The 134,210-nt window shown below is 35.9% G+C and overlaps 4 protein-coding genes across 7 annotated transcripts; 3 read left to right on the top strand and 1 right to left on the bottom strand.

Annotated features, from left to right (window-relative positions):
• The first annotated feature begins 577 nt into the window (after nt 1-577).
• Nucleotides 578-1,587, top strand: LOC108977890. The gene is made up of 3 exons (XM_018947855.1): nt 578-724; nt 796-963; nt 1,438-1,587. The coding sequence occupies exons 1-3, from the start codon at nt 578-580 to the stop codon at nt 1,585-1,587; spliced, it is 465 nt and encodes a 154-aa protein (XP_018803400.1).
• Nucleotides 1,588-19,427: 17,840 nt separating this feature from the next.
• Nucleotides 19,428-87,772, top strand: LOC108977911 (dual specificity protein phosphatase Mpk3). The gene is made up of 5 exons (XM_018947885.1): nt 19,428-21,215; nt 84,814-84,928; nt 85,014-85,197; nt 86,618-86,753; nt 86,817-87,772. Exons 1-5 carry the CDS (start codon nt 20,756-20,758, stop codon nt 87,332-87,334), a joined length of 1,413 nt encoding a protein of 470 aa, XP_018803430.1. The 5' UTR covers nt 19,428-20,755; the 3' UTR covers nt 87,335-87,772.
• A 10,154-nt stretch (nt 87,773-97,926) lies between these two features.
• Nucleotides 97,927-102,441, bottom strand: LOC108977916 (sideroflexin-2). Of its 3 annotated transcripts, none has more exons than XM_018947901.1 (7): nt 102,362-102,441; nt 100,233-100,340; nt 99,890-100,158; nt 99,004-99,249; nt 98,647-98,939; nt 98,541-98,588; nt 97,927-98,469 (listed from the first exon to the last, which is right to left on the bottom strand). In XM_018947901.1, the coding sequence occupies exons 2-7, from the start codon at nt 100,246-100,248 to the stop codon at nt 98,358-98,360; spliced, it is 984 nt and encodes a 327-aa protein (XP_018803446.1). In that variant the 5' UTR covers nt 100,249-100,340; nt 102,362-102,441; the 3' UTR covers nt 97,927-98,357. The 3 variants fall into 3 exon arrangements, with proteins under 3 accessions (XP_018803446.1, XP_018803445.1, XP_018803444.1); XM_018947900.1 differs by lacking the exon at nt 102,362-102,441 and adding an exon at nt 100,679-100,756; XM_018947899.1 differs by lacking the exon at nt 102,362-102,441 and adding an exon at nt 100,664-100,744.
• A 36-nt stretch (nt 102,442-102,477) lies between these two features.
• LOC108977915 (UDP-glucuronosyltransferase) lies at nt 102,478-104,964 on the top strand. Of its 2 annotated transcripts, XM_018947898.1 has the most exons (6): nt 102,478-102,566; nt 102,636-103,118; nt 103,180-103,374; nt 103,440-103,668; nt 103,726-103,954; nt 104,057-104,964. In XM_018947898.1, the coding sequence occupies exons 2-6, from the start codon at nt 102,667-102,669 to the stop codon at nt 104,884-104,886; spliced, it is 1,935 nt and encodes a 644-aa protein (XP_018803443.1). In that variant the 5' UTR covers nt 102,478-102,566; nt 102,636-102,666; the 3' UTR covers nt 104,887-104,964. The 2 variants fall into 2 exon arrangements, with proteins under 2 accessions (XP_018803443.1, XP_018803442.1); XM_018947897.1 differs by having other exon boundaries at nt 102,523-103,118.
• Nucleotides 104,965-134,210: the final 29,246 nt, after the last annotated feature.

Raw genomic sequence — 134,210 nt, 5'->3', positions numbered from 1 at the left:
ATAATTACATACTTATATATATATACTTGTATGTATAGGTACATAATGTTTAGTTGTTAACAGTTTTAATCAATATTTAAATTTTGTTTCACTCATGTTCCTTTTTATATCGAGTTTCGTTCTTTCCCCTGTAAATTTCCGAAAATGTTGTTACGTTATTTTGAATTTTAGGTGACGTATGTACATATGTATATCAAAATCAGACCAGTGGAGAAGTTAACAGATGGGCAAATTTTCAATATCAGCTAAGCCTTTAAATACTATAGGTATTATATAGTATATTTTTCTTTACTTGGAATCATCCAAATGTACTGCCACAAAATTAGACGACTGATGATTACTGTTATTAAATCAAATTCAAATAATTGGAAAATTATAATATTTATCTCACTATAGTTATGTTCCGCAATATTTATGCTATTTTAATTTTGAATATGGGTTAGAAGTACTTTAGATCATATAAATCATTTAGTTCGCGCTTGCTAGGCAGTCAGTCGACAAAATGGCTCTTTTGTGGTGGTGGTTGTTATTTACTTTATCGTTTGGATTTTGTTTGCGTTCTACTCATCCTGTATCAATGATCAAATTTACGAATATTAAGTGCGTAGCGCTTGATAAACCATTTTCTGATTTCGCTTATTGTAAGCTTAAAGCGTTGTCTCGCAATGAAGTCGCTCTTTCGCTACGCTGCAACATCTTTAAATCGCCGGTGACTAATGTCAGCGTAGGTTTAAAATTATCCCAGAAATTTTGTAAGGAAACATTGTAATTGGCAGTTTGTCATATATATTCTAGTTAAATGTGGAATTACTTAAAAGATATAATGGTTATCGACCTTTCCTGATCAACAGAACAGTAGATTTTTGTGAATTTCTTCGGCATAAAAAGCGTGTCAGTGTCTTGCATATAGTTTACAACTTTTTAGAAAGATATTCAAATATCAACCACACCTGTCCTTATAAGGTAAGTGTAATGAAACATCAGTAACAGAATATACAGAGTGGCTCACATAAGTATGTAATGGAAGCGCATAGGCAATGCACCATGTATGTCGACATGTTGGAAAACTTCAAAAATAAAATGAGCAGTAATACACTTCTAAGCTTCCTGTCGCCGCAAAATACCAATGATAGGAGGCGAGATCGCGCAGCTTCTATCCATATTTCTTTGTTTTAGCTAAAATAAAACCCTGCTTTTAGCCTATTTATTGCTCACACATTTCCAGTGTCATGTCAAAATAAACAAATTTAGTGATGCACCCGATCTTAATCACTCGATGATCTATATGGATTATGCATTTTATTTCGTTCTTCTTAGAAATTGTACTGCCTTGCAAAGTATCTCTAAATTTAAAACATGCGCAATGTCTTCAAAGTAGTGTATGGACCACCCTGTTTATTTGTTATCAAATAAATAGCATTCTTGTTGTCATTACAGGATTATATTATCGTGGATCGACTTATTCTAAAACCAAACTATTTTGCTTTGTTGCCACTGCCAGCGGGGGAATATCTGTTGAAGCTTACTGTCGGTGCTTACAATGATTGGAAATCAATTGTCAATGTATTTTTTCAAGTTTGGGAATAAATATACCGGTACACACGTGCATTTACATGTGATATTTAAAATCATTAAATAATCATTGCTCTTTCAGTATTCATAAGACGGATTGGTGATTGGGGGCACCTAGGTTGTGCTAATTTAAAAAGAAGAAGTCGTCAAAAAACATTCCGAAATGTATGTGAGGAACTGTAAAGCTGATCGACAATGAATGGTTATAGAAGGCGCCTTTACTTGAAATGCGAGAACTTCTGCTATTGGTAAAGAACTTAAGTGTTCGCTCTAGTGTGAAATTTCGAAAAAATAGAATTTGCATTTTTTGCATGTTGCGATAGTTCATACCTTTAAAAATTACATACTTAAATTTCAAATATTTCTTGAGTTACAGCCATTTACAGTATAGCCTCTCAGGTCCATCAGCTTGATCAGTTTGTTTCTGCTACGGTATTAACTCGACAATAAATGATCCGATTATCGTAATATCCTTTGCCCGTGCATTATTATATATATAACTAATAATTACCAAAAATTGTGGGTGAAAGTAAACCTTCTTTTAAACATCATTTTCTCAATTTTTGATTTTTTCTTCTATATCATCTAGTTTACAAAGAAATTTTACAGTCAACCTAACCTTGAAACTAACTAAATATTAAAATTGATCTAACGGTTGTTTGTATCACCTGAAAGTAATCGATATAGATGAGAAGTTAAATACCTAAATATAAAAGATTAAGATGACCAGACGAGTTGAATTCCGAATGACTGTCCATCCGTCCGTACAAGCGATAACTAAATTGAGACATTGGATTGAAATTCGGCACAGTGCTCCTAGGAAAAAGATGGGACAGGTTCGTAGATGAGCGTAATTGGACTGCTGCCAGGCATACAGGAGGCAATTAATAGAAAACGAAACATATAAAAAGCCATAAGTGTTCAACTCTAATCACTGGGAATGCCTACATTTTGATAAAAAGCTATATCTCAGGACACGGAAAATGGCTTTGGTCATCATGACTCAAAGGGGACAGAGTGTGAAATAGCGAGACCTTGTTTAGACCTTACGACATTTAGTTCTGAGTGGTCGTATCGTTTTCATCATAGAGAGCCAATAGAATATACATATTTAATTTTCGTTTTTGTAGTTACCGTTGAAAGTAAAAAACACAAAACGTTCTATTCGGCTGCCACAAAAGATGTATCAGACTAATTATAATAACAATGCTCATTAAGTTTGTTGAACCGGTGTGGGTTGTTTTTAATTATTCGAAATCATATCTTACTCCGATATGCAATTTAAATATAAATTAGTTTTTTGAAATTATTTTAAAGTCGAAAAATCGGTAGCTTGTTACTTTTTACCTTAACGTCTAGCTTTTATTTGCATTCAATTCGTCTGTGTCGATGGTCAAACATACTAATATTAATTGTATAAGGATGAATAATGCATTCGCTGATTTTGCCCACTGTACGCGCGAATAATTGTCTCGTGGTGAAGGCACTTTTTGTTGCGCCTTAAGCTCTTTCTTCTTCTTCTTTACGAGCGAAAAACCCGCTTACGCGGTTATAGCCTGGTTAACAACAGCGCTCCAGTCGTTTCTTTTTTTCGCTACGTGGCGCCAATTGGATATTCCAAGCGAAGCCAGGTCCTTCTCCATCTGATATTTCCAATTGCGTCAATTTCGTAGTATATCTGTTACAGATCAGAAAGCAGAACTAACGGCGCGGTTGTTGAGACCAATGATATCAATATCAACGGTTTACGCCAGCAGCTGAACACTCTTATAGAAGATGGAACCTTCTCTATTTAATTTTGGAGCTCGAATTATTTTCTCCTTGAGTATTTTGTAGAAGTCACACGAAAGGGAGTCGTCTTGACTGAAACTTCCTTTGGGATCGAACAGTTCCGAAAGGTCCTTCCCAATCCTGACGCAGCTTTTGGTATTGTTCAACGGACCTTACACAACCCTATTAGTTTTGTGGGGATAAAGGGAGCATCTCATTTTGGATAGGTTTGATGATGGTGGGCTTTAATCTTCCACTCAATACGATCGATAGAGCCTTATTTACGATGTTGAAGAAGCCTACCTAAATTAAAATCGTCGGCATGCTTTCGTTCGACCACATTCTTCAAAGAAACTGATGCATGCTCCTTCTCAGTTCTTCGCCGTATTGGTATAACTAGCGGGCAATCCATCGTCCATCGTCGCTTTGTCCTTCTTCACCTTCATAGTACCAGTTGTTGCTTTGCATTTTCCGAAAACCAATTTTATCGTTTGCAGCTGTACGTAAAGAGCTTGTAATGCCGCCCCATAGTTTCTTTCACAGACGAGTGCTCTAAGAGAACAGGAGTTCAAGGTGAGTAGCAAATCTTCGAGTATCTGTTGTGATTGCAGCTTCTCGACGTCGAACCTTCCTTGTGTTTGTTGACGTGCGTGTTTTGCTGCAAAGATGGAGGGTGCGTATCTTGGCTGCAACAAGATAGTAGTCCGAGACGTGTCCTCCGTTTATCACAACATTTTGATTCTTAGACAGCTAGCTGCTAGATGAATTTTCTTATTCTGGAATATAGTACTAGGGGTAACCATAGTACGGGCCCCGACGAAATCGATCAATCTCAACCCTTTCGGGGATGTTTCCTCAGTGAGGCTGAATTTAACGACCGTTGTGTCAAAATAGATCTTTTTCTTCCGTTAGGATATGTTTCTTCTTCTTCTCCCTTTAGCTCGCCTTCCAACGAAGCATCAAACTATATAGCTACATGTACTATCTCATGACAACGACAAAGTATTCTGATGTCCAAAGGCGATACCTATTTTTGTTAAGTAGTTAATAAGTTTGTTCGGTAGATGTTTTCGAAAACAGTTTCTAAAAGAGTCTATGGACCCCTGCTTACTTATTATCTAATAAATTTCATCAGTGTTATACGTACTAATTTAGCATGATTTCATCGTTCTTCGACTTATTCCGGGCGGAAGAGTATCGTTCAAAGATTACAATAGGTGTTTATAACGGTTGGAAAGCAATTGACAATGCTTTTCAACAAGTTTGGAATTAATATCATCAACACAATTATCTATTTAATAAGTTAACGTTCTTTAAATTACACGACTCTACAAAAAAAATGTTCGTTCTTTGTCCTAAAGTTATAGTAATAATACTATATTTGGGGTTTATTAAGAGATAGTACCTATGAACATAAAAGAAAAAGTAAAAGTGTGCACTTTTAAATTATTTTTTACTCTTTTGTAAGTTATTTTGATAGTAAAACTTAATAAAAATAATTAAAATGTTTTTTTAAGTGACTGCATTTTAAAGCTAATTAAAACAACATATTTTAAAAAGTATCGTTAAGGCGGTTTACTAAATGAAAAAGCAAACTTTTTCATGTCATATATTTTTTTCATCTAATTACGACCTAAAACATCAAAATTTACTGCTTTAAGTTATGGTCAAATTTTGTATTGACACGTGCTATCTGTCATTAAGCATTAACAAAGATATAAAGATATAAGATTAACAAGAGAATAGGCAAAATGAGACGAAGTTTTGTGACTTTGCGTTAACCCAAACCAATTTAACCCAAGGTTAGTATTAATTTCAAACGGACGTAAGTTTGAATCTACAAGCGATAATTACGATCAATCTGTAGCCACATCGTTTTACTCTTCAACTTAATTTTTAGGCTTCATCGCCTGTTACCCTGTTTTGCAAATGGTCTGTAATGTTCACGGTAATAATAGTGGTGAGTAACGCAAACGATAAAAAATCGGTAATCAGATCCATGCAATAATCCGACTCGCCTTCCCAAAATTTAGCGCAGTATGTCGACCTATACAAGCTACGATGAGAAACAATTAGCGTCTTTAAGTAGGCAGAATAAATAGCATACATAACGAATATTGCACATCAGCCACACCCTACAATTTTAATGAATATTGTGGCTTGTGGTTCATCTGAAACAGATAAACTTTAAGACTGGTTTTAAGCAAAGCTTACATAGATTTAGGAAATAGTAAAACCGGTTCTCTTTAAATTTGGAGTGTTGTTCTGCTTATTTCTAATGGTTTTCTTCTATATTTTTATATAGATGTGCATCGACCTTAGGTTTCCTCTCTTCCTTCCTTCCTGCTTAGCGAAAGATAAATTTTTCGGCTAATGTGGCCACTTTGCGCTGCACATCCGCCAGACAAGCTGCTTGCTTGTTTGGCGCGCAACTGGTGCCGCTGTCCGCATGCGTAATCATTAATTCCAACGAATTCCGCCCAATTATAATCGCAATTGACTTGTGCACTATGAGTTAACTCATGTGACATTTCATTAATGCTTGCCGTTGCGTGCAGACTGTTTTCTATTGCATATGCTGGCGAAACGCAGCCGACAAACAATAAAAACGAAGATTCTCCACACGCTGCGAAGCGCTGCCTGGAATACTAATTGAATAATAAAAACTGGGGAATATGCAACAGAATAATTGTATAAATGTTTATATGTATGCATTGTGTATGCACACATACTATAGGGAAGCATACACTGTTTAGCAATAGCTAATAATGTTTCCACGGAATCCAGTGTGAGTACTTCCGGCTCACTTCCTATTTTAGTGTCATTTTACCATAAGTTCCAAGAACTCTGATTGCGGTGACTTTGCGGTAATGAGCCCATTTTCACAGTTTAATATTAGTCATAACTTTCATTCAGAAATTACGCACTGCTGCTACTTGTGTGGGCATACACAGGTTCTATTCAGGTCAATTTTGGAATTTGTAATAGTAGTAATCCACAAAAAATTTTTGATTACTCTTGGTTTATTTTAAGAATCGAAATATGCCCGCACTTTCTCTTATTACCTACATATGCGGGTCCTACTATTCCGTTCATTCTCTCTACATAAAGGGTTAAAAAATAACAGATTTAATAGATGTTTAAGTTTCATAACGTAAATGTGTAACTTATTATCTGTAAGTTGAGTTTAAGAAATCGCGTGAGAATGTCACATTTATCATATGAAAAAATTACCTGATTATTCTATTTGTCTGCCATTTAACAATTTCACTATTTCGTGCTTGTATTTGACTTAGATGTGAATATGTTGGATAGCAATACCTAGAATAAATTAACATAATGCAATTTTCTCAATATCTAATATTAAAAATTCCTATAAAGAAATAATACTCCGCCATTTTATAGCCACATTTGAACCACATCATAGTTTCATAGAATAAAACAATGAATGAAGAGAAGGGAAACGATAAATAATAATTGATGCTAGCTTCGAAATATTCACAAATAAAATAACTAGCATCCGATTTAATTTTAATTATTTAATAGGTGCGTTTTATCTCATCTATATGCAATTCGGTCTGAACAATTTTCTGAGATATTATACCGCTGAAGATATTTGGTAACATAAAAAGTTTGTCATACATGGACTTAGGGAAAATGGTTTAGTTCGCGTACTTCTTCTATCGTCGACACCGTTTACGCGATTATAGCCGAGTGAACACCCTCTGATTCCCCGGTGGGTACTACGTCGAATACTTTCAAAGCTGGAGTATTTTCGTCCATATGCACGACATGACCTAGCCATCGTAGCCTCCGTTTCTTAATTCGCTGAAGTATGTCAATGTCGAAAAAGTAAGGAGCTACTTGCGTTGATTACAATGACTTAAAATATACTTCTCGACCAAAAAAAATTTTAATCGCGAACCATTTCGAACGATTGTTTTTATAACTTTCGACGTGGATTAACTCATCGAGAGTTCACCTATCTTAATTCAATTTTTGACGACGAAGCTCCATCAAATTCTGTTGGTGTTATGGTCAATTTAATCGAGGTCGTAAATCACTCAAAGACGACTTTCGGGAGGATCGTCCAATGAATGGCGATTTTAGGCGTATGATCCCGAAAGTAAACAGTATTCGACTGTATGGGTGTAGCTTTTGAATGATATATAAGTATTAATATATGATTTTTCTTTTAAGACATCAGTAAAAACAACCACTACAACGGATACCTATTCACTAGGACAATACTTCTCACACATCGACTGAAACAACTGCATTTTTGAACACTAAAAACATCGATTCGATGAGTCATCCTCCGTCCTGAATGACCTCCTTTTATTCCCGTTCACATATAATAAATTAAGTATGTGTTTGGCTGCGAACGAGGACAAGACGAAATATCTCCTATAGTATAACAAACAATTATCGCATTAGCCACATGGCTCACACGTCAGTGTTGACAGTCATAACTTTGAAGTCATAGACATATGATCCTTTGCGTATTGACAGCGGCGAATACCGCAGTCGATGGAATGATGGGTATTGACCCGATTTTATCTATTTTCGGCCTAGCTATATATTACTAGCAGAAAAAGATACTCCTTGAGTTTTAATGAGGTACTTCACATACAATCACCATTATTTAAGAAGTGAGGACTAAGAGATCAACCTGATTCAAGCTATGTTTAACATAGAGGCGTGCTATTATAAGAAAACAATTCTCTCCGAATTATTTTTGATAAAAAGTTCGCAATAATCGCTCGGTTAAACATATTCGGTATTTAAGAGTTTGAAAACTCTATTGGTGCAAAGTTCAATTCCGGTATATTCATTGGTGTTTGGAAATTGAAAGAATCAGAGGAAAATCAAAAATGTATAATGCTACCCACCGAATTGGGTTGAAATTGCTCGAACAGGCTCTGAGATGTGTTTTTTTTTTTTGTATGTGGGGGGAAACATCAAAAGCGACGGAACCACCTGATTAGGTATTACTTCGTGGGAGTGATAAGACATTTAAGTCCTCCTATAAAGCCCTCTCATAGCATCTCGGGTGCAAAATTTATTGTTTCTGACGCTTTTAGCATTTACACAATTTGTGAAAATGAAATATTAGTTTAGAATGGGAACGTAAAAAAAATTTTTTTTATTATTATTTAAGTGTTATTATTGACTATTGCTTTTTAGACATTTTTACCACCTTTCTGACAATTTGTGGACACCATAGAAATCTTCGATTTTTGTAGCAAACCAATCAGACACTTAATTTTCGACTTCTGGGTAGGAATCGAAGTGCTGCTTAGCCAAAGCGTGTCCCATCGATGAAAACAAATAGGCAGCACTCTAACCTACCTACCTACTTCTACAGTCCAACAAATCATACTGATTGCAACTATACCCTAGTGAAAACAGATCTACTAACTCATAATTTACATATAGGCGCAGATATAAGATCTTTTTTTTCATTATTTTTAAGTCAATGTAAGCAAATACAATTTTATAAAAGTCACCTCAACTTCAAAGGTTTTATCCCTTTGAACTGCAACAAAAATCTCTTTCCACATATTCAATCCCCTCGGCTCAATTCATATGGCACCCAATTTCCTTGTCTGTCCTTGCTTCTAAATGCCGTTTGAGTGGCTTCCAAAGATTATGCGAGGTCTTCTGGTACTAGACAGTAATAAGTTCCCCATCTTCGAACTTGTTTGGCCCCCATGACTGATGGAATAATAATAAAGTTATGTCATCTTTTGGCAAAAACTATTGGCTCTTTTTTAACTTGATCAATGAAATTGCAATTTACGCGTTAGTTTTCCCACGGGGACGTCGTTCTTATTTAGCCACGCGGCTGTTGTAGAACTAGCCCAAGTAGAGTAGAACAACTTTTGTAATCTGATTGCGGACCAAATAGGTCAATGGTGCGTAATGCCATGCGCTGTTCTACGCAATACGGCCGCGATTCTCTTTTACGTATTTCTTGTTATATTGCAGCCTTGGACCACATTGAAATACTCAATGAAGTTTAAACATCACCCTTGCACAGTTATTCAATCAACACGAGTAAGTTTGCAACCCGTGAGCAAAGGCAAACGCCTGATTGTATGCTTCGGGTATTTGCTTATGTAAGAATGCATCGCAGACGCGCGTAAAGTTTCGCGTATTGACATACATATTTATATAAATATACATAAATGCACGTGTACACGAAAGCAAAGTTCCATAAATATATTTTATATATTATATGTATAATATTTATCTCTTTTTGTTTTTTGTTCGAAAGTATACGCGACGATGCTGCTGCGTTTAAGTGAACTTGAACTTACGCCGTCTGCACATAAACAAACTTTAGGCATACGCAAGCTTTCGCCAGCGCTTTTATGTGTGCACATGTTTGTGTGGTTGCTTATGCGTACAGACGGTTGAAAAGAAACCGAAATCATTCATACAGCCCACACGGTTCCAGGCATAGTCATTGATCAAAGCGTGCGTGTCATATAATCCCAGCCACGCAAACATACACACGTGTACGGAAAGCTTTTGTTACTCACCACCTATTACGACGGGAGGCAAGTGGTGACAACACAAAATCATTCTTTTACGGAATACCAATCTGTATGTGGGTGGCATTGAGTTTGGGCACTTTAGAAATCTGCTTCGAAGCGCAACAACAGCTGCAATGTTGCGAAGCTTGTAAAGAGGAAATAAGGGATATGTATATTGCAAAGCAATATTGTCCTTGAATTCGAAGTTCGGTTGCTTGCTGGGCGAACTTATTTAAACGAGCGTATTTATATGGCGAGACTTTTTGCGTGGGCAGCATCCTTCCTGACGGCCAGTGGGAAAGGACAAGCCAATCTGTTAAAAATTTAGATACTTTTAATTATGGAGAGAGTGGAAGTCGAGTATTCTTAAGACAATTGCGTAATGTGGACCACTTTGTGGCTCTTTTACTTTCTGTAATTATTTTCTTAGCCAAAAAATTTGTAACGTATTAAAAAAAGAGTTTATAACCAACGTTCTTCAAAATTCATAAAACACAAAGTTATGACAACCTTGAGACGAATGTGAGAAAAACATTTTTTGTGTGATTTTTATTATAAAGAGTGGCACTTGTAGGAAAAGAACATTTTTTATAGTGTGCATGGTCACCCTTTAAGTGTACAAATCGTGTTTAACCCACTGAAGGCAACTCAACGACTGCTGAGAAGAAGTCCTTTTAGCATTTCCCTACTTTTTTTTTAAAGAAAAATATAGAAACATTTAGACACAGAAATTTATGTTTATTACCATTCGAAAGAACATTCTTTGGCATTTACTTCCTGAAGATTACCTCTTTCAAGTGTAGCCGCGGCGACATCTCAGATGGTTCATCCGTTGAGTCCAATTTTCGATGACTCGTTAGAGCATTTCGACTGTTAACTGGCGAAAGACACGTGTGATATCATATTTCGGCGGAACGGCGCCGAACCGACTGTATGGTCTTAGTGTACGCTCTCAGCTACGACTCCTATCTTTTCTTCCCTGCGTGCCGGACGTCTATTCGATCCAATATTATCCAATAATGAATGGTGGGTCGCAAGAAAGTTGATGGTGTTTGATTAGTAGGCACAGGAAGCCGATTATGTTGAACTGTAAAGTGAATTTGTGAGTTTTCGTAATAATGTTGAACAATGTTTAAACGTTGTTCAAGCGTAAGTCTTTCCATGTTGAAATGCATGACATGATTGCTTGACACGACCTACGCGTGGTCTGTAAAATGAAAGGCTATTGAAAAAAGGACCTCTATTTGAATCACCCGTAGAACTCGAGCCCGATTAGAACCCGTAAAAAATATTAATGAGGGGAATAAACAACTTCTTCTACTTCTAAGAAAGAGAGGACCCCGTAACACTCTTATTATGTTGTGCAATGCAAAGCTTGTGCTATTGATGATGAAATCTTTGCGGATTCCACTATTATAATATGGGTCTTAAAAAAGTCATTTTCCCAGTAAATCTTACAAATTTTTTCAAGTCCTGCTTCAAACGATTTGTTCCATTACTTTTGTTAAATAATTGAAATATGTGTATAGATTTCTTGCATGGTTCCCAAACAGCCTTAACTGTACTCTGCTAGTTAAATGTATAAAATTGAGACGCCCACTTCATTTATAGAGAGGTACATTTCCGCTGTCTTTGGTAAGACTCACGCAAAATATTTGCTTATGAAGGCTTGGGTGTTTTGCCATTTTGCTGACTTGTTCACCTAATTTTGAAACTTTGTAAGAATTTCCACAGTTACTACCAGTCTACAAAGTGTAAAAGTAGGCCCGCCCAAACATAATGAAATACGCATTACACTCTTTATATCAAATGAAAATAGACTGAGACATCGATAGCAGGTATGTATGGTTTGTTCATAAATATCTACAGACACACAGTAAGCATGAATGATGAGTACCATATTTGCAGGCCTGAGAATGAAATCCCAGGCTACATTTAGCTGTGGTAAATCGCAAGAGGTCTAGTAAGTTTCTTTCGCTTCTTATAGGGTTTCTATCTGGTCATTGCCGAAGCGGTGTTCACGCGATAACTTTAAAAAACCTACTGGGCGTGAGTTGAAGCGTCTCATAACTTTCTTTGTGATGTGTCGTGCCTTTGCCAAATCAAGATTGAAACACCCTTGATTTCATATGTTCAGGCTTCTATGAAAAAACCGTAAATTCTGATTTTTATATGTTTCTAAAGATCAAACAATAGGCCTATTTCATAAAACGTATTTTAAAGTAAAATAAAGTTGAATTCTCTTAAAAATTTATTGGATTATTTGATGAATATCCGTACATCTTCTTACTCTGCTTAGACGGAGCTGAACAGAAGAGAGAGGGAGTAGAGAGAGAGAGAGATCAATAACTCTGTAAAATTTCCTTATCGGCGGTTGCAGTCGTTAATGAGATAAAATTTAAGTTAAGGTAAGGGCTTTAAGGGATGCTTAACCCAATATGAAATCCAGAGGCACTATAAGCATATGTATGTATATATAAATGATCAGCGAGATGAGCTGAAACGACCGCGAACTAGTCTCTCAGCTTCCCCTCAAGAATCTGTTTTTTTGTCGGAACCACTATAGACTATAGCTGGCATACAAAATGGTCGATCAAAATCAAGTCGTTGTATGGGAACTTTTTCATTTGACAAGATATCTTTATGCAAATTCGGCGCGGATTTTGATTCAAGAATGCTACAATTTCCGAACATATTATTCATATGTTGTCACTACAGAATAAAGCTTACATATAAACTAATTATGCCACTTTGATTCAATTTGAGGGTTTTTTAAGATATATCAAACATTGTCACGTTGTAGACGAACTAGCAAAACGTTTTCCAGTGGATTCAAATGGTTGTCTGGAGAAAAGAAAACGTCAATCGTATGCGGTGACTGGCACTAAGACATGCGATAGCAAACGGATCGTAATGTATTTTGAATTCACAATAATTTTTAAATTCCACATTGCTTTGGATCGTATTTTTAGGTCACAATAGATGTGGAACTGGCAAAACTGTCGCGAAATTTTCAATAAATTAGCAAAAGCTAATTAATATCAAAATTAATCCAATTTTGTTTTTTTATTTGAGCTCTAGTGAAATTGATGGACATAAAAAAATAGTGCGGGGATAGCTAAGAGATCGTAGCAATAGCCTAGGTATAAAAAAATTATGAATCCTCATTAATCAAATTTTCTTTGTAGATGTATCGTTGAACAAAGCATTGGAATCTTAAAAAGATAGTGGAAAATCTTAGGATATGGCAAGGGAGTGATACCTTCACTCCACAAAAGTGCTAACGTTTGTGAGGCATTACATAACATCTGCATAAAATTTACAATAATCCTCAAAATTGCGATTCTTATCACACACAAGAAATGGACACCGGGTTAGCGAACCGCTTCACCTCAATCGACCAAACGATAAGAGACAATGTACATATATGTCCTTAACATTGTAAATAATTTTATTTTATTGTCAACTAAAATACAAAAATTTCGTTCATATAAATATTTTTTTTTGTATTCCATTCATTGGTTTCATGTCTATGTTCTTTATTACTAAAATTTATAAAAAACTTAAAATTAAAAAAAAAAAAAAAAAATTGCTCGCATTTCCATTAATTTGTCTATTACGATTGGTAGTTTGTGTTCGAACGAACGGATACGTTTATATACTCGTTCACGTATATCATCATGCCAGATTACGATAGAAGCTTTACGATCACAATGTCATAATACGAAATACAGCCTATTACGTGACGTTTTCAGATTAAATTCTACAAATGCTATACGCTGCATTGAAATTAATGTCTTTTCTAGTTAAAAAGAGAAGTTACTCGTATAGGAATTTACATGCCCAATTGAACAGTTGGTACTCAGTTCTCAACATAATCTACATATGTATGTATATTGTTTATGCCTGATATTTTCCGACGTAAATATTTGAACGAATGATAAAGTCCTATTTCAGTTCAAAATATATCTACAACAAAACATTTTACCTCTTAAATTTGTTAACTGGGATATGACTCGTGTACGACGCACTTCTTCTACGTGGGATGTACTGTTTTAGCATAAAAGGCCTTTATTATGCTTTGCTTTGTTGTAAACATGTGCTTGATGTGCGTAAGCGATCTTGTTTTTGTTGAGTTGGCTGAGGCAGCGTTGACTGTCTGGAGACTACTTCCATGGTTAGTGCTGTTGGTAGACAAATTTTCAATAAGAGAAGCTATTACTAGAGATTATTTTAGAATGCACTATGTATTTACATTGTATATTCATAAATACATTGTACTGAGGTCCTGATACCCTGCCACTTCGAAAACATTCTATTAAAAACTCCACAGAATTTTTTGAATATTTATATTTTTAATTAAAAATTAAATAAATACATTTTTTCTATGTCAAATATGTAACAATTAAAAAAAAAACTAAGGAAAACTCGACAATTCTCACAGTTATTCCTGCAAAAAGGGAGGAAATTTATAAAAAAGGAGAAAAATACTTTTAATGTCTAGTGGGATATCCACGTTATCGAATAACTTCATTTACTCGGTTAGGCACGGAATGAATCAATTTTTTTGTGTAATCTTATATTTTTGTTTTCAACTTGAAGCAAGCTTTTTTGAAGTAATATGATGTCTCCTTAAACGTTTTTGCAAATGATCCAATAAATGCGCTACGGGATTCATATATTCGCTCTGTGGGGGTGTGAATAACGAATGGGGCAGTTGAAAGCTGACCCATTTCAACAATTTTTTTCATTTAATTCGAAGTTCTTAAAAGGTTAGCACTTAATACCTTTGATTTTTGCTTCACATTTGCAGTTGAAAATATATTTGTATCTAGTTTCCATCGGCTTACAATAGGTAAACTAATTCAGCAGTTTTTGAGCCCAAGGAATCATTTTCAACAGGATTGAATGTAGCTGATCTATAAGCTAAAAGGTTGATAGCATAGGCTTCACTGATTGACATGTGCCAGCAAAAGATGATGAGTGAAGTGATTTTCATATTTCTATATACCTAATAAACTACTGAAGCTACATACATATACATATAAACTAAATTCGATGGAGGCACTTCATAATATAGTGTAAACATAGGTAAAATCAGAAAATAAGCAGAAGTTTGTTATTTCAAATCAAATATAAAAAATAAAAGTAATTTTTGTGACCAAAAATTTTGTTTTGAAATATTTTGTTTAGCAACTTCTCCCCGAAGCTAAGCCAAGTTTCCTATAACTCAAGTGAGGGCCATTGAGATATAACGATTTTTGCTAATGTAATTTGGTTAGTCGTGTATAATTTATTGCGCAACATTTCTCATTATTTTTTGATTGATTAAGTTAAAAGTTCTTTTAACTTTAACAAATTTTTGTCGTTATATGTTTCTACTAACTGCTACCTTAAATTAGTTATACCCACATCATTCTGCTATTTTCATGTTGAGTCTTTAAAAACACATACATTTGCATGTACACATGTATGTGTGTGTAAGTGTATGAGCTCTGCCAATGTTATTTTTGCAGTTTGCGCAGACACCAACTTCTCTTCGTCCTCCTTCACTTTGCTTTTGACCCTATTGTTTGTGTTATTGTAGATTGGCATTACTGTTGTTTTTGTATTTGTCGAGTGCGTGGGCTTTTCATTCATGAATTTTCTACTTATCTATATGTACTACTCTCTCGTACTACGCTCGCGTACACAGACGCCAACTTAACCACGAATACATATACGTATAAACTTTTGTGTATGTGGCCAGATATTTGCGTATACAGTTGTATTATTTTACACAACGTTCTATATATACACATACGTACGTATGTACATATATGCCGTATATAGCTATTATATAAACTATCACATCTCACTTTTCCACCAAGCAAATGCTAACGCACAGAGAGCATCTGAACAAAACGATGTGCTGCCATTGCATGTGTAAGTGGGTGTGTGTCTGAGGTAATTTATAGAGGCAGCTTACTCGCATTGAGTCCTTACGACGAAGGCTACAAGCCAACGCATGCGCTCTAAGACCTATGCGTGTGTGTGTATAATCGCTCATTTATGGTATATCCTTGAAATAGCACCCACACTGCCCTGCACACACCCAAGGCCCCACGTACACGCGTTGGCTTTACTTTCGCCAATATCAGGGTCATGGATATAAATTTAAACTTTGCCAAGAGTCTCCACAAAACCAAATGCCTCAACAATAGTTTCTGTGAGTCAAAAAATGAAAACCCTCCCCAACCTAAGGGTGTGAACGTGAGAAGGTTTGGTACCGGTGAATAATACAATAAATTTTGTTTACGAAAACTTATTTTCGTACTTGACTAAAATGTTGAAGCAGTTACTTTCCTTAATCACCATTTCTATGCAAAAATGAAGTTGATTTTAATCTTCTTAGATGAGGCCCATTTCTGGACCTCCACATTGCATTGTGGTATGGTGGCATCATGGGGATTTATTTCTTATGGCATGAGGTAGGATGCTAACCGACTGGTTTTACCGCAATGTGATTGAAAATAGACATCACCAACAAGACGATCCGCTGCCTCATGCTCCACGTCCAAACATAAACACACTGCGTGTAAAGTTTGACAACTCCGTAATTTCCAGAAATGTCCTAGTCAAAGTGGCTATTTAGTCGACCTTTGGTTTTCAAATGATAAATGCCATAAATTATCTGCATAACAAAAAACTCATTTGAACTAAATTTGGCAGTCGCTCTTGTAGGTAGACCCTGAATATCATCATGTCTTCTTCTTATATCTTCATTCTTACATCCAGTGAAAATCCGTCAAAATATCAGATCTGCCTGTTAATCAGATGGTTACTTATAAATAGAGGCAATTATTAAGGGAGTAACAAACTTATGGGTTGCATGTTAATAAATACTAATTGACTCCGAAATCTTGAAAAAAAAGTTATAAAATACTTTTACTAGATTTTTGGTCGTGTGGCAACTCCACTCCCACTAATGCCCCGTTCTTGGCTCTGATGACTCCGACGAGTGATTTCGTACCAGCATGCTCTCATGGCACTTTGCGCTCGCGTTTACAACAGTGGAGACTTTTGAATTTGTTTCTGGGCCAATGCTTCCCTATCGTGGGAGATTCAGAAAGCCTGAGTGGAGTGCATGGTTTTTTCCGACACTGTTTCGTACTGCCTCAACTACACATGCAGTAGCCACACAACATTTGCATACATCGATAAACACCACACTCGCTACTATGTATATGTACATATCGTTCGTGTATAGACAGAATTTTGCAGAAAAATTTCAATGAATCAAACTGCACTTCAAGGCGTGGAAATATCAATGAACCTTTTATGTATTCAGCGTACATTCAACAACTTCCAAAACATTATACTTATTTCGTGTATGTATATGTAATCGGTATGTAGAAAAACAATTGTGGGTGGTTGAGAGCAAAAGTAAAGCTATTTGAAAATAATAGTGGTCCGTCGAATTACAATTACTATGAATTTTTTATATTGGAGGTGCTGATATGTGATGTACATATGTACTATTATTATATATGTATATACATATATGTATATATTTTTTTCTGAATTACAATGTTTTTAGAAGACTTTGAAGAGAAAAACTTGACTTTAGAGGAAAAATCAACAAATGTGTTAACTTAATTATTTTATTGATATTTTAAACTTAAATGTTAGTTTGTTTATTACGCTTTCACGCCCAAAACACATAACCGATCATCATGAAACTTTGTAGTCTTAAAAGTTTTTTATCAAAAATTTAAAATGAGTGAAAATGTTTCCCATCACGGGATTAAAAAAAACAGTAATCTCAATATTGATTGAAAAGAAATTAACCGCAAGCATATTTTTAATAATAAAAAAGAATACTATTTTAAATTTTATCATTCAAACCATCATCTTCAATACTCTAGACCGCAAAGTTCAGTGTGAAAACATTTATTTATGCAGATTACACTTGCTTTTAAAATTAATTTGATAATAAAAAAAATATTTGGAGCTTAATTGTTGTAGAAAAATCAATCGGAATTGTCTTATTTACACAAAATATACGTTGGGGTCTTCCGGTTACACCACGAACCACGAAGATAATCATAGCGGTATACTATTCTTGAAGAAAATATGCATGAGTTTTGGGTTTCGTTAATGAACTTTGATATAGGTATATTTAAGGGTCGCGGTATAATCAAATAATAAAAAAAAAAACGGGGAATGTCAAATTACATTGTAAATTTTATACAAAAATAGTGTTTGAAATTACAAAATAATCGGTGCAGTTCTAGTTAGTTTTGAATTCTTGATAGACATCGACTTTGGAAACGTGAGTTGTGGTGAAAAGGCTTTAAAATTTCATAAAAAATGTTCAGGTTTATTCAGGTACAAAAAATTCGTAATTTCGCCAATTTTATTCCAATGGACTTGAACAATATGAAACAGGAACCATCTACATATGTAGGAAATTTTTGTTTAGTAAAGAAATTAAATTAAATCTATATAAATTATCACACTACGTACAGCCAGGGTTCAGGACCTTCGTATTCTAAGTGAGTTTTATAACTCCTTACTAATATTTATCCTTTTAAGAGCGCTTTTCTTCATTGTTTGTATAATTCCCTTTGATTAGCATTTAAAATTTAATTTCCATAACAGCATCATAAACATAAAAATGTTTTTCCATCTGCTTCTCTAAAATTATATAATTAGATATTAATGTATATTTATACGGTGTATTTTGTAAGCAAATTCCATTTAATTAAATTACCCACAAATTTGTTTATCCCAAAACATGTTTACACTAAACTTATCTCACTCCTTTTGCTCAAAGTTAACTTTGGAATTGAGAAGCAAAACCTTCTCACTCACACGCCAACACATAAAACACTTCTCCCTCTCTCTCTCTCTCTTCGTTATTCAGACCAGCTTGTGCTGATTTAGCAATACAATAAGAAATAACTGCAGGATGTTGAGAAATTTCATAAGAGAGTAGATAGTTAGATCGCAATTTCGAGGCTTATTAGATAAAACTTTCAATCTTTATCATTATTCAGTATATGAATTTAGCACCAAAAAATTAAATTTTTTTTAAGATTTCTAACAGACAGTTCGCGTCTAAAAAATAGCCATGCTTCTTAATTGTTATTTAGCTATACATAAATATTATAAATAAAATTACAGTTATTTATTGGCTTTATGGTTCTATATGTGAAAAAAAACCGAAACTGTTTTACTCTGTAACTAGCGTTCTACTAGTACATCACTAGCGCACAATTAACTTCCACAATGTGTTTTCTCACTCATTTACTGCACGCTCTCACATTACCCTCTCTTGCGCTCCCACATGCAACTCAAAATGATAAATAGCAAAGAAGGGCAATTTCTCCCGCTACATGCTAGTTATGTATTCCAATACATACGAATGTACGCAATGAGATGTATGGAAGAAGAAGCAGAAAAGTGCGAGAGTTTATTTTTTTGGTTTTGTTTTTGTTGCTTATTATTCCACTGTGCAACGTGAATCCACTTGGCGTTTCGAATACTGTTGGCTGTGTCGTTGCTCACATTCGGAACATTTCAGCCATCGTTGCTGGTCGTGTTTTCTCGCTTAGCAAAATAGTGGTGTCCGTGTGTCGCGCTCCGTAGTTGCTTTTCATCTTTAGTGTTTCTCTTCAATACAATTCGTTGGAGTTGTAATCAAATATTTATTTTATAAAAACTGAAATAAGTGTACAAAATAAACGGTAAATCTGTTCAATTACATAAATTATGCAGGTGGAATGAACGACAAGCGAGTTACAAGTACATGAGAGTCAAACATTTCTTCGATGCAATGGAGAAAAAAGTATCATAATAAAAAGGCAAATCTCCAAAGCAAAGGTAAAGTAGGAGTGTAATAAATGAAAAGATGAACGACAAAGTGAAAAATGAGAAATGTGCACTCTTTTAGTCCCTTTGCAATAAACAAATATTAAATTTCTTTGCAAAAAGCCGAAACGTGAAAACAATTTCAAGAGTGATTCAATTAATTACTAAAGTTTTGTAGTGAAAGAGTAAAAAATAAAAGTTTTAATTAAAATTTAACTAAAGGCTATACAAATAAAGCAAACACTGCATTGTGTACAGTTTGAGAGGCACTGGCAGCGCAGTGTTCAGCAGAGGTTCGTTGTTCGTTTTTGTATTAACCAAGTCATTACATGAGTGGCATGAGTAATTGTATGCGTTGCCAATAAGTTGCTGTTGTTGGAAGCAAAGTCTTGTGTTGACAATCGGCAGTGCGTCCAAAAGAAACAACTATTTTTACAATAGTACTTGTGAGTGATTTGTGCGAGTTTTCAAAGCCAAATTGCAAAGTGTGTATACATTTTTGTTTAGAAATTAGAAAATGACAAATCGCTGATGAATTTCGGTGAGATAGCGAGGCTACCAAAATAAACCGCAACTTATGGGTATATGAACAATTACATCAACAACAGCAACAAACCACATAAACGTGCAGAACATAAGTGAGGGGAGTGCAAACGTGCCTCTGCAGGCGAAATTCTTGGCATTCGGTGCAGTGCAGTGAGCAAAACATATAGTGAGCGATCACGCGATGCGTCATTATTTTAGCGGTGCACTTCTTTAAGTAATATAATACAACAAAATTAGCGCGGCGTGCAAACGGAACGCGTTTGCGCAGTATACAAATTTAACGTTGAATATTTCTAGATAAATTTATTAACCACAAAGCATCGTTATATCTACCATACAAAGTTTATTGAGATCAAAACCAGACGAAAAAAGTCAATAATTCAGTAAAAGTGACCAAACTCGCTTATAAAATTTAAAATAGGTACAATTAATTTCCATTATACAAATAAAGTGCAAAACAATTCTCCACTATGCCGGAAACACATTATGATTGCATTACAAAGGACTGCCTGCAGGCTGAATTGCGCGCCATATCCGCTTCCTCACACCACAGCCACACCCACCACCCGCATATCACATCGCTGCTGGGGCAAAAGCTAATCCTTTTAGACTGTCGCAGCTCGCACGAATTCAGCGAATCGCACATCCGTTCAGCTGTGAATCTCTTCATACCCAGCATTATGCTGCGACGTTTGGCGAATGGCAAAATCGATTTGCTATCAACAATTAAATCGACAGATCTGAAAGAGCGCATACAGAATGGTTATAAAGTGAGTCTGTTCATTTTGTACAATGATGCCGGCATGCAGGAGCAGCACCCGGCCACAACGTCATCCGGCGGTGGAGTTGGTGAAGTGGTGGCAGCGGATGCTCTGAATATTTTGTATCGCCGTTTGAAGCAAGACGGTTGCCGAGTGGTGGTGTTGCAAGGTAAGCAAGCAATTCGTAGACTTTTAAGTGGTCCGCAATGTGTTTGATTCACGCTTCCGGCGGGAGCAGTTTAATTATGCGTTTCCGAACCAGAAAATGTGAATTTCAGCTGCAAGAGTTTTTTAAGGGGGCCTTCATTTACGCACAAAACATTAATTGATTCATTATATTTCTTGAGTTAAATAAAATGATATTCGAACTAAATCTTTAGTGGTTAAAAGAAACTGTTGCTAACAAGAGACAGTATAGAAATAAACAAGTCTCGCGGTACCTAAAATCGATCAGCGCTAATCGGAATCGGTTTTGCGCTGGGCTCTGTTTTGAGCGTCCACTCTGCCTGCCCCCTTAGTTGCTGTTGAGTTCTCTTGAACCTAAGTAATTTACATAAAAAAAACTATTACTAAGAAATTACTTGGTTATGAAATTTTTGAAGAGAAATATGAGTAGCTAATCTTTAAAGTACCGTTGAAACGATAGTTTAGTGAGTTTTAACAATAAGTTTGTAATCCACCAAAAAACCTAGTTTCTGTGCATTACTTTAACGTTTCGGTATGAAAACCGATATTTTAGTGATTTTAATCAAAAAGTGTGAAACATGTGTTTGAGTTGTTGTTATCTACATTTCTATTTAGAGGATCAGTACGCCAATTGTTATCGAAGTTATCTAATGTTGTGGAAAAGGGTGTTTGTTAAGTAGGGAGTGGGAGCGCATAGATATATGTATATGGGAGGTGTCAAGTTCAATTTTCAAGGCAATCATTCCTACATTACGGGAAGAAGCCCTGATTTTAACCATCCTATCAGCTTCTAACTCTTTTTTAATATTTTATTGGTGAATTTTAAAGAAGAACCGAAGCTATTGCTCACAGAACTCACAAGTACAATGGCCGTCGTAAATAATAACTTAATGATGCTGGTAATCTCAAGTGGTCATAATGCAAAATGTGAAATTAGAGATAAAGTAACTCTCTACTAATCACTGATTTATTCAACTTGACCACTTCAGATGAATGGCCTAATTTGCATTTTAGACACCTCAAAACATTACACAAGCACAAATCTCGCACAGAAAAACTTTCCATGTGGCGCATTGATTTATTAATCTGCTGCTCATTGAAGAGAAAAATCTTGGCTTAACCTCAATATTCCACATATTACAAGCAGAAAGTAACAATGGAATACTTGCGCATGCGCCACTGAGAAATGGTCTCGTGGAACTTGTCAAATTGCTGCGATCTCACAAATAAAAAAAGTGAAGTGAAAGAAGAATTTACTAATACTGTCTGCACCGCTGTGTTTACATTTGCTGAATACCCGAAAAGGTTAATGACACACCGATGCACACCTTATCGCCGTCAGTCCGCCCCGCTCAATACGTTGCCGCAGTGAGTGCGTAGCGTCGAATGGATGATGCAGCGCAGCACCAAAAACAACTATACACAACAATTTTAACGTGTATATGAGTGTGTGCATACATATATGTAGGTAATCAGTTGGAAGCAGAGGGAAGGGTTTTACCAAAAACCAATATTCAATCACGAGCAAGAAACCAACAAAGCACAGAAAAATGAAAAACGATAGACACAGTGTAATACCAATTCGTTGTGTTTTTTATGCGCCAAAGTGTGGCAAGTTGGACAGAGGTTTATTGAAGTTATGTATGTACAATGTATTATATTCAAGTAATATATGTGTTTATACCCTGAACAGGGTATATTAAGTTTGTCACGAAGTTTGTCACAACCAGAAGAAAGCGTTGGATATCCTATAAATTGTATATATAAATGATCAGTATGTTGAGCAGAGTCGATTTAGCCATTTCCGTCTGTCCGTCTGTCCGTCTGTCCGTCCGTCTCTCTGTATATACAAGACCTAGTCCCTCAGTTTTTAAGATATCGTTTGGAAATTTCGCAAACGTCATTTTCTCTTCAAGAATCTGCTCATTTATCGGAACTGTCGATATCTGACCACTATAACATATAGCTGCCCTACAAATGAATGATTGGAATCAAGTTCTTGTATGAAAACTTTCACATTTGACGAATATTTTCACGAAATTTTGTATGAGTTATTGCTCATAGAAATAATGTAATATCGGAAGAAATTGTACATATCGGCTCACTATAGCATATAGCTGCCATACAAACTGAATGATCGAAATCACATGTTGATATGGAAAACTTTTGCATTTGACAAGATATATTCACGAAATTTGCTATAAGTTATTTTCTAAGACAGAAATGTAATCTCCGAAGAAATTGTTCAGATCTGATTACTATAGCATATAGCATATAGCATATAGTAATTATGTAACTTCAAAAATGTCCTGTGATCATTATACTTACACACAACAACAACAAGGTATTTTCCCTTCTTTGATCAGGCATGTGTAGGCGTGGTTTTAATCCGATTGCGTCCACTTTCACAATGTCACATTGGATTGTCAAGATAATGTTATGTACCGAATATAGTTAAAACTAGTCCAGTAGGTCCGGAGAAATGCGGTTTCACCAAAAAATGGGTGGCGACACACATAATACAGCGCTCTTGTATCATTCTGGGAGTAAAATTTAATGTTTATTGCGCATTAAGTTTTTGATTTATCGCAAGAATTTGTGTAGGGCTAACACCCGAAAAAGTGATCAACTTTAGGAAAACCATGCATTATCCATACGACGGTCTGGAGAAAAGCATGCTAAAGAAAATCAAAACTGCAAAGGTCTGGCAGTTGGTAGAAGAGTCTGTAAGAACATCATCAGAACTGGAATAGGGCTGACAGATCATAAAAATAATTTCGAAATTGTTATTACATTCAATTTTAGTAAAATTAACTCGAAGGCGCTTAAGTGTGAATATTTTTATTTACAATTTCCGTCTCTTCCAAGACAAGGTGATTTTGTGAAACCAAAAAATGTGTGATTTCAACTTTATAACTATATAATGGAAATTTCTAATGCATTACTTTTTGTTCATTTGTTTCTGGTCCTAACTGTATGAAATGTACCTATGAATTTAATTATAAGTACCAGTACCTACTTGACTATATTAAGTAAAATAATATGATTATATAATACATACATTTGTAGTTCATATTATCACTACTTTAATGCAGTCTTCTGTTATATTATTGCAGTGAATACTCAATTGTTACACACATGTCTAACTTTTGCAAATACAATATATACATACATGCGTTAATGTAAATTTTAATTTATTTACTATTTCAATACTTGTGCGCCATTAAGTATAAGCTATATTATTGAGTTATCTTTATTGTTTTTGTTACTTTATTTTCTTTGTTTAATTACAGTTCATTACCGTTGTATAATAAAGACATTTTTTATTTAATTTTTCTTTCTGCAACTATGGGTGTCTTTATATACAGTTATTACTGAATGAATCGTGATACTTGTTAAATTGTTATCTTCCACTCACCGCCCACTTCGCGTCTCAATTGCAGTCCATTTCAGTTCTATCAATCAAATTGTTCCTACACGTAGTTGTAAGTAAATTAACCGTGTGTGTGTATGTATGTATGTAGGAATGTTGTTTTTGTTCATTTCCGTCTTATCAGCCATATACCGACATTGGTTTTAATTCATATGACATCATTCATACATACCATATAGCTCTATACAGACACGTACGTGTATATATTAATATTTACTTACAGCAGTGCGCAAAACAAATTTATTGCATAAATCCAGTAAGAAATGTTGTTATTGATTTTAGAGTAAATGGAATTACTTCACAGAGACTCAACTCGTACACCCCCTTCGATAGAATTTCGTTAATCAGATGGCTCAATTAACAAGCGAACATTTATTAACGTGCTGTAAACTTTTTCCTTTCTATTTCTGTTTCAATAGAGCAGTCCATGTAATTGTTCTATTCGCCACTCTTCAAGTCCTTCGAGTCGATCTACAGTTCACTTATAAAAACATCCTGTTTTAATAATATCTCATAAAAATAAATCAATTATTATTTTATTATTGCACTGTTTCGACGATTTACTGGCGGTTTTAAGCATATGTGAGTTTCTTCAATGAATCTGGTCCCTTTTACTTTCTCAATAGTGTTTATGTAATATATATTCAAATGCTTGCATATATTATACTAGTTTATAATTAATACTCCACCATTGGCTAGATTTACATAAAAGGGTCTGATAAGGACTGTTTCAATAAAAATATATTAATATGTATAACAATTTCGTTATAAATATGTGCCTTATATCTCTATATTAAATACTGATTTATTGGAAATTTTTTTCTATATCTACATACATATATTTCTACCTTTTAGGTAAGTTTTAGGTATGTGAAGGCAACTAGGCAAATAACTGAACTCAAAGAGCATGCCAACAAATCCACTCGCATAAGTCAATATGTTTGAGTAGAAATGCCAAATGGCGATAAGATAAACGACAGTGAACGAGTAAACAGTCGTACCTCAACTCTTAACGGTCATATTTAATGTATTTTTACATTTGTTTTACGATATGATAATTAAAGCGTTTATGAATTAACTTTTTCGCCGAATGTTAATAGTTTTCAAGGCTTTTTGGCCGAGTTTACGATGCCTGCCAACAACCAACTGGTTTGCAATAGCGCATATGCTCGACTGTGTACGAGAGTCTAAAGAAAAAACTGGGAACATGACTGTATGAAGTAAATTATTCATCGGGAAAAGCCAATCCAGCCTGAAAGCAAAAACACTCAATTTGGCAAATGTAATCAAAAACTCCTGATTTGGTTTCCTTCGTATCGATTTGATTTGGTTCAATATAGGGTGTAATAAAAAGTGGTTTATTTCGAAAATCGGTTAAATGCCGTATTTTTTTGAAACAAACAAACAACTTCAGCATTAATTTATGATTCAGTAGTAACCGAGTGCTGCCCTGTGCCGCGCTTGCTAGCTGCTGCGATGAGAAAGCTGTATACAAATATTAGTAGATAAATGAAAAGTACTAGGTGTTAGCAAGCATTCTGCATACGCATATGTTCATATGTACATATATGAGCACACCTACTTACACTGTCACATACAAAGTGAATGGTTTATTGGGTGCACTCAAGGCCACTTAAATGAATGATAACGGCACTCATGCACACCAGCAGACAGAGAAAGTTTATTGTTGATATGTAAATAGTACTTTATTATCGCAAAGTTAAACTTCCGGAGAAGCTTTAGATTACGCGTGAAAAATTAAAATTCATTCACTGTTGCATACACATATGCCACGTATCGTAGTATGCTATGGCATGTACGGAAGACATATCTTCGTTTTCGAGATATTATCTCGATCAAAAACCCATTTTATGTCTCTTATTTTCTACAATTTTTCATAGTCTTAGTGTTTGAATTAGCGGACACGGATCCAAAACTAACACTGATTTTTATTCGTGACCTGTCTTACAATAATTGAAGAGTGTTTTCACCAACAACTAAAATTATCTCCTTTTAAAAAATTTAACAGTTATAATATTGAGCATAAGATACCCAAATACTCAACTAATGCATAAGTTTATTATACACATTTATACCTATAATGTGATGTCTTCATAAGACAATTCGAGTTGTCTAATTTTGCAGTTTTTGAGGACCATCCTGTGCTTCAGTCTCCGTGTGCACATTTGAGCTATTTCTATAAATCCAGATACGCTCTCAACCGATGGCTAAACCTGTCATCAATCGATCAATTAGAGAAGAAACCTAGTAACTCATTCAGAGACCAACTGATGGGAAGAATGATATCATTCTATGTAGGCTTATTTTTTCCAAACCCTGCGTGAATATTCTAAAACGAGAGTTACTGTGAGTTTCCTCATCTTTCATCAACAGTAGTAATTCGTACATTCTCAACGATCAAAAAATCTTAGTTACATATATGAGAGTTGGTGAAAAGTTAGCAAAAAATTAACTTTTTTCCACTTTTATTAATGTAAATTGTAGATACATACATACATAGCTGCATATTCAATAAAATTACTTTGTGTATTCTGTAAAAGTCAAAGTGCACAAAAGTTGCTTCTAAAAATAAGAACAATAAACTATTCATTGAAAACTGTACGTCTGTCAACTGTGTCACTTCCACTTGACAATGAGTCCGTATATGGGCGCAACAAACGGTTATGAAATAAGTTTATGCATATTCCATGGATGTGGATGGAGTAAATAGTGTCAACAGCACTTTTAAGTGATGCTACACATATACACATGGCTATAGATGAATACGTTCACATGCACACAAACTCGATAAAGCATTGAAATTCGTGTTAAAATATACTTACACAATATCCAAGAATTGATGGGGACACATCTTTTATATCACTTGTCACTTACACATATCTGTGTGTGTGTGTGATTCCTTAACCCAGTTGGAAAAACTTAATTATGTATATGGTTTTTTACGACAAAATGTGCACCTTTGCGTTTATTTACAGGTTTTAATTTTTTAGATAATATTTAAATTGCCTATTAAATTATATTGCAGCAAATTGAATGATCAGCAAGTTCAATGAATTATATGTATTGTATTTTACCTGATGGGGAAGCAATGAATCAGCTGATCTATACCAAAAGAGTACAAAATTATATTGAAAAGCTAAAAAAAGATACAACTGATTGATTTTTATCAAAGAATTTTGTGAAAAATTTCCGGAAAAAGAAACAAAAAAATATTTCTAGATTAAACATTTAGATATATGATGCTCGATTACTAGTGCAAATTTTTCGTTAAACTCGGATTGTTCTATTTAAAAGCTTAATAATGACATGTACCACCATTCTTAGCGATATTTTGGCAAGTTCCATTCTTTTTCTAAAAATTTTATTAAAAAATATATAATTTTACAACTTGAGGAAGATTTTAGAATTTTTAACTGGTTATGACCAATTTTCTGATTCCTAATATCTTTCAATAATATCGTATGGGTTTAATTTTAATAGAAAGCAACTCTATTTTAAAATATTTGTATATATGTTATACCACACTCTTTGTATATTAGATTTTTTTTTTTGATTGATGGAAACTCTATTTTCAAATGCAAAAAAGGGATAATATTTTTTATTAAAACTGGCTGTAGAACTAAAATTTGTTCCTTACGAAAATAATTTTCAAGCTTTTCATTTGAGTATTTTTTGTCTTCAGAGATTTTTTTTAAATTCAGTTTTCATTTTTCCTACATGGCAAGTGGCTACTAGCTTTCATGCATGCAACTCAACGCACTGTAGTCTGCTCTTGTCCTCTATACAACGTCAGCTGTTACACTTACGTATTGTTAGCAATAAAAACCGTTACATTTTATTGTTTTTGTTTTTTATTCTTTCAAAGTATCTACTGATAGCAAAGAAAAAGAAACCATTGAAGTAATCTAAGATTAGAAATTTTAAAACCAATAAAAGTACAATGAAAACCGACGCGGAAATCTTAAAGCACCAATGTGGTGAAATTCTGCAATTTTGTACATACATATGTACACAATAACAAAATTACATGTGCGTGTGTTTTTAATTATAGCATTTCCGTTGACAAATTAATAAAGTGACACTTTAATTATTGCGTGCGACTCGCTTTATTGGTTATTTCCATAAGCAATTTAACCGCAACCCTTTGACCCGATTAATTGTACTTGTTAAAGCTCATCAAGCATACTTGCTTACAGACAAGCCTATGTATGGGTTTATGTGTGTGCATAGCTTTTATTATACCCTAAATTTCGAATAAAATGACGAAGTGCCTTAAAAATAAGCTGGCGTATCAGCTCTGTGGTGAAATATCTTCTTCTTATTAATTACCGATTTCAAGAATTTTTGGACATATATTCCTCCAACAATTAAATATATTTCAGGTGATAAATAAATTTTAATTGAAGTATATAATTTTTAGTTAGTTTAGTTAGTTAGTTTAGTTTTTAGTTCTGCTTTCTCCAGACTGGACAAGGAAGCAACACAAATGGGTCTGGCAGTGAACGAGGGCAATACGAAATATCTCCGGTCATCAAACAAAAAGTCGTCGCACTCGCGAATTGGCTCCCACGTCACTGTTGACAGTCATAACTTTGAAGTCGTAGATAATTTCGTCTATCTTGGAACCAGCGTAAACACCACCAACAATGTCAGCCTAGAAATCCAACGCAGGATAACTCTTCCCAACAGGTGCTACTTCGGACTGAGTAGGCAATTGAGAAGCAAAGTCCTCTCTCGACAAACAAAAACCAAACTCTATAAGTCACTCATAATACCCGTCCTGCTATATGGTGCAGAGGCTTGGACDATGACAACAACTGATGAGTCGACGTTGCGAGTTTTCGAGAGAAAAGTTCTGCGAAAGATTTATGSTCCTTTGYGCGTKGGCCACGGCGAATATCGCRTTCGATGGAACGATGAGCTGTACGAGATATACGACGACATTGACATAGTTCAGCGAATTAAAAGACAGCGGCTACGCTTGCTAGGTCATGTTGTCCGGATGGACGAAAACGCTCCAGTTCTGAAAGTATTCGACGCAGTTCCCACCGGGGGAAGCAGAGGAAGAGGAGACCTCCACTCCGTTGGAAGGACCAAGTGGAGAAGGACCTGGCTTCACTTGGAATATCTAATTGGCGCCACGTAGCGAAAAGAAGAAATGACTGGCGCGCTGTTGTTAACTCGGCTATAATCGCGGAAGCGGTGTCTACGCCAATCAAGAAGAAGAAGATATAATTTTTATTAAATGCATATTTTTACAAAGTATGTCGAAGGTACATTGGCGAAAATTCCACATTCCTAAAATTTTCATAGAAAAAGTTTTGATAGTAGCAAAACGCTATCACTGGTTTCGAAAGCTTACCTATTTTTATAATAAAAATTTAGTATATTTGTTAGTATAAATTTACTTTAGCTTACGGTATTTGCTTTTACTGTTATAAAGATTTCCGATGTTTGCAAACCAATGGGTTCTGTTAAGGCCGTTTAAATGATCGTGATTAGACAGTCATTAAAAAGTAATTATAATTTTATTGCTTTAAACATTTTGTTTACAACAACTACATGTATATATTTACAAATTTTTTATTATATGTAATACTTTGCAAATATGTAGATTTACTTCGTGAAAAAAATAAATAAATAATATTATACAATTTCTAACTTATCAATACAAAATTAAAGCAAATACAGCGATAATGTAAACAACAACAATGCAATGTCAAACATGACAGCCCACATGACAGCATGCCTGATTTCTTTATAATCAAAAAATGTCGGCGCTTTTTAATTTCGGACACACAAAACAGGAAATTGGAATTGATAAAAATAAATATGAACTAACTTTTTAACACAAATCAAAAGTAAATATATGTATAATAAATATTTATATCAATCGGAAAACGTTCGGTAGTAAAATGCTAAGACAAGATTAAATCATATTATCAAGTGGTCGGTTTCGTAGACATGACAACAAATACAAAACAGGTTTTGCTTTGGATTTGCGAGAGGCACACAAAGAATCAAAAAAGTTTCACAAAATAAAAAGACAAGCTCAAGCCAGGACGGAGCCAAAGCGCGAAGTGTTTTAAAAAGAATACAAAAGACCGGCGAACAGTAGCAAAATCGCGCCGATTGTGCATTGGAAGTGCAGATCACAATCTGAAAGGCACACAAAATCAGCAAATGACCTTTGTGGCTCCATAAGCCGCACATTTGTGCATATGTTCTTGTATACGAGGTGTGTTCAGAAAGTATCGCGAATTTTGAATTTTCGCGGGTTACATATATTCGAATTTCGAATTTTTTGTGGCGTTATGTTGGTGCTCATGTCTCTCACTTATGCCGACAAGCTCGGCCATTTTGAATGTTCATTTAATTGTTGACAGCKGTTTTGCTTGCACGTGTTTTGGATCGTCTTCAATTTTTACCTATTCAAAAAAAGGGATCAAAGAACTTGTATCAAATTTTGTGTCAAAAACGAAATTAAGTGCGCGGATGCATTCCGAATGTTGACTGTGGCATACGGAGAAGCTACCTTGGACCGAAGCAACGTTTATCGGTGGTACAAAATGTTCTCAGAAGGCCGAGAAGATGTGACAAAAATTGGCTTTTGCACCACGMYARHDYCCCTGCTCACACATCGTTGCTTGTGCGCGACTTTTTGGCCAAAAACAACACCGCAGCCACCGTATTCCCCAGATCCCTGTGACTTTTTCTTGTTCCCTAAACTGAAGAGGCCCATGAAAGGACGACGTTACGCTTCTCTTGACGAGATAAAGRCGGCATCGAAGGAGGAGCTGAAGAAGATTAAAAAATAATGATATTTTGAAGTGCTTCGAAGATTGGAAAAACCGTTGGCACAAGTGTATAATATCTCATGGAGATTACTTTGTAGGGGACAAAATAGATATTCATGAATAAATAAATAACTTTTGAAAAAAGAAAAAATATTCGCGATACTTTTTGAACACACCTCGTTTACCATATTCAAGTTAGTGAGTGTACATAGTTTGTTGAACCGATTCCTATCGTGCGCTCGTAACAGGTCTCAAGGGTAGCTTTAGTGGGTTTTGCTTCCTTTTTATCAAAATAATTGTTTGTTTGATGGTGAAAGAAAAATTTAACATAAAATCATGTTTTACACGTCTTTCAATAAAAGAAAATAAAAATCTAGTTCAATATTTATTGTGAAAGTTTATGTTGTTTTAATATTTCCGAGATCCCAAAAACAAATAGCTTGTCTTCGACTTACAGGAAGTCGGAGGGTGGCGAATCGAAAAAGCGGCTGGCATGAATAAATCTATTTGACCGTTATTAATAATGAGACAGAGACACCAAATAGTAACAATTTATACCAAGAGTAATGGAAGTAAGGATTTAGTTTTGGTCCTTTTTGGAAGTGCATTAGAAGGAAAAATGCTTTCTGTACCATTGTTGTATTGAACTCAAGAAGTATAGAGTACAATAGGAGAAGAGACAACATAATAAAATTGTAAACATTTCGAAGTTTTATTTACTAAAAAACAGAGAAAAAAGAGTTTCAAAGTATAATGTGATAGTGGCTATTACGATTGTAAATAACGGAACTGTGAAGTTCCCATTCTGTCACCAAAAATATTTACATACATAGCTTCGCTGGAAATGCCATGAGTTATGCTTTGGCAAATCCCACTAAAGTATTTTGCATAAGACCCGGTTTATACCTCGTGATTTGTATTAATTACAGTTACGTAGTGATTTGCTTTACATACGATTTGCATTAGTAAATGGTCGTGAAGTGGCAAAAGAAACGAGCTGACTTTACTCCCACGCTAAGCAATTGCCTAAGCAGCGAGCAACTAGCTAACAAGACAACCTCCACAGTTATGCGTGCAAAAACCGGTACGAAAATGACAGAATGAAACGATTTCGTGTTAAAATCTGTGTAACCAAATATAATCATCGACCAAAAACAAAAATAGTTAAAAGTATTGGTATTAAAAATAAAAATTTTCGAAATTTAATAGATGTGTGCATATTTACTCATATGTACTATGTACTATACTATGTATGAATGTTGTCTAGATTTTGTACTTTGCGCGTGGGTTTGTGTGGGTAGTGGCGTCACAATGGCATAAATTCTTATATAGACTTTGCTAGATATTCAGTTTGTTTTCAACAAGTGTTTATTTTATATGAACTGCATGCTAATAGTATAAACTTACATTTATGTACACATATGTATGTAAAATATAATTATTTAACAACATATATTTTCCTCTTTTCTTTACTGTAAAATCAATACCACATTAAAGTTTAAGAGAAACGTAAACAAACTAGATTTTATTACAACCAAATGTTGCCAGATGCTAGCTATGAAAATTGGCATGAGATGGAATGTGTTCCACAATTCACCTGTTAATTTATTAGAATTTTACCTCATGTTCTTAAATGCCGTCGGAAAATGTTTATCTATGCAGAACATTGTTTTGACTCTCTCTCTGCGAAAAACGCTGAAGCAAGCAAGAAAAAGGTTTACATTTGACTGCAGCGAAAGAAGTTCCGATCTGAACAATTTCTACCGAGATTACAGCGTTGTTTTCTACGCTAATCTATGCCTAATTTCGTGAAGGCATCTTGTGAAATAAGAAAGCTTTCCTCACAAGAACTTTACTTAGTTCGTTCAGTTTCTATGGCTGCTTTATGCGACAGTGGTCCGAAATTGCCGGTTTCGATAATTGAGAAGCTTGTTACGAAAAAAGATGGTGTGCAAAATTTCAAACTATATCATATATATGTATTTATATATGTACATATGTAAGTACATTTTTATGAGGTATCCGATCTGGCTGTTACAAGCATTGTGTGGGCTTAAATATAGATAGTTTATCAAGCTCAGGGTGCACCGGACCATGCCTGCCGAAGTCTCACCTTCGAAATTAGCATAGAAATCGATAAGTTTATTGATTTTTCGGCTTGTGTAATGGCTTTATAGGGTAAAAAAAGTCTAACCTAACCGTAAATATAATCATATACATATGTATGTAGAAATGAATGTGCATAGGCACCCAAGCGCTTCTAAACCCTTACAGATACACAGTTTAGTACTTAATGCTGGCAGATGTTAATAATTCCAACACTTTTGCACACATTTTTTCATTAAATTCCACTTTATATTCGTGCCATGCTGTTCTCAACAATCATTAACAATTAAATATCTCATACAACTGTATGTACATATGAATGCAAAATGCAATGAAATATAATACGCACACATCTACACACATACCGGTGCACACAGATGGTATATACCCCGTAGGAAAATTTTTGGGATTTTTGTAAACTTTCTTTTTTTTTGCTCCAAGCATTGCAATGTGTGTGCCTTACTTTGAGCAAAATATCTAACTTCAAGTTTCGAAATTTCTAGAGACATACATACATATGTATGTACATCTTACTTCGAGAATTATTACCTCCAATCTTTTAGCATAAATTCACAATTAAAAAAAATTCACAATTCCCAAAAATTTTCTCGCTGGAAAGGCGAAGTGATTAGAGAAAGCAACAAAACAATTTTTGAGTGTGTGCAATTGGATTTGAAGTTGGGCAGTATATAGTTGCATTGTGTCGCGTCGCTGTTGCAATTGCAATTACGCATTTCAAAATGCCCACTCACAATTCGCGTTATTTTTAAGTGTATTTAATATATGATTATGCAAATAAATTCGTTGAAACACATACAAACAGATGTGCATGTGTTTGTGGCACCATATATAGCCAAGCACACCACATGGCTGTTGGCGGTTAAATAAATGATTTCCGTTGCAAACGATAAATTAAATTGTGGCTAGTGGCTCAATGAGCGCTTGATTGGCTTAATGCACTGTCATTTTTGTGGGTGTGTGGGTTAAAGCGAGTGTAGGTCTATACTTGGAGTGAACATATTTACGAAATAAGATTTTTCTCTGCTGTTTTTACAACAACGCCAACAATATGTGCATTGTAAATAATAGAACCACGCCCACTTACTAGAAACAAGGGGATTATTTTTAATTGATCGCACATTATGTTTTGTTTTATTGGCGGCTATTGATATTGCGGCAAAGAAAAATTACAAAACAAATATATGTAAATAAATTACAAACATTTGCTGAAAAAATCTTTATAGAAAATACAACAGCGAAATTTATAAATTGTTTGTTATGCAGATTTAATTATTATCAAAATATTTTTATTACAATCATTTTTATTGCTCTATTAAAAGCATTTACCTATTTTTTCTAAATATTTTTTTTATTTATTTGAAATATATTTTTATTTCTTTTATTACAATTGTTTTATTTGTCATAAAAAGTTTTAGATCGAAAAAAAAAAACTGCAAGTAGTACAAAATGCCGACATAATTGAAGCGAATTGTGAAATATGCTTTCCACTAACAACATGTGAAATACAAATGTACATATGCATATAAATATATATTTGTGATGTATTAATATAGCCACGTCCCTTACATTTAATACCTTTTTTCATTCATCGAAAAATCCCACAACAAATCCGCATTTATTTGCGTAAACATTATAAACCTTATCAGCTACCCAATTGAAACAAACAAAACCGGGTATTTTGTAGTTCTAAAAATTGCTCGGCTACCAAGAGTGAATTAGCAACATTTTTCAGAACCCACAAACTACTGCACCCCTTTCTGGTATTTCATAGCGTCGATAAAGTGGCTGCCTGCCGTTGGTTTCATCACACATTGCAGAAAAGTCAACAACCGACACAGTAGCCCTTCCTTGTGCTTCGCGTGCAATGGCGCCCCACCCCGCTACGCATAACTAACGCGCGTAACAAAACAGCGCAGCACAGAACAGTGTTGCCAATTAAGAATTATGCATAAATATTTCTCTGATATGTATGCAAATATTCGGTAATAGTAATTATTCGATAAAGGATATCAAAAATATAATGACTGAAAATTAAACGGCCTCTTTAGAATTCCGAAATAGTCACGTTTTCTGTGAGGAGCGTGTCCGATATAAATGAAATTCCAAAAATGTATCTTAAACCTCTCAGCGCAATCAAATCAGGTCACACAGTACACATTTCTACGAGGTAAGGGTGAAGCGGGTGAAAAGCAAGAAACATTTTGCTAAAATGTACTATACTTATGAGACTTGACTATTTTGTATAGCTAGAAACAAGATGGAAATCCTTAGATCAATATAAACCCAAAGAAATTTTAAGGACTGAATACCCTCAAAACATTGCACTGACGTCGTTAGAGTATGAGTATTAGTTCCCAACATCATTTTGGATATTTTTGGACTTTCACTGTTCATAATTCAAATTTCATATGGCCCCACTTTTTCTCGTCAAGCCACTTTTTGGTATTAGAAGTAAACACGAACACCTATTTATCAACTGTTTTCCCTTCAAAGTACCACAGTTGATTTACTGAAAACACTTTCTCTCACAAACCAATTATCCGACATAACGAAAACCCAATACATCATACAAACGCGATGCCTGGCCGTTAAATACTGAGTCTTCGATCATTCTCAAACAAGTTTGCTCTATATTGTCACTGACTACTGCCGCTATTGTGACCACACACAACTCCAAACCGTAATCTTTATAAATGTCGGAAATCACGTCCTTGGTAATTAGCGTATATTTTAGATATTTTCAAGACCTTTAGAATAACTTCATCGACATTGATAATCGAAATTATGCCTACTGATTATTTAAAATTGCTCCACAACGGCAACATTGTACACGAGGCATTACGCTGCAGTGCGTGGACTGCATTTCAACGCCGCACCGCTGCGTCCCTGGCCCCGCGCAAGTTGCTAATAAGAATTTCCTTTCGTATAATCTCTCCACTCTTTGCTTTGTGTTGCATTTTTACTGCACTTTTGTTTTGTCGGCATTTGTAAGCCGTCATTGTCGTTGTTGTTGTTGTAACACAGGCCCATAAACTCACTGCATACATAGTTTACGGATATCAAGTTGACGTTTACGCATCAACAGCTCAAGTTTTTGAAGCGCGGCCGCTTGGTAGGTCGTTGGGCTGAATGCTGTTCGTGGGCTCACTTGTGTGACGGTGAGTTGCGCGTGCAACGACGCTTTCCTTTTGTTCAAGCTTTATTGCTTTGCTGACTTCTTTCACAGCTGCTGCAGTACTTACATACCTATGTAAGAATGTATGTGTGTATATACATATTATATCTGCAGATGTGTGTAAGTGTGTTGGTTGGCGCTCGTCTTCGGTGTCTCAAACGGTGCGTCCACAAATGTCGTTGGCTGGTGCTGCTGTTGTTGTTTTTGTTGTCAACGTCCTCCCATTTACAGAAATTGAACCCAACATGCTCCGTCAAAGGCCATTGGAATCTCAGTGCTACTTCTTGACTTCTTCTGCTTCTCATTTCGGTTCTTCCCTTCTCACTTTTTTATTAGCTGTGCTTTGTTGTTTTTTTCTCCACTCGTTTCATTTATGTTACTGTTAGTTTTAGTCATTGTCGCCGCGGCTGCTTCATTTAACTCTTTCTTGTAGTTGGTCTTTTTTTGTTTTCTTTGCTCGTTCTTTCTCATCTTCCTGCAGCTCGTGTTCGTTGGAAGTTTTATGCATCTTCGCGGCCTTTGGATCACGCGATTTTTCAAGGCAACACGTACTAACAGACCCACATATGTGCCCCCATATATATTTATGTTTATTTTTTCATACATGTATGTGGATTGGTGTGCCGCTTTCATCAGTTTTATTTCACTGATTGCTGTTGTTACTGCATTTTCATTAGGCTTGCCTTATCGGCGCGCAGCCGAACACCTTTTACGCCGAGTCGTTGATACTATTGGCGATAAGTTGGTCGCCGCTTAGCTGCCATTTCGGGCTGCTCCACTAAGCGCTCGAGTATTTGGTTGTTTACGGCCAAACCTCCATCCGGTAGCCACATTTCATTGACTACATTCTCCGACTTGCTTTCTTTACACCTTGCTGATTTCTATTTCTGCCAAATTTAGTTCTTTGTAGCATTCCCCTTTTGAATGCTATTTGCTCATTTATGTTAGTGGCGATATTTTTTGTAGCGTGCCAAAAACAGAAAGTACTTTTCGGGCTTTAAGCGAAAATTTTTAATTTGGCGCGATATTGAGGAAGTACTTTTACGGCGCTAATGTCTTCTTAGCTTAAAGACACCTTCGTTGCGGCGTGCGGCGTCTTTTCAAGTATAAACCGCATTGAAGAAGCACAATTTTAAATGTTTTGAAATTAATTGTTCCGTAAAAAAAGCTTGACACTTAAATTTTTCAAATTTTATTGTTTTTTACTTTCTATATGTGTTCATATACTATATATCGTCACCTGAAATGCAAAATAACGTAACAACATTTTCGGAAATTTACAGTGGCATGAATGAAACACGAAATAAAATGGAACATGAGTGAATCAAAATTTTAATATTGATAATATTATTAAAACAGGTTTATATCTGAGGGCAGAACCTGAAAATGTTGGACATATGTAATATTATTTATGTAATTTGAAGTAGTGAAGCGTAATCAATAAGACACTCAATTTCGAATTTTTTGATGATACGTTATTTTGCAATTCAGGTGAAGATATATTGAATATGGTGTTGAGTACCAAAAATGTTTAAACTAGTATTTTTGGCATGTTGCTACAACACAAGTCGCGCTAAGCAGCAATAACAAAGTCTTTGAGTTTTGTAAGTCGCGTTCATTTTGTGTACTATCGGTATATTCGTACGATTACATGATCTAGCAGCTATGCTGTATTTCAAGCCGAAGCATATTATATTCCAATTTGACATGTTTTCAATAGCCAATACGAACTCAGCTGCAAAATTTAAAAACGGCAACAAATGAGGAACGAACCTTATCACCTTGAACCTTACGGTCATCAAAATCGACACGTCAATAAATAAAGAAATTGGGGCTCGAGAATCTACTATTAACAGTAAGAGTTGGAATCTTGGAAGGATCAGTTTGAAAGATCATTGGGTCATAGGGAAGTGAAAACACGGTTGGTTCCAACATCGCTCAATGCTTTCAAAGTTCCAGGATATAATAAATCTATGCTTACGAGCGAGAAACAGGCGATTAATCAGCCGAATATCGTGACAATGTAGGTCAAAAATTAAGGTTATGTTGACATTTATCTTCGATTTTGCAGGTGTGGTCTTTCTGACCGGCCAAGCTGTCAGCAACGAATACGCAACCATTAAATGTTTTCTCAAAATGCTTGCAGATCAGAAAAGGAGATATTTTCAAATTTTATATTCACTTTTATAACACTTCACTGCAGAGAGCTATTATAGATGTAAGCCTTTAGTTATTCTATGTCACAGTTCCTCCTAACCTCTTGCCTAAATGCCGGGAGAGAAATAGGTTTAAAAATTTAAATTTCAGAAACTGGAAAATATGTTCCCACAAATTGAAATGAAATTCCGCCTACTTCAACTGTTATAAGTCGTTTTAGGGGTTACATGGGTTTCCTCGGGTAAAAAACAGCCTTTTTTCGAAATTTTTTTCTCATTTAAAAACGCAAATTTTTTATTAAAATCTTTTATTGTTACAAACTTAGACTATTAATAAAGAAACTCTTTTTTCTAAAAATCCTTCAATCCTCCTTTCGTTCAAGTCTTTGAATATTGCATCTCAAAGACCTGTGTAAATTTTCGTGAAGATCGGTTGAGTAGTTCTCGAGAAATCTTGCCAATAACATTTTATCTCGTATGATATCGTCCCTAAATATTAACTAAGAGAGCTTGCAAATCAAAAAAATCCCCAAAAAATAAATATTCTTAATATTTCGACATCTCAACCATCTGTTCATACACCGACATCTAGATTCTAGGGCCAATATCTTTAATAATCTTGCGTACATTTGAAAAATTTAATTGTTTCTTGCCACTCTTTTACTTCAGTCGTCAGGTTTTCTATATGATGAGTTCAACCTAACTTCTTTGCTTTCTCCTCTCATCACTTTGTCATTTTTTAGTTACACGCTGAAACTTATTAAGAAGACAATAATGAAGTATACTCAACCGACAACAATATTAAATTGTTCATGTGTTTAATTTTAATTTTAGTGCAAACCATATACAAAAGATATTAAATTATTTGCCACAAAAAGTGAGCTGATACTTTTTCTTATATTTTTGACCAAATCTGACTAAGCATTTATGGCATGGAAAACGAAACTATTTTTTTATTTTTTTCTACTGTTTTAAATCATACTTAGATTGTATATTCCTATACATTTTTTATTGCTGTCTATCACAAGTTTTAAAATCTTTTTGCTGTGCTTGGCACGTGTTGGTCGAGTCAGCCACAGGTGCTACTATAAGCTATACTTTTTATGAGCGTGGCTCTACAACTCGGCGCTGATTTTTTACTTGGTGTTCATACACACATTCATATCTACATATGCGCATACATATATAACGAAGCTAGGGTTTTATCAAACTCATACGCTACAAAAATATTTATATTAATGTATGTGTGTTTCTTTTTTTGAAAAAGTAAATTAATGCGCAAAATAATGCTGAATAAAAGAGTTCTGCATGACTCAAAGCACGTGCTAACTAAACTTGTGTTGATAAGAACTTATAATAATAGCTTAACTACATTTTTAAAATGAAATTAATGAAACTATAAACTTGATTCTTATTTACCGTAAACGATGAATTGAAGAAAACACCTGATATTACACTGATTCTCGGAAAAATATGAATATAATTTTTTTGTTACCGCAATGCTGGCCACAGGTTTACTCCTAATGAAGCAGTAAATAGAATATCAGAATCGAAAGACTAATTATTCTCTTTTTTCCGTACACCAGGTCAATAAATTAATTGCCTAATGAAAATGGTGACAAATTCATATAAATGTCGCGACGTCAATGAGAGGAGAAAAGAGTCTCTTTTATGATAAAAACAAAACGCAATTCTTAACATATTGCAAAAACTAAGGCCCTACGATTCGCGAGGGTTCAGAATTACTATATTTTGCGAGCTCGCAATTACATCAAGATCAGTTTTTTTGAAATAAACTGCTTCAGGGGAAGACAAATTTGCTCTTAGTTCGGCTTTGATAACTCAACTCACGCTTTCTAAATAAAATATTTCATTGAAGTCAAAAAAGTCCTCACCACAGAATTGTATAATTGCAGGAAGACCGGTCACTTTGGTCTAGATAATTTTCAGTTAGTATTCCTAGTTGAAAACTACTGTTTTTCAGGCTAGTTCGATTCTAATACAGGACTAGTGAAAACTTGTCTAAAATGGCGAATGAATTCTTCAACTTGTACCAGCGTGTAATATGAGCGTTTTCGTAAAGCGAAACTTTTCTATGAGCTCAACCGATATGGTTGAAAAATGTCAGCTTGTTTGACTGTTAATGGGCCAACACTGAATGAATGCGTCCATATTTGGAACTTCGTCGCACAACAAGTCGTAATAGTGTACATTTCAATAGGTTAACGAGTTGAAAAATTGCGTTTCTCTTGGAATAACACACCTTAGAATGTTGTTTCATGCAATTATCAGCGTTGATATGTGAAATAAAAATCAGTATTTCGAATATGCAGATAATCCCTGAAGTTTTGAGTTGAAACGATACAAGTTTTATTTTCAAGAATTCAGAAACTTCATTTTGAACACATTTTTGTATATTATTTTTTATTTAAGCTTTTACTATTGTATTGTTCAATATGCACTTAAACAACAAGTTTACTCAATGAATCTGGGTATGGTTTTTATGATGCAATTAGTAATCAAGTCATACTAAGTTAGCCCATATTTGGAATACAGAAACAATTTGTGTCCAACTTGTGTGAGCCTGAGTGCCTAACGCTTTGGCGCTTGCATAAATGAGTAGCATTAATTGCGAATAATGCTTACTATTATTCTTTGTTAAAACATTTGCTACTTTCAAAATAGCAAATAGAACATAGATGCCCTGTAGGAATGCGGTTAGGTACATTAGAAATGACAGTATGTTGTTGTAGAACATACTGGAAGTTGGATTTTAATGAAACCGAAAAATAACAAATTTGGTGAGGATAAATGAAAGTTAAATACGAAATATTTCCAGAATGAATTGTCAACCAACCTAATCACTTAAACTTAATTTCTAATTCTGAATAATTCTGAATTCCAGAGCAACATTTCAAATTTACAATTAATTGAGGGTTAAAATCAAAGTTTTCTTCTATCCGAGTTTACAACAGTGCGGCAGGCGTTCATCCTTTTCGCTGTTTGGGGCCTCTTAATTCGCTGAACTATGTCAATGTCGTCGTATATCTCGTACAGTTCACCGATCCATCAACTGCGGTGTTCTGTCTTGCCAATTGAAAACTCGTAACGCCGACTAATCAGATGTTGTTATTGTCCTTGCCTCTGCACGATTAAACTGGGCGGGGATGATTAGTGACTTGTAGAACTTTGTCTTTGTTCGTCGAGAGAGGACTTTACTTCTCAATTGCCTACTCTGTTGGCAAGAGTTATTTTGGGTTTTCTGGACGTCGAAGTTACGACTTTCAAAGATATTGTAGAATATTGCATCTTCTCTATTCAGATCTGTAGCTGAAATTTTTTCGCCAGAAGTAGATTGAAGAAGTCACACGATAAGGAGTTGTCTTGTATGAAACCTCATGGGGTGTCGAACGGCTTGAAGATAGAGCTTTTGGTACCACGCAACGTCAGTTTACACAACCGTATTAGTTTTCTTCCCCAATCGATGAGGATGGAGCGGACGTTCCATTGCCCGACCAGGAAGAAGAACAACAAAGCGGATGGATTGCCGGCCGAGCTATTCAAGCACGGCGGCGAAGGACTGATAAGGAGCATGCATCAACTTCAAGCATGCCTAACGACTGGAATTTAAGTGTGCTATACCCAATCCTCAAAACAGGAGACCCCACAATCTGCCGAGCCGTTCGATACCAAACGAGGTTTCAGACAAGGCGATTCCTTATCGTGCGGCTTTTTTAACCTGCTTCTGGAGAAAATAGTTCGAGCTGCAGAACTAAATAGAGAAGGTACCATCTTCTATAAGAGTGTACAGCTGCTGGCGTATGCCGATGATATTGATATCATCGGCCTCAACACCCGCGCCGTTAATTCTGCTTTCTCCAGACTGGACAAAACCAAATATCTACTGTCATCAAACAAACAGTCGTCGCACTCACGACAAGGTTCTCACATCACTGTTGACAGTCATAACTTTGAAGTCGTAGATAATTAAGTCTATCTTGGAACCAGCGTAAACACCATCAACAATGTCAGCCTAGAATCCAAAGCAGGATAACTCTTGCCAATAGGTGCTACTTCGGACTCAGTAGGCAATTGAGAATCAAAGTACTCTCTCGACAAACAAATACCAAACTCTATAAGTCACTCACAATTCCCGTCCTGCTATATGGTGCAGAGGCTTGGACAATGACAACAACTGATGAGTCGATGTTGCGTGTTTTCGAGACAAAAGTTCTGCGAAAGATTTATGGTCTTTTGCGCGTTGTCCACGGTGAATATCGCATTCGATGGAAGGATGAGCTGTAGGAGATATACGACGACATTGACATAGTTCAGCGAATTAAAAGACAGCGACTGCGCTGGTTAGGTCATGTTGTCCGAATGGACGAAAACACTTCAGCTCCGAAGGTATTCGACGCTGTACTCGCCGGAAGAGCAAGACCTCCACTCCGTTGGAAAGACCAGGTGAGGAAGGACCTGGCTACGCTTGGAATATCCAATTGGCGCCACGTAGCGAAAAGAAGAAGTTGTTAACTCGGCTATAATCGCGTAAGCGATGTCTACGCCAATTAAGAAGAAGAAGAATTAGTTTTCTGGGGATACCAAATTCAAATATAGCGGCATAAAGGTAGCTTCCTATCGTACCATTTCAATTGGAACTTCTTCATTGTCCGGTAATGGAACGTCGCCATTGCCATCGCCATCGATTGGGGAATCACCATCTAGATAAATACGGAAATTTATTTATAATTTTCACAAAATGTAGCGGTTTTTTCGCATCTATAACACTGTGCTACCTGCACTAATTACAGTGTTTCGTTAAATGATGCTTTTGTTAATTACCAAATAAAGATCTCCTCGAAAGCTTAAATAATTGTATATTCCATTAAATGCATATCTAAATTTGTTGTATTTTCGTATGCGTCTCTACTGTATCGACATAGGCGTATGTTTGTGCTTAGTATTAAAAATTCGGAATATTGACATGTTTAGACTTGTTTCACACACACAGTGTTTAGCACAAGTTGTGCCACAAATACGACAGGAAATTCGCAACAATCGACGACTTTGTTGGCGATTTCCGGTGTCGAGGTCGCCGCATTGTGGTCGCGTCACGCATTCTTACGCGACACAACACCACTGCTACATACACATACATACCTAAGTATGTACATATATATGGAAATTTATGCTTTCATTGATAGCGTCGCGTTTAATGTGGCGTCGCAAGCATCCTATGCCTCGGCGGTCGCTCAAACGAAGCGCGCGCACAATTGTTGCCTCTGTTTTCGAACGCAAATTCGAGAATTTCACATTTACTCATTTCGCGGCGCTGCGTACAACTTCTATCATAAAAGCAAGTCACGCTAAAAGAGGAAAAAGTTATACCCACCATTCCGATGCGGTGTGGTTAGGGCGCGCGGCTTGTTGGCGTTGCAGCAATGCGCGACTGCATTGATTAGCAGGCACATTTCGCGTTTCCTGTGGCGTGCGCACCGACGCCATCTACATCTTTGTACGTTTGTGTGTGTGTCCTCCGCCTGTCTTTTAGTTGTTGATGTTTTGTTTTTCACCAGCAGATCCCCAGTAGTCCTTTTAAGTGTTCATACCTTGCTTTTCAACTCGTCGTTGCTTTTGTTGTTATTGTTGCATGGTGTTGTTTTCCTCGGAATCAGCAATAAAGTATAAAATGCTAGTGTGCATACATAAGTTTACAACAACAACAGCAGTGCATTCATTGGCTGAACGCGGTTGTCTGGTGCTCCCGTTGCGGCCGAGACAGTGCACTTCGCCCGCTAAACATGCTACGAAGAAGACGATGACTGTCGTGGCGGTCGGAAAGGTGATGCGCACCATTTTCTGAGATTTACAAGAAGTGATCTACATCGACTACCAGGAGAGGACCACCTAGTCCCAAAGGCTCTACTATGTCGAAACTTCAGTCCATTCGATGTTAACTTGAGAAAAAATAGTACGAAGATGTTTAATCTCCTACCAAGACAACACACTTGTTCAAACCTGCAATTGGTCGAATGGGGGGTACTTCTGCACTATTAACAGTATTTTACAGATTTAGATAGCGACTTGAAAAATGCGCTGGACAGAAATTCGTGTCAAATGAGTAGTAGTCAGCTGGGAGGCCCAGTCCGTATACTTCTAGAAAACGTATTTTTTAGACGGATTGCAGAAGTTAGATTATGGCTAGGTTTATCGAGCTAATTGGAAATTATATTGGGAAATAAACCGTAATTTTTCCAAAATTTTCCTCTTTATTTTGTAGTCTTAATATTTATCGGACCGCCCTCCTATTTGTGCAAGTGCAAATTGAAGTGAAGTCCACACTCCGTCGTTTGATACTTTGCAATTCTCCGTCTGCATCTACTCAATTTTTCACACACTACCATATGTTCTATACACGCTTATAAGGCCAACTCCTTCTCCCCTACTTTACGCAAGTCGCTCTGCCCAGCCGCGTTCGTTGCTTACCGCCGCCAACCATTCGTAGTACCAAGCAAGAGTCATGATTTTAAAGATTTTCTGTAGTTTTCACAATCTCGCCTGAGTTGTTCTTTGTGTGTTTGTTTTATGTTTGTCCTTCTTGCCTCTTCTTGCGCTTACCTTCGCAGTGTTACAAGTTTACGAGCAATTTAACTTTTGCTCTTTCCTCGCTGGACATAATCTTGTTGACTGTTGACTCGGTAACGTCACATCTCTACAGCAATCTCGACGAACTTTTGTTTTTCTTAGTCCAGCTATGTTGTTGTTGGTCTGTATTTGCTGGCAAGTCACTTTTGTTTTTATATCGTTGGTTCTCTAACATTATACATTTTATCTCATTTGAGTTTTAGTTTTTGCTGTTCACTTGTTCACTTTCAATTTCGCGTAGTTTATCTGTGTGCTTTTTGCTTTAAAATAACGTAAAGAATATCGACAGGATAGACAGGTGTTTCCTTCCCTCCAGATCTGCACAGCACCCAAGCGTAAGCTACCTAACTACGGGAATAAGAAATGATCAGATTGAGTTAAACATTAGCCAAGAAGAGAATATCTTGTGAATATGATGTCAGAGGGCTAATGTTTGTTTTTTTGTTATGCAAATTGCATATCTCCACTCGTTTACACCGATTTTCGACGACCCGGTGCAGCATTTAAAGTGGATGTTCTTGTTGTTGTTGTAACGACGTCATCTACCGGGAGGCCCAGGGAACGTACTGTTTCGACGGGGTCGGACCAAATGGAAAGATGTGAGATGAGCAGGGTGGGCAGGGCATAGAGGTGGCCAGTGTCATATATTGGGTATGTCGGGGTCTATTCTGGATAAGTGGGAGTTTAATCTGTTACAATATCCAGAACGAAGCTGCATACGACAGCCGGTCCTATGCACCGGAATTGACCCGGATTTTATCCAGCTAAGGGCTGTTTTTTCGGCGATCCGCAGCCGCACCAAACGGTGCGATTGCGTTTTCTGAACCCCACGACGATTTGACTCATCCTAATTTTGTTTGTTCACAAAGCCATTAAGACAGAAATTGGCCTCATTCGAGAATACGGTTGTTCGATAAATGTGAATTTGTGAACTTTTCCTGAATAATAATCTCGAACAATTTCCAAGCGCTGTAGCAAAGTGAAACGTGGCATGATGAATTTGCAAACCTAACTTGATTTTACACAAATTCGGCTACTAGGCTTTTAACCGTTGAAGATTTAGAGGTATCCGATTGACATGATCCTTATGCCCAATGCTATTTAGATCCGTTTATATTAAACTTAAACATACTCAAACATTTATATTCATGCATACATATGTTCGTGTGTATACATAAAACTTCCTCATCGGGTTTCTGAATCTTTGCAAACTTCATTTTCGAGTGATGCTACGCCTCCATTCAGTGGCCATGACTCTTGATGCTCAGCTCATTGACATTCACATTTGTTTATTTGCAATTCAATTCTGTTTTGCTATGTTTTCGCTTGAAAATAAAAATTTGCGCATGCGAAAATGCAAAAAAATATATTCTATGTACGTACATACATATACATATGAGTTAAGCTTTTTAGTTATAAAATAACTAAAAAAATATAATTTTTTTCACGGAGCTGCATTGGGGCAGCGTTACCGCGTATCTTTATTTGAGTTTTCAAACTGAAACTGCACTTAACCGAATTACAATATTTATACTTAATTCTAACTTAAATAATTATAAGTGGCGTGATTCGCTTCCACGAAATCTTGTGCTGCACAACAGGTAGTGCAGACGCTCACCATGCACTTTCTGGTGCATTTCGGTCACACGTGCCGGAAGTTGTAAGACGATGCTTGAGTAATAAGTGTTGTGTTAACTCTTCCCCTCTTAAATCGATCGTGCCCAATCGGTGTTGCGAGTAGGGTCTGCCGTTGTTATTTGCAAAAAAGGACCTTTCTGCACGTTCTCTGTACTAGATTCGGGTGACAAACAAGCCTTTTGAAATGCTATAATGATTATAGTTATTGCAATTATTATTATATCAGAACTTAAGCTAATTATTGAGGAACGGTTGCTTTTATTTATCAAAAGTTCAATATTGCTTTCATGCTGGAGTTGTTTTACATACAATGTTTCCAGTCTTAATTCTTTACTGGTAAAATTTATATTTTCTTTAATTTTAGTTATGACATTTGGTAATATAAAGGATTCATATACTTCCTTCTTTACATTAGCATATGATTTATTAAATACGCTTATTTCGCAATTTTTAAATTTTATTAAAAAGGTTCCTCTTCTCTTTGTTTTATATTTTGTTTATTACAATTTTATATAATTTTTGATTGGAAGTTTTTAAATATTAGTGTGCCTGGTAGCACCTCATTGACAGATTCCTCATTGCAAATTCTGAGCTTACAACCTGCTTCTTCGAATTTTAGTACGTTTTTTAAACATTGATCTTTTTTTCTAATTAAATTTTTCTTTAGATTGTGTTTAATTTCTTCATCTATTAATACATTATATTTGTCTAAAACTAATGATTTATTGTTTATGTTGGGAAGGGGTTCAATTTTAATTTGGGATAGGATGTGGTTGGAATATTGGGGTATGAGGATGGTTATAATGATCGTGCTATTCTGGAAAAGTACCGCTGTTTTTATATGGCTATAGCTTTCGAAATCGGTGATGAGATTCAGTTCTGTAGATGTCAATATATTTGTTGGTATTATGCCTAACTTGCTTGAAAAAATTATCTGTCCAATGTCGTCCATGTGATTGCGTAAAAGCGATATATCGTTGTTATCCTGATAGGTGTGTTTAATGAATTGAATGTCGTCTTCCAAAGTCTGAATCCTATTCTGCGCTGTTTCTTTAAGTTCGTTTGTGTAATTACTGACAATAATTTGCTGCTTATTTATATGGTCCGTAACGTTGTTTATTTGTCCGGAAATAAGGTTGCTAAAGTATAATAAATTATTAATATTTTGTGCATCTGTTCTTTCGCTTTTATGCAATTGTGTAAGTGTGTCGCTAATTTCTTTTTGTCATCGCTGTCCATGGTACCTAAAGAGACCTCGTTTATATTTAAAATGTGGGTGTAAACCTTCTAGCTTCGCTTCTAATAAAATGAAATTTTTGTGAGTTGTGTCAAGCAATTGCCTGTCCTCAAAAGTAGTTGTCTTTAGTGTATTAATGTTGTCCGAAATAAGTGAAAGTGTTTCCTCATATTTGGTTAAGTTTATAAAATGTAGGACTTTATCATAACGGTTGATTGTCCTTACTTCCCTGTCTTAATTGGTAGATATCCAGTGTTGTTTGTCAAGTCCCGAACGTCAATTTATCGGGTTTTTATAGTGGGTTCCTATATAATTAGAATGAGGTAAATTTGTAGGTTCTCCATTTTGAGGTTTTTCCACCTGCAAGTAATTTTTTCCTTAACATTGTTTTATATTGTTTTTGTGAACAATCCTGCCTGTTTTAGTTTTAACGGTGGTATTGTAATTCTGTGCGTCAATTTCCTTCCTAAATCTAGGTGATAACTTAGTCCCCAATCTCTTATCTATTTTAACAAAAATTTCGTCTCCCTCAAAATATTGTTCGGATGGCATTCTGTTTTTGTTGTGGTAGGAAATATCTGCCAATTTCCTCTTCTATTAGCCTGTGGTCGCTACTGACAAGTCTTTTGAAGTCAATTGAAAGAGATTTCAATTGGCTTTTTTCCCGTTGTTGAATGGATAGTGTAGTTATACAAAAGTTCTTGGAACGATCGGTGGGTTTTCTTTAATGGACTCTGAGTTCATTATCTATTACTAATGATTCCGGTACAAGGAAGAAAAGAATGTCCCTTAAAGGTTGCCTAATATCTTCTGTTGCCTTTGTCCATTGCTGTCAAACTAGCTTTTTGCCTATCAATAATATGTCTACATGGATTATTTGTCCAGGGAAATTAGGTATGGGTGTAGCTTGTAGCCGCGACTTTGATGGGTGGCGATCGCATTTGTTCTCCTTGCATGTAACGCATTTCTGTATCATCTTGTTTATTTTATTTGCCATACTTGGAAAATAGAAATTTTCTAAAATTTGTATCCTATTCTCTTTGCAATTTCTATGCGCTCTCTTATGTTCTTTTATAATAATATTATCCTGCTCTTCCTCGTTTTTTATATCTTCTACTTGGAGCTGCGAAAACCTAATCTTGTATTTATCAAAATGTAAGGGGTAAATTTCCTGCATCTTGCCTATAATGTGCTCCTCTGTTTTGATACAGTTTATTACGGACGGATTTAAATATCTTTTTAAAATAGAAATTAAATTTTGTTCATAGTAATCAGCCTCGGTTACTATATGACGGTGGTAGGTGGGAAATATTATTTTAAACTGATATGTGGATGTTACATTCTTATTTAAAAATATTTGATTTTTAAACGCGTTAATTGGAGCTTCTACGCAGTGTATTAAATTGTGGGATGAGCTATCGTCCGAATTTGTTGCTATTGACAGCGTATGGAAATCTGGTTCTTGGTGTGGGATTCTTGAGAGTGCTTCGGCCACGACGTTTGTTTTACCTGGCTTATAGCACATTTCATAACTATATTTTTCTAATATCGCCTTCCAGCGTTTCATCTTGCTATTAGCATTCTTGTTGCTTAACGCATAAGTTAATGGTTGATGATCGGTGAATATTTTTACTCTGTCCGATCCATACAGATAATTTCGAAATGAATTCAATGCCCAAATGATGGCTAACATTAATTTTTCGTTTGTGGCATAATGCTCTTCTGCTTTGCTTAATGTCCTAGATAAAAATGCTATTGGTCTTTCTGACTGAGACAATACTGCGCCTGTGGCGAAGTTGGAAGCATCCGTGGTCAGCTCAAATTCTTTGCTGTAATCCGGATACGTGAGGATGACATCCTCTGAGGTTAGGGAATTTTTTATTTTCGTGAAAGCTTCTATCGCTTCTTTATTCAAATTTATTTTTATATGAGTAGATTTATTCTTTGACGTAGCACCGTCTTCCCCCTCTTAAAAGAGATGTTCTTCCCCTCTTAAAAGAGATGTTAGGGGTTTTGCAAGCTGCGAAGTTGTTTTAAATTTTGTGGTTGTGGAAAGTTTTAAACAGCTTCAACTTTTTTTGGATTGGTTCTTATGCCAACCGGTGTGCTTACATATCCTAAGAATTCTACTTCTTTTTTGATAAATTTACGTTTTCCTAAGTGCATTTTCATATTAGCATTTTCTAGTGTTCCAAACACCTTATAAATATATCCGAAATATTCCTCTTCTGTTTTACTAAAAACAATTATATCATCGATATACACGTAGCAACATTTCCCTATGTGTTCTCTTAATATATCATCTAATGCACGTTGGAAAATAGATGGCGCATTTTTTAGGCCAAATGGTATTCGAGTAAACTCGTAATTCCCATTGTTGATAGAAAAAGCAGTTTTTTCTCAGTTGAGATTATTTTAGTGGAATCTGGTGAAAACCACTTTTAAGGTCGAGAACTTAGAAGAAATTGCTATTACCTAATTGAGAAATTACCTCTGTAATTTCCGGAATGTGGTATCTGTCCGCGATCGTTACTTTGTTTAATTTCCTATAATCTATGACCATACGGTATTGTTTATTTGATGCCTCGTCTGGCTTCTTTGGTACAATCTACACTGGGAAGTTGTACGGTGGTCTAGATGGTCTAATTATACCATCGCTTAAAAGCTTTGCTACCTGAGATTCCACTTCCTGTTTCAATGCTGCAGGATATGGATAGAATTTTGTGTAAACAGGGGAATCGGATGTTGTCCGAATTTGTCCGACAACTTTTGTTGTATAAGTTAGCTTTTCCTTAGGTTCGGAAAAAAGATTTGGGTATTTATTTACAATGTTTTCCATCGTGTGCATTTGATTTTTTGAGAGGTTTCTCTCATCTATATTAATTGCGTTCACTCGCTGTGAGGGGAGCTGCTTGAGGTGAACTTTAAAGCCGTTACTTAAAGTCATGTAATTTTCACCAGTGTATATAATGGCTTTAATTTCCCGAAGGGTCTCATTCCCTAAAATACCGTCAAATGTTTTGAGAAGCGGCATTAGATAGAATTTTATTTTATCTTTAAAGATAAAAAGTTCAACATAAGTATGTTCTCTGATTTCTAAATTTCCCGCAATAGATTTTGCAAAAAAGGGATTGTCGTTTTTGATAACATAATTTTTACTGGAACCTGTATCCACTAAAAATTTTAAAATTCTGCCGCTCTCCGCCTTTACTTCGAAGAAGGGGAGCGAATAGCTAATTATTCTAAAAAATGGATATCTCTTGGTTCACCAAATTGTCTGTATTCCTGTGAAGCTATGTCGATGTGAAATGTTCGTTGCTCTCTCCTTCGCTGTTGATTCGGAAATTGTTGGGACCTCTTGCCAAAGTTCTCATTTGCTTGGGGTCTGTTCATATAGTTAACGCGACGCGAGTGTATGCTCATGTCGATGTCCATGGGCTCTGGACGTGGCTGCGGTTTCGGAGGTCTCTGGGGGTTATTATCGTAGTGAATATTGTTATATTGTTGTTGAATTGGTTGCCAGTTTGTCCGCTGTGGTTGGGGTAAATGCGCTAGGTGGGGGTAAAATTGGTGCTTTGTGGCTGTGGAAAATTCCTTCTTGGAGGTAAGGGTGGAGGCTGTACTGGTTTTGCATTGTGCGCATGGTTCATACGAAAGTTTTGGTTCTGTAGTTTTAAACAGAGATGAAGAGCCTGCTTCAGGTCTGCCGGCTCTCGTATTCCTAATAGTCTAGGTAAATCCCCGTTAAGCCCTCTTATAAAAGTATCTAATGCTTTGTCCCTATATGCTTGCGTCAGCATGCGAAGGGATTCGTTACCCATATCGAGACAACCTAATTTATTTAGTATCAATGAAAGATGACTATAAACCTGTTGATAGAAATCTGAAACTGTTCTATTTCCTTGGACGAATGCGGTCATTTGATATTCAAATGTTGACAAGTCGCCCTTGGCACCGTAATGCATAATTAGACATTTGGAAATTGATTGCCAACCAAGTGACGTGTTGTATGCTTCCAATGCCGCATCGGCATTGTCTATTATTTTGTTCCGTATTACGCTTAAAATTCCGTAATACTTCGGTGTCCCCTTTTGAGGTTCATATATAGCTAAAATCCGTTCTACGCTTTTTTCCACGAGTTGAATTCTCCTGGATTGCCAGAAAATTCTTTTAGACATTTTACGATGTCAGGTATCCTATCCAATTCGCCTAAGTTGTTCCTATGTTCTATGTCTATTGTCTGATCCGTAATGTAGGTTGCAATTGCATTTGGGTGTAATGCCGCATGTACCACTTGCGGTCCCTGTGTCTTTACTATGTCTGAAGCTATACTAGCTATGAGCCCGGACAGGTCGTCCATGCTCAATTATGCATTGGGATGTCTGAGGGGTATTAGGTGCTGAATTGGGGGGAAGGATTGTAGAGCGGATTAAATTATTAGGGTTCGCCATTTGTATATTTTAAATATTCTTAGTATAATAATATAATATAATAATATTCTTAATGTAATGTTTAACTACTTAGTTATTATAGGCTGCTTCCACTTACAGGATTGTTGGCGATTCTGTTGTCTTTGTTGCTACTTTCAGCTGTATGTATTTGTTGTTGGGGCATTGTTGTTGTATTAATGCTTGTTGTTGCTGTTACTCCTGTTGTTGTTGTATTAATGCTCGTTGTTGCTGTTACTCCTGTTGTTGTTGTATTAATGCTTGTTGTTGCTGTGGTACCTGCATGCAATTTTTATTTTATTTTATTTTTTCAAATTTTTAACTTGCTTCCGTACCGTTTTTTCCTTCTCTTGTTTTACGCAAAATTCATGCTTATTTTTTAACTAATGCAGTGTTTTTTCCATTATTTTAATGTTTTTGTTTGTTTTCACACATCGTTAGGTTTGAGTTATTGCGTTGTTCGTTCTTTCACTTGTGCACGCTTTTCTTCAGTTGATTGGTATTTGTTACACGTGTCGTTTTTAGTTTTACTCTAAATTTTATTCATAATATCTCCGCGTTTTTATACGCATTGTCATAGATTTCTTAATTAACAAATAACACTTTGTCGTTTTTAGTTTTTCACTTATTTAGACACTCGCGAATAGAGTTGACTAGCAACTAGTGCTTCCCGTTTGCTTTACGCTAATAGGGGGCCTTTCTTCCTCTATTATTTATAGCTTTTTTTTTTATCTCGGGCGACAGTTAAGCTTTTTAGTTATAAGATAACTAAAAAAATATAATTTTTTTCACGGAGCTGCATTGGGACAGCGTTACCGCGTATCTTTATTTGAGTTTTCAAACTGAAACTTCACTTAACCGAATTACAATATTCATACTTAATTCTAACTTAAATAATTATAAGTGGCGTGATTCGCTTCCACGAAATCTTATGCTGCACAACAGGTAGTGCAGACGCTGACCATGCACTTTCTGGTGCATTTCGGTCACACGTGCCGGAAGTTGCAAGACGATGCTTGAGTAACAAGTGTTGTGTTAACTTATGTATGCATGCGATAAACCTATGAGTATCTAATATATGTATGTACATCCCAATACTTAAATGCAGTATTACGATCATGTTTGCTTGTATGTGATATGTAAATTTGTATGAGAAATTCGCAACTTTTGTCGCAGAATCGCACTTGATAGCAAGTGACTTACATAACAACGAACGTCTATATTTTGTGAGCAACGTGAAGAATTAATTTTTACAATGGTTTCTGCTTTCAGTTCCAGTATTTTTGTATTTTCCTATTTTATATATTACGAGCATGTACCGTTACAGTGCATTTCTAAATAAATGTCTTATTTATTGGGGAATCAACAAGTTAAACGCTAATTAGCAACTAGGAAGAACCGAAAGCTCAATTAGTCAGGCGAACATTTTGTTCAAATAGAAAATTGAATGTTTGACGTGTGAATAGCCTAAGAAAAGATAATTGCTAGAATAAGGTCAGATTTATGGCAAGTTCAGACTGTTTCGAAACAGAAAAAAAACATTATTGTCTGGTTAAGTTCTTTCAAACATCCGCTCAGAAGAAATTGTTTAAAGGATATGTATAAAACTGTACATATTCAGAAATTTGGTATAAGCTTGGTATTTTTCTCAATAGCTTGAAATTTTTAGTTGTAAACTGAAATATTTTCCGTCTAATTAGTTCATTCACTACAGCGAAGGTAAGGATATGCATATACAGAGAGCTCTGTCGTTATCAAAATAAATAATCACAGATGAACAGATCACAGATGTAAACTAATGCGTAGTTAATTATGGAAAAGTATTAAGAAGTTAAACTTTCGCTTATCTCGACAATTTGTTATTTTTTTTTTATCAAGAGAAGCGCTCTATGTATTACTTTCTCTAATTTTACTCCCCTTGCCGGAACATAATTACTTCACCGTCAACACATGATCTGTTGATTAATTTCCTAACAGCCATTTGATCTCATTTTAGACTTGCAATGAGAGGGAGAGAGCACGCCACTATTGTATTTACTTGTGATATTGCTGAAAGATAAAAGAAGTTCCAGTTTCCTTGTGCGTTGTAGTTACATAATAATCAACAGTTGATAGGATAGATAGATAGATAGATCTCTGGCGAATTATTACATCCATAAGCAACTGATATACAACTCACTAGATAACGAATAGCGTATGAGTCCGTCAGATGGTAAAAAACAAAGCTTACTGTTGACAAAGTGCTTAACATATTTCCAAATCAACAGTTTATAATGGGAAATGAAAATTGTGTCGAGATTGAGAGAAAACAATAATCTCGACTGGAGTTTTGATAGTTTTCATTCCGTTGAGATCTAAAAACCGGAGAAAGTCGCTGGAGACCAGATCCGGATAATATGGCGGGTGTTAATGAGACTCATAAAAGTAGGCTAGTAGTTTTCATTTCTTTGTGGCAAGGTGAGTCAGCCGATTCTCTGTGCATTAATTACCCAAATTTTCATTTACGATATTCCAAACGATTTTTGAAATCTTTAGAGTGTCTGCTCTCTGGATCGATCTCTTGTTATGGTCTCTCAAAATCATTTCGTGGAATTTTTTGATGTTTTCGTTTGATTGGGCAACAGTTTCTTCTGGATGTCCACTGCCTTAATCGCCTTAGGCTCTAAAACTTAGGTTTCTATGCTGGAAAAATGATTGCGTCCCTTGGTGTAGAGCCCGAATAACACCCAAGCCGCTTTTGGTACATCAGCATTTTTGTTTTTACCAGAAAATAGTGTATAATTAAGGCAAAAGTGATTATGTCACATGAGAGATCTGAAATTGTGCTTTGTAAGTTAGGTCTAGAAAGTACTCAATTCAGAGCAAACATACATATGTAGAACAGGCAACATAATCATATCAGAGTTGCATTTTAATCGATAAATTAACAATCAAAAACACAATCTTCTTGTAATAACAAAAATCTAGGTGTTTTTAAAGTTTTTAAAAGGCTGCATTCAAATATTGCAATAAATATTTAAGATTTTTGACACTATTATTAGATATACTGTACACGGTGTAAACGCACTAATAGTAAACATGCAGCGATTATTTGGCAACGCGCGGTTTGCACAGGAAATGGCTATTAAACTTGACCTCATTCAATTTAAATTTTGCGCGACACTTTTTCCACAAAAAATAAACAAAAACACACACACAGAGAAATGTTTGCACACATTCGCACACATTTTTTATAACACATACGTATGTGCATGCATGTACATACGAAAACTATGTACAAGGTACTATATGTATGAATGATGAAAATGTTTTGCAATTGTAAAGCTCGTGGCCGCTGCAAAAGCTGTACTTTGTGCTTAAAACGACAAATGGATATTTCAATTGTTAAAATATTCACCCAAATGCAAATCAATTACTTTTAATATACTCACACCAAAAAAAAAAAAAAAAAAAAAAAAAAAAAAAAAAAAAAAAAAAAAAAAAAAAAAAAAAAAAAAAAAAAAAAAAAAAAAATACAAAAACGGCATACAAAAAACATAGAGTTTGCGTATTACATAAACGAATTTCAATGAACTTCACTTTGATGGCCAATAATGGGTTGCTCAGCTCATTCCGAACAGCTTCCCTACATTTCACAATGCGCGAGGTAGAGGCGCTCCCTCTTGGCTTTAAGCATGGAACATTTTCGAGCACGCGCAGTAGATTTTATTTCATATAGATATTATGTGCATACATACATCTGTACATACATATAAAGTTATACAATATGTATCCTGCTTGTGCTAACAAGTTGAGCTGTGTACTCTTGGCCCCTCTCGCTCCCTTTCTGTATTGCCAGTTATATCCTTGAAATCTCTGCGATTTTCGGTATAAGTTGGCATGTATACGTGTGTATGTATGGAAGTATGTATTTGTGTAGCCATCGAATCAAAATAAAACGACTATTCATTCACGAATACTCCACATGCCCGCAGCGAGAGAAGCGTTGCTTTTATCCTTTGTTAGTATAACGATCGTTGTTGTTCTTGCCCGTTTGGAGTTCGGCGCAACGTTCGTTAGCTTTTTTCCGTTACTGCGCCAGCCAGCAGTTACCAATAAATCCGGTTGGCTGTTGTATAAATGAATGAGCGGATTAACGAATGCATATCTGGCAGCCGGCGTCTTTTTGGTGTGTATCCAACATACATAAGTATCTTTCCTTCTTCCTCCATTCCTTCTGGTGCTCACACCATGCCAACAACATCACTTTCGTTCTTTTCTGTTTCATGCGGGTGCTGCTGCAATTGTGTTGTTATGAAATAAGTATGGTTCAGAGTCACACTGGCATCCCTGGCCTGACGAAAAATACGAAATTAAAATACTAAAAATAGTTTTGGAAGCAAGTTTTAAAGCACACATCAGTAGTCTCATCACAAAAGTTTTAACTTTATTACTAACTTACTTTTATGGATCGAGTTTCTTTTGAATTGTTGATTAGGAAAACAAATTTTTCGTGTTTAATTTAAAAGAAAAAAATACTATTTCTATTGATTGCAAAATATATTAATATTCTAAACATTCCGATTTGTTAGTCACGCATTCAAAATGTTTTGACAAGCATTTAAGAAATATTGAAACCCTTTATATTCTCTAACACTAACACCACGAGCGAAATTTCCTTGGTGGCTCTACGATCTCTCGACTCCCATAGCTTGTCTTAAGACTTTAAATACTAGTGTTCCCGATTAGGGTTTGCAGAGCAATACTTTTATAATTACGTAACAGTAATTCAATTATTGAGACAGAGCCTAACACCAATTCATGACTTGGTTTTGTGAAATAAAAATTCTTTAGAAAAGCCATTCATCGTCAGCAACAAGGGCAGGCTACACCCTTTTTTAATTTTCAAATAAATATAAATCAAAGTTATTCTGAAAGATCGAAGTTTTCAAATTTTGAAGTAAAAAATGTATATGAGTAAAATTCGAAAATATTTAAGAAAGCTGGCGATATACATATGTATATAATATAATTTTTATGAGGCTGCCTTCTTTTCAGACATTAAAAATAATATAGAAACGTTTTGAGATAAGATTTTCAATCTAAAGAGGTTTATAAATATAATTATTTTTACATGGGTTCGCCTGTTTAATCCATTAGATTTATAAAATAAATTCAATATTCTTTCAAACTAAACAGGTTTAATTCTAATATCTCTGGAAGATATTCTTAATATGGTTAGTTTAGGTCGATGAATCTTACTTGGACAGAAACTCGCCTTTTAATCTCAGTCTGGCAAAAGCAGGGTAATAGAGAAGAAGTGGCAAGATGATTCTACCTCGCCTTCGTCTGCACAGCTTTAGCGAAGGTCATTCGACACCGCAGCGTGTGTAGACTATTGGATAATGTCCAGTCAGAAAAGCTGTCATTGCAGCGAGATTGATTTTGGTAAAAGCCAGCAGTTCGGAGAACCTCTTACGATTCTTCTGGGCCAGAAGGTTCCCGCTGTTCTGGACCAGCGCTTGCTGAGCTCACTGGAGATTCAGCGGCTCAATTCCAGAAAGTAAAAAGACATCGGAAAAGCGATTCGCTTCCAATTAGATGGAATTGACGAAGTGGTGCCCTAGCATGCTTATCAACTTTGGAGTTTCTTGCAGGGTAATAGAGAAGAAGTGGCAAGATGATTCTACCTCGCCTTCGTCTGCACAGCTTTAGCGAAGGTCATTCGACACCGCAGCGTGTGTAGACTATTGGATAATGTCCAGTCAGAAAAGCTGTCATTGCAGCGAGATTGATTTTGGTAAAAGCCAGCAGTTCGGAGAACCTCTTACGATTCTTCTGGGCCAGAAGGTTCCCGCTGTTCTGGACCAGCGCTTGCTGAGCTCACTGGAGATTCAGCGGCTCAATTCCAGAAAGTAAGAAGACATCGGAAAAGCGATTCGCTTCCAATTGAATGGAATTGACGAAGTGGTGCCCTAGCATGCTTATCAACTTTGGAGTTTCTTGCGATTCCGCTGTGACCGGGTACCCATACAAATCTAATACGGAAGAAGCCTGAAGTCGTTCCTAATGAGGTCATGTGCTCCATGACTAGATTTAAGCGCACATCCCGAGGGTTTTATGATGCTTTTTAAGAAGAGTTCTCACATCTCTTAAAAACTTATTTCGGATGCACTGGCTAAATTAATTGAATACCATAACATATTGATAATCATAGCATACGGTTTTTCCTGTTTATATACATTAGGAGCCCACACGACGGCTGCTATTCAAAATTATAGAAAAAAAAAACAAAAACTTAATCACATACATAGAATTTGTATTATTTTTTATTAATGGTTATAAGTCTATTAAGGTTTCTAATCAATTGAATTCTGAGAAATTATTTTTCAAATGATTCAGAGTCCCTCGCCAGAAGCTTAAAATTATGCTTATGAAAAGGGTGTACATTCACTCCCTGATGCTGATATGCATGTACCATGTATTTCCCCAAAAATGTATTATTCATCTTTGCAAAAATTTCAATGCTGCAAATTGTTGTTGCTTTACAAACCATCAAAAAAGTGAAAGAGGCAAAAAGTCTTCGCACTTGGCATTGAAAATAAAATTGGCGTTCCTGCTATGTAGTATAATTTATCTGGAAATGTGCTTTGATTCTATTCTTATGAAAATAAATTGATAAACGCCCACAAACGCCGTCACCGCAAAGCGCACAGCATCCGCACATAACGCTGGCAAACACCTACGGCACAGCGATTGGCGTTTGTACTTTCAACTTTCATATCATATTTATGTTTAAGTGTTGGAAGTTTTTGCATTCCAAAACACGGTGCTGGATAAATAAAATCAGAAGGCGAAAAAACAAAACAAAAAATCAAAGTCGAAACAAAAAGCTTGCAGCCGCCAGCAGCAGCTACCAAATATTTACACACACACACACAAAACAACAGTTTGCTTAACTCAGCAACACCCCCTCGCCTTGACATTGTTTAGGCGTATGTACATTTAGTATTCGCAATGATTTTTTTTGCTTTTGTTATTTACCACTGGCTTGCAAATAATTCTGTGCGCGGCGCCTACACACGGCAGCTCGCCGTCGGGCTTTTTTTTAAGCAAAAGCGAGCAAGAAAAATGTTTGTTTTGTTAGCGAAACCATTATTGAAAAATTAAGACACCGTAAAACAACAAAATAAAATGTAAAAAGTAAAAAATAAAAATTTAAAATGTAAAATCACACTTTGAATCATAAAATTTTTGCTATTTTCATATTAAAGCATGAATTTAAATGTTTAATTTATCATTAATTGCCTTTGCTTTTTCGCTCTGCAAACTGATCCGCCTTAAATGAAAATATGCCCGTGCACTCGGTGACGAATCACCTGCAATTTAATCAAATATATTTTCTCCGCTAACTTTTGCCTTTATACATAATGTGTGTGTGTGTGTATGGTAAATACATCAAGTACATAACCAAACTTGACACTCAATTTTAATTAAATACGCATTACTTTGGTATCTAAGCTGAATACTTCATTTTACGCCACAAAGCTAAGATGTTTCCGATGGAATTGTATCCTTTGGGCTGTGGATGGAGGCGAACAGTTTTTAATTAGACTAATTCAAACTAGCACCATAGAGTTATGTTAGTATGGAGGTGTAAGTATACAAAACTGGTTTTGAGCTAAAAAGCCTTTTCTAATTACGAAAAGATTTTAATAAAAGTATTACAGATGTCCCTTAGAAGAATACTTTTCTAGTTAAATACTTTTAGTCTTGCAGTCTTGGTACAACAACAACAAGTAAAATAAAACTGAAAACTTCCAAGGAAATTTAAAACTCGTTCACTTCACTTTTCCAGTAGCCTTTTTTTCACAGTCCACGCGTGTGTCGTGTCAAGTTATGAACAACGTAATCGGCGTATTGAGCTTACTATGCCACACACCATCACCCATATTGAGACCCAGAATTCATTATTCAATAATTATATTCAACCGAATATATCACGTCCAACACGCAGTGAAGGAAATATGGCAGCCGTAGCTGACCGGCACCGTTCACAGCAACTCGGACCGATGTATGGAACGACTTGGCACATTTTACATCGCGATCTTAAATTGAAAGTGTACAAAAGACAACTTGTGCAAGAACTGAAGCCGCTCGACCTTCTAAAGCAACATCGCTTCGTACAATGGGCCCTTCAAAAGTTCCAAGAAAATCCGATGCTTTTGAGCCAAAGTTTGTTCAGCGATTAGGCTCATTTCTGGCTTAAGGGTATTAAATCCAGCAAAACTGCTGCTTTTGGAACGAAGAGCAACCTGAAGACATTCAAGAGCTGCCATTTTATCGAGAAAAAACAACGTTTGGTGAGATGTGTGGGCCGGTGGAATCCTCGGTCCATGTTTCTTCAAATATGATGCCGGTGAGAACGTAACCATTAATGCCATAATAACCGACTACTTGATGCTCGAAATGAAAAATCGTGATCATGGCGAGATTTGGTTTCAACAAGACGGCATCACTTCCCACACATCGCCTCGATCAAGGGATTTATTAAGAGAACCCCTCGGTGAGCAGATAATTTCAGGTTTTGTGGCGGTCGATTGGCCACCAAGATCGTGTGATATCACATCATCTTCCTGTGAAGATATGTAAAGTCTATGCGAACAATTCCGCTTCGATTCAGGCCTTGGACACCCATCACGTGCCATTCGCCAGTTACTAGTCGAAATGCTCAAACGAGTCATCGAAAATTTCACTCAAAGGATAGAGGGAGACGTAGCCTCGGCCAACATTTGAAAGAGATAATATTCAGAAAATAAATGCCAAAGAATGTTCTTTCGAATGATAATAAAAATTCCTCATCAACTTTGAAGCTTCTGTGTTTTTTAGGTAGAGAACTTCGAAATGGGTCATTCTTTATGTGGATAAAAGCGTGCATAAATACATATATATGTATATATGAAGTAATGAACAAAGAATTTTTAGATAAATTTTAAGGAGTATCGTTTCCATAAAAATAACACTTAAAAAATCTGTTTTCTTTAAAAATTCCATAACTTTTTAAATGTTTTTGTTTTTTGCAATAATTTTTACATCGCGGATTCTTGTAGAAATAAAATGTTCTAAAAAGCCTCAAAAGGATTTGAAAAGTTAAAAATTTAATATTTTGTGTTTTCGGATCAAAAATGTTCATATGCAATAAAGTAAAATAGTTAAAAAAAGGGATATTATTATTATTTATTAAGTTAGTTTTAACCCATGAATTCGATGGGTTAGTTTTTTGCTCACTATAATATGTGCATATGTACCCGCTTAAATGTTTGATTTTATTGTTGGTGATCTGACGGAGAAACATCAATCATTAAGCCATCAATCAAATATGAATGGTTTACGGGCCTAAAATGTTCGCAGAAACAAAAACGCATACATTATATGTACACATAGTGTTATGAGTGGCATCCTTTCGCGGAAACAAGACTGAGTTGCTTTCTCTGTTTGATTAGTGCGTTGCGCCAACATTTTCACTCATCAATACTCTGGCAAATTTTCTCCGAAGTCGAAATAAACGTTCTTATTCGTGGAAATCAGGTGCGTCAAACTTGAAAAACTTAAGAAATAATGATTCTGCTGACGACATTCCTTTGTGGGTGGTTTCGGAAATACTTTAGCGGTGGATTAGAATTATGGTATGACTATTGTTAGGAAAATAGTTCGAATCACGCTAGTTTACTGTTATTGTGCATGTAGTATATGTCTAAATTCATCATTAATTATAATTTCATGTTATTAATCGAATAATCTTTTTCGTCTTTCAGGTAAGCATCTATATCCATTCGTTAATTGGGTTGAATGTTTGGTGAGTTTTTTCCACATGCAATAAAATATAAATATTTCAACTCATTTTCGTTCATTATGATAGCTGTCTGTTACGTTTAGTCTCCAAATATACCTCCAAAAATAAAATGAGGCAATAACAAATAATAAGAATAACCAAAGGATATAAGGGCCTTGGCTGATCCCTAATATGAAGCGAGGTCGTCCATTTACTACTATCGTTGTTTATTCCTGTGTGAAGGCAAAAACCGAACGCCTGTAATTAGATCTTAAGTGTTGAGAAAACACCGTGAACCCAGCTCAGCTGAATGCAGAAATATTAGTATGAGATCTGAGGTGTTTTAGCCTTGATCTCGCAAATGCAGAATAGTCAAAAATAAAGTTTTGAGTTGTTTGCCATCTCGCCTTCTTCCAAACAGCTGGCATTCGGTAACAATTTCTAACCTTACTACATAGACGAGAATAGAACATAACCTTTATCATCCATTATCATATAAATCAAAAGCCGTTTTTATACACATTTTTCGCTTTATTTAACTCTTGTTGGAAATAGTTGTAGCTCACCCTCCAATTTGTCACATTTATGTTGCACAGTGTAGTGCATCGCATCGGAGTCGACAAGTTGCTTCGCCAATTCTGCGAAAGTGTCAACAGAACTAGCGAAAGTTCAATGAAATATCAATGAAAAATTATTATACTACATTTATGTATATGTGTGTGTATATAATACGTGTATCTACATATATACATATTTACACACTTTGTTGCTCAATAAAAAAATCAAAATCAAAAGCATGCAAAATACACCGGCCTGAGCAGCAGCCATCTGACAAAAGATAGAAGACAAAACTCTGAGCTGGCGCAGCGGCAGCACGGGCGTGACAGAGCATACAAAGTATTAATGATTGAAAATATTTAGAAGCGAGACGAGGCCATCTCATGACAAAAAAGCAAACAAGCGGACTTGTGTAAAACAATGCATAGTGCATGTGAAGCTGAGTGGGAAAAATTGCAAAGCAAAACGGTGAACAGAACAATGAATGCGCTGCAGAGAAGTAGGGGAAAACAACTGTAATATTTACGTGAATGTGCGAGTGTGTAGAAGTATATAAGTAAGTACCTATAGCACATAGTTTCCTTTGTAAACTTTCCGAAATGCGTTTGTTGTTGCATAAATTTCTTTGCGTGCGTTGCAGTTACATATGATATGTATGTACGGGTTTATGTATGTATAGCACTATCTAGTATGTGCACGAGTTATTCTGTCATTCAGTAAAATTAAAATGAAAGCAGCAACAGCAGCGGAACTGCGCAAGGTATGCACATTTCCACACTCATAATTACACAGCTGAACAAGTAAACTCGTGCACACACATGTACACATGTGAAAGTGTAGTGTGTAGTAGATGTGAAAATGTGTGTGAAAAAGCACAGCAAAAAATTAAAACAAACAACAATTCCATGAAAAAATTAAACAGTATGGCATTTCGCTGCTTTCCAACTATTCGACGTTGACTCATAATAGAAGTGCTGAAACGCACAGACAGACAGTCGAGCAGTACAACAAGCACATACACCCACTCATATATGTACATACGTACATATGTATGTTGCGATTTTCACAGAAGCATATTTCTATCTATTTGTATGTTTACTGTACTTGTGCGCCCGCTATGTCGGTGGCTGCGTGTGGCGTTCTTCATTACCGCCCACCGCCAAGCGCCGACGGCCAATCCGCACGTCATTAGCCATTCACTAGAATCGACAGCCAAAAGTTGCCATGGCAAATACCGCAGATCTGCAGCTTACCTAAAAAACGGCGGCAAAAGATACCGTTTATTTTGATATTCCGCTTTTTTCTTGTTGTTGTTTCGAAATTAAACAATATTGCTTCTGGTTATAGCTGCTTTATGACAGCAGATGAATTTTCGCTTAAAACAAAGACTCATTCGTGGACGTGTTTATTTGTGCTCAAAACAACAAAAAAAAAGAACACGCAGGAATACATAAACAGCAGCGAGAAAGCAGCGATTACAACAGCACAGCCACAAGAAAACAGCGGAAAAGGTGAAAATTTCGTTTAAAAAACAAGTCAAAACACATGTGCTTCCCCAACGGATATGCGCTGGCAATTATTAAAACAATAACAATAACAACAGCAAAAGTTCAACTAACAAAGCATATCATAGCATTTTTGTTTATATTTCGTAATTTAAGCAAATCAAAGCAGCAGTAAAATTTTACTACTAAAACATCTGAATACAACGGCGAAATTGTGGGGGAGAACAACAACATAGTAGAATGAATGGTATTGAGGAAAAACGTACATATAAATTATCAGCACCCTTGCCGGAAAGAGCTGCACACTTAATTTATATAGGCAACCTTACAAATATACACACACCTGCACACATGCATAGGCACATGCACACACACTCGCATGCACATATTTATACATTTGCGCTAGATATTTTCGTCTGGTCGTGTGTATGGCATTGCGCCAATACGGCTCTGCAACACCTTTTCAGCCAGCGTACAATATTGGATAATTCTTAATCTCGAAATGCTCGATATATTACACAGCCATACATACATATACAGTGTGTGCACAATGTTAATGGCTTGCCGTTTCTTCAACATTATTTGCCGATACTGTGCAATATTAAAATTTTATTGCAACATCTTGCAACACAACCTAGATAATGACTAACAAACGCATACATAATTTCTCACACAGTCCAGATCTTACGAACTTTTTGGTATCTACATGCATACCAATATGTGTTTATTCAGCTGAAAGGCTAAGATTTTGATGCATATTTTATCGCATAATGGTTTTTGCCATAGTTAGCTCAGATAGAAGAAAATATCTCCTCACTGAATACTTTAGGATACTAAAATAGCTGAACTCTCCACAAGATACCCCAAAAAAACTGCATGAGTAATCCTTAATAGATTACTTCCTATTGACTACAAAAGGGAATGCATTAGTATATTAGCGCTTTAATGGACCAAAAGCCGGTTAATTGATCAAATAACTCCTGTGCGAAAAGGCATACATAAATATAGCCTAATTTTCTGTGTGTCGTATAGATCGATTTACCATAAAAATAAAAATCTTATTTTACTTTCAAATCGAATCGAATTCAAATCGAGTTGAAACCGGAATGCAACTCCGCCGGTTTTCGTCCAGGCTATAGATTTCGTTATAAGCATTGATAAAGTAGCAAGCAGCTGATGAATTGTAATCATCAGATAAATAGAAAATGAAAAACACAATCGAGTATAATAGCAGGACCTTAACCGAGCATATCGTTTATCGAGGAGCCGACTGTGCGAAAGGCAAAAACTAGTTTTTCAATTATAATCTAAATGAACTAAATTAATTTGGCTGTGCGAAAAGGCTATTAGTCTCTAACGAATTTCTTTAACGAATATATATGTATATATAACTAGTATATCTTTAAGTTATGGTTATTTACATTTCCCGTCAATATTTTCACTGAAGTTTTACAACACGTCCTTTTCTTCTCAAAAAGCTGATCATTTGTCAGACCATTATAAGATAAAATATATCTCTCTGCCATTAAAACTAGATGATTGCTAAATTTTTTCTTTTATACCAAACTTTTTTATAAGACATCTTCGAGTAATTCGACATGGATTGAAATGCTACAATAAATATTGTTCAGATCAAACTACTTGGCACACAATCGTCGCTGCCATTCAAACTGATCGACTAAAATCAAGATACAAAAATCTTCATATAATATATTATATTATTTCTTTCCTAAGTAGCCGTAATTCGACTAAAATTTGTTTAAAAAAATTTGCATGGAAGAAATTCTGCTGTGAAGGGTATAATAGCATCAGTGTAGCCGAAGTTTCCGTTGTATACTTCTTGCTACAAAGTCTAAACAAGACTTTTTGAATCTAGCGTCCCCTGGTGACGCCATCCCTGTATATGTGGACTGGTGCGTTGGAATCTGCTATCTTCACCGATTGTCCAGTGACATTTCATCGATTGCAAGTGAAGTTATTGCGTTTTTTTTTGTGTTATCAGTGCGAAAATGACCTTCGAACAAAGAGCCAACATCAATTGATGAAACAAGTTTATGGCGATGATGGCCTATCCCGTAGCAGAGTGCACGAGTGGTTTCAACGTTTTCAAAGTGGTCGTGAGGACATAAATGACGATCAACATGTGGGCCTATCAAAATTCGTGATCACCGGAAATTTCATCGAAACTGTACGTGAATTCATCAAAAATCAACCAATATCATGATTGAAATTCATGGAAATAGAATTGAACATCTCCAAAACATCGATCTATCGCATTTTGGGACTGACGACCACAAGTTGCTCCGAATTCCACATTCGACATACGATTATTTGACCAAAAATCACATTTAACTTTTACCCACTCCCCGTATTCACCTGATATAGCACCGGACTTCTTCCTTTTCGGAAAAATGCATCTGCCCATGAAAGGAAAGCTTTAGACAGACGTAGAGGCCATTCAAAAGGCTTGCACCGCATACTGACGGCCATACCAGCCAACGAGCTAAGGCCCTCACTCGTTCGACATGCTTTTGGACCGTGCAAAAAGCTATATTGAAACAGAGGGAGACACTTCCAAGCACGGTTGCCTTTTTTTTTGGAACAGCTGGATATGTCGCAACCATACCACTGGAACAGCGCAGAACAGTAAATTCTGAGTGATACATAATCAATTGTTTGCCAGCTGCTTTTCAAGAAATTAGGAAAACCAACCGCCGAAGACAAACTTTGGAACGCACCTTGTAGTTTTGTTCAGTTTGTGAGTTATTTCAATGAGAATGTATAAACTGGGTAGGCATTTGATTTTTTTGGGCAGACCTTGCTCAGAAATAATGACGACTACTGCTCATATGAATAAAATATAATTGCGGTTATGCTCGTACAATTTCAATGACGTATCGCCTTAGTCTCGAATAGTGAACTTAACTTTGACCACAGTTTCGTTTTTGACAAGACCTTATCGAGTATATGCGTAAAAGGGGTTTCTGGAATTATTTCTATAAATATTTTATCAATACTCGCAACCTTGAAACAGTTGATTTCGTTGCACAGCTTCGAATAAGGATGTACTGCCACCTTAAAAGTATTTAAATACAATTTTTTTTAACACTATTTTTGATATTTTATTTTTTTCTCAATTTGATTTGAAAAGATTATGGATGATGTGAATACTTTCTAGTCTTGTGTAGTCTAAATTACCGGACAAGTTTTTTCATTGTAAGCCTGATAACATAAATTATTTGTTTGTTTTCTTTTTATTTGTCTTAACATTTAATACTTCTCCCCTACCTTATACAAACTCAGGGTCCTCATTGTTACTATTTCTTATAGGAATATAACGGTTAATTTTAATTATCGTAAATCTGAATTCGCTTTATATTGTGTTCATGTATAGTTCCTTTAAGGCAAATTAATCAATTAAAACCTCATCACACTTTACTCCACTCATAGAAGAACTGAAGAAATGTACCGACATGAGATGAAAGAGAAAAAATGTATGTATAATTAAATGTTCTAGCATAAAAAAAGTTAGCATAAATGGCGTTAGGTTAAAGCACCAAAGGGATTCAAACAAAAAAAAAAAAAGCTAATAGCTTCGATGACAAACGAAAATGATTAATAACGCTCTTGCATACAATTTCGCTCAGTGCGATCTCATTAATTTTGCATATCAACTTTCAACTAGCCAAATTATAGCCCGGCTCCATATGTGGGTTACATGGAACCACTTATGAATAAGCGTATGCTGATACGCATATGTGCGTGGTATTTACGCGAACATATCATTAGATTCCGCCACAGCGCAGCGCCACACGCAGAAATCGTTCCTAATTAGTTAATATGTTGATGTAGATGTTGTCGTTGGCAAGAGGCAAAGTTCGCCTGCCATAATTTCTTTTTGCATTGTTGTTGTAAAATTTGTAATTTGTTAGCATCATTTAAGTTGTTGATACGCGGTTGGAAACTTTGAAAACAGCCAACAGCAAGACCAACAACAAGCACAAAAGTGCAGAGGCAATGCGCACGATGAACTCACGTACATATATGTTACGTATACGCACACGCATCTCGCAGTGTTAAGTCGGTCGTCTGGAGATTTGTTGAAACTGAGTTTTCTGAAAGCCTGAATTGGATATATACATTCCTCCGTTAGGCTTTTTTTTCAACTGACAATACTTCTTTTATTGGTTTTCTCGAATGCGCTGAACTGTTTTAGAAATTTGGTATGGTCAAATCGGCTAGGCTGCACAAGGTTGCTTTTATATTTCGAAATTTCGCAGCACCAACCGCCGAAGACAGATAACTCTTCACCACGATCATCCGAGCTCCCAAATCTCGACTGAAACAACTGCATTTTTGAGAATCCAAAACATCGATTTGATGAGTTATTCTCCGTATTGTCCTGATTTGGCACCTATTTATATCTTTTTATTCTCGTTCGTAAAAAATAAACTAAAAGTTCGACGTTATCTCGACACCTGAAGAGAATGTTGAAGCATTCAAAAGGCATGTTTTGGAGATATCTCAATCAGTGAAGCAAAAGTGTTCCGAAAATTGGTAAAAACACACGCAAAAGTATATAGGTTTTAATGGAGAGTATTTTGAAAAATTAAAAATCGATTTTTGGTGATAAAAATGTGTTTTTGTTCTCCAATCCCGAGATACAAAGTGCCACCATCATATAAGGCCATTAAAAGGTATAAAAGATATAGGAAATAATTTTAGTTACCTTTTATACGTTTAATGGAGATGGGCTCCTAAAAATTGAATAGTCAATCCTACCGCTATTGATATTAAGAATTTTTAAAACTTTGTTTTATGAAAAAAAAATAGTCTACATATTCAATAGTTTCCCGTAGGGTCTAGTACTAGAAATAATGTTATATTTTGACTTGAAAAAAAAAACCCTAAACTAAGTCATCTAATAGTAAATATGGTTTTATAGTTCTTAAAAGTATTGCGATGAAAGCAATGATGGCAATATTTTTTATTTCAATATCTTATTTCTTGCATTGATGCTTTAAAAGGATATTTCCATTAATGAAAAGTTATATTTAAATATTTGTTCAGAGCTCCAGTATACCTCACCGGCCAATTCACCGCCTTTCTTATATACAATACATACCAAACTTAAAATATCCTAAGATTTCTTAGAAATCAATTCAGCAATGTCGTATAAATTTTTTTAAAAAATAATTTCGACTAATACAAAAACGTTATGCTATAACTTGATAACCAAAAAATTTCCAAAAAATCCACATGCCTTATCTGCGGATTTTCGCGGAAAATCATGTAACCGATATCAGAAAAGAAACATGTGGCTGACGCACCACACAGCAACCGAAACCACATTACTCAGCCGAATTCTACAGCACAATCAAACTTTTATTTTTACATAACACTCATACTAACTTATGGCACATTAGAAGCTATTTTGTATTTATATATATATATATATGAACACTTGTATGTGCATATATATTATGTTTATTTCTGTGGCAAGAAATTAATTTTTAATGAATCTTAACATCTTTGGAATTATTGACTTATAGCCGGCGGACAGGCATGTAGCAGAGTAGTCAAGAGTGCTAAGTGCTGAGTGACTGTCAGGCTGACTTTGATGAATATACGCACTTTTGTAGTTTATATGCATACATACATATATTCCAGCAAGTGGTAGCTGGCTGGTGTGAGCCGCTGCTGTTGAGCATATTCAGCCCTTGATGAAGGTCGATGGTGTTTTTGTTTTCTTAAACTTTACGTTCAAGTTGAGCCATGCTTCCATTAGAATAAGCAATTTTCCTTGCTAAAAATAAATAGCTGCCCCAAAAGAAGTAAGCATCCAAATTCGCTGCTGTTGGCACTTAGCTTGCAAGCAGTTTAGTCAAATGGTCATACTTTTTATTTGTGTTTTAAAGCGCTATGTTGACAATGTCTAAAAATTCAAAAGTGGGGACAACAACTGGTATAAATTGAATAGACCCGACAGCCAAATAGAGGCTTGAATGTGGCAAATCTGAATCTAGAAAAAATTGGTATCAATAAAATTAAGTAACGTAACAAAAACAGAAGGATGTGTAGATATTAGATAGTGGCGATACGATTTTACAACTGCTATAAATAAATTATACTCACATAAAGAAAAAGAAACTTGGTACGGGACTAATCGAAGAAATTGCTATAAAAAAGACTGTTTTATTCAATAGTGGAAATCACAAAGACTGGCATAATGAACAAAGAGAGACGGCTGTGTAGAAATTGAAGGGTGGCGAATCCAGCAAACGTCAGGTACATATATTTCCATTTTGAGAGGCTCAATTGACAAACTACTGTAAAACAAAAAAATTTTAAACTTAAAAATTTAAATACAATTTAAATGGGTATTGGAAACCTGGGCCATGAATACTGCTCGAAAACAAAGAGTTACGAAAGAAGCATATCCAAACTAAGGACAGAAGAGAAACACAGTTCTGTGTGCTTTAAGCCCTTCTGTTTAAACATCTGGTATAATTTGCTCGATTCGCCACTCTTTGACTCTTGGGCAATCGAAGGAAGCTATTGAGTATAATACGACTACGTATAGCACTTTTGACCATAATTTTTACTATTCTCTCTATAAAATCTCAAAATCCCTGTCACATATAATTTCAGATGCATACACACACATTACATAAAATCGCTTTTCACAAAACACATAGGCGATGATCTAATGTCGTATTAATACCGAAATATAACGCTTAGTACATAAGTGATATCTCACGGAAATAGTTTCAATCTCGTACTCGTTTCCTCTCCCTTTGCAATGCATGACACCTAAGCTCCGTTACAATTGAGAAAAGGTCCACAGCGGAAGTTCACAATTTCCGCAATAAGGCAAAACTAAAATAATAGTAATGGATATGAGCGGCGATAAAAATAGGAGAGGAAATGTGCAAAAAGTAAGCATGCACATCGGTGGATTAGCGCATTGCCGGGAAAGTGTTAAGCTGATAGGCGTAAAGTGTAACCGCATTCAATGCTTCGACAAGCATTATTTATTTTTAGCTGCATTAAGTACAGCCTTCAAAAGGCTGATAATGTCTAAAAATATGAAAGCGCATGATAACGGAAATGCCTTTTGAAGTAGCTTGGAAAAATTTGCCACAATACTAAAGATAAATTAACCATTGGAGTTAAGCGACAATAGAAATAAAAATATCAGTAGCACTTACTTTTACAATATTTACATTTTATTGAAGTCTTTAACACCTTCACTGTTACCTTCGTACTGTAATTAGCTAAATTTAGAAAAAGAAAAAAAGATTACCTTTCTTGGACAAAATTTGCTGGAAGTGGAGAGAAACAGGCAATTCTTGCTAATTGTTTTGAATATTCACACTGAAGACCTTTCTATTTATACATATATAAGACAAATGGGGGTCTTACAAGTCCGAAGAGGATCCTAGTTTTCGAACGATATAGTTTTTATTATTTTTATTTTTAAGAAACTTCCTTATGCTTTATGTTATTACATTTTTGGTGTTAGTCGCGCCAGTCATTGAGACTGATTCTGCATTGTGGTAAGAAGCTCTTTTAGAAACTAATATACTTAAGAATTTCTCTCATAAAAAACACAAAAAAAAACCGACTTCTACGAAGTGTAAATAGATATTTGTACCGAAATACGGTATACGCTCATGCATTTACATATAATTGGCTGCCGTTTGACATGATTTTCGCTTGCATACTTGGCACTGAGCACCCAGCAGACATTTCATTCCTTCCTTCCGTTAGCATTTTTTATTACACCCGAATTACACCCGAATTACGTACACACACACATATATGTACACATTTGGCAGAATTACGTATCACTCGTGTTTCGGTCATTTTATTACATTTCCTATTTGTACTTGTGTGTATGTGTTTGCATCTGCTTGCCAACTGTTTTATTGTCTCATCGATTCGCAAACCTAGAAATGTACACCAAAGTACACATGTCTGCTCATATGTTATTACATACATATACATATTAATACATTTCATCATTCGTGCATTCATTTATTTTTCGCTGTCCATTCATTTCACTTCCAGTGCTTTGTGTGCTGAAAACAAACGAATCGAATTTAGTGCGTCTCATTCATTCATTCATTCATTCACAAATAACGCTGTTATTGTTGTCTATACACATGCATACATACTATAATATATATACATACCAATTTACATTTGCCGTATGTATGAATGTGTGGTGTAGAAGCGATCGTGCAACCAACAAAGCGATAAGCTTTATTGTTTGTGCATTTAGCGGTGATCTAACGGAAGTGGTAGGTTTTCCTAAGTGGCTCTTATGTCCATACTTAGTTACTAATTTTGTGTAGAAGAATATACATATATATGTTTCTACTTCTCCATAATTAAAATTTTTAAAGAAGGAAGTTCTCTATTATCTAACTTTGTGGTATGAATGAAATCATAAGCAGTATTAGAATCATATTTATTTAAGAAAAATTTTGTGGTTATTTTGAAGTAGTAAAATTTATTTTGACTGCGAACTTTTTAAATAAATCAACATTATCTGATCTCGAATTATGTACGAATGCGTTGGAGAGTGGTCAAGGCAATATAAAGTGTTCCGAGAAAATAATGAGTTTTCCTCTTTTGACATTTTTCGATCCAAAAACGAATCGAAATTATGAAAATTTACTACCAAAATTCGGAGTCAGTGCCGTCAACTTTAAGAGTTATGTTAAAGGGTTTGATTCTTTTACTTTTGACACCAACTAAGATATGCCACAGAAGCTCTTTCCAAATTGATTTATTTATCATAACTCACGTATTGAGCGATATATTCGACATAGAGTCAACTGGAATAACTAAGATCATTATACATAATTGCGTATGGGTATTGCAGAATAGCATGCACGAATTTCACCCGATTTGTGCGAGAAGCTACGCCGTATCTCGTAAATTAGTTAAAATATCTTACTTGAATATATATAGTAAATTTTTACCATTTTTAAAGCTTTACTTATGGCAAGTTCTATATCTTCACTGTAGATTTAAATTTCTACATATTTAATGAAAAATTATCCCTAAAATGGTTTCCCTAAATGGTTCACATGAAAAGTAGGCTATATATATTGATATATTTTATATTATGTCCGTCCATTGTACACCCTTTAAGTATATTGATTCACATGTAAACCTGATGTACAATTTAATGCTTTGGACGTTTGTCTTTGTCGAATTAAAGTTCTTTCAGTATGCATACATATATCTTCATGAAATTCGGCATATTCGACTTTGAAATGGTTGGTCAGTAACGTTTTTAGATTTAGTTGTATATATATACCATAATATAAGAAGTGCGAAAGTGAGGGAATAAAAGCAACATCCAGCATGTAATAATCAACTCACAAGAAATTATGAAAATTGCCTGCACTCGAAGTAATGTGAAATTAAAATTATGTAATTGTAATGCTGGGAGCCTACGTTGCAACTAGCAGGTACGTATGTATGTGTGTATGTAAGTAGATTCAAAAATCAAAACAGGAAAAATTAAATAAAAATCTCACACAATACCTCTTCGTAATACAAAAACAATTTCATATGGCAATAGTGCATATTTCCGCTGTTTGTGTGCTTTTTTGTTTTGTATTTGTAGGTGTGATACTTTTGTCTCCCAAGCAGATGTGTATTGTGTTACGGTTTTACACACCCACACACAGCCACACATAAATAGAAAATGTCACGCAACGAAATAGCTAGCAAGCATTCGCTTCCCACTTCCTCCCAATTGTTGCATTTACCTCAGCGGATAACTCATACGCCGCTGCGGACGTAGTGGTAGTAAATGTGTGTACGTTTTTGTGTGTGTATGCCATGTAGTTCATTGAAGAAGTTGTGCTGAAAATTACACGGAGAAACCCAGTTTGGAATTTGTAACGGGAAAGTGGCGACAGTATTATATGTAAATGTATAATATCGGAAAAACAAATTGAATTTGCCAGCGCTCGAAAATATGTGAATGAACAATAACTAGCAGCTCAGCTGCCCAACTAACAGTTTGGGCGGGTCATAATGGTCGTCTGGGGGGCGAATGGCACTCGCTCGATTTAAAAAAAGCGCAAAAGTGAAAAAATAAACTTGTAACATGCAAGTGAGGCAATGATAAAGCTGACAGTACCCCACACGCTGTCATGAGCAATCACCGTGTAAATATATATGTACAGGTATACACAAATACACAAATAGTTGGACTTTTATCAAGTCAAGCGTGCACTGCAATAGTTAACGTATTTATTTTGCTTTTTTTTTTGGTTTTTATTTTATTTTCAAACTTTTTATTTAGTGTGGGTTTCAATATTGTCTGTTTTCTGTGCTTCGTTAGTTTATTTCTGCGACCCTACATTTCTCGAGTCACAGTTTCGTTGGTTCTGTAGGTATTGCTGTTAGTCGCTTATGGCACACATTTCTTTTTTTATTCGCTTTTATGTTGTTTAGAGCGTAATTTTGTTGGCGTTGAACTGGAAATCCGGTTTGGTGACTGCGTGTCTCCGAGGCAGCGGGTACTTTGCCGCTGCGCGACTCGCAGACGCGTGTCTTTTTGACATTGTGCTAATGCTATCGATCTAATTTAATGTGTTTTGGTTATTTTTTGGGTTTGCTATTTTGTTCTTTTGGTTCAAGAAGCTGTATGAATGAAGTAACTACTCATGAATCTCATTGAAGCTCAATGCCTCCAACGTACTAGTCACATACATATGTATGTGTTTTTATTTTAGTTATTTCACTTCATTCTTTTTCTTTTATTGATTTTGTTAATTGAGATTTTGTATTTACGATTTGCTTGCATGCTTTTTTATGAACTCATCAACTGAAGGCTAACAAGCTGTAATCACAACTTAAAATTTCGATTATATTTATGTTTGCTATGTCTTTTACTTTCTTCAGAAACACATTATACAAATATATAAGTATGTATGTACTCGTTCAGTTTAGGCGACTATTAAATAATGATGACATGTACACTTATTGTGTTCGATTCGCCATGCATTGGAGACTGTATATCGAAGAAATTCTACCTCTATATATATATTTTTTTTTTTACATTTCTGAGAGTAATTTGTTATATCAACCATTCACGATGGTCCAACTGGTTTTTCATGAAAAGAAACTGGGGGCATTGCAGGCGTGGTTCATTACACTTTAATAGGAATTAAAGTGAACTTCGAATTGCAGCCTTTGAATATTTAATATCCTTTAAATGGCATTGGTATGTATTATTAAGGTCTGCACGAGATGATTACAAATACAAGCAATAAATAATAAGTAAATACTAGTGATAAGTTATTTGTCCAGAATTTCATATTTCCGCTAAAGAATTGCACTTGTTCAAACTTTAGAAGATCAAATATATGCTGAATTCTGAGAATTTGAGTTTTAGGAAACTTAAAAATTTGCATTAATCTCATAAGAAAATTGGTGTGGTTTTCAAAATTGTTGAAATTGAAAAATCAGTTATGTCTACGTTCCATACCTTTTGGCGGAAAAAACTATTATGTAAAAAACATCTACAGAAACTAACTCAAATTTGAATTTCTTCTTCTGCATTAGCCCTATTTTTTTGTATTATTGGGGAGTTAAAGAAAAACAAAACAACAACACGCAAGCAAGTTCACTCAAATTTTTTAGAAACTCAAAGATGAGAACTTGTTTTAAAATTCAAACTTTCACAGAATACAGAAAAATTGATAGGTACGATTTTGACACCAATTATAATGGCCACACCAGTTTACGGAATAGAGAATATTTCGTTTCTAAATCTCATGTTAATGAAAAAAATAAAAATAAAGAAATTAAAATTAAAATTAAAAGATAAAATGAAAATCAGTTATTATTATTGGCGAATCAAAATTATGCGAAAAGTTGTTTTGTTAATGTTTGACGGCAGTGTCATACCTTTAGGCTTCTCTTAAGCCATCCACTACTAATTTCTTCAAAATCGAGACACTACCACCAAAAACAGCAAGAATGGAGCTTCCAAACAGCCAACCAAGGTGTAAGCGCCAATTAAAAATAAACATACATACATATGTACGGTTATTGATATATAATTATGTTCGGCTATGATTATGACGAGCAGCTTTTAGGCAAAAGTGTCTCTGCACCGTCTCTCAGATGTGTTTAAATTTCTATTTTGCCGCTTTTTGAGTGACAGCGCAGTAAATAAATAAACACGCCGCTCAACTTAGCCGCCACTGCGAAGGTATATTTACTGGCGTATAAAAAATTCCATTCGCATACCAAAGAAATATTTCGAAATACGAACGCATAACAAACGTACATACATTTATAGAGTATGAGCTCTAAATTCTATTTCTAAACATACTCACATACATACCTGTTTATTTAAAAATGTGTTTAAAAACATTGCAAAAATAGCAAATGTCACTCAAATTTGAACTTTTTAAATTTCTAAATATAGATTAAAAGCGCTTTCAACGTATTTTGTAGTGAATATATAGAAACAGCATTAGACTTGATTTTCATTATACCTAAGAAATACCCGAATTTATGTTTAATTTTTCGATTAGGATGAGGACTTTTGTGACTAGAAATTATTACTACCCGAGATCCGGAAAATTATTAAAAACAACCTGGACAATTATTATTGAAATGATCTTAAACACTTATGTACGTACTTCTAAAAAAGCACTCTAATTTTTCTACTATTTCTCCTATCTTTATATTATTGTGGGCAAATAAGATACACGAAAAAAAGCAATTATATTAATTTGTAAATTCGAGCAATTCTATAAGTCAATAGAATAACAACATAACTGTAACTTCGTGCCTTGCACACAAAATAAGAAAGTGGCCCTTAAAGCACTTTATACATAACGGATGCTTTTAGAGATCTGGAAATTTAATTTTTTATTAAGCACAAATGAATAAAATTTTTAAGGAGTTTCTCTGGTGAAAATAGCAATTTTTCAAGAACTTTTTCTCATATACTACTAGCAAAGAAATTCTAAAATTTGTGGAAAAAATGTTTTAAACTCTGCCATTGCGACGCTATTTCTGGTGACCCCTGGGATAACTCCTTACAGGATCATTTAAAGTGAAAAAATACGCGTTTTAGTTAAAACTCTAACTTAGAACTTGCACGAAAAAAAAACTGAGATTTGTTTTTTAGTAGATATTTTTTACAAACAACAAATTAATATTTTAGTAAAGATATCGTCTCGAGCGCTCATGTTGAGAATGGAAATAAATGACAATATTCTAAACGTATTGTCGAGTTTAATAAAATAATAAAAAAGCGATATTTTGAAACCCGTAAATGGAATAAATATTATATAATTTATAGACTCCCTTACCATCTTATCGGTACTATTTTTCACCACCGTTGCCGGTATATTAGGCATTTTTTGTTCTAGCAGGCTTATCAACCAGGTTCGTTTAATCTGTCGCAACCCCCCAAAATGTGGTGGTCTAACAGAATCAAATAATATACCTTATGTGGCATTTCATTTTCCCATTCTTGACCCGGTTCATTTATTAAAGCGCGCGGTAAATATCGGTATTATCGTAAGCTTTGTCCAGTGGAACCATTTATTTTAAAGGCCAACCGAGTCCTTGACATTCAAACCACTCTAAGCAGTAACTTTTTCTGACTGCAAAGCAGTCTGGTGGCGCTCTTCAGTATAATTCGCATTTCAAATACGGCAATTCGGATTACTTATGTTATCTTAACAACAAATATCAAAAACACATAAATATCAATAACATAACTAAACTTTGGCAGCTGGTTTGGTCTATGTATAAGAAATTAAATAGGTCTAAAATGTAAGTATAGACTTACAAATAGACTTACACATACTTATACGTATGTAGTACATGTTTAGTAAGCAGAAACCTTATTCTACTTAACTGGTCTGTGGGAGTCTGTCCTGGCTTCTGTGGAAAACAGAGATATGCAAATGCCCATTAGCAAACAGAAATTCAATTATGAAAATGACCTACGCACCAATATACCAGTACCAAGTATAAATGATTTTAATTATATATAAATGCTCACATACACACATATCCAAATACGTATACATACATGTATGTGTAGGTGTGTACTTTATTAATTGTTTAAATGCAATTAGTCCCAATACTGGGAGAGTGTCTGCGACGGGAGTGTGCAAACGCTTACCATAAATAGCCACATAAGCCTCGAATGCTGTCGGTTATGTAGCCTCTGTATATACTCGTATATACAATATACATATATTATTGTTATTTCCGGCAAACGAATGTTGTTATTATGCATACATACACTTTAATGTTTAGTACATCCTCTGTATGCATAACAACGCCTATCTGTTTGTAAACAGGGTGCTGGACACCTTTTGATGCAAATCAGATAATTGTGCGGCGTTATCTTAAAGGTTCGTTAAACAATTTGTGGAATTTTTTTTTCTTATTTTAAGGTGGCACCAAAGGGTTTCCGAATGACGCCACTCTTTTATTATTTAAGTGATTCACACTTCCAACTCCTCTTTTGGTGAATTTGGCGTATTTTTAGGGAATTATGTTAAATTGGATGAAAAAATATTTTAGTTTCATAGCCATCTATGCTTTCCCAATTTATGTTGTTGTACTAAAAGACTTCATTTTGGACCTAATATATATTTTTTTCTTAATTTGAAACTTTTCAAAGTGTATTGACTAACCATGAATGGGAATACCACTAATATTGGGTTCCTCAAAGAATTGAGGTATTTTGTTAGATTGCAAAGACTTCGAAATGTTATCAAATCTAATGAGTTGTTAAATTCTTCTTAATCGGGTCGGTTTGACTTGGGTGCGGTCACTGGCGATCTTATGAAAAGTAATCGGTTTTGATCGAAATGTTTATGTTATGAAATTTGTGAGGCGAATTTTTGCTATAAAATCTAATAACATTAATATAACTGATTTTCGATCGACGTCTGACAACACTTTTCTTTAGATAAGAAAATCTTTCCCATCAATCAATCCCATTTAGAGACCCAGCATTCATTATTAGATAATATTCGACCGAATAGATTACGTTCACTACGCAGTGAAGACAATAGAGTAGCCGTAGCTGAGAGTGTACCCGAAGACGGTGGAGAGTCGATTCAGCGCCGTCCGCAGCAACTCGGGCTGACGTATGGAACAACTTTGGGGCATTTTACCCCGAGATCTTAAATTGAAAGCGTACAAAATACATCTCGGACAAGAACTGAAGCCTCTCATTTTCGAGCCCCATTTTTTTTCAGCTATGAGTCCCATTTCTGTTAAAATGAATGTAAACAAGCACTTGAGACGAAGAGCAAGAGATTCAAGATCTGCCATTTCAGCCCGGAAAAAAACGATTTGGTGTGACTTGTGGGTCGGGAGAATGATTCCGTTAAGAACATAAGCGTCAATGGGGACCGTTATCGCGCCATGATAACCTACTATTTCGTACTTGAAATAGATGCTCCTGATCTTAGCGACATTTAGTTTCATCAAGGCGGCGCCACTTCTCACACAACGCACTTATCAACAAGAACACTTGGAAGTTCCGATAATTTCACGTTTTGGGCCGGTCCTCCAAGACTGTGTCCTCCAAGACCGTGTAAAGCTTAAAGGGTCGATTCATGCCTTGAGCTTAATATCCAGCTCTCAAGAAATGTAAAAACTTCAAATAAAAAACGCTTAGGAAACGGTCAAGAAACTTTCCTGCGATAAATTTGCTTGTGCTAGTATGCAGCTCTAAAGTAATCTAGTACTGATTTTTAATAGTTTTTTATGGCAAACCTGGTTTTGCGAAGAGACATCAAATCAACAATTGTTTCTTGAATGAAATTCGAAGTAATCATTAAATTCATCATAAATTAGTGAAATTCATTATTATGAAGTATTTTTCATTTTGTAATGTTGTACAAAACTTACCAATCATCAACAACATTAATTAAATCGCAATGAAAATATTTATGTTACTTCACACATACATACATACATACATACCTACAGAATACGCACAAAGTATATTTTCTTTGTTTATTCTCTCTTGCTCTTCTAATGTGGATCATTCACAATGCGTAACCAGCTGTCAAACTTATTTGAGAAATAATGTATTTTTTTTTTCTTGAGCAATTACTTGAGAGCAGGATAACAACTTTTAGAGTAAAAACTCGCGGGTGTCATTTGCCAGTTACTAGCCGAAAAGCTTGAAAAAGTCACCGAAAATTGGACTCAACATTCCACAGTAAATTTGAAGCTTAATTAGGGAACTTCGCAATGATTCACCCTTTATATATATGTAGATGAAATCAATTAATTCAGCTGTCAGGAACAAAGTAGTGTTCGAATGAAATTGCTTGAAAAGCGCCACCTTTGAAGCTATAAAAGTATGGACTTGTTTGTTTGTACCTGTATATGTCCATATGTACATTTCCTCGAATAGGTAAACAAATGCGTTTCTGACCCGCAACAAAACACGTGTGTTTTCAATGTGTATTCCCATTAGACACATTTGTGCGGGTGGCGCACACTTCCGGCCCGACCGGAAGTGCAGGCCCTATACCGATATGCTACAGAAATAAATATGATTGTATAAATGTAAACAGACGGTTGACTAAAGCGCTAGAAGTGGTGGCATAAAGAGCGATTCTTCAATGAAACCCGCTTATGACGCATTATCAACGCGAAATGATACAATGTAAAAATAAAACTGAGATATAATGAATGCAAAGTGTAAATGGCGAAACAGCAAAACAACTGTGAATTTCACGCTACAACGTGATCGGTAATATGTGATTTGTGAATGACTGCTGGACGCTGTAAGCTGGGTGGCAGGTGGCTAAGCAGATAGCCAAGTGATCCACTGACCAGCTGTATGTATATACGAGGGCCGTGCGATAATGACGATTAATTCACGGTATATTCACCATTTAGCTCGATATACTTAATATAGTGAAACTCCTTTTATGCGTCCACAAAGCAATGACTGCAAGTTTACCAAACTTGGCAACGGCCGATAAAATAGTCTTCGTCTTCTTTTTGAAAGTACATAGAAATGAATGAAAATGTAGTGCAAACGTCTCAGTATTAAATATTTTATGGAAAATATGACCCACGTATAGTTTTCAGATGCATAAATGCTTTCTCGGGTATTTTCATTTGGCGTTCTGTCTATACGAAGTCGTGAACTTTTGTCACGTTAAATTCAGTTTTGATGGTACCATCGAATAAGCAAAGTCACGATATGCAGCATCCAAGCTATCTTCAATTTCATTGCGCGCTTTCCCTCCCAAAATCAAGAATAAAATTTCTAAAATTCGCTAACATGACCCTTTCCAACTGTGGCCGAAACAGAAAAGCGATTTCAATACGGCTGAAATTTCGACATTAGCCGTGTACGAGAATGAACTGCAAGATAATACTATTCTCTTGGGTTAGTGGCGCCAAGGGTGAAGCTAAGCACTTATCGGGCTGCCCTCGCGCTTTATGTATGTTCCCATATGTGTGTCGGAGCACAATGTGCCGGACAGTCATCGGTTTGTGGCTAAAATTACTTTAAATGTGCCAATGAATGAATTAGCATTTGTCTGGAACACACACACACACATTCACGCATGCTCACCGACATCTGGTACATGTTCTAGCGCACTTGCGCACGAGCTTGAATGAATGCGCGCGTTCATGGCTCACAGCAAACGCGTTATTTGCACGCTTTATTCTCAAAAACAATACTCTTCATACAATTAAATAAATAAGCTGCAACAACAACCCAATTGTTCGCAATTTTTTTTACGCTAATTTAGCATCGCATTTCAATTGCTGTTTGCATGCTTGCGTGTATGTGTGGGTCTGAGTTTGTGGATTTGACGTGATTTTATTCGAATTCGGTTTGGAAGTCAGCGAAACTGCGGCGGCACACAAGCGCATCCGAGTAGTGAAAAAGCGCGGAAATGCTAAAAAGAATTTTCAAACTAAATACATATGTATGTGTGTATATATGTATACGCATTCGCTTATGTGCATGTCTGAAGCACGAAACTGGTGTGCAGCTTGTCGTTGCTGCCTGTTCCACTTAAAAACATGCAAATGATGTCAGCGCAGCCGTCTCAATGGCGAGCGCTTGCCTGCAGTTTCCCGCTCCAAATATATATAGTATGTATGTATATGAGAAATCGTATAATATAATTAATGAAAACATGCTTGGCAGTTTTTATTTGAAGATGTACATATATCAAGCATATATCAAGGTGGTTTGAGTTGTTGAGTTGCACAGTATACTCTGGATATATGTATGCGCTTTCAACAATGCAGGCAAGAGTGTTCAGGTTACTGGCTATTGTTCTACCATGTTTTTATTGCTAACATACATAATTATAATTTTTTAACAATTTCGTAAGCCACAGTCTCAAGTTTCAAAACAATAACTCTTTATAGAGTAAAATATGCATATAACATCATAATTTTGGCACAATACAATGTGCGACAAAACTAAAGCACGAAATAGTTTTATGATTGAGAAATTTATGAATTCTAGTATTTGGGTGCGTATCCATTAACTGTCAGTACAGCTGCACATTGGCGAGGCATGGACTCAATTAATTTATTTAATATGTCGCACAAAATGTTTTTCCAAGCTTCCTTTACTTGTATGAATAAAGCGTCCTGATTTTACGACTCACGTCTGATTTTTCAATCTACAATTTCCCATAGTTTATCTGAGTTTGAGTTCTGGCCACTTCAAAATCCCAATTCTGTTATAATGTTCTGAAGAATATTTTTATACATAAATTTGTTCATTCTACCATAGATATGATGTATTAGCCCTATTCCAAGAATCCCACACTAGTACATTGCCTCCTCCGTGTTTCACCATGCCTGTTCTGAAACGTGGATTGTGGCTTTGTTCCTTCGATCTGCGTACCATCTCCAAGGCATCTGAAGCTTTCATATTAAACTTCGATTCGTCGGAAAGAAGGAAAGAAGTACAGTTCGCCATTTTGTAACCTCCTAATCTATGCATAACCTCGCGAATTAAATTGTTGAATGATTCTAAAAACTATTCAACATTCTCATAGATTATAATGATTATCAAAGGCAAAACTTAAAGACACTAAAATAAATTTAGAATGTGATAAAGAAAAGTAGACATAATCGTTCAAGAAAATATTTGAAATCAAATAAGTAATAACTGAGAGAATAGTATTTACTTTGATACTATCCATTTCAAATTAAATATTTGTCATCTCGCATTATAGAGAGAACAAAAGAAGTTAGGCAAATCGAACAAAATTTTGTTTCTTTTCATTCTAACCTCATAATAGTACAACCAAAAGAAATATATCGGTATACAGTGGATTCCATAAATACTCCACCTGAGCTTATATCAATATAATATTCCTTTAATATAAATGTTTTAAGAGACTCTCTTCAAGTTCGGGCGAGTGCTTGAATAACTGGGCTCTAATACAAATAATATCAATTAGTTATACTACCGATAAAGCCTATTTTAATGTAAATGACAGACTGCAAGTCTTAATCTATCATCTTCTACCTTAATTTGTCCGAACTAGATTTCGCCCAAAAGGGCTTGCTGGGTAAACATTGACATTTACCGACATACAAACAGATGGACGGCTACAAACCGACGATGCTCGCAGCAAGTGGGCATTGTTTTCGCTCGTGGGTGTATAATAAGTGAGTTTTCACGTTGGCGGAAATGCAAATATAAAAACTCAAAAGGTCAGTGGGTTGAACAAAACACACACAAAACAACAATGACGTCAACTGCAGTTTTTCCCTTAAGTAATTATAAAGCACGTTACATATTTTTCGGAACTCTGCGAATTACAGTCGCAATGACGACTTATTATTCCTATAAAGCGTTATTTAGTAAAAATGAAGTGTTCGGTCCCTGAAATAACCGTAATGTCAATCGCAATTTATTAGCTCATATGTATTGTTTGTTTTTCCTCCTAAAATTCATTAATTAGAGTTATGTTCTCTTTTCTTATAATCCATTACAGATGGTTTTTCAAGTTTCCGTCAGGCATTTCCCGAGTGGTGTGAGGATGACAGTGCACAAAACAAAGAAATGGAATCTAGTCACAGCACACAGGCCGATCAATTAATGGGACTGAGGTATGTTGTGCCAGTTTGAAGCTGAAGTTGCGCAATGTTTTCAAGTGAAAGTCAATAATATGCCTTCTGTTTTTCTCTTCCACAGATCCTTGCGAATATCAACACCCCATTCAGATTCCACCTGCAGTAGTTCCACGGAATCTTCCGATTGTGAGAGCACCACACATCACAATATCAATGAGGCACCTGTGGAGATCATTCCAGGCCTATTTCTTGGCAATGAGTCGCATAGTTGTGATTCACGTGCATTACAAAAGTACAATATTAAGGTGAGTTCAGATAAAAGAGTGATGTGAGTAAGGAAACTTTCAGGCAGAGATACCAATCATCTAAAACTGTTAAAAAAATGCAATAGATTAGATAAATAGAATTAAGAAAATTTTTCTGAAATTTTAAAATCGTATATTTTATATAAAAAGTTTACATTGAAGAATTGATGAATAATTATGTTATGTATGGTTTCTTCAGCTTATTTCGGTATTACTACATATGAAATTTCATAAACTATTAGACAGTAAGTAAGGGCTAAGTTCGGGTGTCACTGAAAATTTCATACTCACGCAATTTGAAAATAAGAAAGGCTACTTTCAGGCATTGCTCTTTTAAAAAATGTAAAACAATCCAACACGCATTATGCCTAGAAACCGAATGAATTACAATCACTTAGTTTCATTACTACATTTTGCGTTTCAGAAATATGAATATTAGTCTTTTTTAAATCAAATTAAATAATTATTGGATCGATATCGCACATCTTCTTCTTACGAATTAACAAAAGCGCGCCAGTCGTTTCAACTGTTGCTATTTTTTTCTCGGACACTCCTTGGGCCGACTCACCAAATTTTGTCATCGTCTATGCCTCTACACGAAATAGCAAGACAAGAATGATGAGGGAATTTTAGAGTTTGGTCTTTGTTCATCGGGAGAGAACTTTAAATTTCAATTGCCTATTCAGTCTAAAGAAGCACATGTTGGCAAGAGTGATTCTCCGATGCATTTCAAGGCTAATATTGTTTTTGTTGATGATGGTTCCAAGGCGAAATTATCTACGACTTCAAAGTCATGACTTTCACCAGTGATTTCGCACATTTTCGACACTGAACTATAGTATATCCAATATTATGCTTTCCCTTTGTATTTACCGAAAAGTGCGATATAAAGCCAACCGGAAATTTGATATTTTTATTTCATTCTATTTCATTTTGTGCAAGAAGACTATTATTAGAAGGAGTCTTTTTCTGTGTTGTCAAATTTATTTCAACATAACCGTTATATAGTATGCCGAGTGGAAGTTATTACCATTTTCACAGCGTAAGAACACGTACTGAAAAGATTTTTTCTCAGCAAGTTTGACCGATTGTGCTTCAACAGGTTGGAAAACATGAACATTAAGCAAGTTAGGGGCGTGGCCACGTTTAAAAAGGTTTTTGTCCGAAAGTGGCTAATACGATCTCCTGCACCCAATTACACTTTTGTATAATCATAAACAATCAATCAGTTCCAAGAACAATCCTCATGTCGTACTCCGTAATCAAGGATGCGTTTAAATACCCTCAACTCATGAGGAAGATATCATTTGGATTTCAAATCTTAATCAAATTATGTTATGATTGGCCTTTGATATCGTATTTAATATATTCTTAATAAACTCTGTAATGTAGTCAATAATAAACTGTGCTTTCTTTCCAGTATGTCTTAAACGTCACACCGGATCTTCCAAACGTCTTCGAGTCCTCCGGCGACATTCAGTATTTACAAATTCCAATAACTGATCACTATTCCCAAGATCTGGCCATGCATTTTCCAGCTGCCATCCGATTTATAGGTAAGTATACGCGACCCATTCCTCATAAATATGTTTTGACAATTACTTTAATTTCCCTTGCAGAAGAAGCACGCTCCAATAACGCCGCCGTGCTTGTACACTGCCTAGCCGGTGTCTCCCGCTCGGTCACTGTGACGCTCGCCTATCTCATGAAGACGCGCACACTCAGCCTCAACGACGCATTCACGCTGGTGCGCGACCGCAAACCAGACGTCGCACCCAACTTCCATTTCATGGAGCAGTTGCATTCATTCGAACGTAAACTGCGTCCAGCTGGCGACGGTAGCGGTGGCAATGGTGACAACGAGTGCACTGCCATGGATGAGAGTGGCGGTGGCGGTAGCGGTGTTAGTGTGCCCTCATGCACCGCCCAGGCGAATTTAGGCAGCACTTTGATGGCCGGCCGCTGTGCTGGCGATATGGGTTCGAAATTCACATGCAATTGCATAGCAACGGACTGCAAGTGTATGCAGACGGGTGGCTACATGGCGCAACTGGCTAAGGCGGCGACCGGTGTGTCACCCGATTCGGGTATTGAATTCGATCGGTGGACGCCGACTAGCGATACGGGCCTGAAATGAGATCAACTTGTGGGAAAAAGTTTCGTGTTGCCGCCGAGTATTGTGGAGCCGCCAGTGGCGCACAACGCCGACAATGTGTCACCAGCTTCGACTACCTCCTCCTCCACATCGACAACAACCACGGCAGAGGCGGTGTCGGTGGTCGAAGTGGTGCCGACCGTCGACGAACGATAAAAGGCAGCGACGAGGCGTGCAGAAAGGGGCACAGAGGCGGACACACTGCTATTGGTCGTTGAGATGGTGTGTCGCAAGCACGCGAAACTTTTTTCCTACAGGTCTGGTGGTGGAGCCAAAAACAACAACAAATGAAACTACAAAAGTAGCAAAAACGGTAAGCCGAAGGCGGCCAAATCGTATAAACCATACAAACAAACATTTATCACAAAGCAGCGACAAAATATATACATACCTATGTTGTTTGCTAACCTTTTTTTTTATAAAAATTAGCCTATATAATGAATATCGTTTTGTATTTAAATATAAAATTAATTTTTAAAATTATTTGCTTACTTTTATATGTAAGTCGCATAACTTTTTAGATGGACATCAAAGAAAATAGAACAAATAACGGTTATTTAATGTTTAGCTGTACAAGTATTTATAAAATACCAGCTTCGCACACATTACATAACATATACCAACAAAAATCATCGCAAACATAATTATTATAAACATAAGGTGATCAACTGAAGAATAAACAAATATTCGAAGATAAAAATAATAATCCAAGAGTAATCTGTACCAAAAGCATTCAAGCATAAATTTACAAATCTTTAATATTTTAATTTTTTTTATAATTTTGTATTCAAATGAACTGTAACACAAATCCCACAATCTAGCTTAAGCCAGTAATGTACGTATATACATTGTTATGTTAAGTTTTGTACGTAACGTAGGCAAAAACTTCATGCTAATTAACGTCAGTAAGACATACAAATTACAACAACAAAACCTAATTCTTGATTTATGTCAAAGCACAAGGAGCTGCATTCACAAACATACACACACTTACATATATACATATATATATATAACCACACCTACAAATCTACCCAATATTCATACAAAGTAATTACAAGTTAAGGAAGTTACAAATTTACATATTGTAAAGTGTATTTTATATATACATATATATGTATATATTGTATATGTATATATATGTGGAAGCAATACAACAAATGTTTGTAGCATAAAGTCACGGAGCCAAGGCGAATGAAAATGTGTAATTTAGGTTCAGCAAGTAAACAATGAAGTGAACTAATTAATTTATTAATTAATTAATGCATAACGATTCAAATTACAACTTATATTAAATATTGTTAAATAATAAAAACTCTTTTTGAAAGAAAATGCAAACTTTTTGCCAAAATAATATTATAACACAAATTTACTGAATTTTATTTCGATTAATTTTTTTGTTTTAATTTAATTGTATTTTTTTCAGCTTTCACTTATGAGAATTTAATTTCCATTGAAAATGATAATGCGATTCTTAGGAACGATCCCTCAGGTGGTTAATATGATTTTTTTCGGGCCCATGGAAGTAAATGCAAGTATAGGAGTTAATTATACTAAAGAATCTTACCGATTCCATACTTTGAAGTAAACATTTTGTCAGCTATAGTCTTCAGATTATAACAGTGCTGTTGGATTCTTGCCATAGGTGGTAATAGTGTTACGAATAGTAATACTTGCGACCTGAAACTTAAGTTCATTTAAACTCAAAATTAATGTCCAATAAGAGAATGACATTTTAAAAACAATAACAAAGAATTCTTTCATATCCAAGTCGATACTTGGTTATATGCCTTGAGCATTCTCCCGATTTTAGCATTTCTTTATATCCTGCAGATAATTTTTTGTATAGTTGCCGGGCAGTGGATGCCATATTCGCGCTAATACGCATACATAATATGGGTGGTCAAAAATGATTTCTAATACTAAGGCAATTGGCGAACTTAATTTAAGTACTTCTTTCTTAAAAACAATGTCCTTTTAGCTTTTTTTTATTTTATTTATAACTTAGAATTAATATTATTGCGAATAATAAAACGTCCTCCTAGAGAGATATTGGCCAAATATTGTACGCCAAAACATTGATATCAAATTGTTTAAATAAAACATGCAATTGTGTGCCATGATATGATTTTTTCTGTTTTTCGAAGATAAAATTCATTATAAACCTGGTTTTCATTTAAAATTTACCGGTCGCCTTTCAGAAGAGCGAATTAATCTGGACCCTGTTACTGCCCTGCAGGAGATGAGCAAACTAGTCAGAATAAATACTGTTTACTACTAGTATTTATTGACTAAAGTTGAACTATCTAGAAAAAAAGGATATACTTGTAATATCTTTTGGAAATGTAGTTCGGAAGAGAGTCTAATTATGTCAAAGAAAGATACATTTTAAATGAAAACGTGAAAGACCTAATTATAATTCTAACCGTTCCTGAGTGCATAAAAGTGCAAGAACTGATATCGGTTTTGAACTAGTATGTAACTAGTGTATTTAGACCAAAATCTGACAATTGAATACTCGCTAACCACCAAATCCTAACGAATATCCGCTGTTTGCACGATAAAAGTCCAGTGGAGTTACTAGTTACTTTACAGCCTGTATTTTGGCTATACAACATTTTTTCTTTTCAATTTCTTCTTCTTGTTTAAATTTCAATTTACTTACAAACATATAACAAAAATAAAATATCATAAATATTTACACATACATATACTATATATACCGTTGTACTGACAATTAACCCATTTATTAACCCATATATACTTACTTTCATACATAGTTATAGATGTATGTACATATATATGACATGATCGTATCATAAAGTGTACAAATTAAAAATTAACTACAAAAACATTACTCGAAGCCGTTAAATACATATGCAATTTAGGTGTGTGTACCAACACAAGGGTTAAGCTTATGAAAATTTTCTAATTTTATGCGGCATGGTTTGAGTTAAAGGGTGCTGCGTACAAATAATTCAGGTGAATGATACATGTAGAACGAAAATGAAGGCTGTGCATAAATAAAAAACAAAAAAAAAAAAACACAAGTAAAATTAAATTAAAATTTAAAAAATTTAATTAACATCAAATAACGTAATTTATACATAATTTTGCAAAAACATTTAAAATAAATATAAAACCCTAAACTACAAGAACATAATAATAAAATATTCTTTTTTAAATTTATTACCTTGAAGATTGCGTAAAAATAATAGTAAATAAATAATTTTATTAGAAAATACCGTTATAAATTATAATAGTATGCTCTGTAATTAACTCGCAAATCGTAAATATAATTTGTGCTTTGGCCGAAAGTCGCGACGTTTAGCCGAAAACCCAAATAAAATAATTACAAGACGTAAAAGTTGAGTCGATGAAAATTATGCCTACTCACGGTTGTACTCGTATGCATGTACGTGCGCCTAAGCAAGCACGGTGTAAACAGGCATAGTTGGAAATCGTTTGATAAAAACCATACAAAAAAAATATTTAAACAAGTATATAAATATATATTTAATGCATAACGGCATAAGCCTATGAGTATAATGTTCATATTGTTAAAAAAAAAATATTGGCAAAAATGTATTATAAGTAAGTAATGACGTACCTAATATTGCAGCAATGCAGTTTTGAAATTGTCCATCGCCAAATTTGTTTATAAACCATTGATAAATAACTTAATAAAAGTAAGCTGTTTCTCATTTACAAAACGATGAGTACATACACACATTTCCATGCATATAAACGAATCACGGATTTGGTGGTGAAACTTAACTCAACGTGGGGAATAATATTTGGAAGTGGGTCCGTTGCTAACAAGTCCACCTATCAAGTCTTGCTTAAGAGCAAGTAAAAGAGAGATAGAGAGGTGAAAAAGCTGTTTTCTTTTCCTGCATAACCCCAAGGGCTTCGTGCAAAGTTTCATTCTATTATACTTTAACTATAAATATTAATACATCCTTGATATCTGTGAAAGTGAAAGATTCCAATGGAATTAAAAATGGTGTTGTATGGGAAGTAGGATTGGCTCTAGTCCGATTTAGCCTATTTTCACAATGTAACATAAAAATGTCAAAGGAATGCCATTTTATTGTAACCAAGAAAAAACGCTAACTTCGGCTGCACCAAACCCTTCACAAGTGCATTTCTCTTAGTAACTATGTGTTCAGTTTGTATAGAAGCTACATGCTGCAGTGATCCGATCTGGACAATTTTTTCGTGGATTATGTTATTACCTTCAGCAGTAATCCATGCCAAACTTCGTGAAGATACCACGTCAAATGCGAAAGTTTTCCATATAAGAACTTGATTCCGATCGTTCAGTTTGTGTGGCAGCTATATGTTATAGTGGTAGCTTCTTAAAGAAGAAAATGACATTTGCTAAATTTAAAAACGATATCTTAAAAACTGAGGGACTAGTTCGTATATATACAGACGGACCGACGCACAGACAGAGAGACGGACATGGCTAAATCGAATATACTTTATAGGGCCTCCGACGCTTCCTTCTGGTTGTTACAAACTTCGTGGCAAAACAGGATATAAAAATTATAGAGCGGGTCACAAGATATGTGATTGTGCCCAACTTTGACCGCGGCTCCATTAAAAGCCTCTTTAATCTCTTTGGCGCATTTAATTATTGATTAATCGTGCTGTTAGTAGATTTTAACAGTACCATTATATAGACAGCGGGCGGGATAATCATCCGATTTCAATTATTTTTACACCGTGGGTAGGAGTTTTTACAATATTTGCGCTGAGCAAGCTGAGTTGTAGCGTTAGTGGTCAGGAGATATGTACATTAAGCTTATTAGAGGGCGAGCCACGCCTACTATTTTAAAATTTTTTGCCCCCAGAGATGCCCTTTGCTACTGCGATCCCCTGTGTAAAATTACAGTTCTATATGTTAATTTAGTCCTTAGTTATGGTACTTTATGGATTTTCGGTGGAAGTGGTCCGATATGCCCATCCACAAAGTCGTATTTTTATTATTTCCAAGGAACGCGCATACCAAGTTTTATCAATATATCTCAATTTTTACTCAATTTGCAGCTTGCGGACGATTACTCGACGATCTATCTTGATTAGTTTTTGGTGATCCAGCAACGGAGTTGATTTCATATACATCCCAGCGGGATATGGTAGACATTGGTAAGCGAGCAAGGTAAACGATGCAGCATGAAATCAACAAATTAACACGGCGATGTTCTACGAAAAGTAACAGATCACCCCATAGGGACGAAGAATTCTTCGATGCCTCAATTAACGGAGACTTCTTCTATGCCAAGGCCAATATTATAATAGATTGCATATTAATTTTTCTTTATTTATAAAAATACATGTATGTATTTCGTTATGAAAATAAGTATTTATGTATAAAAAGGAGTGTTTTTTTTTTCATTTTATAGCTGAGTTTTTGAAGCAACGAGCCTTAAGGAAAGGTCCTTTGGTGAGTCTGATGCTTTTTTGAGTTTGGTGAGCACACTCCGATTCGGTGAAATTCGGTAACTATAATTTCCCATCAATGATAAAAACACGAAAAACTTACCAATTTACCAATTACCATACTTTAATTAGTCTTCTCATATGCCTTTTCGAGAATATTCTTTAATTTCTTGATTCAAAGTTTAAACACAAAATTAAAAAAAAAATTTAATTAAATCAGCAGCTCACTTAAACACAACCAACTTTCTGCAAATAATGAAAATATTTACTTATAAATTTTATTACATCAACTTGTATTTGTTGTTTACATATTGGATTGTAACGTTTTTCATGTACTTGCTTGATTGAATTTAGCCGCGTAGCTTACTTTCATGCATTACCCATTATCGAAGAATTCTACACAGAATTTTCGTCGGAGCATTCTTCAAAGAAAAATGTAACGGCGAACCTTTAACCCGCTGGGATATAGCATTTGAGTACTTGTAAAAAATTTTAATAAAAATTATTTCGTTGCTGTATACATTTCAAAAATTCACGATAAAACCTTAACTTAACTGCTAATACATAGCGGTAAATGTAGTGTGATTATAAGTGTCATCAATTCGTTAAACGTTGGAGAGTAGCGAATCGAACAAACAACAACCACATTGATAAGATGTACATATACATACTTGTATAACGGATTTTCCATGATTGAATGATATGATTTCTAAGTGGCGTTCCGGCCATTTTTTAATATGTCCTAAACCGTAATTTGTTATTGTATTCAGTAATGTTTGCAATTTCATCATGGAAAGATATACGCAGAACAATGTTTACAAATTATTCAATTTTACTATGAAAATAATCGTTTTCCAACTGCAACTTTTCGAGCGCTTTTGCCATTTAATGGTCGTAAAGATCGTTCACCTGTGCTAGATACTGGCCGAATTGTAGAAAATTTCGTGCGTTCAATTTTTTTACATAATATTGAAGTGCCAATGAGGCAATAAAGCGCTCGAAATAATGAAAATATTGCAAGTGTTGCTGAAGAGCGCAATGTGTCGATTTCAAGACGTTCTTCAAATTGGGACTATCTCAAACCACAAGCTGGCGGATTTTGAGAAAGGATTCTCACTCATGAAATGAAGCCATTGGAAACGATAACGATAATTTTTAAGAAAATCATCTTCTCCGATGCGGCTTACTTTCATTTGAGCGGTGCGGTCGATTCCGGTGCGAAGAACACAAGTTACTACAAATTATTCAACAACCATTACATTCACCGGCCCCGATTGATGAGTATTTGGCAAGACGTTAACCAGGACAAGACTTATTCAAATATAATATATTAGTATTATGTTAAAGATAGATTAAGGAAAACCAGGATTTCGTTACTCAGTATAAGTAGTTGCCAACTAGTGCTATAAACCGATTATAGTACTCTTCCAACTTATCATAAGACGGTACGTTGTTACTTTCTTCTTATTCCATCGATCGAAATGAATCTTTCCTTTCCAAGATAGTCAGTAATAATTACAACCCAATATATAGAGGGCATAACTTACTTTTGCGTATTTCCACGCTACAGAATTGGTTAATCACATACAATCCGCTGTCGGTTGTAAGAACAAGAAACTTTTATTTTGACCTGTTGCCAAAATCATTAGCCATAAACGGAAACATATAATATTCACTTGACGCCAGGTCTGGACTATAATGTACATGCATAAGAACCTTCCAACCAAACGCCCGGAGCTTTTGGCGAGTCACTATAGCTGTGTCTATTTATTTACTTTCGGGCAGTTTTGGGCAAACACTTTCTTCAGACGGTGCAATTATTGACAGTACGATGTGAAGACCGTCGATGTTGGGAAACTATAACATATAGCTGCCATACAAAGTGACTAATTCAAAATGTTTGCTTATTCAAAGTAAAATTCAATTCCCACGACAGCCGGGTCTACGTACCGGAATTGACTCGTATTTCATCCGACCAAGGACTGCACAGGTCTTAAGATTCATAGGGAGTGGACCACGCGTTACGTGGAACCATGTTGCCTACGCAATACTGCGATTCTATCCTCTACGGCTGTGCAATCTGCACACAGTTCGCGCGCTGCGCCGTCCCTCTCCCGGATTGGCCAACAGAGGACCTCCAAGGTCCCTATGAGCGCAAACAGATCGAGGAGATAGTTGCACTCATGAATCGGGAGCGGGTATCGATAGCTGCGGTCCAAGAGACCAAGCTGAACAGCCGCTCAGATCTTCTGAGTTGTACCGGTTTCAACGTGATACTCAAAGATCGTGAGCGAGATAATGGTGGTGGCCTAGCTTTCATATTGCACAAAACCGTGCAGTATCATCTAATCGATGAAGACATCGACCGCAGAGATACTACCCTAAAATGTCAGGGTATAGCTATCCGCTCAGGCGTTGACATTCTGCACAATGAATGACGAAGCCCCCACCAAAGTTATGGGCACTTGTAGTAGCTCGCCCAATATTACCATTGCTAGTGGTGGTCTGATAAATAGCATAACCTGGCAACCTATGGTAACTCTCGCATAAGACCATCTGCCCATAATTATCTCGATCGAGGAACCTGCCGATTTCGTTTCTCTGGACAACCGTACCTTCGTAAACTTTAACAACGCTACCTGGGACGTCTTCACAGAATTTACAGAGAGCACCTTCAACGCTCTACCCATTCCTACGGACATATGCGTTGGCGAATATCAATTCCGCAAGGTGATCGCAGCAGTTACCGCTCGCCCCAACTTCCTAGCCGAAGTAGCTAACGAGTGCGACACCTTACGCCATGCCGATCCCGGGGGTTTCCGAATAATGGACCGAGTTGAAGTTCAATTCCATGGTCATACATCTTCGGACCCGTAGAATTGGGCGAGCTATTTTAGCCGGCAGTTTACAATGCACCTTTCGGTAGACAAACCCAAACGATGTGTTAATCAACGGCTGCGCAAAATGCCAAACGACTGCGCGCCACTTACTTTCACCGATGAGGAGATTCAGGGTGTCATCAACACCAAAATCCTCAATATCCATTAGTATTGATGGAACCAACATGCTCTAGTCTCGACGGGAGTAAGATATCTCACTAAGGTCCTCAATCTGTCGCTGACCACTTTTCAAATACCCAATGTGTGGAAAGTCGGAAGAGTGGTCTCACTACTGAAACCTGGGAAACCCGCCAACAAAGGGGAATCTTATCGGCCGATAACTCTCCTCTCCCCAGTAGAGAAGACACTTGAGGCCTTTCTACTCCCGACTTTCACTCCAGGATGGATTCTGAAAAGTGCACAGCATCACCACAGCACTTGGCGTCCACCCCGATCCTCGTAGCGTTAGACCTGTCAAAAGCTTTTGACACAGTCAACCACACAACGCTACTGCAAGACATCGGAAAAACTACGCTTCCTCCAGTTCAAAAGATGTGGACCATGAACTATCTGAGCGGTCATCGGTCATCCATACTATTTTAAGGTGAAACATCTAAACTGAGAAGAATTAAACAGGGGGTTCCGCAGAGTGGTGTCCTCTCGCCGTTACTGTTTAACTTCTACTTCTCAAAACTCCCGCAATCACCACAGGGGGTTTCCATAACATCGTACGGAGATGACTGCACGATATTGACGTCGGGAAACGGAATCGATGGCAGGTGTTCAAAAGTAAAAAACTACCTCTCCGACCTTTCTCGTTTTCTCACTGCACGGAACCTAACATCTTCCCCCACCAAATCCACTGCGACAATATTTACGAACTGGACGAAGAAGTATAGACTTGAGCTTAATATTGAAGTCGATGGCTTTAAAATTCCGACTGTAAATAATCCTAAGATTTTAGGTATAACCTTCGATAGTCTATGCTTCTTCACTCCCCATACGACCGATCCGCAACAAAATCCTCAAGTCGCTAGCAGGCCGCACATATGGAAGAGACAAAGAAACGTTGTTGGCAACTGACAAGGCAATCGGCCGGCCGATCTTTAACTACGCAGCACCAATATGGTTACCTGGATAAGTGGTACGCAGATGAGGAAACTCCAGAACTGCCAGAATGCAGCACTCCAGACCACGACAGGATGCCTCTTGATGTCTCCCATCGAACACCCTTATGCTGCCAGTTAAGGAGCATAGTGAACTCCTCTCGAAGCAGTTCCTGCTAGGATGTTTTCGTAGAAACCATTATTGCAGCCATCTGCTTGGAGCGGAACCGCCTCCTAGGAGCATCAAAAGGTCATTCCTCGACCACGTCGATGACGTCGTACAATACGCCGACCGGACCTCGGACGCAAAAAACTTTTGACATGCACCGCCATTCATAGCGGAGCCATCAACATCTTCACCGACTCGCTTCCCGTGAATGGCGTTCTTGGAGTCAAACCACCACCTATTGCAGACGAAGAGCTCGAGTTGCCGCGAGAAACGCGAGTGACCATAGCGTAACTTCGTTCTGGATATTTTAGCAGGTTAAACTCCTTCTTATCCAGAATAGCCAATGACATACCCAACGTATGTCCTGCATGCAACGAGTCTCCGCATGACACTGACCACCTCTTTGCATGCCCTACCAATCCCACACATATAACACCCTTTTCCCTTTGGTCCGACCCCATCCAAACAGCACGTTTCCTGGGCTTCCCGTTCGATGACGTCGACGACAACACTGATAACCCTCACCAACCCATCGGGGACTGATAACCGTTAAAACAACAACAACTAATTCAAATTCAATATATGCTAATAGCTTCGGTGTAGCCGAAGCTAGCGTATTTTCGCTTGATGTTATTATTACTGACAGAAATCATCCGTTTCACAAATAGATAAATTTTGTTGTGTTTCAGTAAAGTAAATTCGGTCCAGGTTTTTTCGGATTAACGGATTCGACGAAAACAAAATGTTACAATATAGTAACACTATTCACATTTTCTTTGGTTTTTGTGTTTATGGAAGAAAAACTGTACAATTTATCTTTGCGCGTGTTCAAACAATTTTGAGTCAAACAACCACAATCACAAAACGGGAAGTTTTTTAGTACGAAATCTTATCCTTTGACGCTTGGCTGCATATTTATAGCTTCCACTCCGAATTTATATTCACCGCCTGCACGAATAGCAACCGACAGACTTTACTTTTTTACTTTTATTTCAGAATAATTACTATATATCAAGAGTACACATTTTACGCTTAATTTCATAAACAAGCAAAGTACAAGATAAGGCGGCAATGCTTGAAATCCATTAAACTGCACACAGTGATAAATTTAATAACAGAGAACGTGAAAAGGAACCAGTGCCATAAAATATACATAGATTTAAGCAACGAAGAAAACAAAAAATTAAAACTAAATCACATCTACAAATGCGCAGTTACTTTGACTTAAATTATACAGATTTAATATTTCTAGCCTATTTGAGGCATGTTTAACAGCAGTAATTCCCGGTTATTGAATACGATTTATAAATGCCGTTCCAGGTCAGTGGAGCCACTTTTGCCATGCGTTAGCAACTCATTTACTCAATATTGTCTATTGTGCATAATCAAATTGAATTACACATTTATAAGCCCTTATTGAAGTATACACGCTGTGGTACGCGACCTTTAGTCTTGGACTCTATTTCCGCATACTGATCGGCTTCAAGTAATTTGATTGTGGACGTTTTCAACGAGCTGTAAAGCAGAAAATTCAATAAATAACTAATTTTATTAATTTAAATGCGTAAATGCGAATTGCACATTACCAATTTTGTGGAAAAATTGCGCAAGCCGTGGGAACCATGAACAGCAAGCTGAAAAAATATTTCATATTAGGAGCAATTGAAAAACGGAAGTGTTATTTATGCTCACAAGCAGCCCACCATAGCCGTTTGGAAAGGTGCGTCTATCCAACGGATGCGGCGATAAGCCGGTATTTTCTCCAAACGTTGCATAATAAAAGGCAATATCAACATGCCGGGTGCTGCCATAGTAATACGGGAAACCACCACTTGGGTAATACCCTTTATGGCAGCTAAACGGCTACGTCCCACAATGTTACCATTATCATCCTTCACTTCGACACCGTTGATTATCTCATTTTGCCGCATAAGTGGAATGTTGACGAAATTGGCAGCGGCAACGGCAGCAAACGGCACAAAACGCTGTGACGTATAGAACAAATTTAGACAGCCTCACAAAGGGAATAAAAAAAAAATAGTTTACTACCTGAAATAGGGGGCTGGCACGCTTGGACCAATAGCTTTTGCAACCAAGTGCCGCTACCAATGCCGAGGTAGTTGCTGACACATACGCGACGCCCAACTGTGTGACTGTTGTCGGTGAATTCGCATTACGATTTGTATAGTTGACTATAGCGTTGAATGACTGATTGATGAATTGCCAGAGCACCACGGCGGGAACGGTACGATAAAAGGCTAGCATGCCGCCTGTTATAAGCATGCCACCAGGCACCTAAAAAAAATATTCTGAATGTGATAATAAAGAACAAACAAACATACATACATATATGCAAAATGTTTATGGAAATATAAAAAAAAAGCAATTAATTGATAATGTATGTATGCATGCAAGACATTCCTGTTCTTATCAGCAAATGACCGCGGCAATTAAAGCATAATCACAAACCCCATGTACTTTGTGCCGATGACTAAACCACGATACAATTTTTTTGGCAACCAAACGAAAGTACGTCACATACATAGTATATACTTGCCCAGCTACACGCGCATATAGGGCACGAGAGTAGCGGCAAACGTTTAGCTGTTGGCAGCAAGTCAGCAGACTATTTACAAGCAATAAGATAAAGCACATGCATATGTACATATATACATGCACTTAATTTTATAAATATCCGAGAACAAAAGCCAATAAAAGCGCACTGAATTACTTTAAATTGAGCATATAAAAAAAGTTGGGAAGCAGATGTGAATGTGACTTTGAAATAAATGCAGCACGAGACTAACATACTCTTTGCATTGTTGATACATCAATGATTTAAAATACGATGATAGTAAAAATCTAAATTTTGCATTATCTAATGGCTTAGCTTTCGTTAAATACAGATAATTTAAAAGTATCAGAAACTACAAACCTGAAAACTCATGCGCCCGGTGACGTTCTGAAGCTCGCCTGTATCCGGATGGAAGGCAGATGAATAAAGTTTCATCGCATATTTGACTTGTTCCTGTGTAGAGGTTTCTGGCTCCTTGCCGGCACGATAACTTTCCACCAGCGTTTTTGCTTGCAATAAACGGTCGTTGGAAACAATGACAGTGCGGGGATCCGTCATCCATGCAAAATAGCGAAAGCGCCCGGCAAAAGTGCTCAGATCATATAGGGGCTCGTCTACATTGATGCGTCCTATGTGTGTTTTTAAAGAACAAATATTAATTTGTATCAAAGCAAAAATACGAAGCATAAACTTGTTTATTTACCAAGTGTTAAAGCCATTTTTGCTTATTTTAAATCCCAAAATTGGCACACGGAATATTAATGGAATTGCGTAATCACTTTGTCCTTTTCTATCTGCTGATGCTGACAATCTAATAAGAAACAGTGACTTAATAAATATTGCAGGAAAAATGAGATTGCATATAAAAAACTTTAAAACATAATAGAACAGCAACTGCAATCGAATGCAAACACTTCTGAATTTCAAATCTTCTAACACTTTTTTCTATCAGATATTTCGCGTGTAATTTGGCAGCCGGCCAAGTGTGTATTAAATGCATACACATTTTGGCAAATATGATTTATATAATATTTACAAAGAAATCAAGCATTTTTAAATTTTAGGTAATATTTATTACATAGCTATTAATTAGCACCACTAATTAGCATCAACCTTAAAATAGAAATCACTTACGTCGGAGACACTTACAAGAATTATGAATGAATACTATTTACAAGTAGGCAATATGCGCCGATCTTTGTTGTTTACTTTTCAATTTTATTTGTTTATGGCGCAAGTCAGTCGGTAACAGCTGAAATTCAGACGTTTCGAAGTTCGAAAACTCGTAAATCGTACAGCGCTGCCACCTTCTAAATAATATGTAGGAGAATAGTCAGAATTAAGATTATCTAATAAATTCCCAAAGAGAAATTTTTTTGAAGAGGGTAAATTAAACGATCCGAAGATTCCACAGCCGAAAAAGGGCAACGTGGCTTAGCAACTAATGGAATGAAAGCCGAATTACAATCACGGTGTTTCAATAAATTTCAAATGGAATTAGATGAAGAAACAGGGAAGATAAGAGAAAAGGAAGAGGCACAATTTTCATCCTAGGCTATGGCCACGAGCTTGATTTTGGCTACATTTTCGCAGATGTCAATGCAAATAAAGACACGAAGAAGGGCGCAGGATGCCCGTATATTAATACAGTTTAAATAGTGCATCAACGAAAATGGGAGAGGAGCTTAAGCGCATGAAGTACGTTTATCAGCAGCTTTCGGACCCCATGGATACGGTTTGTCAAAACACTTTGAAGCGATTAGAGCGTGCATATCAGGGCTGATGTCCTCACAGTTAGAAGAGCAATAAACTAGTATATCACATGAGTCCTCACTGTTGGAAAAGCAGGAAGCGTGTATACCAGTACAATCGGAAGAACAAGAGGTGAGTATATCAGTACCGATCTTCTCGCAATCAGAAGAGCAAAATAAAATTAAGGCTGAAAGGGATGAGCTTTTGCAAGAAGAGTTAGATTTGCAAAATATAACGTATGAAATGGAGTTGACCAAATGCATCATGAGTGAAGAAATTGCTGCAGAAAGCTTAGTCGGAAAAGCGTGTTAGGCTGAGCGGAACAGTTTAAAGTTGGTGTGTTGCCGAAGATGGGCAAAGATCCTTAGCATTTGCGGTTGTTCCGAAGACGAGTACAATTGAGAATTACAACGACCTATAAGAAGTAATGGCAAGTATTTTATTGGGTTGGTTGCACCAATCGGTTACGAAGAGGATTGCCAAATATTTTGAGAGTGTCGTAGCCAAAATGTCTTGCACCACGAGAATATGTGTTCAAATGAAATTATGTTCTGACCATGATTGGAACCTCGAGTCAACTGTGTGTCAATGGATGTACCAGAACCTGGGTGTTCGTAAAATGGATATAATTGATGTCTATAAAATTAGGACGGTTCGAGAAGTCAACAGCATCTTAGAAGACAACATGGGAGACTTTTCAAATTATCAATTAGAGATTTGCGCAAACTAGTTTTAACAACGGTTCACATCCCTCAACATTGCTGTATAAATATAGTGGCTTCTGCACATATGTTTTTGACAGTTGATTTTTGTTGCTTCGACTTTTGTTTACAGAACGCTGTTGCCAATTTCTGCATTAATGTTTTTTTACCTAGTTTAATACACTTTTGCTTTCGTCGCATTTTTTCCGTGCATACTGCCGTCTACATGTAATTAAATATAAATTCCTGAATAAAATGAATATATTTAACCACAATTACTAATTGAATGCAAATGAAAATAAAAACAAAAATGTTTCTGACGTGAAATAAAGTAACTCGGGAAGTTACAAAAACTAATTTGTACGCTTGCAAAACTTACGTGTATACAACTTGCCAAACAAGAGTATTTGTTGAAAATTGTATATCAAGCAGGACGAGCTAATGAATCCGTATAACCGGAATTTAAACACCCACATTTGAGTGGTATATCACAGCTATAGTTTCTTTTAATAGAACGAACAAGAGATCAACTTCGCCAATTTGGATATATCGATAATATTATTACGAAAAATTTACAACAGCAGGTTAGTCAAACTTTGGCATTTACCTGTACTGATAGTACTAAGGTCAAACGCAAACCCAATGTACTGCAGCGTCGTTAAGTAAAGCACAATAATTCAATTAATGGCGAAGGTAATCACTACCGTAGCCTTGTTGTCTATGCTCGGTGCGCCGTTGCAATTTGTGTACGGCGTAAATGTGCTGGCGGTGCTGCCAAGCGTTTGGAAGTCGCATTATCTCTTTGGGAAACGCTTGCTGCAGCAATTGGTGGAAATACAGCCCAATTATTCGGTTACATTGATAAGCCCACATGCTGAAGAATACCCAGTACAGCCGAAAATACGCGAAATACGCATTGAGGGCTTGCGGGAGAATTGGGAGGAGATGGGCTTGCCCTTCGATGTGGAACAATCACGGCAACGCTCAATTATGGAACATTTCACACGCTTAATGTATGCCGGTGCGACAAATGTTGATTTATTGCTTGGCGATGCAAAGGTACGAAAATTAGTCCGCAGTGGTGAACAGTTCGATTTGTTGGTGGTTGATCTCTTTCTCAGCGATTCGCTGTTAGGGTGAGCTATTTTTTTCATTGTACATTTGTAAGTTTAATAATATAATTTCAAAAATTTATAGCTTAGCTCATTACTATCAAATACCCACCGTTGTAATTAGCCCCACTGGCGCAAATACTTGGCTTAATCAGATGACCGGAAATCCACAAAGCTCAGCACTCGATCCCAGTATTTTCTTGCCCTACTCGGAACGCATGGGCTTATGGCAGCGCTGCGTAAATACCCTGATGGGTCTTTTCGAAAAGTTGACCTACAAGTGCGTCCTCAACCCATTTTATTCAATTATATATCAAGTTATTATATGTATGGCACAACTTTCAGCTTTTTTTACATGATATCTCAAGAAGCTGTTTACACGAAACACTTTCACACACTATGCCAGCTTGCCAACACCACTCTACCACATCACCGCGATCTAACCAAAAACCTTAGCCTTGTTTTGATAAACTCACATCCTGTTGTGCAATATCCGCGCGCTTACTTACCAAATATGCTGGAGATTGCTGGCGCACACTTGCGTGGCGCACAAAACCAAATCGAACTGCCAACGGTATGAGTATGTATACATATGCGCTTTAATAATTAGTTCTAACAATTTTCTTTGTAGCACATCACTTACTTTATAGAATCTGCACCAAAAGGCACGGTTTACATAAGTCTGGGAGCCGATGCGCGCACTGCAGATTTAGCTCGTGAAAAAGTGGACATTCTCTTGGACGTAATTACAGGCCTTCAAGACTACAATTTCCTAATCAAATGGGAGGATCCAAAATTTTATACATCACTACCGAAGAATGCAATGATTGCTGAATGGTGGCCACAGGAAACCGTTTTAGGTAAGTAATTAATAAAGTAATTGTATGAATTTGGGTAAGTAATTAATAAAATAATTGTATGACTGCATTTAAACTAAATGCTCTACTCTTCTCACGTCATAGCTCATACCAATGTCAAAGTGTTCATTAGCACTTGTGGGCTAATGAGTATTATTGAATCCATAAATGGCCTCACACCAATACTTGCCATACCGATCTTTCCCGAGCAGGAGGTGAGCGCAAGACGTTTACAGCAGCTGGGTATCGGGCAAACGGTCTCCTTCGATGCATTTACCTATGATGCACTCTCAATGAATATAAAGAAGCTGGCTACAGACCGTGGCTATGCGTTGCAAGTAGCTGAAATGCGCCTCCTGCTGAACTCTACATATGGCACTCCAATTGCCAGAAGCATACATTATATTGAGTTGGTTTTAAGTAGCGCTGGCGGCGGCGATTTTCTCAAATCCCACGCCAATGAGTTGAACTTTATGCGCTCCGAATTGGTGGATGTGCTTGCCATAATTTGTTTGGGCCTATTTGTGATTATAGCAGTGCCATTTTTAGTTACGTGTTGTATACTACGACGGTCGTACATAAATCAGACAGCGCAACAAGCTGCGACTGGCGGTGGTCATCGTGCGACCTTGAAAGTGATCGGACGCACAAATTCGACCAGCGGTGTGGCGGCAGTCAACGATTCGCCGATTTTGGACTGGCGTCGGCGGAGCAGTGCAGCGCAGACTACTGGTGTCCTCAAACCGCCATCGTCGCCATCCGCTTCGTCAACCACTTCGAGCATTTCAGCGGTATCAACTGCCTCGTCAGCTGCATCTTCAGTAGGTGGCTCACCACAGACACCCTACGATGTGGGCGGCAGTGGCGAAGGCGTCACGAAGCGTGAGAAATTCGCACGACAAGCGGCCTTGAAATCATCGCAAAAAATCGATTAAAATATCAAACAACGCAATAAGTTCCCGAGTTCCCGCGTTCACGCCCGCATGCATTTACATAGACTTAGTATATTTAAGTGTAAAGTGCTCCGTGCGTTTTATTATATTTTATTTCGCTTTAGTTGGTACTTAACGCAGTATACACATTCGTTGAAAGTCACATATGCTCGTTGTTGCAGTTAAGCAGATTTTTAAGCTCGCCTTTTGGTTTTACGTGGTGTTTGTAAGGCAGATTTTAAAGTGTTTTATGTATAAGGTTCGGTTTATGTATGCATATTTATATATTATTATTGTTACTATTTTCATTTTACCCTGCTTTCAATATCACAAATATACACAATTCTATGTTTAAAATATTTAAATATATACGTACTCGTATTTATTGTTGTTGCATATACAATTAATTTAAGATAATTGAATTCATACTATATATCTTCAAGTTCACAAAGTTTGTGTTAATTTACCCAAAAAATAATCGCCTCAAAACAATCATCACAAATGAGTTTGATGTTAAATAAAAAACGGTAAATTTTAAAAGACTTTACATTCTTATTGTTATTGTAACGAAAAAAATAACACCCCAAGAAATGTTGTTGTTGTAGGTGTTGTCTACAACCTCTTTTGGGGGAAGTGTATGCCAGAAAGTATAAGAATTTGGCCAAGTAATAACGGGTGATCCAAGTAGAGTTGCTCTTTCTTGACAGTTCACGCATGAGTCGTGTCGTGTTATTTTTTTTAGTATTGCTTGGAATCGAATCGGCGTTGTTATGGAACGACTTGGCACATTTTAGTCGAGTTCAAGAATAGAAGCCGCTGGACCTTCCCAAGCGATCTCACTTCGCTCTATGAGCTCTTGAAAAGTTCCAAGTGATAGTTTGAGACTCAAAGAGTTTCTTGTACGATTTTTGCCAAGCAAAACTAATTGAACAACGAGAATATCTATGAAGGTCGTCAAGTCGTCGACAACTTGCCTCACGCGAATCGGTCCAGCCACCTGTTGAAGCAGCAGAGCTTGAAAATCGCCGAGTAGGCATTAGAGAAATAGCAGAGTGTCTCTGCTAAATTCGTACCTAAAAATCTAAATGAACCGCCACTTTCTCGCATAATTGTGACTTCTATTTTCGAAACTGAAAAATTTGCTTCGGTGGAACGCTGCCTTGCCCAATATAAGTATATGAATCGTAAGACAAACTGCTCACGTTGTAGGCAATTAGCCGCTAAACATCCATTAGTTGACACACAGAAATCAAACTTCAAATGAATATAATATAAAAAAGGTTGTATCGAACCAGTTTGCGCGTGCAGTTTAAATGGACCAGAGTATAAATTGGGAAATCAATAAGATAGTATTCTAAAATTTCTACATAAACACAAATTATAGTCCCTTACTTCCAGAATATCCATAATACTTATACTATTGAGCTCAGTTTCCGGCTTTTCGTAGATTTGCGGATGCTATATTTACGTGTTAGAGGTCTACCTGAGCTAGAGCTAGAGCAATTCCTCGAATAGGGGTCCCAACTAAAGAAGGATTCGCAGTTTGATGGTACGCCTTAATAGTAGTTGCGTTCGATACTACCGAGTCTACCTCAATGGTCGCATCATCTCCTTGAACTCTTTGAGAGCCCGAAGTCGTAATAAAAGATTCGCTTTGTCCACTGTCTTCAGTCTGGCTCCCTTCCTCTCAGAACTGCCCCAATAGAGACACTGCCTCATTGTAAAGAGTTGCCGATCGCTCTACTTTTAAGCCAAGATGCATATTGCTGCGCTAGTTCGCAGTCCCATGGACACATGTGTATGCCAATACTTAATTGACTATACAACCGAACAGAACACACACTTACATGCATTAAAGAAGTGCAAAGCGGGTTGAGAGTCATATGATTTGTTGCAAGCTTGCGTAATTTTTCGTTTTCTGATCAGCGGAACCGTCAAACGACTTGTCTTTCATCATCGACACAACAACTGATTGCTAAAGGTTTGTTCCTCATTCTCGTTGCAACCTCATTTTCCAATGCTCCATTCCAAAGCTCTAACCTCCGCTAATAAAGACGTAATTATTCGCCTTTAAGCGGCCGCATCCACCTTTTCCAGGCAGCAGGCGCACAAAGAAGACAAAGGATGTTTCCCCCGTTTTTGAATTTGCTTTGTGAATTGCCTTTGCCTGCAATGAGTGAAGCCAGTCGTATTGCACTTAATTTTCCTCAATACAGCCAAGCGGATGCGCGACATGTTTGCTGCCACATATGGACTCGTATGTGGGTGAATTTGTGATTTGGTTGGTAGAGCTTGCGATTACGTTTACATTGCCTGCTTTTAGGAGCTGGAGTTAATTACGAATCACTGGCAGACAATGTACAAATGAAAATGTTATGAAACACAGTGAACAAATGAAAAATTGTACGTTTAAAAAGAGGGCTTGGGAAAGAAGAAATTAAGTGTGTTTCTGAGCCACATTCAAAATTGGAATTAACGGGGTATTCTGCTTTAGAGCCCCAATTTAAGTATTTTTTTGACGCGATAAAAAAAAATCTAAAATTATTTTGACTATCCAGTTTTTTACATGCTTTTTATTGATATTCTAGGAATACAAAACAAAAAAAACAAAAAAAAAAAAATTTAATGCAAAAAAACTGCAGGTCGCCGAAGTAGAAACTGATGAAACAATGGCTTGCCCTGGTGTGCAGGATATAAACCCTGGTGTGCAGGATATAAATCCTTTCCGAGATCTAAAATGAAAATTTATACGAAAACCGTGAAGAGTAAAAGTGTAGTTATCGCACTCCGAAACGTTTTTGAACAACAAAAAAAAAAAAAAAAAAATGTTTCAAAATGTTGAGTTGAACAAAAAAAAAATGTTTCAAAATGTTTTTTTTTTGTACAAAATGGTGGAGGCTTGAAAACAAGTTTCGTATTTTCCGTGTTTTTTGTGGTTCGGAATTTTTAAAAATAAAAAAAAAATCTTTCGAAAGCTCTTCGTAGTGCGATACTGTAATGTATAAGAAAGCTCTGTGTAAAATTTCAGGTGAATCGGTTCAGTAGAACTTGAGATATCATGCAAACCGTTTCTAGAAAAGTTATGAGAAAAACGAGTTTAAAGCTCCGACCGGGCTGCGAAACGGTTTTGTCGGCACGTCACAAAATGAGCTGTAACTTGGATAATAATTTGAATTTCGAAAAAATAAATTCTTAGGGACATTTTCTTTTCTTTTAATTTTCTTGAGGGGTTATACTATAAAAATATGAAAAAAGTCGATTTTTTCGAATTTGCGTCTAATTTTTAACGAATCACTTTTTTTACCAATAACAAGAAATGTTTCCCCTTTTTATTTCAAAAAATATTTTTAAACTAATGTAGTAACTAATCGAAATATTTGTATACAATTTTAATAATGAGTTGATCCCACCTTTTTGAGGATGTCTCAAATATCCGTTTAGTAGCGTTTCGTAAAATTGTCTGATATAATCTAAGGAAATTGATGACCAAGATTTTAATACCTTCAACTATTTCTCTTTAGTGGAATACTTCTGGCCAGACTCAAAAACTTTGTGAGCAAACCATCCCCCACCTTTTTTAATACAATGATTGTATCGACATTTTGTTCCTTAATTCCAGACTTAAACCCTCGAGCAGAGTGAGGGGATGTTCAAATATACAGACACAAAAAGAAAGTGGGCGAAATGCGAGGGGAGGAAGACTTTGAGAAGCTGGCCGATAGGGGTAATGCTTGAAAATTCTACGACAAGATGCGACAACTAAAGAAGGTTTTAACACCGGAGCGACCTTAAGAGGTGATCTAGTGTCTGATGATCAGATATACTGAATTCATGGAGTGAACACTTCTTCCTGAACCACAATGAAAATGTGTGAAAGATTAAAGCTCACCGTCAACAAACTAATTGGACCTTATCAGTGTGACTTTAGACCTGGAAAATCGACTAACAACCACATTTTCACTATGCGTAAAGTTTTGTAAAATACCCATGAAAAGAAAGTCGATGCACACCACCTCTTCGTCGATTTTAAAGCTGTCTTCGACGTCACTAAAAGGAACTGTCTCCATGCCGCTATGTTTGAATTTCAAGATGGGGGAGGACCTCTCCGAACAGCTAAATTCCAAGCGAGGTTTCAGACAAGTAGACTCCCTATCATGTGACTTCTTCAATCTACTGCTGGAGAAAATAATTCGCGCGCACATTAAGATAATTGTACACTTAGGCAATACATAAAATTTGGTGTCAATACGTATTGAAACTCCGCAGATAAAAGCAATTCAGACTGCATGTGCTAACCTGATGACGAAACAATACAGAAATCTTTATGACAATAAAAAACAGAACAAGCAAAAAAGCATATAAGGGTACATTATTGTAACGTCAAACAGAGGGTCGAAATCAAAGCAATCTTATATCTTCCTTTATATATAAAGGAAAGTTGTGTTAGTTACTCTATATATAACTCAAGAACGGCTGAACCTATTGGCTGCAAATTAGTGCGGAGGTAGCTTAGAAGGGTAAGTACATTATCTCTTTGAGTTAAAATTCAATACAATTCGTAAATAAAAAAAAATATATTTCAAATAATTTGTTCAAAACTCATGAAATATAAAAAAATAATTAATAATAAAAACACATAGCATGCGTACTATATGGGTTATACTGATTGTTGCTCGTGAACCAGACAATGGCATTGACATATTCGTCATCAATCCATTGCGGCTACTTTGCTAGATTATGGACGAAGGACGCAAAAGCATTCACAACAAACCAAACGCGACATCTTCCATAAAAACATAGCGGAGTGTTGATAAAAAGGTCTATTATAATTTGAGATATACAGAAATCATTTCGAAGCATTGCACAGAGCAGTCAAATATTTAAACGGACACGATGAAGTATATGCGTACAACTGATCCCTCCTGAAAAAATAAAATTGCTAAATATTGGGAAAGGTACAAATGAACTGCAACCAAATACGCAGTGCAATGGATTAAAACTGGCAAAGTAATCATTGAATGAATAATATACCACGTGCATCCCAAAAGACTGATGCCATAACCATGCCAGCCGACTATTTTTGTCTTTCCACGCTTGAGAACCGGTTCATAATATGCCACTAGGCTGACTGTCCATTGGACTCGGTTGATTTCCCTGGCGCACAGCCCAAATTGATACACAAAAAACGCTACACACAAGATCCATTCCAAAGTAAACAGGACTATTAAAAAAAATCAGACAAACAAATGGTTTTTTCGGCGAAATCAATTTATTTTATTCAAAATAGTCTTCGTCTGCTTCAATACAGCTTTTTGCATGGTCCAAAAGCATGTCGAACGAGTGTTTTAGCTCGTTGGCTGGTATGGCCGCCAGTATGACGGTGCAAGACTTTTAAATGGCCTCTACGTCTGCATAACGCTTTACTTTCATGGGAAATTAATTTTTCCGAAAAGAAAGAAGTCGCACGGTGCCATATCAGGTGAATACGGGGAGTGGTTAAAGGTTAAAATTTAATTTTTGGTGAAATAATCGGTCCTTTGAATGTTGGATTCTAAGCAATTTTTGGTCGTCAGTCAATTTGTGCGGAAAACACCGTGCACAGATTCCCTTTCCATGAATTTCAATGATGATTTTTGATGAATTCACGCACAGTTTCGATGGAATTTCCGCTGATCACGGATTTTGATTGGTCCACATGTTGATCGTCATTTATGTCCTCTCGCTCATCGCCATAAACTTGTTTCATCAATTGAAACGTTTCGGTAAACGTTTTACCAATTTTTTTTTTTGCCAAAAATTCAGAAGTCCTGTTTACTTTGGAAAACACCTTATATATCCCCTTAACTAATAGTTATAATCTCACTACAATAGAAATCATATAGATGGTATCAGTAGTACTACCTATGTATCAGGCACAGTAAAACGTGGACGGATCCTTTAAAATTATTTATATTAATGATATTTATTTATTTAGGCGTGGATTGTAGTCCGATTTGGCCCATATTGTTCTGAACTGGCGCTACGTTCCGCATTTGTCTTCGCTTTTTTATGCAAGAGGTATCGAACTAGCCACTATGAAATCGATAGATTGTTAATCGCATAAAAGATATTACGACATATACTTACAATTATATATGACATATACACATGTATAATTTCCCAAGGAGTAACCATAATAATTCTACAAATATAAGAAATCGGGCATACATACGAAGTGTGTTCAAAAAATTATTGAAAAAAGATATATATATAAATTAATTTGCCCACATTAATATTGTCGCCTTCAAATAGTCCCGATTTGATATTATGCAGTTATGTCAATTTTTCTCAACATTTCTCCAACCCATTTTTCGGGATAATCTTTAGATTTTCGGTGATTTTCATACAGCTTGTATAACGTCAGCCCACTAAGGTACTACTTGTTTTTTGGAAATAAGAAAAAGTTACACGGAGTTATGTCTACCGAAATCGGCACAGTATTGTTTTTGGACGAGAATTAACGAACAAGCAACGAAGTGTGAACTCTTAATAAACCAGAAGCGACAGGCTCTTAAAAATAGTTCTGAGCTAGTGAAAAGTAAGCAATGAGTAGAGCTGAAAATTGGATCGTATTTCAGGGGCATGTATGACTTAATCAACATAATAAAAAAAATTTGAAGAATTTAACTCTCCAAGACTTCTAAATAGAACTTACATTTTAATGCTTTATCAATTCCTGTTTAAATATTGCAAAGTCTCTGTCTTCGTCACTCTACATTCACTTGCAAGTACAACTCATTAAGATTGTACTGCTGGTCGGGCTCTAGAAATCTCTATAAAAATTAGAATTTTTGAGAACGTATTTTCAGTGCAATGAATAAATAGGTCCAACTAGTATGCTAAGAGCTTTCTACTCCAAATACTCTCGAAATAATTGTCAGTTCTAGATAATTATCTTCGTTCGCCAAATATTTCTCACTGGCATTTATTTGTTGCATCTCCTCCAGGAAAACTTACTTTCCGCATACATATATATGTATATATATATATAATAGCGCTGCTTATACTTGCAAGGCATTCACAACCTGAACTGTCATTTTTAAAACCGCAAAGATCTACGACATTCCTGTGACGCATCTCTCACAGTCTTATCTCAGCTCGGCTCCACTCAGGTGGTCCGGGTCAGTTTGAGTTGATGTGACATTGCGACACCGCAGAATGGTCAAAGTATGCCGCCAACACCACACAGTGGCAACATTTGCTGATTATCAAAGTGACAGAGATGTGCAGCCGCTTATTCACACAGTCACTCGCTTACTGGTCGAATAGTTCTCACGCAGTTTCAAAGGTGGGTACAGGAGGAGCTCATATATACGTATGTATAGTATGTATCTGTATGGTATCTGCATTCTTTATGCGGCGTAGTGTTTCTTCATGTTATCCGATTTTTCACGGAGGTGTTGATGGCAACGTGGTGGTCTTTTGTAGCATAATAATATATTTTGACACTGTAACTGGTTCATAATCAGCGTTTGCGTTTAATTACTTGTTTATTACTGTCTTTTATTTTTTGTATGGGCACGATTTCAGACCTTACTTGTTCTAATTAATATTGCTAAAGAGATGAAACTTGTTCTTTTTAAAGTAGTGAAGTATGGATACACATATTTATATATGTCAATGACTTATTATGCCGATTTTGTCGAGATCTTCAATAAGAAACAGCTTTCATATAAATCAATCAAGACTCCGGAGGACCATCTAATTTCTATGTTAAAATTTGGTAATAGAAGTGGTTCGTCCACTTTCAGTTGAAATTTCATTATTTATGACCTGAGTCGATCATGAGTCTGTATATATACGAACTAGTCCCTCAGTTTTTAAGATATCGATTTGAAATTTTGTAAACACCATTTTCTCTTCAAGAAGCTGCTCATTTGTTAGAACTGCCGATATCGGACCACTTTAACATATGTATAACTTCCATACAAACTGAACACATAGTTACCAAAAGAAAATATTAGCTTCGGTGCAGCCGAAATTAACGTTGTTTTTTGTTTGCCTTGCGTTTGCTACAATCATTCCAGAAGTTTTTAGAAAGTGTGCGTCGCGTGAGCTCACTTTTGTCTCACTCCGAAATCCAATCGACAGTTATTCATTCAGCTGCATTTGAACAAAAATAAAGTGCTGTTTCATGAAGCCAAAAATCCATAAATTCGGCGTCGAATTGCTTTCGTTTCTATCGTATTCTCTAGATTTGGCTCCCATATTTCAAAAGAATACTCTCTGCGAAAAAATCGTAACTACAAAAATGGTATCGAAAAGGTGGAGTTCGCTATAATCAGTTCTCTTTAAGGGAAAAACAAGTAAGGAAGGGCTAATCAAGATATCTCAATTTTTACTCAAGTTACAGCTTGTACGGACGGATAGACAGACATCAGGATTTCAACTCTACTCGTCACCGTGATTATTTTGGCATATGTAACCCATACAAAGGTTATATTGAAAATCACTAAAAGTGCGTTAACCGACTAACAAAAACGTCAGAAACACTAAATTCTACGGAAGAAATGTCAGAAGGAAGCTGCATCCAGGCTTTTTTTAAAAATTGAAAATGGGTGTGGCGTCGCCCACTTACGGACCAAAACCCATATCTCAGGAAGTTATCAACCGATTTTAATGAAATTCGGTATATAATATTTTCTTAACACCCTTATGACATGCACCAAATGCGGGTGAAATCGGTTTACAACCACGCCTGAAATCTCGATTATCACTTTATCATGCGAGAGTATAAAATGTTCGGTGACACCCGAACTTAGCCCTTCCTTACTTATTAACATAACCTTTGTATGGGAGGTGGGGGTGGTTATTATCCGATTTCTTCCATTTTTGAACTGTATATGGAAATGCCTGAAGGAACCGACTCTATAGAGTTTGGTTGACATAGCTATAGTAGCTTTCGAGATGTATACAAAAAACTTAGTAGGGGGCGCGGCCATGCCCACTTTTCCAAAAAAATTACGTCCAAATATGCCCCTCTCTAATGCGATCCTTTGCGCCAAATTTCACTTGAATATCTTTATTTATGGCTTAGTTATGACACTTTATAGGTTTTCGGTTTCCGCCATTTTGTGGGCGTGGCAGTGGGTCGATTTTGCCCGTCTTCGAACTTAACCTTCTTATGGAGCCAAGAAACACGTGTACAAAGTTTGATCATGATATCTCAATTTTTACTGAAGTTACAGCTTGCACGGACGGACGGACAGACAGACATCCGGATTTCAACTCTACTTGTCACCCTATATCTGACTCTTTTAGCTTTAGGACTTACAAACAACCGTTATGTGAGCAAAACTATAATACTCTCCTTAGCAACTTTGTTGCGAGAGTATAAAAATGTGTTTTGCTATGGTAGGCCGCGGACTTTTCAATTGCCCTGTTACAACAACTTTACGTAGGCTGGCTTTTATGTTTCACGAATTCGCAATATTGACTCACAACTTTATCGTAAAGTTTAACATTTTTGATGTTATACATACCCAGAACGTTTTGACATATGAGCATTATTTGTGTTGTTTACAGGCCGAAAAGTGTAACTCAATAGCGAACATTTTCCTACCATTATTTTTAACAACTTTTGACGTGGATTAACTAAGAACCAGAGTAACGACGAACTTAATGCAATCGAAGTCGTAATCAGTTGTTGTAGTAGAAACTAGACTACTGGAAAGATCGTCATGTGACTTATCGTGAGATAGGGACAACTATACGAACAGGCAAGAGAAACGTTGAAAAATACAACAACGGTACTTCGAAAACTCCAATGGCATCGTGAAATATGACACCTATAAGTCCGCAAGTAAAGAGAAGTCGACTGTATGGGCATCTCAAAATGAGCCAATCAAACAAAAGTTGTTCGATTGATGCTCTTCCAAGCTATTGTTTGCCTTTTTGTTTTTTGTTTTTGGTAAAACTAAAAATGGTGCAACCATATAAAAACGTATGTAGAACTGAAAACTGTGAGTGGTACAAAACAATTTTTTTGCCATTTGTCTTCAAAGAATTCAGGATCACTCTTCACTACGACGATGCGAGCTCTAACACATCGACTGAAACAACTGCTACCCTACTGGCGGTTCAGAACGCATGTTTTGGTCAGTAATCAGAGTGATCAAAGTGTTTCGACAATTGGTTCAAACGTGTGTAAAAGGGTATTGATCTTAACCTTCCTATACCCGCGCCAAATGTTTTAACTTCTATACCCGCGCACGGTGTGACAGACCGTGATTTTGACTCCTCTTACCTGGTTATTTTTCTATAAAACCGTTTTTATTTATTTTTTATTTTATAAGAACTATAGGATATAATAAAACAAAAGATATCAATTGTTAGCATAAATTATTTATTACTTTAATGACTATCAGTCTTTCCAAAACAACCTAAAAAAAATATTTACAAAAATTGTTTCGTCGGTCTCGCAGACATGTGCGCGGTTATAGGAAGGTTAATGCAGAATATTTTGAAAAACAATAAAGCGATTTTCGATAATTAAAATTTGTTTTTTTCTCCCCGAATACCAAAAAGGTAACTCACGTATTTGAGTTTTTAAAATATCTGAATCAAGTTAAAATAGTGCCAGATATATGGTTGAGATTGGGTTAGACCTTCACCTCGCGTCAAATATGTTTATATATTTTTAGACTGATTTAATTTTATATATGCTAGAGAGGGTTATACTATATATATCTGTAAGAAAATATACTATATATTAGCGAGGAAGATGTACAAGATCGTAGAGAGAAAACCAATTGTTGTTGAAACAAATTGTATCGGAGCACTTGGCCGCCCTGAGAATTTCGGGCATGGGAGGAAGATATCACGATCATTGAAGATATCTCAATACAATTTTAGCTTAGCATTGTATAAGTCGGTATCAAATTAAGTTATGTTAATCAGGTTGATTTTAAATGGAAAGGAATGGGCCCTTGAATTCTAAGGGGAGTCAAGTGACTTACAACAATTTTTTGCAATTGATGAAAATTGTTCCACTTATGAATTATGTGGTCCTTAATACTTGAAAATATTATATACAAATAAAGAAGGAAACGTTATTTTCGGTAAAAGAATACTAAAGATTGAACTCTTCTTCCTGTTATCAGTTCCATGTAGTGCACCCAAGGAATAATACCTATACACTTACATACATATACATATTTAGTCGATTCAGTCATGCGATTGCTACTATTACTTATACTATAATAAAATATTAAATTTTGTGATAATTTAATATTATTTACGAAAAATGGCGAACAAGTAATTACCGCTATAAGGAAAATCGGAGAAAACGTGACAAGCACTTTCAATACTACATACATATGTATATATATGAATTAATCATTATTCGAGTTCTCAGAAATCAGTACAGTAAAGCAGTGGAAGTGAATGGGAAACATCTATGTATATGGATATGAGTTCGGCTATCAAGTTAGGCTGCCTCCAAATTCAACTGGGTAAATTTTCGGATAATTTACAATAGCAAATTGTGTGATACTCTACAAGTGAAGGAAGAAAATTGGTCAGATAATTTGGATCGTCATATGATGACAGATTACTGCTGGTCCTTAAAAGGATACCGTCAACTGGAAAATTATAAAAAAAGCTACAATTGTATTTATGTTTACTTTCATCCTTATTTTTCATAACAAAACTCACATTATAAATATATCTGTTTAATATTTTTTTATTTTAGAATGAATTTTGAAATGAAAATAAATATGTAAAAATAAGCGAGCGAAAATCTTACAAAACTATTGATAATGAATGACACAGATGAAGTCAAAATCGATTGAAATATTTTTGAAGCTAAAAGGAAAATAGTGACCGAGCGTCTAGCGGGCATATGAGCGATTGGGCAGAAAGCGAAAACTTTGACGCGCGATTTCTCGGATTTCCATTTTTAATATTTTTTCAAATTGGCGGACAAGATAGGAAAAAAGTAAACGTCCTATCGAAACGAATCAAAATGCGTTGTATTTGCAATTAAATTCTATTCTAGGTGAACCTAAAATACCTTGAAAATGTCCGGTTTTTAAACGATTTAAAGTAATTTCTTTTAAATGCATTTTTTTTAATCTGCGAAAAATTGTTGAATTTTTCACTTTTTATTGAATTTTCTTGATTCACCTAGGAATTACACTATTGAAAATTAAACATTTCTTTTGTTTTTTGTTTCAGGTGAAAATTTCGACCTGCATCTTGCCCGCCACACAGAAATTGCACACTCGCGGCGCCTCCGTAAATTTCTTCAAACATGAAAAATATGTAACGTATAATAATAAAAAAATTTGGGAAGACTCTTCAAATATATGAGAATAAATCCTAAAAGTTTCAGTTCAATCACACATTTCTTTCCTTTCCAAAAAAATCCTTGAAAATATAGATTTTTTGAAGCTTCTAAAGCGGGACCCTGCTTTAAATACTACCAATAGGATACTATAAATCCTATTAATGGAATATGGTACTTACAGTTTACGTCATGTTACAGTTTTTGTATTATTGCTGTAATGTGGCAATGAGAAATATTTTCCATCCAACTTTTTAAGAGTTGCATTTAAATATACGAAAATGAGTGCCTCTATGAGCGAACGTATGTTCGTTTGCTAGTGAGTTTTTGCATATTTAATTGAGTGGTTTTTCGAAAAATGACAAAATAATCTGCCATCCGCCCGCAACATTAAAAACTCATTTGCGCCATCAATTAGCGAGACTGCTCGCATCGTTGCTCGGTGGCTGGTTGGTTCCATTGTGGAAAGCGGTCGCTGCTCGGCGCGGCATTTTCATGACGTGCCAGATGCGATGACAAGTAACTGGATTTAACACTTTCATTGTGCCTTCCAGCTTTAAAAAGCTTCATTAATGTAATTGGGAATGGTTGCAGTCGAAGATGACAGTAAATTAAATCATAATCATATTAAGCGAACTAGTTTTCATTCTTAAAGGTGTTTTATTGATATTTATTGAAAGAATTTGCATTAAGTTCATATTAAGTTAAAAACAAGTGTTGTTGACATGGTACCCCTAAAGGGTCAAGCTAGTCTAGAGCTCAATTCTCTATCCCAGATAATTTTAAATATAATATGTATCTGAGTGTATAAAATATCTTGTGTTGACCAAAATCACCGGCCTAGACGTGTGTATTGATTCCAAGAACTCATGCTAACAAAAATATTTTTACGAAAACGTAAAAGCCTCACTGCTTTATTTGTGCAGAAAAATGTGTCAAGGAGAATACCAAAAAACCAAACAATTTTGTAAATTTCTGCAGTCGTCTAAGAATAGTATTAGTTATTATAATCCCCTCTGTTATAGTATAAGTAATTTTATCTGAAACTAATACTTGTCAAATAACGCATGCAATTATTTCAAGATGTTGCTGATAGTAATATGCGATTTCTCGACGCTTTGTAGGCTATACTGTACGGCTCGGCGATGAAGGAGTGAGGCGCGCCACTGAAAATGGCCCTATTATATTTCTGCTCCGGTATTATTAACTTATTTCATTTAAATCCCTTTTTCCAGTTATTAAACGCCAAAAAAATTTCAGTTCGATATAAGACACCAATTAAAGTCAAGCAATCACTTATTTAGTGAAAGTAGAGCTTCGGGCAACTATTTAATTTCATCGATTTTTTGTTTTTCGATGTCAATTTCCTTCCTCTCGTGTTTCAGCAGTTCGTCCAACATATTCTTCTTATATACAGTTGTTTTCCAAAAAGTCCAAAACATTTCGAGCGCGTCTTCATATATATATATAAGAAACATAATGTTGTTTTGATGCTTATATTAAGAGACCAACCAAAATCAACAAATTTTTACTTAAAATACGTATCGATAGAGTATTTGAATTCTTGTTTTTGCCCTTTTGTCATTTTTATCCTTTGGTGGAACAGCACTGCTATTAGATATTAGCAATCCAGCCTGGCAAAACATTTTTTTCGAAAATAAAATTGATGCCCCTGGATGTATGAATGAATCGGTACAACAAACGAATGTTATTTCTAATCTAAGGAAAGTTTCCAAGTATGAGCGTTGAAATTTAAAATGTTGTTTTTGCATTGAGTTATATAAATCAAAAGAAAACAATTAAGAAGGGTATAACTTCGGGTGCAACCGAACATTTAGTACTCTTGCAACTTGCATCAATCAAAGCCAGGGAAATCCTAAAGGTGTAAGACGCTAACCAGGAGATCTGAATTTAAACAATTTTATCGATTTTATCTATTAACTATCATGCCACATACTAAAATGATCCCTAGGTTTTATTAAGGAACCTCTCATAAAATCACCAATCACATAGAGTAGAGTTAGCCGAAAGTTCGAAATATTATTCAGATATTAGCTTTATGGGGCTAGTTTAAGATTTCTTCCAATTTGAAATTTAGGTTACACCGATAGCAGTATAAAACGCTCTGTAATTTTCAACTGATAATATTGGTCGATATATGCTGTATAAAGTAACCAGGAAGTTCAAAAATCTTTATTGATCGATTCAACCCGTGTTTGATATACAGAAATACTATTATCAGAAAAAAATTCTCCTTGAATTTCATACGTATATCCCATACATTGTCCAATATTTTCGGTTAAAAGTTAAGTATAGATACTGGGTAACACATATGTCATTTCACCAAAAAGTTTGCCATCGTCACATTATCTCCACAGTTTTTTCCACTGGCTTCTTTCTACTGCGACGCTTCTTTCTACTTTGCCAAATTAGAGTTTTATGTCTCAATTTAGTGCTTAGTTATGGCACTTTATAGGTTTAGAATAGTCAAATCCCAACCGTTAATATTGAGTAGTGGAAAAAGTATTTTCGTATTTTGTCAATTCATGCCGTTGCAGTCCTATATCGCATAACAGTGATAAATAAATAAAGATAAGTTCCAAAATTATAATTCACATTTGTTATTACTAGTAGACTATATCATTATGTAGCTTTATTAAGGGAAACTTTGTAAATCTGGTTTACAAATAAGCCATCGATAATAAAAATATAGTTTCTATAGTAAGAAGAAAATAGAAATAGCGATACTGTCGATAGTCCCATAGATTGTTTTGCAGCTCTACCACTTCTTGTTTCTGTAAAAAATAATTTAAAACTTGTAATTTAAATTTACCATTTTCTTGCCTTTGATCTTCGGTCGGCATTGTACTAAACAATTGCATCTACAAATTTAGCGGTGCGCTGATTGCAGGTCCTATGCTAGTACACTACGACGGGACGTCTAATGCTTGCGCCACGATCAAACGCGACTAGAATAAAGCAACGAATTAATATGTACTTGTCACATCGTCAGACAATGACCAGTAGAATGTTTGCATTTTAATACATAGATCTTGAACTTTGAAATATTCAAGCTCCATGAAAAGCAATACCAATTTTATATGATGAGTCGTGTTTTAAGCGTATAATAATCCTAATAGTTTTCATGTTTTGGTATAATGACCCTTAATTTCAGTCGGTAGTTAATATTTGGTTCATAGCAGCTATGTAGTGTACATGCATAAACTTCATATTCAATACCAATTTCAGGAGATATTTCGTAAATTAATCTCTTCCAGAGAAAACTGGTAAACCAAGAAAATGTCACTCAAGGAGTTACATGGGTTTACGTATTTAAAACAATCGATTTTTTTTTATTGTCTTAACAAGTTCTACAACACCCCTAGAATATTTTCCCAAATTTTCAAGTTGCTCCAAGTTATAGTTTCGGAGAACTTGTGTGTTTAAGGCTAGCTAGGCGAAGTGCGCCGTTTAAACGCGTTTCTCGGTATCTATTCGACCGATCTTCATGAAATCGGAAATGGCGTCCCGAGTTTAAAATATTTTCTTCAAACAATTTCAGAAGTTCTTTGTATATAGTGTATGTTTGTACCAATAAATGATTCGAATAAAATATTTCATTTTTATATGAGAAATTTTTTTTTAAAAATAGCTGATTTCTACCCAGAAAGGCCATGGCTTCGAAGAATTGGCTGTTTATTCGCTTTGCATTTATCTTCAAAATTCTTGAAATAAATACACAAACTTCTATAATTGACTTATTTCCATTTCGTCTATGCATGTCAACACATTTAAGTTCATATGGGAAGACCCCTGTCAGCATCGCAGGCGACCATGTGTGTTGCGCGTGTGCAATATCTTCAACACACTGCAGTCATCAATTTTGAGTGGCGACCACTTGAATGCGACCGCTATTGCCATAGCTTTTGTTTCCCCATTACATTTGACTCCATTTGCTTTGCTTTGTAATTTGCCGCCTTGTTGAAAGTTGACATTTTCCTTTTTTATTTTTAAATATTAGTTTTGGAGTTTAACGTTTTTGAAAGCTTTGGCAATTTTTTCTGCTTTATGCTCTCTTTTGCTGCAATACCAAGGTAAGACCCGAATTATGTTTATACATAAAGAGAGCCAGTGGCGAGGGGACACGTTAAAAATATTATTTAATTAATTTCTTTAAAGACAGTCGACTCGGAACATTTTCTTTAGGCTACAATTAGGAATCTTTAGGAATCATTATCTAAAATAAATAAGTACATATGTACAACTTTTTTGACAACTCCCTTATTTTTAGAAAATTGTATGTGAATTAAATTTTATATATTTTAGATAGCCCATGATGCTAGTGCTGCGTATTTTCTTAGTTTGTATAATAATTGTATTATTATGTAAGCTTTTATAAAATAAAATAAAAAAACAAAAAAATAAATTTTATGTATTATATATTCCAAGAAACAATTGTCAAAGTTAAGCCTTCTTTAAAGGCTCTAGACTAGCCTAACCGCTTATATGGACTACTTCTCGCGGGAAAGTGATTCCGGGAAAACTTAGATTTTTGCCTTAAAAAGAGGTTCACAACAAACATCTTAACCCTTCTAAATATATGACATAGGACATTGTACAAATAAAAATATACATACATATGTATGTATAAGTCAAATTATTTGCACGAACTCATGAGCTTACATCGCAGATACCATCCTCTGTATGTCTCTATTTACTTTGCGTTGTGGCAACGTTTTTGCTTTGAAGTTCAAGTGTCTGAAGTCAGCATCTGTAAAATCACCAACAACATTCACATTGGTCGGTATGTACATATGTTCACATGTATGTTTTCGCAAATATGTAGGTTCAAATGCATAAACATTCATTTACGTTTACCGGTACACTACATCTCCAACACCAATATTAACCCTCATAAACTTGCCCCCTCGGCCTCAAGTGCGTTTGTCAAATAAAAACCAAATTTAATGGTCTCTTTGGTGCGTGCCGCTTGCACTTTAGTACGAGTACTTTTTGTTTCGGGGCGATGAATTCGTCGAAAATGAGTTTTTTAAATTTCTACTATATTCTCGCAACATATAATTTTTTACTTTTTGTAACATCTAATAACACCTAAACTATATAAATATATACCCAATTTAGGAATCCTTTCACGTTTTTGTCGAATAATGAGATTCGAAGTCAAATATTTTTTAAGGGGGGTCTGCTTTAGAAACTTCAAAAAATCCAAGTTTTTTTGCTTAAATTCTTTAAAAATTATCTAAGAATACTTCCCCAAAGTTCTAGATTGGAAATAAAAATATTGTCGAAGCTGGAAGGGAAGTAGTAACCGCACGTCTAGCAGATTTTTATATGAGCGCTTTGGTAGAAAGTGAAAATTTTGCGATTTTTCTTAATTGGCGGGCAGCATAAAAAACTAAATGTCGTATGGAATTGTGGCAAAGTTTATTATATTTAGCATTAAATTATCTTCTATTTAAAATATGAAAAAGCTAGGAAAAGTCAAGTTTGAAGTTTTTTTGAACACTTTTTTTCAATTTTTAAAAAATTGTAGAATTTTAGACTTTGTTTTTGGAAGTTTCTTAGCTTACATAGAAAATACATTATTAGCAACTGTTAATCTCCTTGAATTTTTGGTTTCCGATTGAAACTGCGACCTGCATCTTGCCCACCGTCCGACAAATGCATATGCGAGATGCATCTGACAATTGCTTCTCAAAGGCAGAATAACAACGATTTCGTATCTAAAAAAATTTTCGGACGACGTTTAAATGCATATATAACTATAAACCTTAGAAATTTCGGTTTAATAATTTCTTTCTTTCCCTCCCGAAAAAATTCTAAAAAAAAAAAACGATTTTTTGAAGCCTCTAAAACAGGAAGGTATAATTATCTTCCGAGTATTGAATCCCAAAATTCTTTCACAGTTTCAGAACTTGCACCGGATTCCGTCAGTTCTGCTATAACTAAGCTCTGTAATTTAAAGCTTCGGAATAGTGCCCAGTTATGACTCATTTGGTTATGGTTAGAATGTTCTCATTATAAGCTTCTGACAAAGAAATTCCGTGAAAGACGGAGCAATGGGCGTTAAGATCGAAGCTGGTGTTATTCATGAAAGAAAAATAGTCATGTGATTAACCTATCTACTCTTTAATTGGGAATAGAAGTTAATAGAAGTTAAATTTCATACAAATTTTCTTCCATAACTCGAAGTCTTTCATACTAGAAGTTTTTTGTAGTAAGTTTAACTGTGAAGCAGAAGATGTTAACAGAGCCAGAGAGAGAGAGAGAGAAAATTTCACTAGTCTTCACTTCCGGAGAATACGATAAGGTTTATTGCGGAACCTAAAACTTTTATAAAATTTATCATAGATACCCTTATAAGTCGAAGAAGCGTTTTGAACCGATCCTAAATGTGATGTGGTGACCAACGCCAAGTGCCTGCTCCTGCTTTGCATTTTTCAGTGATTCTTGTATAACACACATTGAGCCCCCCAAATGAGCCTGTCGATGACACTCAAGATCGGAGTGATGCCCACATCCTGAAAGAAGCCGTACTTCGGAGAAATAAATCTATTGCCTTTCTGTCTGAATATAACTTTCTTCTCACCGTCAACATACCCGCCGTCGATGAATCGAATGTACATATGTATATACTAATGTACGTGCATACGCATATAAAAATTTCAACCAAGTTATAAATTTTGTTTCAATATGAGAAGGTTAATTTTATATTGTTTTTCCTTCTCGTGTAAACTTGTGAAATTTTCTGATACGTTGCATTTTAGATGACGTATTATTCAAATAGTGTTTCTCATAGATATGATATGAACGTGAATAAGTGAATGAATTTGAAAATTTACAATAAAATATTAACAACACCAAAGTAAAAAAGTCAAATCCAAATAAAAAGAAAGAAACAAAGGCAAGAACATGATGTTTGTACCCACGTCAGAGAAAGCCGAACAAAGTCAAAGTGCCGCCACTAGTGTCATGTATCTTTGTACGTTTGTACTGTATGTATAAAACTTGCTTACAAAAGTGGCAACAACAACAGTTGTGAACTTTTTTGTTGACTAAATGATTATGTATGTGTTGAAGCTGGTAATAAAGTCACTTTAGTTCACTTGTCTAGGAGGCAGCGCCAGCTTTATTAACCACGCTTGCGCCAAGGCGGCGGCTTGAGATCATACGAAGTTGCATCGCACCGTTACAAATTGATTTGTCCACGCACTCACACATGTGGTTTATCTCAATGGAAATAAAATCTCTGGATATATTTTTATAAAAAATGAGAAACGGGTGATCCAAATAGTGGTACTTTTTGAATAGTCTTTTTTGATAGATCGCTTGTGAATTTGTCAAGCTGCCATGTTATTGTTATTCAGTATTGTTTGCCATTTCATCAGGGAAAGATACTTCATATTTTAGTCGAATAATGGCGTTTGATCAAATCAATTCAGTCACGACTGAACAACGTTTCAAATCGTTCAACTTTATTACGAAAATGCACGTTCTGTAAATAATATGTTTCGGTTTATATTTCCTCAAAAATTATGCCGGTGAGATTGTAACCGTTAATGGCTACCGTCGCGCCATAATAACCGACTATTTGATGCTTGATTTGGTTTCAACAAAACGGCGTCACTTCCTACATATCGCGTCAATCAATGGATTTATTGAGAGACGTATCGGCGAGCAGATAATTCCGTGCTTTGGGCCGGCGGATTGGCCACCATGATCTGTGATATCACACCGTTACACTTTTTGCTGTAAGTATATGTAAAGTCTAAAGTCTATGCGGATAATCCCGAATGCGCAAAACGTCACGTATGCCATTCGCCAGTTATCAATCGAAGTGCTGGAATGAGTAATCGATATTTGAACTCAACGGATGGATCATCTGAGACGTAGCCGCGACCATACTCTTCATAAAATAAATGCAAAATAATGTTTTTTCGAGTGATAATAAATATTGCCCACTTTGATGTTTCTGTTTAAAGTAGGTAACCTCAAAATGGATCACCCTTTATATCTTTTGTCAACAATAACAAAAAATAACTGATGACTTTTTGGCATTGCTCCGTGACAAAAGCAACCATTAGTGCAACTAAGCTCCCATAAGTCCATTGACAATTGAATAGCAGACATGTTGTGATCATATACAAGTATTCCATATAAAAACTATCGACAATCTACTTGTATATAGACAAGTAAGCGACATTTGAAAAAGTTAAGATGTGCACTCAAGTTATAAAATATCTGGTAAATCCTGACTTCGATATAATAAGCTATCACATTCGCGAAAATACCAATTGTTGACCAGCACTTATTGAGTCCAAGCCAAGCCCAGCAGACGGAAAAAGCTCTGTACGACTTACAATATCCATTCTGCAGTATAAGCTTCGATCTATCCGTGAAAAAGTTGCAAATCTAAACTCTTCCGATAGTACCGAAGTTTCACAGGCGTACTTCTTATAACACAAAAGGGTTTAAATAGAGCTTTATCCTGATTTTGAATTTTGTGAAGATATCTTGTCAAGTAAAAAAGCTTTCCATCCAATTACTTCATTTTTATTGTTCAGTTTAGATGGCAGCAGATAGTTGGTGGGATATCGGCACCGACAAATACGCAGCTTCTTAGAAACAAAAGGACTGTGTAAAATCAGGTTGAAATCTCAAAAAATGAGGGACTAGTTCGCGTGTATACAGACAGACAGACGTTTCTAATTTGACTGCTTCTGGGTATTATAAACCGGCAACCTTAATAAACTCTGTTCAGTGAATAAAAAAATATATTTGGCAAATATAATACTTCTCAGGGATGCGCTTGTGTTCTGGAAACTAATTTCAAGAATAACATTTTGGACTCCGTCACATACTTTGCTGTGTAAAATAACCTGTGTTGCGTATATAAATCTAAGTCCGTGCAGTACATTAGCTGTAAAAAGTGGATAATATGAAGAGTACGAGTCTTAACGTAGAATCGGTAGAGTAATCCATGTAACTGTAATTGCTGGCTCATAGTATGCTGTTGCCAATTGGACAGCTTGTGCTGCCACTCCTTCGTACATGTCAATTTGGCGTCAATGGCAAAAGCGGCGAGAGATCAAAGGTGCCTGGACAGGGTCACAAGCGACGGCTCAGAGGATGAATGGACGGACATAGTTGATAGGCAAGCATATTGTCGGCTTGCTGAACTGGCAAGCTGCTTGATCAAAGGCATTCGTCATCATCTGCATGTGCATGCGCAGCTCCTAGCGTGCCCAACGGCATGCACACGCAGACATGAACTTTCGCACATCGTACGACAAACATGTCCATATACGCACACGTGCGATACAAAGTAGATGGGCGTGAGCCATTGCGCAGATGCACTGATAGCTCAGCATTTGTCGAGTCTGTACACAACATGGACGCGGCTCGTTGCGCTTGAAGTTGTCCGCAAAGCGCTTAGTTGCAAGGCACTGCCCGATTGTTTGTCGGCATTGTGGACATTCTATCACGTGAGCAAATGGCGCGATTAATTGCCGAGCTTTGGTAGCAAATGGGTATAAAAAGATTTGCGTTGCATCGTAAAAAACTTTTAGTGACAAACGACTGCGACTTGATCGCTGACTGCTGTAATTTTCATGATTGTCCTCACACCGTGATGGTTCCTCTTCGCTGAATACAAAAAGCGTCAGAAATACTGCAAAATATGGGTGGTCCCGATGAAGAAGAGCAGTAAAAAGATGGGCATATAATTATTGTGTTTGTGCAGTCATGTGGATTCAAAATAATAAATTTGGTTTGCAAATATGACATACATACATGTATTGTACTTATTTTAAACAGCTATTTCAAAATCTAACATTTTTACCGAAGAGAAGTCAAATCTTCGGGTGTAGTTATGACATTTTACAGGCTTTTCTAAAAATGTTCTGAAACTATCCGTTTGTTGAAACGCTCCGACTATTACTTTGAGGGAAAGTATAAAAATAAACTAATCTACATCTTAGGTATGTATATGTAGCATAAAGAATAAAGCGAGTAAAATCGCTGGGAAAGTAAAAAAGGCATTTTTACTAATTATAAAGCGAATAATATCTTTGTGAGAGTAAAGAAGGGCATTTTTGGCGCCCAACAACGTGGGACTTCTTAAAAATTTCTAAACATTGAACTATCATATTCAAGAATATTAAAGAAGACCACTTATCTTGCGGAGAGGACTATTACCCTGAGGACAGGATTAATAATTATATTTAAATTCTCACGAAAACATGTAAGTAATAATTCAAAATCACAAAAAGTAATAGGTTTGTGTTTAAAAAACTACTTAAGAGTCAAAAACCATTGATAACAAGTAAGGAAGGGCTAAGTTCGAACATTTTATACTCTCACATGACAAGTTTCATCAAGATATCTTAATTTTTACTCAAGTTACAGCTTGCACGGACGGATAGACAGACATCCGGATTTCAACTCTACTCGTCACCCTGATCACTTTGGTATATGTAACCATATATTTGACGATATTAGCAACTTTATTGCGAGAGTATAAAAATGATGCCCTCTGAATTACATGAAAATATCTGTGAGATTTTACCGATATTTTCGGTGGAAAATTAGGTTAGGTTAGGTTAGGCACATTTCTTCGTGTTCGATATCAGGTTATAGTCCGATCATGACAATTTTTCCACAAGGGATACCTCAGCTCAAATACCGTATTTGTGTAAAGTTTTATTCCGCTATCATTATTGGTTCCTAATGTATATATTATATTATACAGAGAAGGCATCAGATGGAATTCAAAATAGCGTCATACTGGAAGAAGGCGTGGTTGTTAACCGATTTCACCTATATTTCGTAAATGTCATTAGCGTGTTAAGAAAATATTATATACCGAATTTCATTGAAATCGGTGGAGTAGTTCCTGAGATATGGTTTTTGGTTCATAAGTGGGCTACGCCACGCCCATTTTAAATTTTTAAAWAAGGCCTGGGTGCAGCTTCCTTCTGCCATTTCTGCTATTTCTGCTTTAAAATTTATTGTTTCTGACGTTTTATGTTAGTCGGTTACCGCACTTTTAGTGATTTCTAACATAACCTTTGTATGGGAGGTTGGCGTGGTTATTATCCGATTTCTTAAATTTTTGAACTGTATATGGAAATGCCTGAAGGAAACGACTCTATAGAGGTTGGCTGACATAGCTATAGTAGTTTCCGAGATATCTAAAAAAACTTAGAAGGGGGCGAGGCCACGCCCACTTTTCCAAAAACATTACGTTCAAATATGCCACCAATGTGAATGTGATCCATTGTGCCAAATTTCACTTGAATATCTTCATTTATGGCTTAGTTATGACACTTTATAGGTTTCCGGATTTCAACTCTACTCGTCACCCTGATCACTTTGGTATATATAACCCTATAACAAACAATTGTTGTGTGCACAAAACTATAATACTCTCCTTAGCAACTTTGTTGCGAGAGTATAAAAAAAACTCGTGGAAAGTGTGAAAAATAATAATTTAAACAACAAAATTAATACAATTCTTCGAGAATGTTTTTTCTATAAGTTCAGTATTTTTATCTGAAGAAAAGTAATAAAATGAACTAAAATCAATAACACATATGTGTGTTTGTAGTTCATAGAAATATTAAACGTACTTTTCGGATCTCAAATTTGCATAGAAGGTTATAATCCTCGATCTGGCTAGGTCTCTTTCATTGTTCTCATATCCAAAATGAATAATTTACTTTTTCTCCACTTTTAAAATTAAAATTTCTTCTTAAAACAGTAATATCTCTTTATATTTCCTGTAAACTACTATTTGAAGCTTATAAAAAAGAAAATTTAAGAGTTTTTAGATATCAACATTAGCGTTAGTAGGGAACAAGTTCTAGAAATAGTTAGCACTGCTACTGAGCGGACTAGGCAAACATTTTCCGAACAGCTTGATCAATTAACCTCACAATTGAATCGATTAACGTCTCCCACCGTTCAGACTTATGCTTCGATATCTATTGACCCTTTCGTTGCAGATAATAATGCTAATTAAGTTATTGCCTGAATTTAAAGGCTATTCATCATCATATCGGCATGGCGTACCGCTGCCTAGTTTGCAATGAATTATTATAAAGAGGGTTCGGAAAAATACTACATTGCAACGGGAGTATTTCGAAACAAAATTACTGAATCTAGTAATTCTACTCTTTCGTCGTTCAATACAGTGCTTAATTTTTAAGCAATCATTGCAAGGTTGGATCAATCGTACTCCGACAAAAGACCCATTGTATGTCCTAGAGAAAGAACTTAGTGTGCTTAGTCAAGGTAGGATGTCAATTTTCGAATATTATGACAAAGTTGACAAACAATTAACTCTCATAATTAACAAAAAAATAATGACTTATAGTAGTAGTACAGGGAAATTATTGCAGCTCGAGCAAGAGAAAACGCTTTACGGGTATTGATTTCGGGGCTTCGTCGTCCACTATGCGACACTCTATTTTCGGCAAGGCTAAAGGATCTTCCCTGCGCACTCGCAGTAGCTTATGAGTCATGCGTTATGACTTTGCCCGCGCTTTTGCCGCAGGAAACTCATTAACAGCAAAACCTTATTCGCAACCGCAAACTGAACGCATTACCCACAACTTTCAAAACACTCACACTAGGCCAATGCCGATAGAAATCGACAATAATACCTCATTTTATCATAAACGCTCTTCTCCTCATAATCAGTATAATCCGCATTACCACCAAAATAAAAATAATTTTTAACCAATTCAACAGTCAATACGAAATGCTCCGCCACAGCAGCCTTTAGCAATTCATCCTCCAATATTCAAGCGACTACGAGAGCAATCCTCCTCAAATAAGACACCTTTAAATAAAATGCAAAAAGTTAACTTTCTGCCTGAAAAAGAAATCTTTGATCAAGTAGATTGCGAAGGATATAATGAAGAGTATTCTCAAGGCGATAATGTCAGAAATTATACTGAAAGTTGTTACTTTGATGATGATACTAATAACTATAATAAAGTTAATAGCGATGCGAATCAAGTTGAAGAAATTAATTATTTAAACTAAAATCGCTCTTGCCGTTTATAACTAAAACTTCCAAAAGCGGTCAGGAGCTACGCCTTTTAATCAACACTGGAACTTCTAAGAACCATGTTAAAAATTTTTCGTTTCTGCATGGGACAAATTTAATAAATAAGAAATGCCTGATGAATGTTCTCGATCAAACCTCAACATTTTACTTGCTTCCCAACTTAAGTACATTTGATGGCATCATTGGATACGATTTTCTTACAGAAATTGAGGCTAATGTTGATACTGAAAATGGATACTTATTTCACCGTAACGGTAAAGTGAAACTACAGCGTCTCTCATGCAACCAAAGCAATTTGATTACAATAGAAGAAGACTCTGTTCCATTTCGCATTAAAACTCAATTTCGCGATGTGATTAACACACACATACGAGGTGTGTTCAAAAAGTATCGCGAATTTTGTGTTTTTTCAAAAATTATTTATTTATTCATGAATATCTATTTTGTCCCCTTCAAAGTAACCCCCATGAGATATTATACACTTTTTTTCCAATCTTCGAAGCACTTCAAAAAATCATTTTTTTTTATCTTCATCAGCTCCTCCTTCGATGCCGTCTTTATCTCGTCAAGAGAAGCATAACGTCGTCCTTTCATGGGCCTCTTCACTTTAGGGAACAAGAAAAAGTCACAGGGGGCCAGATCTGGGGAATACGGTGGCTGCGGCATCATTAGTGTGTTGTTTTTGGCCAAAAAGTCGCGCACAAGCAACGATGTGTGAGCAGGGGCGTTATCGTGGTGCAAAAGCCAATTTTTGTCACATCTTCTCGGCTTTCTGAGAACATTTTGTACCACCGATAAACGTTGCTTCGGTCCAAGGTAGCTTCTCCGTATGCTACAGTCGACATTCGGAATGCATCCGCGCACTTAATTTCGTTTTTCACACAAAATTTTATACAAGTTCTTTGATCCCTTTTTTTGAATAGGTAAAAATCGAAGACGATCCAAAACACGTGCAAGCAAAGCAGCTGTCAATAATTGAATGAACATTCAAAATGGCCGAACTTGTCGGCATAAGTGAGAGACATGTTGGTACATAACGTTGTTTTTGAACACTCCTCGTAAATGCATTTGCTGACCTATGTAGATCACTACAATTTAACACCAATGTTAAGGCCAGGATTCGTACTCATACAAATGATCCAATTTATAGCAAAAGCTATCCGTATCAGGTTTCAGTTGCGCCGGTCATTAATAACGAAATAAGAGCACTTCTCAGAGACGGTATAATTAGAGAATCTTGTTCTCCATATAATTCCTACGTCCATGTTGTATCCAAAAAGGGTTTAGATGAAAGTGGTAATCAGAAGCTACGACTGGTAATCGACTATAGGAAAATTAACGAACAAACAGTTCCTGATCGATATCCAATACCGGACACAACTATAAATTTAGCCAATTTGGGGAATTCAAAATATTTTACCACCTTAGATTCAAATTCTGGTTTCCATCAGATTGTTATGTGCGAAAAAGATAGAAAAAACCTGCATTTAGCATTAATAATGGAAAGTATGAGTTTTGTAGGCTACCCTCCGGTTTAAAAAATGCGCCAAACTTATTTCAGCGAGCGATAGACGACGTCTTGCGCGAAGACATCGGAAAATGGTGTCATGTTTACATCAATTACATAATTATTTATTCACCCGATGAAAACTCACATTTGGCTAGCATCGATAAAATCTTAGGAAAGTTGGAAAAACCGGGATTGTGAGTATCGACAGAGAAGTCAAAGTTTTACAAACGCGAAGTTGAGTTATTGGATTTTTTGGTTTCAGAAAAGGGTATAACAACTTGTCCAGATAAAGTCCACGCAATTTTGAATTATAAACTTCCAAAAACATTGCGCGCACTGCGATCATTTCTCGGTCTATCAGGTTACTTTCGTCGCTTTGTAAAAAATTATGCCGATATGGTAAGCCATCTTCGTGGCGAGAACGGACATGTAGTGGCAAAAAAAAAAAAATCGAAAAATGTTAAAATTGAACCTAATTGTTAGGCGCTCAATGCTTTCGAAAAAGTAAAGCGAGTATTGGCTTCCGAAGACGACCTTCTTCAAATCCAAATTACACCCAACCTTTCGATCTGACAACGGATGCCTCGTCGACCGCTTTAGGTGCAGTTTTGTGTCAAAATGGCCGCCCCATTACAATGATATCGAGAACTCTTTCTGCTACAAAAAAAAAAAAAAAAAAAAATATTACGCCACGAATGAACGAGAGCTTCTTGCTATAGTATGGGCTTTGAAAACGTTGCGACATTACCTTTACGGTGTAAAAAATATAAACATTTTTACCGATCACCAACCCCTTATTTTTTCAGTATCGGAAAAAAATCCAAATAGTATAATGAAAAGAATAGAATTGAAGAATTTTGGCAAAATTTCCTCTATAAACCTGGAAAAGAAAATAAGATAGTTGACGCTCTTTCTGGGCAGTTCGTTAATAATTTGGAAGAATCTGAAACAAACGAAACCGCTCACAGTGAAGAGTCATTTAGTAATACTATAAAAACTATAACCTGTTAATCAATTCAAAAATCAACTCATTTTATCTAAATCGAATACTTTCAATAAAAACACTAGAATTTTGTTCCAGAAATTTTTTCGACACACCAATTTTTTTGATACTGTTGAAAAATTGATAACCTGCTTAAAATCTTCATTACATTATAACGTAAGAAATGGTCTTCATTGTGACCTTTTTACTTTAGCATAAATACGGAGTCCCATATTATTCAAATTTCCAGGCGTTAAATTTGTTCACACCGAATTACTCGTTATTGATTTGACAAATAAGGATGACCAACTGGAAACAGTCGCTACTGAACATAATCGAGCACACCGCTGTTTATCTGAAAACTTTTACCAAATTACCAGAGAATATTATTTTCCGAATTTAAAACAAATGTTAAAAAATCTGATCGCAAATTGTAAGATTTGCTTGGAAAATAAGTACCAGTGTAAGCCACCAAACCCTGGCATTGGCAAAACTCCTATCCCAAATTTTCCAGGGGAAATTCTTCATATCGATATTTTTATTACTACCAAACAAAACTTTTTGACAATTTGTCGACGATTGCCGTTGTGATCAATATCTACTGTTGATGCCAAAGATGCTCTTCTACAAGTTTTATTAATTTTCAACAATACAAAAACCGTGATATGCGACAACGAAAAGGCTTTCACCTTCAATTTAATAAGAACACTAATAAGAGATCTCGGTACTGCAGTTATGATCGAAGGAAAAAGAATCCACAAGAGTAATTTGCGATAGTTTTCTTTAATGATTTCCTAAAAAAATATTTTTAATTTTATTATTTAAATTAAATTTTTTTTAGGCCACATAATAGATTTAAAAGCAAATACTTTTATTGATTTTGAATTATTACCATTTCTTTAAAAATACTTTGTAAGTCTAGTTCTAAGCAACTACAACTGTAAAAAAACACAAAAAATATATATCTTTTTTCTCATTATCACATCGACTTAATACCATTTTATTAAAAGAACTTTGTAAACCTAGTTATAAGCTACTCCTTCTTCTTGATTGGCGTAGTTACCGCTTACGCGATTATAGCCGAGTTAACTACCGCGCGCCAGTCGTTTCTTCTTTTCGCTACGTGGTGCCAATTAAATATTCCAAGTGAAGCCAGGTCCTTCTCCACTTGGTCCTTCCAACGGAGTGGAGGTCTTCCTCTTCCTCTGCTTTCCCCGGCTGTTACTGCGTCGAATACTTTCAGAGATGGAGTGTTTTCGTCCATCCGAACAACATGACCTAGCCAGCGTAGCCGCTGTCTTTTAATTCGCTGAATTATGTCAATGTCGTCGTATATCTCGTACAGCTCATCGTTCCATCGAATGCGATATTCGCCGTGGCCAACGCGCAAAGGACCATAAATCTTTCGCAGAAC

The sequence above is a fragment of the Bactrocera latifrons genome, unplaced genomic scaffold (genome assembly GCF_001853355.1).
Source record: "Bactrocera latifrons isolate USDA-ARS-PBARC rearing strain unplaced genomic scaffold, ASM185335v1 scaffold_97, whole genome shotgun sequence".
NCBI lineage: Eukaryota > Metazoa > Arthropoda > Insecta > Diptera > Tephritidae > Bactrocera > Bactrocera latifrons.
The sequence above is the reverse complement of the archived record's forward strand: the minus strand, read 5'-3'. Positions and strand labels throughout refer to the sequence as shown.

What these genes read in the sequence shown, in the direction of transcription:
- LOC108977890 (XM_018947855.1), top strand. Translation starts at nt 578, where the DNA reads ATGATCAAATTTACGAATATTAAGTGCGTAGCGCTTGATAAACCATTT. An exon ending in CGCCGGTGACTAATGTCAGC is followed by an intron (nt 725 to 795) that starts GTAGGTTTAAAA and finishes TATATATTCTAG; the next exon opens with TTAAATGTGGAATTACTTAA. An exon ending in ACCACACCTGTCCTTATAAG is followed by an intron (nt 964 to 1,437) that starts GTAAGTGTAATG and finishes TTGTCATTACAG; the next exon opens with GATTATATTATCGTGGATCG.
- LOC108977911 (XM_018947885.1), top strand. Translation starts at nt 20,756, where the DNA reads ATGCCGGAAACACATTATGATTGCATTACAAAGGACTGCCTGCAGGCT. An exon ending in TACAAAAGTACAATATTAAG is followed by an intron (nt 85,198 to 86,617) that starts GTGAGTTCAGAT and finishes CTTTCTTTCCAG; the next exon opens with TATGTCTTAAACGTCACACC. An exon ending in AGCTGCCATCCGATTTATAG is followed by an intron (nt 86,754 to 86,816) that starts GTAAGTATACGC and finishes TTTCCCTTGCAG; the next exon opens with AAGAAGCACGCTCCAATAAC.
- LOC108977916 (XM_018947901.1), bottom strand. An exon ending in CCGGGCGCATGAGTTTTCAG is followed by an intron (nt 99,250 to 99,889) that starts GTTTGTAGTTTC and finishes TATTTTTTTTAG; the next exon opens with GTGCCTGGTGGCATGCTTAT. An exon ending in ACGGCTATGGTGGGCTGCTT is followed by an intron (nt 98,589 to 98,646) that starts GTGAGCATAAAT and finishes ATATTTTTTCAG; the next exon opens with CTTGCTGTTCATGGTTCCCA.
- LOC108977915 (XM_018947898.1), top strand. Translation starts at nt 102,667, where the DNA reads ATGGCGAAGGTAATCACTACCGTAGCCTTGTTGTCTATGCTCGGTGCG. An exon ending in ACCAAATCGAACTGCCAACG is followed by an intron (nt 103,669 to 103,725) that starts GTATGAGTATGT and finishes TTTTCTTTGTAG; the next exon opens with CACATCACTTACTTTATAGA. An exon ending in GCCACAGGAAACCGTTTTAG is followed by an intron (nt 103,955 to 104,056) that starts GTAAGTAATTAA and finishes CTCACGTCATAG; the next exon opens with CTCATACCAATGTCAAAGTG.